The sequence below is a fragment of the Leptidea sinapis genome, chromosome 13, assembly GCF_905404315.1.
Source record: "Leptidea sinapis chromosome 13, ilLepSina1.1, whole genome shotgun sequence".
Classification (NCBI taxonomy): Eukaryota; Metazoa; Arthropoda; class Insecta; order Lepidoptera; family Pieridae; genus Leptidea; species Leptidea sinapis.
Window position 1 is genome coordinate 4,878,789 of NC_066277.1, and position 144,179 is coordinate 5,022,967.

At 35.6% G+C, this 144,179-nt stretch overlaps 3 protein-coding genes across 4 annotated transcripts; 2 read left to right on the forward strand and 1 right to left on the reverse strand.

The window, feature by feature from the left end:
* The first annotated feature begins 4,780 nt into the window (after positions 1 to 4,780).
* LOC126967375 (para-nitrobenzyl esterase-like) lies at positions 4,781 to 11,866 on the forward strand. The gene is made up of 3 exons (XM_050811815.1): positions 4,781 to 4,990; positions 8,127 to 9,379; positions 11,629 to 11,866. The coding sequence occupies exons 1-3, from the start codon at positions 4,808 to 4,810 to the stop codon at positions 11,804 to 11,806; spliced, it is 1,614 nt and encodes a 537-aa protein (XP_050667772.1). The 5' UTR covers positions 4,781 to 4,807; the 3' UTR covers positions 11,807 to 11,866.
* A 4,659-nt stretch (positions 11,867 to 16,525) lies between these two features.
* Positions 16,526 to 71,859, reverse strand: LOC126967392 (ras-like protein family member 10B). Of its 2 annotated transcripts, none has more exons than XM_050811836.1 (3): positions 71,777 to 71,859; positions 24,903 to 25,048; positions 16,526 to 23,075 (listed from the first exon to the last, which is right to left on the reverse strand). In XM_050811836.1, the coding sequence occupies exons 1-3, from the start codon at positions 71,844 to 71,846 to the stop codon at positions 22,455 to 22,457; spliced, it is 837 nt and encodes a 278-aa protein (XP_050667793.1). In that variant the 5' UTR covers positions 71,847 to 71,859; the 3' UTR covers positions 16,526 to 22,454. The 2 variants fall into 2 exon arrangements, with proteins under 2 accessions (XP_050667793.1, XP_050667792.1); XM_050811835.1 differs by lacking the exon at positions 71,777 to 71,859 and adding an exon at positions 41,085 to 41,444.
* Positions 71,860 to 84,224: 12,365 nt separating this feature from the next.
* LOC126967386 (uncharacterized) lies at positions 84,225 to 119,888 on the forward strand. Its single transcript, XM_050811830.1, has 6 exons — positions 84,225 to 84,329; positions 111,351 to 111,594; positions 113,670 to 113,807; positions 116,204 to 116,327; positions 117,418 to 117,646; positions 119,179 to 119,888. Exons 2-6 carry the CDS (start codon positions 111,359 to 111,361, stop codon positions 119,421 to 119,423), a joined length of 972 nt encoding a protein of 323 aa, XP_050667787.1. The 5' UTR covers positions 84,225 to 84,329; positions 111,351 to 111,358; the 3' UTR covers positions 119,424 to 119,888.
* Positions 119,889 to 144,179: the final 24,291 nt, after the last annotated feature.

Genomic DNA, 144,179 nt, shown 5'->3' on the forward strand with positions numbered 1-144,179 from the left:
CCACACGCGGCGACAGCCTAAGAAGCGGGGCCGTGTTGGGCGCGTGATCGGCACGGTGCTCCGGATCAGGCAGTGGTCCGACGATCCCAGAGGAGGGTCAACGGAAACTAGGTAGCCGTCCGGATGTGAGGTCAACAGAAGGTCCAACAGTGAACGTGTATGATCTTGCACATCTGGGATTCGCGTTGGCGCAATAACCAGTTGCGTCAGACCATATGCTAAGGCGAAGTCGTGAACAGATCTCCCTGCATGATCGGTGGTACGTGAGCCTAGCCATTCGGCGTGGTGCACGATCTCTGCAGTGGGGATGTACTCCAACACGGAATCTGTAGCCATTTGGATGTGTTCGAGGAGCCGGTTAGTCTCTGCGTTACCGCTATGGGACCTATACAGGCATGCGTAGATTCGCGGATGGTCATCGCAGTCTACACGCAGCCAGATGATGGATAGGTCCTGTCCTTCAAGAAAACTCAGGCGTCGAGAACAGACATCCTCCCTGACGTAAACGCACACGCCAGCCCGTGGTATAAAGGAGTGTTCCAAATTATACCCCGGGTAGGAAAGGTAAGATGAATCAGCCAGGGAGGATATCTGTGTCTCGGTTAAAAAGAGCAGGACCGGCTTCGCCGTCTTCAGATGAAAGTGGACGGCATTTAAATTTGAGCAAAGCCCCCTGATGTTGCAAAAGTCCACAGAGTGTGGAGGAGGGTGGTTTGAGCCTCCTGCTCTGTTTGCCCCGAGTCAGCGCAGATTTGTCCCCTCCAGAATACGCGGGGCAGCCTGGGCAACCACTATTAGGTACAGGCCCTAATTGTGGACGCCCAGGGACGGATTCTCCAGGGCTGCATAGCCTGGTACCGTCCTGGAGTAGTCTCGTTTTAGTCTGTGCTGCCATTTGTATTTGGGAGGGGGGGTGTAGGCCTCTGGATACCCCACTCACCGGACGAAACACAGCGGCATAGCCGCTATTTCACGCCGGTTTCGAGTGGGGGAGTGGTATTTCTCCGGGCGTGCCGGCCCAATTCGGTTGTGTCCGTGAGGACCCAACATGGCACTACCACTCCTAAATTAATCCTATTATTAAATCAATCTTCATTTAATTTATTCGAATAAAATAATGCTTATTTATAGTCGTGCGATTGATGGTATATTAAAAGCGGAAAATAAAAAAAAACATGTGTGCAATTAACACGTCGTAGAAGTGAAATTTTCAAAGAATTTGGCTTCAAGATAATGAAACGAATATTAAATTTCGGGAAGAGGATAATTGTAGATAATTATAATATATTAATAGTGATACAAAGTTTGATAATTATTTTACAATTTATTCGAATATATTAGGGGATAAAGTATGAATTTGCCGATTTGTACTGAACATTTGAAATTGTTTTTTTCTTTTAATTGAACATAATATTATTTATTTAATCAAAATAATTATCATTATTATTTATACATTAGCATTATTACATAGCATTAGCTGTTCGGGTGGACGAAATAGACTCGACAAAATTCAAAACAGAGGGTGGCGTTCGACAGGGGTGTATCCTTTCACCTTTACTATTCAACATTTACACAGAGCACATAATGCGGATTGTTCTCGAGGACTGGGATAAAGGCATATCTGTCGGAGGGCGCAAAATTTGTAATCTCAGATATGCGGACGACACTGCACTACTTGCCCAATCAAAGGAGGATATTGAAGAACTACTAACACGTTTGGAAATAACCAGCTTTGAATTTGGACTGGCCATCAACAGAGTTAAAACCAAGATGATGATAGTAGACCGCGTAAATAACAACAGGGTAGAATTTCAACACATTGCCAACTGTGAGGTGGTGCCAACCTACACCTATCTTGGTTCTACTATCTCCAATACCGGAGGTTGCGAGCTGGAAATCCGAAGGCGATGTGCTATAACCAGATCTGCGGTAGAGAAGCTCAATAAGATCTGGAAGGACAGAAGGATCACCAAAACCACCAAGGTTCGACTTATGAGGTGTCTTATGTTTCCAATCTTCCTCTACGGGGCTGAAACCTGGTCCCCTAGACTTCAAGACCGCCGCAAAATTGATGCCTTAGAGATGTGGTGTTGGAGACGACTCCTGAAGATCCCTTGGACGACTTTCCGAACCAACAATTCCATCTTAAAAGAACTGAAGATAAAAGAAAGGCTACTGTGCAACTACGAATTCTGAAGTTCTTTGGTCACATCTCCAGAAATGAAGGATCGATTGAGCGGTTGATAGTGCAGGGGAAGGTGGAGGGGAAAAGAGCGAGAGGACGCTCACCCACACGACGGACGGACCTTATCAAAACAGTGACCCAGACACCTATTGTGGAGTGCTCCCGCAATGCTGCAAACCGTCAAAAGTGGAGGAGCATCGCGAGGGAGGCAGTGCAACCCATAACTGTGGAGACCAACGGCGACTAATGTTGCGTCATCTTGGCAACCACGACCACTCTGACAAGAGTGAACGATTGAGAAGAATTTATACATTTCTGCCATCTAATAGTAGGTCATTTATGCCTCTGCAATATAACTGTGGTGAACTTTGTGAAAGCATTTTGTACCCTCCTGAGAAGAAAACATTTTACAACGTAGAAAATTGTCCAAATCACGAAAAAAAAGTAGTCCGTTGGAGCAATTTCTGGCGAATACGGTGGGTCATGAATGGTTTCTAATTGCAGATTTTTTAGAGTTAAAACGGTTTCTCCTGCTGTATGAGGTCTCTCGTTAACATGGAGCAATAATGGTTAAAATCAATTTTTGAGTCCGAGCTGTTTCACTGTTAAGTTTGCTATCTTTGTTTGGAGTTCAGTACAGTAGAAATCGGCCGTTATTGACTTGACCAGATCGGAGAAAGCAATAGTGAATAACACCATGCTGAGACTACCAAACAATTAGCATTACCTCTTTATTGGTAAGCTTTGCTTTAGGGCACTATTGCTTCGTTTGACCTGGAGTTAGCCTTCGCATGTAACAATTCGATCCATATTCCTTGATTTCTGTATCGATTCAACAAGGCAACACAAGTTTCAACATGCGTCTTTTTCTGCAGATCAGTCAAATTATGAGGCATATATTTTTCATATATTTTTATTTTATTGATTTGACGCAAATGAATCAATAGTGTTGGTAAGGTTACGTTAAACCATGTCGCCGTTAGTTCTGCATCAGAACTCGTATTCAAAAATCACTCGAATTTTCGAAGTATCCGTCTTTTTTGTCTAAGCTGTATAAAAAAAACCACTGAAACTTGGTAAGCAGTAACAGTTGCAAATTTAAAAAAAAAGTATTACACAGGTAGCATGTGACAAAAGTTTCACTCGAATTCGAAGTACCTTTTGCAATAAAACGACAATTTCATACTTTAACCCCTATTATTACATAGATTTATTCAGACTCAGAGCTTACATATTCGATAAATACATACATATAAGAGGCTTATGGTAAAAAAGTATTAAATAAACACTTTAGTTTGATATTGTTAATATATTATTATCTTTGAAATACTGCGTCAATTGCTGTTTTTGATCCTGTTGTTGATACAGTGCAAGTGACCGCAGCACATTATCAAATTAAATTTGGTGTCCAACAGCTCAATCAACGGAATCGCTGTATCCGATGGGAATTTACATTAATCCTCTGAACTGCATATGAAGTCTTGGTACATGTTGCTACGATAACACATGAGTTCAAACACTATAAAAGACATTACTTTCACCGCTACCATGTTGAAGTTCTCCTGGTGTCTATGTAGTTACGTCGAGTGCATGGCGTCAGAATATATTAAGGTATAATCGCGTCATACATAACACAATCTGTTCTTGAAATATGATCTCCTGGTACCAAAGCACTCTATAATGCTTCCTATCTCATTTTCTCCAACGTGAAATCTTTAAATCACAACGATGCTAAAGAAGTTTTCACTTCCAAAAGATGGATCAGAGACGAACAAGTTAGTGTGCCAAACGATGTAGACGAACATCGCTGCGATGTTTCTCATCGCGTCTTGGCCATGAATTTTTTTCAATATTTCGCGACGCAATTCCACTTTTCTAAGCATGAAAAAAACGTCATCCAATAATAATTAGGGCACGTTGCGATAGTGCTACCATTAGCTACTATAGTAATAACAATCTAGAAAGGATCTTATATCCAGGATTTCATACTGGTTACAGGAAGTTATACATACATAGTTACATATTATAACCACATGTCGTTATTCCTTCGTTAATTAGTTTAATTAGCTCTCTATTAGCCACTTCTCTATATTCATAGTAAGATAAAGACAAATGGTATTTTCAATCTGAACTGTTTTTGAGCTTCAATTTTTCTCGATGCAATAATGAAAGTACAAAACCTTAGAAAGGTGCACCTCTATTCATTTATCAGCAACAAAGAATCAGCATAGTGATTTCTTTAAATACGCATAAACTTTATTGAGTGGGTAAATGAATAAAACTGACCTGTCACGCTTAGATAACTAACGCTCGAAGTGGGCTCGAGTTGATATACCAAGCGCAATCATGAGAGTTAAGTTTACCATGGTAAGGTCCCTTGATAATTATTACAGTTGAGTGATATTATTAATCATACAATGAGCTCTCAATATAAACATACAAAATCATGTCGATTATTATATATTTGCCAAAAAAAAAAACAATAATATTAACACACGATAAATATATAGTAAAACATATAATAATACATTCGCCGAGGAAAGAACAATTTCTTATTTAAAGTTGTTGCATACATGAATTAACAATCATTAAACATTTACGAGGCTCGAGGAGTGTGTGATAATGTTTTTATTTCTGTACATTTTAATTATTGTTAACTTTTGTGAAGGATCAAATTTCACAACATCTCGTGTTGTTCTCATTAGTCAGGGATATGTTAGAGGATATAAGCTGCCTGATTGGGATATATTTGTGTATTACGGGATACCCTATGCTACTTCACCTACGGGACGGGATCGTTACAAGGTATTAGTGGTTTTATCAAAGCCCCTTAATTATGTTAACTGATCATTAAATTACAGGCAGAAAATCCTCGAATGGTGACCACGTACCTGAAGACTCAGTGTTGGTAGGTTCCCACAAGATGGACCGACGATCTGGTCAAGATCGCCGAAATACGTTTGATGAGGGCAGCGCAGGACCGATCGTCGTGGAGATCTTTGGGGGACGCCTTTGTCCAGCATTATACGTCTTCCAGTTGATGATGATGACGATAATATTATAAAAAATGTATTAGTTTGTAGTCATCATTCCAATGTATTGTTCCAGTGTTATTCTAATGCAACGTGAGAGAGACAAAAAATACCTAATTAGATAAAGATAACAAGTTAAATATAATAAGTATAACAAGTTCTACAATACTAAACACCAAAATATTTTTATTATATTTATATGTTAAACCAATATGGATGTGTGGAGTTCTTCTACAGTGCGGTTTTCAAGGAACTTTCTTCCACGTACAGCCAAGCTTTGGAATGAGCTTCTTTGTGCAATGTTTCCAGGACTTTACTTCCTTGTGCAGTTTGTAAAAGGTCGGCAAAGCTCCTGTGCTTTCTCTGGTGTAGCAAACGATTTAGGTGGCAGTGATCACTTAAAATCAGGTCTCATTTCACCAGTGGGAGGCTCCTTTGCACAGGATGCCGGCTAGATTATGGGTACCACAACGGCGCCTATTTCTTGCCGTGAAACAGTAATGTGTAAACATTACTGTGTTTCGGTCTGAAGGGCGCCGTAGCTAGTGAAATTACTGGGCAAATGAGACGTAACATCTTATGTCTCAAGTTGACGAGCGCAGTTGTAGTGCCATTCAGAATTTTTGGTGTTTTTCAAGAATCCTAAGCGGCACTGGGTGTTAATGGGTATCAATTAGCATCAGCTGAACGTCCTGCTCGTCTTGTACATTATTTTCATAAAACAAAAAAAAGGTGACCCATACGCTCGTTTATCCTGCTCTTCCACAAATAATGCAGTTAAGGAAAGGATTCCATTGAACCCTGTCCGAAAGAATGAGATTGTATCTCGGGAAAATCAAACTAAAAAAAAAATGGTTGATATTTTTATGCTGTTACGTTATTGTATTAACTAACAGACACTACAAATACAACAACGCTCTTAATATTTTTCATGTATTAAAAGTAATACTTAGACCGGTTATTTTGATAAATGAACGTAAAAACATCACTTTTTTATGATCTACCTTACTGAAGATGTAACAGAACTACGAGTGTACATTAATGTTACAATTATAATATTATAATAGTACTAGCTGACCCAGCACACGTTGTATTTCCATATAAAGTAAAAAATTCAATACTTAATTAAAAATTTTGGGGTATAAAAAATAGATGACGACCGATTCTCAGACCTACCAAATATTATCGTACTGCAATAATTATTATATTCGATTGCCATCTTGCAACCCTATTGCTGGAGAGGAGCAGAATAATATACAAATCGCGATATTAATGTAAGTGTTGATCGAAGATGCATAAAAATTTTAAGTTGTATATATGAAAATGCTGAATCATAATTAAATAATTAAAAAAAAAATCAAAAAAATTAAATAAAAAATTTTGGGGTGGACCCTTAACATTTAGGGGGATGAAAAAAAATTTTTAGGTTGTATATATTTTTAATGCTGAATCATAATTAAACAAATTAAAAAAAAAATCAAATAAATTAAATAAAAAGTTTGGCATTGACCCTTAACATTTAGGGGGATGAAAAATAGATGTCCGATTCTCCACCCTAGCCGATATGCACGCTAAGATTCACGAAAATCGGTCGAGTCGTTTCGGAGGAGTTCAATTACGTACAACGTGACACGAGAATTTTATATTTATTCGATTTTTAATATAGATGAAATCTTTTTCTTAAATTTTCATAATTAAAAAAAAACAAATTAGTTAATTGTTATATTGCTCTAAAATATCACATGCATTTAGTATAGTAATGTTGTTTCTATGTTCCATGCAGACGAGGTTGCGGACACCAGCTAAAAATACCATATGCATGCGGGGAGATATCTTATGTTTTGATCATTCCGAACAGCTATGTCAACACCATGAGCTCGTAATCTGTATTTGATATTTGTAATAAACTATCCCATCGATCAATGCGGTGATATTTAGGACAAATAATAAATTAATTGTAATTCAATATCGTTATCTTGCCCTCATTGTTGAAATACTGAAACTAACTTTCATATAATGAATAATTTATGAGCTCGTGTCTCAATAAAATAAAAATTACAATAAAAATTTAATGTCGTGATCAATAAATTATGTAATATATACATATGTATGTAAGTACCTATATCATCTCATGTTCTACTAGAACAATCTTAAAGTAAGGGAGTAAATATTATTGGGAAGAGATAGTTAATTCAGAAATATCTTGTAAGGAATTGCATCTTTTACTTATTTTAGTCCAAACCTTGATATTATATCTTTTTGTTTATAGTTACGACTCTCCCGTTGGTTCCCCAGTACATTATAAATTATTATATTCTATTGCTTACCCTTTGAAATTTATTTCAATGTAAATATTTATTCTCAAAATGGAGAAAATAGTTCGTTTGATTTATACGTTGGTTTCAGTTACTAAAATAGTAATGTATGTTCATAGGTACATAATTGAATTTGCTAGAGACTGTTATAACCATAATGTTAACACCAGAAACAGATATTATAAACTTATAAGTCGGCTAAGTCGAGTTTGTAAGTCTTTTGTGGGGTGATGTATATGATTTTACAACAAGATCCCAGAAAATGTTCAAAACAAAAGTATTACGCTATTCAAAAGAATTGTTAAAAAACGTTTGTGTGTAAATATGTGGTAAATGCGATACCACTGATTGGGAATGGAGTGACCGCCCTCAGGTTATTAAATAATAAGTTTAATTGTACAATATTACTTTGTAAACACATTTATTCGATGAAAAAAAAAACCCGCTGAGTTGAGTCTGAGGCATTCGTTTAGGAATGGGTGGTAGTTTTTGACTTTCAATAAGTGATGTCACATCCTATTTTGAATAAAATAATTTGAATTTGAAAAATTTAAGACATTAGAAAAAAATTATCCAAATTAAATATTTTTTTAGCCACCTCTTCCTCCGCCGGTTTGGAATAATACTTTAGACGCAGTATACAAAAATATTGCATGCCCTCAGTACTACAACAAAAGTACCAATTACTATATTAAGGGAAATTGTCTCACAGTCAACGTGTATGTCCCAGACACAAATGCGACTAACTTATCTGTATTGATGTATATATACAGAGGCTCATTTCAAACTGGATACGCAGGGGAAGTACTGTTCAAGAATTTAGTTCAAACTAAACGACTTATTGTTGTCACTTTTAACTATCGCCTCGGTGCTGAAGGCTTTTTATGTTTAGGCACAAAAAACATTCCAGGTAATGCTGGCATGAAGGATCAAGTATCTGCACTGAAATGGATAAGAAAAAATATTGCCTATTTTGGTGGTAATCCTGACGATATTACTATAGATGGAAGTAGTGCAGGAGCGAAGTCTACTGATCTTTTTGTTCTGTCTAAAATGACAAAAGGGCTTTTCGCTAAAATGATCACTGAAAGCGGTGGAAGCCTGCAAGCCAATAGCATCCAAGTAGATCCAATAAATAATGCACTACAATATGCAAGCTTAGTAGACTTTCAAGCTGATACAATAGAACAATTGGAAGAGTTTTATTTGTCTGCTTCTTTCGACACTTTATTTGCTTTTGATCTTGGAGACAGACATAATTATTTATTTAAGCCTTGTGTTGAACGAGACATTGGCCAAGAAAGATTTCTGGATGATAGTCCATACAATATAATAAAAAACGGCAACTATCATAAATTGCCAATGCTATATGGTTTCACTGCACAAGAAGGTATATTAAGAATGGAGACATTTGATGAATGGAGTGTTCAAATGAATGCAAATTTTGCTTCAGTGCTACCTATAGATTTAAATTTCCCAAGCATACGAGAAAAAGAAAAAGTAGCACACCTTGCAAAGCAACACTATTTTGGAGATGAAGACGTAGACACACATTCATACACATACATTTTGTCCTACGTAACCTATTTTACTGACGTTCTTGTATATCCATTTATAAGAGCGGCTAGATTGTATGATGAAACTGGTAATGATAAGCTATATTTATATCAATATGCATTTGTTGATGAAGAATCAAGTCAAATTAAGTATACTAATTTACGTGGAGCAACACACTGTTCACAAGCTGATGCCGTTCAGGATAGTTATAACGAATGTTGCATTTCAAATAGATATAAAAAAATAAAATCTATCATGCGAGAACTGTGGCTTAATTTTATAACTTCAGGGTAAGTCGTGTTTAAGAATCTTTTTCAGTTACTAAGATTGCATAATATGTTTATGGTATCATAATTTTACCTTTACTTATATTATAAATGCGAATGTAAGTTTGGTTGTTTTTTGTAACACTTTCACGTTGCGTTAACGACATTTGCAACACCAGGGATCAAGAGATGCGTTACCGGTCTTTAAGTTGGTAGTATGCTCTATGCTTTAAGGTCTCCAAGTCGTATCGGCTTGGGGAAACTGCAGCTTAACTTATTCGAAAAAGTATCTGTTATTTAGCTTATCTTATTCTGCAAGGAATTTCTATCCAGAAGGGTAGTCTCCTCCCAAAATTTTATGTCTTTCCAATTTGTAATGAGTTCGTGTATACCACTAAAAATCCCCCCTTTGCCGTATATCATCAATGCGGGATCACTCCTTTAACTGCCATAGCGGTATGGTATTTTATATTCGGCTTTCATATATCGAGTGACCTTCAATTTCGTTCCAAGTAACTTGGAAGAGAAATCAAATGGTATCCATAAAGCTTGGTGCACTCAGTGTGCCGATGCAGTACTTTACTTTAAGCCACACACCCAATAGACCCATGGTGCTTCTTGGTGGTAGTGCTTCATCACATCACGTGAGTGGCATGCCGGCTAGCCGCCTCATACATAAAAATAAAATTATTATAGGTTGGGTCTACATATAATGAATGACGGCGATAAAAGGAAAGAGAATCATTCCCAAGCATTCTTGGTATGGCGTAAAGTGAATTTGAGTTCATTTGTGAAATCTAATATGCTTGGCATGCAATATCTTTACTAATATTATGTTAATATGAATTCAATAATATGAATATCGAATCCAATGTTCTCGGGATCATTTTTGAAATTAAAGATGGCCGCAGTGCTCATTTATTTAAAAATCCAACATGGCTACGTGCTACGAAAAATTATCACTACTTACAGTATAGATTTTATTATTTACAAGATTCTTAGAGCGGCTAAGTTCGAATTCAAAATTATGCATTCGCATTATGCATAATATCTACATAATACTACTATGTTGTAAGGTTTAATACGTCCGGGTGAAAAAAATTTGAACCATTACAGGAATACTCATTTCTTCTTCATCATCTTCTTGTCTATTCGCTTCTTTTGATTGGTTTTTGATTTATATTGATTAGAACATTAAATATTTATTGAGAAGTTTTAAGGACTATATAATAATAAGGCGAAGGTTTTCTTTCATATTAGCAATTAAAGTCTGAACTTGCCGTTTTATTGTAATAGGTACTTCGAATTGACATAGAACCTTCATGGTTTGAGACTTTTGAGTGAAACTTTTTTCACATGGTACCTATGTAGTTTTTCTTTTAAAATATGTGCAGCATTCGATAATCGACTTTCAGTTGCTTTTTTATTCAGTTTAGACAATAAAGATGGATACTTCGAAATATCGAGTGATTTTGAATTCAAGTTGCAACGCGGAACTAACGTGGCAGAAGCAGCTCGCAATATCCATAACCATAATATTTCCATAACCCGAATTTAACAAAAGTGACATAAAGTTTCTTTCTTATTTTTATCATATTGCTATCAATTTCCAAATAAGAATACTTAAGCAAACCATGTAACGTGCAAGTTAAGGTCCTACTGTCTGATGTGTAGTGTTAGGTATTCACCCAATGCTATACTTGACTGATGATTCTTTGGTAGCGTTTCGAGTTTGAAAACAAGGTTTTAACTCCAGACTTTTTTGTTGCCATAAAATATTGACTCAGCTAGATCCATTTGACTCTGTGAACGGCTAGATCACTCGGCGTTGCGTACGGTCTTCGCTTCATTGTGTTTCTTCTACCGCATTTATCACGGTGAGTGATCTGAAGAGCTGTTTCACCTTTTTCCTGCTGCCAAATTTCACCTTCGCATGACACGCCACAAATAAGGACATCATTCCCACCATCTGGATGTGTGGCGGTTCTCCACAGTGCGGTTTTCAATGAGCAATGAGCTACCTTGTACGGTGTTTCCAGGACGAAACGATATGGTTACCTTCAAAAAAAGCGCGTACATCTTCCTTAAATCCCGGCAACACTCCTTTGATTTCTCTGGTGTTGATAGATCACACACGGAGATCACCAGGTGACCCGTACGCTCGTTTGTCCTCGTTTGCCATAAAAAAAATTGATATATGTAACGAATATATATAAACATCGTATTTCTTTATAATACCGATCCAATTTTTATTAGTATTTATAATGTTTCAGAGAGCCGGTACCAAAGAACTCTTCGTTAGTGCCATGGCAACCATTTACATCAGATTGGTCTTATATGTTCCTCGATGACAATTTTCATATGACAAGTATCTATGAGAATAGTGCACTGTTTTGGGACCCTATATATGAAAGATACTACGACAATCCAATACCACCTTATGATTTTTAGATAAAACTTACCTCATAACCTCTTCAAGTAATTGAGTTTGAAAATAAAAGAGTGCACGAATTTGTTGGCAATTTATTTATATGAATGTATATTTAGTTAAAGTTAATCAAGAAGATCTGGTAAATATTATATGAATGTGATTTTATCCGATAATTGAATAACACAGAGTGTAATATGAATTTAAGTATATTAATTACATACGAATTAAAACGCCTTTCGGATTCCGTCCGAGCGCTCTTATCAACTGAGACAACCGTCCGAGTGACGCATCGACCGTAATTTTGGTATGACTTGTTCAACTATCAGGTTGTGTTGGACGATGCCATGAATTTTAGTAAATTTATGCCCAAATGTGAGGGATTATCGTGATCATCAACCGGAAGACGCGCACTGCTGGACAAAAGGCTCCCCCCAAAGATTTCCACGACGATCGGTCCTGCGCTGCCCTCATCCAACGTATTCCAGCGATCTTGACCAGATCGTCGGTCAATCGTATGGGGGACTCACTCACTTAAAAATAACACACTGTTTAAATTCAATTGTAATAAATCTATTAGACAAGAGGTCAATATTTAATATTCTCCTGTATTTAGAGGGGCTAGCAGGCTCTCAATTTCTCTTAAAACTTTCTGTTTGACGTCCGTATCCGAAAAGGGTGTCAATAGTAATATCCAGTGTTGACAGTGACAGGTGGACAGGGTGAAGATGTCTATAAAAGGCGATGTCTCCCTAGTATAGATGGGCGTTTCAGTTTCTGCTGCGAAATGTCGTAACCGGTTACGTTTTTTCTACGTGTTACGATAACAGGTTTTTTCTGAAACAGGTTTCTAATAGTAACCTCTTAAGCTACACATTAGAACAAGAACCAATTCCAGAAATATTAAGAGACGAAACTAGGAAAGCATTAACCCAATCTCAAAAGAGAGGAAAAGCACCAGGTGAGGATAACATTTCTAATGAACTTTTAATCGGTACATCTGAAACTATTTTAGACACACTTACAGAATTATTCAATGAAATTTTAGGTACTGAATATATCCCCCACTAATGGACTACGTAAACAAAAATCTTAGTCCATAAAAAAGGAAAAACGGATGATATTTCGAACTATAGACCTATCTCACTAATGTCCAACATATATAAAATATTCTCCAAAATAATATTAGATCGACTAACTAAAATCTTAGACGAAAACCAACCAAAAGAACTAGCAGGGCTTAGAAGCGGTTTATCAACTATGGAACACATTCATACCATAAAACAAATACTTAACACCAGGTGTACGCTCGTTTGTCCTCCTATTCCATAAAAATAAAAATCAGAAATGCAAAGAATACGGAAAAAATTACTACCTATCATATATAGATTACAACAAAGCATTCGACTCGCTTAAACACGAGAAAATATGAGAAGCACTTACCGCACAAGGGGTCCACATTAAATACATTCGTATTATAAGGAACATATATGAAAGCTAAAGTACGGACAGAGAAGGTAGGAGATTACTTCCCCATTAGAAGAGGAGTCCGACAGGGTGACGCTCTATCACCACACCAAACTCTTCTCGGCAACACTAGAACACGTATTTCGGCAGCTCGATTGGTGTAAACATGTGATAAATATTAATGGGAAATAACTACACCACCTAAGATTTGCCGACAATCTAATACTCATAAGCAAAGACCCAAAAACCCAACAGAACATAATAGAACAACTAGTATATGAAAGTGAGCAGGTTGGACTATCAATGAATACATAGGAAACAAAGGTATCTAATACACTATTTACACGAAAGTTCCTATTAAACCTAATAACGCCTATGAATTGGTATATGTAGAGGAATATACATACCTTGGCCAAATAATCAACTTCTAAACTGAATACAAAAGAAATAAACAATAGAATAACTATAGGATGGAAGAGATATTGGGCCCTGAAAGATGTCGTGAAAAACCCGCATATACCATCATAGAAGGAAGAAAGAAAATATTTAATACTTGTGTTCTACCCAGTAGGACTTACGAGTGCCAGACTTGGAGTTCCAGAAACAAAAATATCAAAGCGCTGGAAACCTGCCAACACAGAATGGAACGAAGTATACTTAACATAAAACTGAAACATAAAATAAGCTGGCAACAATAAGAAAACGAACCAATGTCATAGATATAAAATATCATATCAAAGAACTGAAATGAAAATGGGCTGGACACATGATAAGAAGTAAGACTGAGAAATGGACTTAAGAAGTGACAGAATTTCTGGTATTATATTTTTGAAGATATAATACCAGAAATAAAGGAAGACAGGATCGAAGATGGGAAGATGATATTCAAAAGGTAGCAGGTACGACTTGGATGAGGACAGAAAGAGATTATTGTGGAGAAATCTTGGGGAGGCCTATGCTGAAACGCAAAACAATCTAGAAACCGGTGTCTAATATAGTAAATTATTACATAAGTACTTTAATATAATCAAATTAAAATAGTAGATTTAAGATTAGAAATGTAACTGCAATTATTTATAGATTGTTAATAAAGGCTTTTATTATTATTATTATTATAAGCTACACATCAATCGTTTTGTACGTGGACGGCGCCTACTCGAGTCGCTTTTGGAAATAACTTTTAATTAAATTGCGGCGAGACCGTTGAGGTGAGGTGTTTTAAATGCCTTTGATCGGGACACACTCGTGCCAATTGCACGAGCCTCTTTGAGTGCAGTGGACTCTGCTTCAAAGGAGTAAGACCATTGCCACTGTCAACAGATATTTTAAGTTGATTGTTGATATTGGTTGTCCCTGTTGCCACCGTTGTAACCGTTGTCACCGTTGTCACCGTTGTCACCGTTGTCACCGTTGTCACCGTTGTCACCGATGTCACCGTTGTCACCGTTGTCACCGTTGTCACCGTTGTCACTGCACTTGCACTTGCATTTGAAACATGAAAAAAAAACACTCTTGGACAGCTGTTTTAAGTTAGCGGACCATTATGAATAAGGGGTAAATAGTTTGTGTAAATAATGACATGCCGGCTCCTTACCATTTGATTCATTCTCTAACCGCAGAAAATTAGGTACACAGAAACCACAGTAGCTTTGCCAACCTTAATGTTCCTCACTTTAAAAAAACCGGAAGGCGGAGGTCTTACAATAGTTTGGTGTTACGTGGAAGACCTGATTCTGGCAATGGCCGCTCGGGATTGTTGGTAAACCAACAATCTGTTTGACCTTCCGGAACTGCTCGTCACTGAGACTTTCAGTGTTTCAATGCCTTTGGCGCCCTTTAAATCGCAACTCAAATAGTGCTTCCACACTGGTACTACTTGGGAAAAGGCACTGCTGTGGCTGGCATTCTGTGCTGGTAGCTATATACTGGTAAATTGTTATATTCAAATACTTTTTCTACAAGTAATGTTTAATTTACAGACTTGTCATTACATCAAAACAGAATCGTTGGTTGTAGTTAATTTGGTTCAAAGAGTGGTGGAATTTATAATGGACTGTAAATTGCGGTATTAAGTTAAGGCGTGAACACAAGGATGGATCAAAGGAAAAGCACACTAACCTCTAATATCACAGGCGTTGCAGATGGCATGCTCGTGCGCAGATGAAGCTTGTATCGTCTCTTGTCACTTCACAACACTATAGGTACCTATATATTAGTCGAATGACTACTACTGTGACTTAATGTATATAAAGAGTTAACCACGTGATTGGTGATCCACGCAGCGATGATCCAGTTGATTGCGGTGCGGTGAGCGAGCGATCCCTAGCGATTCACTAAAGCTCCTGCGTATATAAGACAGCCGAACGTAACCGGACGGGCGATCACGCCACGTTGATTGGCACTCGTTGCATTGAATATTATTAGTTGCATAAATCGATATAAACAATTTGTTGTGTTTTAAAGAGATAACCCTCACTTCTTGCATTAGTTACACAAATAAAACTGAAACCACAATTTAATGAACGATGCGGGACTTGAACCCGCTACCTCTCAGGTTCCGTGCGTGTTTCAAAGTTTTAAAGTAAAACAAATTGTTTAGATTTTCAAGAGCGACATCTCAAGTCAATTTCCTAATATGTTATAAATATTAGGGTTGAGCAGGTTATCAACTATAAAGTAGATCTCGTAGATGAAGCCACAACCTGAGAGTTGAACAAAGTATACAAGATTATACAATGATGATGCGTCACTCGAACGGTTGCCTCAGTTGGAAAGAGCGCTCGCACGGAACGTAGAGGTGGCGGGTTCGAGTCCCGCATCGTTCATAAAATTTTGTTTTCAGTTTTATTTGTGAAAATCGATATAATTAATATAGAGCGCGCTTGCTTAAAGGAAAATATAAATGGATAGAAATATTAGTTAATGGGCGCGAACACTCAGTACAGGAGTCAGAATAGCTCTTCGTATTTTGATTACCCGCTTGTTCTTCAATAGATTTTTTTTACTACAAGAATTAATGCGTTACATGAGGCCAAGACGTGCAATCGCCGCTTCACAGTCACATTACAGATTACATCTTGTGTTGGTTTAACGCATCAGAATGTATTACATTTCTTTCCATTTATCACATATCTAGATAATTTTCTTTTTCGTTCGGAAAATTTAAAATGAAACATGAAAACATTGTGTTGACAACGTTTTATTGCGTGTAACAAATGTATATGTAATATTTACTAATTAAACATTAATTTTACAAAATTAAATTTATACATCTTATATTAGTGCAGGCTTGATTACTATAGAAGTTGACAACAAATTCACTAAAGTCCAAGAATTTAATAAACTGTTCACAAAACCTTAACCCTGACAAGACAATGAACCCATAGACAAAGAGGGTGTAAATACTACGTAATTGGAGGTGGGACTGCCCGAGTAAAAATTGAAATTTAGTTTAGTGTGAAACGTGCAGTCATTTTACATAAGTTTGATATAGTAGTAATTACAGTGTGGCGATTAGCGACGAAGTATATTCCGGCTAAGTTTGAAAGCGAACAGTTGCCTAGAACGTTGTGTATTTCGGCTTTCGCCGTTTTTTACAAGATTATATCCGTCATATGTCAATCTATCAATGACTGCACGTTTCATAAAATCGCGTGAAACGCTTTTTTCTTAGAGAGTTTCGCTAGGCTGCCCACAAATTTTTTTATGGGTGACATAACAACAAGCATACAATTGTGAAACTTGATTGGTATGAGTAACTCCAGAGGAATCGCGAGAGCGTCGCCTACCTTAAAAAGCGTCAAATAAACATATATAATATGATATCGAAAATACATCGATTCATGGCGGGCGAGGAATGAACCGGAGTAACCGTGATAAGAATCAACGGTTTTACATATATCCCCACCGACGCCACAGAGCGCATTAGTAACACAAATGTGGAAAATATATAACAAAAATTCACTTAAATCATAATACATAAATGTTAACTTATTAATTAACACGGCTTTACTCACTTTATTAGTATGGGCACCGACATGTATTTTTTTATGAAGATATGTAAAAAAAATATGAAATTATAGTTTCGGACCATTCGGAGGTCCTTCATCAGGGTGAGTGTAGTGGTTTCGCGATAACGTCCCGACTCTTACTGTGGACTTGTGCTCGTATTGCGCGGCTGGACAGATCGGGGAGCGCGGGTGGCGCCAGTAGTGATGACGAGCACGGCTGACAATTTATCACTATTGGCTTCCACGGGTGCACAAAATGTACTCTATGTCAAAATGTCCACTACGTGATCACAGGCACTGTGGGTCTGGTCTTATTGCGAGATTTTTATTGAAATAAGGGACGAACGAGCAGGACGTTCAGTTGATGGAAATTGATACGCCTTGCCCATTACAATGCAGTTCCACTCAGGCGTCTTAAAAAACCCATATATTATGAGCGGCACTACAAATGCGCTTGTCATCTTGAGACAAGATGTTAAGTCTCATTTTCCATATCCCAGTATTTTAACTAGCTACGGCGCTCTTCAGACCGAAATACAATAATGTTAACACATTACTGCTTCACGGCAGAAATACGCACCATTGTGGTACCCATAATCTAGCCGGTATCCTGTGCAAAGGAGCCACCCACTGGTATTGCTAAATGCGTTTAACAACACTGTTACAGTTAGGTGGCAGAGCCCAACCCTTGTCTCTATTAAAATTGATCCAAAAACCCCACCACCCTGTCCAGCCGCGCACTACGAGCACGATTCCGCAATATGAGACGGGACTTTATCGCGAACCCAGTACAATCACCCTGAAGAAGGACCTCCGAATGGTCCAATACTAGTTGGTTCCCACACCGATAAATCGTGAGTAAAGACGTATAAATAAATAAGTTAACAATGTAAATCTTAATAATTTAATAACTAAAATGTTTTTTAAAAAATTGTTGAGTATCCTTCCTAACAACGGGGTGAATATTCAAATTCAATTTGTACCAAAATCCCCTCTAGTCATAAATTTTAGCGCCTCACGACTACAACACGTACTATTCGTAAGCGTAGAAACCTTCAGGCTTTAATTGTTTTGTACGAAACACTTATAATCGATCTATTCATATAATGCAATCGTCAAAATGAGGCGTTTCTACATTAAATATTTTATCAATCTTTTTACAACTTTTGCCTCTTTGTTTGTGCACGCTAAGCTCAATTACCGCTAGACCGATTCTAATACCCTTTTCATTGATGTATTGTGGCAAGATTCTCGTCACATTTAGTGTTTGTTTAATTCCAATACATTCACAAACAAGTTTATGGTAATGGGTGTCGGCATTAATGATAAAATACCTGTTTGCCTGCAAGAATTGCTCTTTGATAGATTTGAATCGGTAATCAAGAACATTTCAATTAAAAGGGCTAATAATACTGTGAACAGTACTGTAAATGATTACTGGAATGTTAAAAGCGCTTGGTCGCTTAGCGAAACACAAAGTGCAAAACTTACTATTCAAAACTGACTACTTATTCGATTGACATTAACAATAATGATATAAGTAGTTTAATTTTGATATAATTTTGTTTAAAAAGACTTGACAAGTATGAGTGTATTTAAATACCCAAGTGCTTGGCTTGCGTAATTAATAACACGTACAGTATATGATACTACTGATACTAATAGCATTTCACACCAACCAATCCATTCTTCACAGTCTAGGTGTAAACACCAGGCTATGATCCATCTGCCACCTCAAAATCTTAGAGTTCTTTAGACATATCGCCAGAAAAGATGGCCACAACCTCGAACAACTGATGGTTACTGGGAAGGTAGACGGACGACGCCCCTGAGAGATATTAGAGAGATAGTATGATTAAGAAATCCATTTATTTTATAGTAACTTACATATCACACAAACGTTTTTAACAATTCTTTTATATTTCTTAATACATTATATTTTGTCTTGATCATTTACTGGGATCTTGTTGTAAAAGCCTATACATCGCCCCACAAAAGCCTTACTAACTCGACTGAGCCGAGTAGTAGGCATTATATGTTTATGTCTGTTTTGAGTGTTAACATTATGGTTATGACAGTTTCTAGCAAATTCACTTTTGTTTTTTTTCAACCATTTTCATCCTACCCTCATTTATTTACAGGAGTTATAAGAAAAATAGTTATTAAGACGTCCTAAGAGGAAGCACAGAGGTAGAAGCACAACACAGAGCACATGTTAACTCTAGCCTATAAAAAAAAAACAAATATTAATTATATTTACAAAAATACAATAATTACAGTTCTAAAACAACAACAATAAGAAACAGTTCTTATACAAAATTGCCATCAAATCAAATTACTTTAAAACGCTAAACTATTTTAAAATAATCTGTATGGTATGGTATCTCTGTCATATGTAACTTTTCACAACAATCTTATAATAAAAACATCGATACCTTACAAATAGTAAAAATAATATATCTTAGTATATTTTATTAAGATAGTAACAATAATTTTGATTTATGATGAGAAGTGGTAAGACGAGGAATACGGTTATGTTATGGTATAGTCACAGAACAGTAATGAATCTCTTCTGACTGTTCTGTGGTGTAAGCTTAGATCAAGGATTGGTCTCCGCTGTGTAGTCGCAACGTGCGGTAAGTAATACTACGCCCGAGTGGGCGTACTCGAGCCAGTCTTGAACAGTGTGACGTTGTCGTGCCACATGTTCTGTTAAACTTTGCTAATAATTGATACTACAATAGCCGGGATGCGTAGTAAAGCTTTGTAAAAATAATACTACAAGAAATAAGAAAGACACTGGGATCACGTATCATCAGTAAGTATTTTGTATTTTATTAATTTCAATGTAAACTAACACGAAGCGTATGAAAATGTGAAAGATGCCATTGAGTGTCAAGATGCCACGCACACAAGCACCAAATAGTTGCCGTAATAAAAAAGCTATTGTTCTTAGGTAGAGTGGTTAGGTATTGGTGAGACCAATCCTTAATCTAAGAATATGAGTGATAGAATCTACCCACTTCAATGCAAAATCGCTCAGGATTTTCAAAAATTCTGAGCAGCATAAGACGCTAAGATACCTGTATACGTTATAAATACAGTAAGTAAAAGATATTTGATCGTTAATGACGGATCAAGTATTGACACACCTTCTGGAACACGGACTAAGCTTTGAGTATTAGATAGTGATGACGAGACTATAAAAATTATATATTTTATATCTTTCAACGAAGTCACTGATCCACGACAGTTTTATTTTCAATATTTACATAATCCGACAACCTCACATACCATGTTTTGCATTTAGCTTAAAAACGTCAACAATTTTGCATGAAGCAAGATAAACGAACAATATTACAACAGCGAATTTGCATGATTATGACAAGAATTGACATTTTTCATATTACTTTATACATCACTAGCTGACCCGACAGACGTTGTTCTGTACATAATAAATAAGATACTATTTTTTATGAATTTTCCAATAATATTTAATAACATCAAGAATGATTTCGTAAAATATGCTCCCTGTTGTTATAATGAAACTGTTGCACAGCAGAACTGTCAAACAGTGCGTCAACAAATTCTCTCATAGAAAATATTCCCATACAAAACAATATATATATATATATAAATGGATTGCTGTTCGTTAGTCTCGCTAAAACTCGAGAACGGCTGGACCGATTTGGCAAATTTAGGTCTTGAATTATTTGTGGAAGTCCAGAGAAGGTTTAAAAGGTGAATAAATAGGAAAATGCTGCTAAATTAAATAAAAACAACAAATTTGTTTTTCCTTTGATGTGTCCATACATAATTTCTATGAGAGAATTTATTGACGCACAGTTTGACAGTTCTGCTGTGAAACAATTTCATTACGATAGCAGGGAGCATATTTTACGAAATAATTCTTGATGTTATGAAATATTATTGACAAATTCATAAAAAATAGTATTTTATTTATTATATACAGAACAACGTCTGTCGGGTCAACTAGTTAGAAATAAAAATACTTATGGGTCCCAAATCGAAATAAACACTATCCTACCACTCAAGTAGAACGAAACTGCACTCCATGAAGTAATCCCAATTAAAATCCGTAAATGAGTTAAAGAGTTCACAGGAACCAAACATCAGGACACTGAATTTATATATATTAAGATATACAACAATTTTGGAGCTGGCGAAGAAAACGACATTTTATTGTTACTAGTCAAAATACTTTCTTTATTCTGAAGTTAACCAGCAAACTGAATACAAAACTTAATTCATTTCCCAAGCAAACGGAGCAAAACGTGTAAAAATTGTATTCAAAGTTCGTGATAGTCATAAAAGTTTCATAAACACCTGTAATTATAATAAAGTTTCAATAGCTTAGAATAAGTGTTTTTGTTCGCCAGTAAAAAGTATTTTAAGTGTTTATTATAATATAAGAAGGGGGCAAACAGGCAAGAGGCTTACGTGGTGGGTTATGGTGAGGCATCCGCCAATTGTTAGCCTTTCAGGTAGGAGTATGCTATAAGCTTTAAGGTCCCTAAGTCGTTCATTGTCGGTCATTGATTCCACAAAATAGCTGAGTGAGGCAAGAAGTATGATTCAAAATGTCGTTAAATAGAAGTTCTCTTTATCAATATACATCTGCCAATCAAGGAATTAAGGTTACATTAATGAACCTGACGGGGCATTGATTCACTTCTATTGTTGACTACCCCGATAGCCCAGAGGCTAGTGACTCTGCCTACTGAGCTAGAGGTCCCGGGTTTGAATCCCGGTAGGTGCAAACATTTATATGATAATTACGAATGTTAGTTTCCGACTCATGCATATTTATATATGTATGTTTTAGTAAGTATATTTTAATAAATATATTGTTGTCTTGTACCCATAGGCTATGCCTAGTTTGGGGCAACATAATTTGTGTAAAAGTGTCTCAATATTTATTTATATTTAAAATAAGGGTTGTGATTGCAACTTTCCTCCTCGGTAGATTTCCCACTTAATATATTGGCGACCCACAAATAAACATACCAACAATAAAACAAAAACAATACTAACAAGTGCTTATAAAAACAATTTGTACAAAGTAACAAATATACAATATATGCTATAACAGTTTTGATTATTTCTATAGCTAATTATTATTATACGAGAATGATAATGTCCTGCTCAGATAATGTTTTAGCATCGAAATGTGCTAAGCAACCGCACAGCGACTCTCGTGTGTTTGCCCTCCCACCGCAGAATCTGATGGAGCTTCAGCGTTACGCCCACTGCTACTACCTTCCAAAGCATCAATCATTTCCATCAGCTCTTTAAACACAGCTATCACTCTCCAGTTGAACTTAGCTGAACACTCAATATACCCACACTTCCAATGTTTGCGAACTAAGTTCACGATATTACGTCGTTTCTCCCTCGAATCACCACAAGCACTTTCCGCCATTGCCAACTGTTGCAAACCACTCGAAGCAGAAGGTGTTGAACTGCATAACAAATCCTGTTTATTACCTACAACTAAGACAGGCACGTTTCTCATATCTCTGCTTTCTACCATTTGATCTCTCAAGGTCCTTATGTACTGGAATGTATCGACGTTTGATAAATCGAATACTAAAATGTAGGCGGTCGCATTACGGAGGCCATAAAAACGATAATGGGTCCATTCGTAGTAGGAATTTACGGGGAAGTAAGGAATCACTGGCACGTCTGTTATTTTGATCTCGTAAAGATGCTCATTGATGATTACGGATGGATAGAAAGTGTGTTTTCGTTCTGTTGGTAGATATTCTTCGGTGAAATCACTCCAGACAAATTGCTGAAAAACGAAATCATATTTAGCAACCTTCTCGAAAATTTATAACAATAATTGACATACTTCACTTCTTATACAAGCCCAGGCAAAGGCACCAAGCAACTATTAATATAATAAATATAATTAAAGTAGTCGTTGTAGTGTAAATATAGTTATAAGATTTGTTTTCTTTGAATAATAAATATATTTAATATAAAAAAAAAATATAATAAATAAATATGTAAGAATATATTATGTATAATAAATAAATGTGTAAGAAATAATAAATATACTTGTTCATAATAAAAGAATTATAAAAAAATAGTAATAAATTTAGATAAAACACTTTAAAAGGATAAAAATGCGTGTGATATAACTGTTTTTACTTTTACGCAAAATCTAATGTAAAAACAGTTACAATTACACGCGTTTTAATCCTTTATAAAGTGTTTTATTTAATTAATAAAAATAAGGGTTGATTTTTTAAAATTATTTATTTTTAATTTAATAAGTACACTTTTAACTTATTGATATATCTTGCCAAACTTTAACAGTTTGTTGGCATGTTAATGCGCTTAAAAAACATATAATTATGTGTACATACTTAACCACTACTTACTTTAAACTAAATCAATTTACCTATGCTATCCTAAATTAGCATATAGCTTTGTTGAGTAACATTCAACAACAGTTAGTGAGAGTTATTCAAGAGCGCATATTTTTCATATTAAATTTAACAGCATTTTTATATAGTTTGGGAACACTCCTCAGCCACGCTATCTCGTTGTAAATTTAACTGAGATAAATTTCTCTTATCATAAGATCATATTTTTAGATCACTTGAAATTAAAACATAAAAGTATAAATCGAATTCTGACAAAATAATCAGATTCTCTTGAATAAATAAAATAGGGAAATCTAATTCAACTCATGATATTGGAAATAAATTATCATGAAAGCTTCGCAAATACAGCGCTATAATACAAAAGTAAATTAAAGAGGATATGTTCGTAAATTAGATTCGGCTTGTTTTCCTTGTTCGTAATATATGGAGGTTCCTGCTTACTCAAGCGTTATTTTGGCAAAATTTGTTTTGTAACTTAGCCCAACTCCATTTTAGTTTCAAATAGAATTATCTGACCTGTGTAACAATGACAGTTTGGTTTGTAGCCAAGTATAAATAGGAAATAGTACACACTCAATATGTAAATCAGCACTTTGATCCCAAATTTGGGGGATTATTTCTTCAGGTGTAGTAAACCTATTTTGTTTTATGAATATAAGAACGACAGGAGCAGGACGTTCAGCTTTTTAATTTATTTATGGGAAACAAATTGTGTTTTAAACATTTACAAAAATATATATAGAATTGTACACACATCAATAAAGTTTCAACTAATATAAATCATGTGGTGTTTTATATGTATGATAATTGATACCTATTACAATGCAGTGCCGCTCAGGATTCTTGAAAAATGCAAAAATTCTGTGCGACACTACGATTGCGCTTGTCACCTTGATACATAAGATGTGAAGTCTCATTTGCCCAGTAATTTCAATAGCTACGGTGCCTTTCAGACCAAAACACAGTGATGTTTATACTTTGACTTATACACTGACGACAGAAATAGGCGCCGTTGTGGTACCCATAATCTAGCCAGCATCCTGTGCAAAGACCCTTCCACTGGTAAAACTTTTGTACTATTTCCTTTTGAAATCTGCTGAGTTGGCATTTGTATTCGTGGCTCATCATATAACATTGTGGAACTTGACACATTAGAAATCGGTGGAACTAAATATATTGAGCTCTATTTCCAAAGATTCGATTTCACAAAAAGTTACAGTGAATACCTGAATAATACTGGTTTTTCCTACTGCAGGTGCACCAAGCAACACAACCTTCACAAGATCTAGGCTGTCTGGGCTGGGTTCTATACTAGGTGCTCCACTTACTGTCAACGTGCCTCCTCCACGCTCTAAATAATCCAAATCCAATTCTGAAACAAATTTGGTAATTTAGAGTAATATTAAACCACATGGTGATTTGAGTCGAGGAATATCCTCGTGAATAATAAATAGTAGTTAAAAATACTGAAAAACACGCTGTATAAAAATGCATTTTTTTAAAGTATTATTTGCATTGTTGAATTAAAAATTCTCTTTGGTAAGTATTCGAAAATTTCCTAATATTAGATAAATCGTTTAAAGACCATGGTTGCAATTTAAAATTAACATCAATTCCTGCCTTATATAGACGATAGATGAAAATTATATTATAAATTAACGAAAACATTTTTTTTTGCAAATTGATAAATGGAATAATTTTATCAAATTAATGAACTGTCATCGGTCCTCGAGAAATCTACGAAGTATGAGCGAAATCTGCGGGCCTACCATTAACTCTTATTGCAATTCAATTGACAACCTAAAATTAACTGCTTTGCTATTTCGTACCATGACGTGATTAGAGCTATCTTATTTAGGTTGGCGTCAAATCAACTGATTAAATCGCAATGATGTCAATTGAACGTCAAAAATGATATCAATTGAATCGCAAACTGATTTAGTTCGTTCATTCATTCGTACCATGAGGTAATATTTCAACCTAAACTAGATAGCTTACGTGTCAATGTGAGCGATTCGAAAAAAGTTGCTCCTTCCTTAGAATAAAGTGAATCGTGTTGTTAATAACTTTTAAGAAATAGTGAAAACATAGAAAAGAAAAATTTTATTGATTAAAGATGAGATGAGAATACTTTATTGGACTTTTTTGTAAAACAAAATACTGAAAATAAATACCAAAAATGAAAATACTAAAGACGAGGCAGTAAGGGCCCGGGCTATAGCCTGTTCGCTAGAACGAATTAAAAAAAATGTACGCTGCGGTCCTGTCAAATCAATCAATGAAGGTGCGTTCATAACTCCTTATTTTTACGAAATCACCTAAGCAAACATTTAATTTGTAATTCAAAGAACAATATTTATTTATATTACTATTATTTAATAAGTACGAAAAAGGGCTTAATGGTTTATAATTTGACGTTATAAAGCGCAATTTTAAAATGTATTTTTAGTATTTTCTACGTAAAAAAAAAACCGCTAAAATCATATAATTTAAGGTTTCAAAACGGATATGGTTCGAGTAAGAGAGACAAACTTATGCAACGACTGTAGAGCGTCATATCTTTCTCTCGCAACAAATTTATTTCGTTCATTCTTCATAAGCGATCCAAGCGCCATTCAGGAAAAGGCACTTCATGGTACGAATTTTAGTGATTCAATTTAGGTACCTAAAGTTAACTGCATCGGAATCGCATCGCTTATTAAAAGTTGATCGTTGCCCACTCGCCGTTTAAAGTGAGTCAAAATCGCGCCATAGTCAAAACATACATAAAGGTGAATAAAAAGCTTGTAAAAAGAATGTGACAGTTGATGTAAATTGGGCGCTTGCTATTCGATTCTCCGGTAACTTGAAGAAGACAAAATTCGCAATACTTCTCACCAGTAACTGCTTTAGTGCACTGTTTCGAAAAAACAGCTATAATTTTTTATTAACCTGAATCTGACCAAGAAAAACATGTGTAGGCAACTTGTTCTCTTCAAAGACCCATTACGTAGATTACTGCTTCGCTAGAGGATCGTAGCTGTAGATTCAGATTTGTCAGTCCTAAAGGTGTATGTTAACACCAGGAAAACATAAAACTTATAATGCCTACTACTTGGCTAAGTCGAGTTAGTAAGTCTTTTATGGGGCGATGTATATGTATTTACAACAAGATCCCAGAAAAAGTTCAAAACAAATGTATAAAGGGATGTTACGATAATTTAAATGACTTTCTTAATGATAACACATATTGGGAATAGAGCCCATCTAAGGCTATTAAATAATAAGTTTAATTGTACGATATTACTTTGTAATCATATTTTTTATGAAAAAAAAAGAAGCATGCTGAGTTAGTTGCGCCCGTTCTTCTCAGGTCTGAGGCACACTTTTTGACTTTTAATAAGTGATACCACATTTTACATATTATTGATAATATTTGAATTTGAATATGTAATAGGACGTTTTGTGAAAATCCTTATTTGAAATTTTCCGGCAAAAATTTTCACCAAAGACCAAAAATCATGGGATTTTTGGTCTTTGGTGAAAGAATTAGGTATCCATCCCAAATCAGACATCCTTGCTTTAAGGTATTCATGTAGGAAGGTGGAAAAAGCATTATATTTAACCTGATTCCCAATATAGAATACCTCATCTACCCTGACGGCGGGATGCAAAGACATAGATTAAATTCTGCCGAGCGTGTTTAAAATCACTAAATCAGTAAATTACTATTTTTATTGCAGGAACAACGTCCCAAAAAGCAGCATGTAAATTTTCATGAGATTCAAAAATTGCTCTCGTGTGAAACATACAACTTTTCACCTCGACTAGCGAGAAAAGTGCTATATATATATAGTTATGTTATATGTATATATATAAGAGATTTCCACGTATATAATCACTCATCATGATATCTCTGCGAAAAGCGTTTTTGCTGCGAGTATTCACGTAGCAATAGCGCCCTTTTCGTGCTGGAGAGGTGAAAAGAGTATTTTCTCTGTATGTAATAATTTTTAGAACAACTCAGATAGGGACTTTTCTCAATATATCTTTCAACCGAAAAAAATATGCTTTTATAAGGAATAGCGTGGATTTCGCGGCCTGTTAACGAACTTCCAATAGCCATAATTTTCAAATACGTGAACCCTACGAAGTGCCTGAAAGTCCTTCTGATAACGCCCTATTTATATTACAATATTGAGTTAAGTTAACTTTATAATACGTCGGGAAAAAGTCTCGTTTTTGTTTTTTTATAAACTTGTGATAAAATCTCTTTTGCTGTATTATGCCACTCTTTAAAAGTAATAAATCTGATGATAAGCCGTGTACTCATCTACGATTATTTATTGAGACGTAATAAAACCGAGGAAGATATTAATAACTGGTTATGACATGTAGACCATATATGACAAGAAAGTCTGGAAATGATCAGGGTCAAAGCTAGACGAGCCTTCAGAGATTTTGGCAAGTCCCGGACTTACAGTCGCAATAAGACGATGCTGTGTTTATGGTGCGATTGAAAGGGTATGGGTAAATCAAATAAAATAAAATAACAAAAATATTTTATTGCGTAGGTAAATGGCATGTTAGTGTTGAAGGTCTCCAGGAAGGGATTAATGAAAAATGAAGAACTACTTTAACTGTAAATTAACTATTTATTAAAAGGCTCTAAATAAAATTACATCTGAGACTGTGAGACGCTGTGGAACAGGGTGGGAAGAAAAAGGCGGTCTGTCAAACACATGAAATTTTGTCATACAGATTATTATTAAGTGAGATTTCCTTAGAGAAGAACGAACAAGAAACTCTAACGTTGCTTTTTTATGGAATAGGAGGACAAACGAGCGTACGGGTCACCAGGTATTAAGTGATCACCGCCGCCCACATTCTCTTGCAACACCAGAGGAAGTACACGAGCGTTGCCGGCCTTTAAGGAAGGTGTACGAGCATTTTTAGAAGGTACCCATGTCGTATCGTCCCGGAAGCACCGCACAAGGAAGCTCATTCCACAGCTTTGTAGAAATTGAAAGAAAGTTCCTTGAAAACCGCACTGTGGGGGACCGCCACACATCCAGATGGTGGGGATGATATCCTAACTTGTGGCGTGTCGTGCGAAGGTGGAATTCGGTGGCAGGAATCAGGTTAAACAGCTCTTCGGAACACTCCCCGTGATAAAGGCGGTAGAACACACAATGAAGCGACGTCTCTACGCAACGCCAAGTGATCCAGCCATTCACAGAGCACTGGGTCCCCGATAATTCGAGCTGCTCTGAGTTGCTCGCGGTCAAATGGATCGAGCTGATACTGGGGTGCGCCAGACCAGATATGATAGCAATACTCCATGTGTGGCTGGACCTGCGCTTTGTAGAGCGCTAGAATGTAGGCCGGCTTGAAGTATTGCCGTGCTCTATTGATGACGCCCAGCTTCTTTGAAGCCAATTTGCCTTTGCCCTCCAGATGGCCACGGAATTGGCAATCGCTCGAGGTTTTGAAACCCAGTATTCCGATACTAGGCGAGGCTTTAAGGGAAGTGTTGTCGAAGAGCGGTAATACGACAAATTGGGTTTTTTTAGTGGTAAACGCGCAAACTTGAGTCATTTGAGGGTTAAATTGGACAAGGTTCAATTTACCCCATTCCGGGACCTTCTCGAGAGAGGACTCGAAGAAACAGTGTGGGAGATAGCACACAGCCTTGGGGTACTCCAGCGTTCACGGGCTTGGGATTCGAGCAAAAACCGTCGACTACGACTTGTGTGCTGCGCCCAGTGAGGAGGAGCTGGAGGTCTTCTTCGTCACTTGCATAAGTTGCGCTTTTCAAAACAGAATGGTATTCAAAACTCTTATTTTCAATTAAATTTAAAAATCATTTCAATTACAATATATACAAAGTGATGCATAAAAAATACTTACATGTTAATTACTAAAATTACTTAATCAAAAAATGTAAATTAATAAGTAAAAACATAGTTATTGTAATTGAGTAAATACATATAGTACAATGCGGTAGATGCATCAATCCACACATACCGTAAAAAATAGAGGCATTATGCGAGCATTTTCGTAACTATCTAACATGAGATGAAAACGTATGAGATGATAACAAGAAGATGAGAGAAAGAGGCCGAAATGAAACAATAGAAAGGGCGTGGCTTATCATCGCGGTAACTAGACCACGCATATTTTTACCGTTCTATAAAAATTAAGTTTGGCTGGGATATGAGCCATATAATCTTGCACTTTCAGATTTTCAACTGCTACGATCTCTACAGAATTCGTTTGGCAGTGTCAGCTTAACAGCAAGAGGGGACTGCCAAAATAACTTATCGCGTTTATTTGGTCAGAAGTCCAAAAATTCCTCCTCCTTAGTCGATCACTCTTGACAGAGTGGTCGTGGTTGCATGATGAGACTGTAGGTTCACACTCTTGTGTATCTATGGTGGAAAATGCAGCCCTCGCAATTCGCCTCCGCTTGCCACGGTCTTCAGCGTTACGGGAATATTGGACTATGGTGGTTTGTGTCGCAGCCTTTGTCAGGTCTGTGCAACGCGTAAGTGACCGACCTCGCGACCGCTTACCTTCCATTCGTCCTTGGATGACGTGTCGTTCGATGGAGTTTTGGTTTCTTATAACGTGCCCAATGTACTTGAGGATACTTAAAAGTTAGAAAAATATTAAATCAGCATTATTCCTTTTATTCCCGAAAAACTTTGAATTTGTCGATTTAGTAAAAATAATTTTATTTATTATTAACAAACAATCGACTAAATTATCTACTCTTATTATTGTGGGGAAGGTTATTATAACATATATAATTTTCTTAATGATACCACAGACTAGGAATAAAGCGGACACCCTCAGGCTCTTTAATTATAAATGGTGATTGTACGAATACTACATTATAATCCATATTTTTCATATGAAAAGAGCCAGCTGAGTTTCTTGCGCCTTTTCTTCTCAGGTCTGAGGCAGTCTCAGTTCGCCAGTGGGAGGCTCCTTTGCAGAGGATGCCCGCTAGAATATGGGTACCACAACGGCGCTTATTTCTGCCGTGAAGCAGTAATGTATAAGCATTACTGTGTTTCGGTCTGAGGGGTGCCGTAGCTAGTGAAATTACTGGGCAAATGAGACTTAAGATATTACGTCTCAAGGTGATGAGCGCAATTATTGTAGTGCCGCTCAGAATTTTTGGTATTTTCAAGAATCCTGAGCGGCACTGATTTGTAATGGGCAGGGGGTATCAATTACCACCAGATATCATTTTCAAGAAAAAAAGTTGAATGGGTCGTAGTTTTTGACGTTAAATAAGTGATTTTGAAAAATATTTGAATTTGAATTGAAATGGTAATACTACCCAGAAAAATAATATTTTTAATGTCGGTAAACGGCCGCTCCCAATATACTATCTACAGATAGAGATAAATTATTACCTTCAACTGTCAGTAATTAGAATCTGAAGCTGTTCCAATATACCCGATAAGTCATTCTTATCGCCAGTTCACTGTTGCAATTTCCATACAAACCATCGCTGGTAAGCTATACGTCGTACCATTGACAGACAGCGTGTACGGACTGGATGAGTTACTGTCGATAAGTTTATTGGGACAGAAAATTCAATGATTTTTTATTCTCAAGTAGGCCACAGCCGGAGATAGACTTCATATTGGGAACGGCCGTAAGTAGGAAAATGTGTGTTGATTTTGTACAAGTAATGGACTGTCAAATAATCCCTGAGCCAATTACACCGAGAGCACGTCTGCTAGTTCACTCTGAGTACTGGGAAAACTAGATTTTGTTTGTAGTTTGAGGTTAGTTTAAACTCGAATAAAAATTAAATTTGTGGGGTATTTTTAATTTTTTAATAAATTATTATTTTGTTTAACTTATCGAAACGAACGGAAAGTTTAAGGCACGGGTTTGAAATCAGTAACAGAACATTTTATGAAAAGAAAAATAAGGAACTATTTATGTATGCTCGAAATAAGTTACTTACATAAACTTAGCTCTTTGACGGAACAAAACATAAGCCCTAATGGTTTATGTTTTGTTTCGATGGTAAAAAAAATAATATTTTTTATTTCTAGTGTTATTTTGCCTTTGTGAAAAGAACAATTTTTATTATTTCACTAATGAGTTTTGTTTAAGTACAAACGCTGACGCGGCAATGTTGTATCACCATAATATATAAAATACCCCGCGCAATGAGCGGTCATTGTATTAATTGTCATATGTCATGAAATGTCAATGAAGAAATTATTCGTAGTACTAATCAGGGGCGTGCATACCATATAGGCAATAAGGTAGTGCCTACCTTGCTTACCTACATAAATATAGAACTAGTGTTAAAGTTGATTTAGTTTAATTTGATTCCGTTATCTATTAACAAACTTTTATTTATTTATTTATTTATTGTAACATAATGTTATTAACAAATAAATTATTTAAACTTTCTATTGACTTGCATTTCATTCATTCTTCAGTGCTTGATGTCTTTCCAGAGTTTCGACTGGGAAATTACACCAAGAGTTATCTCAAAGAAGAATGTAAACCGCCTGCAACCCCTCAAACAAACGTAGACGGTCGCTTAAAAACAAGACGGTTTATTGAAGACCACAGCGACATTTTTTATCGAACACACACTCATAAAATTTTTCCTTATGCTAGATCCTAAGTACCTACGGTAGGCAGTCTCCAGATTCGATATAAACCTTTAATATGACCTAAAAACCTAATACTATTTAACTTAAGCGCAATTACGATAAGTGAAACCTAGAGTGCCTTGCTAGAAAACCAATGCCTGTGCGTACACAACACGTGCAATACATATATATTCGTACCAAAACCTGCTACGAATATATATGTATTTCTCAGCCAAAAAATATTGATTTTGGATAAATAATCACCAGCATATCATATATGAAAAACTTCTCCGAGACACGCTGCATCCTATGGTAAAGTATTATTCCGATTGGTTCAGTAGTTTTCGCAGGAAAAATACTTTTACCAGTAGGAGGCTCCTTTGCACAGGATGCCGGCTAGATTATTATAGCTTATGTCTCAAGGTGACGAGCGCAATTGTAGTGCCGCTCAGATTTTTGGATATTTCAAAAATCCTGAGCGCCACTGCATTGTAATGGGCAGGGCGTATCAATTACCATTAGCTGAACGTCCTGCTCGTCCCGTTCCGTATTTTATAGATTATGGCCTCATGACCGGTTAGTCTTTAATACTGCAGAACATTACTAACATTAAACAATGAGTACTTATCAGTTTAATTATAATATTATTAATAAATTGGCTACATTGCCTCCTATTGCTACAACACGGTAGATTCTACACAAGAAAATATTTACATGACGACCCCCCAGCTCAGTGTTTAGTGACCCTGCCAACATTTTTATGATGAATATGAATGTTTGTTTCCGAGTCATGGATGTTTATATGTATTTATGTAGGTTTAAGTAAGTATATTGTATTAAATATATCGTTGTCTTGTACCCATAATACAGGCTATGCCTAATTTGAGGCAATATAATATGTGTAAATGTGTGTCATTCATTCAAATTATGGCAACGGTATGTTAAAAGATGTAAGCAACCGGAGCGTACTACAAATAATAAAAATAAATAAATATTTACCACTGACAGCCGTTCCCAATATACTATATACAGATAGAGGTAAATTACTACCTTCTACTGTCAGTAATTGGCTGTCAATAATCGGAAGCTGTCACAATATACCCGATTAGTCATTTTTATCGCTTTATAATGGGACGCGTGAATTGCAATTTCCATACAAACTTCTATCGCTGGTAAGCTATACGTCATCCCATTGACAGCATATACGGATAAAGTAGGATACCGTCGATAAGTTTATTGGGACAGAAAAGTTAAAGATAGTTACGAACACGTTATAAAATATTATACTCCCTGTTGTTATAAATGAAATTGATTCACAGAACTTTCAAACCGTGCGTCGATAAAATACAAAGTCCACAACAAATATTGGAAATAAAAATATAATTATTTTTATTTCCAATATTCTATATATATTAATATTATAATGGATCCCAAATCGAAATAAAAACTATCCTATCTCTCAAGTTGGACTAAACTGCACTCCATGAAGTAATCATGATAAAATCCGTTTATTAGTTTAGGTCATTAATTAAAACTCTAGAAATAATTATTATTAGGTTACTTAGGTTCATTAATTATAACAATAGAAATAAGAGATTGCTTGTATCTAATTCTAGTAGGCTTCATAAGATACATAATAGCTTAAGGGTAAATGTATACACATTTATAATAAAGTCCCAGCCACTGTTCAGGCATTATCTATAAATAAATTTAAAAGTTTTATAAAAAAATTGCTCTATCCTAAATCCTATTACTCCACAGCTGAATATCTAAGTGATCGGACAGCCTGCGACTAGATTATGATTATTTTATAGCAATAGCAATGACAGTACAATATTGTACATTTTTATTTAAAACAGCGCAACAAAAGAATGCTGGGAGAGTTTCTTGCGCCACTTCTTCTCTCGCAGAGCGCTATTTGTGTCCGAAACGGTAGTAGTATCTAGTATATTAGAAATGACATCAAAAAGAATTGTAAAGGAATCAATTTTGAGAAAATAAATGCCTTTTAGGTGTTCACTGGAAACAAACATTAGGACACTGGATTTATATATTTATTATTTAATTAAATCTTAATGTCGAAAACACATTTTGTTGACAGCGGTTCTCAATGTATAACTTCATTGTTAAACAAACTTTATCCATTGAAACTTCGTATTTACTAATTATTATTGTTATAACTTTGAAGCTAAAGTACGAATCACATTCATAATAACAAAACAACAACAGAAGTTAGAACAACAGTATAAATATTTAACTTAGTTCGTTCCATTGTGATATAGAGACCACACAACAGAAGAAAATTTATGAACGATGCGGGACTCGAACCCGCGACCTCTCATATCTCAACAAACCATTGTTTAGATTTGCAAGAGCGACATCTCAAGTCAATTTCCTAATATGCAAATATTTGCCTTGAGCAGGTTAACAACTGTAAAGTAGGCTTCGTCTAGATCCTGTAGATGAAGCCACAACCCAAGAGTTGAACAAGGCAAGTTATACAAGATTTATCAACGATGCGTCACTCGAATGGTTGCCTCAGTGGAAGAGCACTCGGGTTCGAGTCCCAAATCGTTCATAAATTTACTTTGTGTATTTAGTGCCAAAAGTTTTATCACTTTAAAAAAATAACAAATTACTTAGAAGGGTCAATGAAAATGAATTCATTAGCTGTTAATAATAAGAAATACACGTATTATTCGTTCTACACTGGCCTTCAAAAGTAAGTATCACACTTTTAAAATTGGGATAACGTTTTAAGTTAACAAGATATACTTTCGAAATAAAAAGGACTCCAAAGAGAATTTGATTTTGTACATAAAAACTTTATAGTCGGTAACCTTCTTTTAAGAATTGGCTGAAAAAAAACTTCAAAATCAAAACCATTCCTTTTTCAAAGTTTCCGAATCACAATTTTACCATTCACATTTTTCTTTCTGTTTTAAATTTTTTTAAAGATCGATGGGTCTTGTTTTAAAAATTTATGCTAAAAAGCACATAACATTTATTTATCATGCCTCTTTTAGTTGAAGAATGTGCTAGGATCCTAGCACATTCTTAGAAAAGCCATGGCTTTTCTGGAACTAGGCATCAGTATGCGTCGCACTGCAAGAATGGCGGGTGTGACGGTACGACCGGTCCAGAAGGTAAAGCGAAGGTACGAAGAGACTGAACACCATCTAAGGAGACCTTGTAATGGCAGACCCAGGTGTATCAGTGCCCGAGAAGATCGTTATATTATTTCCACTGTGTTAAGAAATCACCACCAAAATGCAGTTGAAGTCCAGCAACAGCTACTTCAGACCCGGAGAGACTACATTAGTGACAGTACAGTGAGAAGAAGACTTCCTGAAGCAAATTTGAAACCCCGAAGACCAGCGAGTGGCCCAAAACTCGAGAGACAGCATCGAGTAGCGAGACTGCGATACGCCCGTGAACACATGCAGTGGGATGAAGAAGAATGGTCAAGAATTTTGTTTGCAGATGAGTCTCGATTCTCCCTTTACACTTCTGATGGAAGGCGAAGTGTTTACAGGCGACCTGGTGAGCGATACCTTCAAGCCTGCAGCATCTCAGAAAGAGTCCAATACGGTGGAGGCAGTGTACATGTATGGGCTGGCATATCTTCAGAAAGTCGCACAGAGCTAGTAGCCATAGAAAATGGCACCTTCACTGGGCAAAGATACGCTCAAGAGATTCTCAATGAGTATGCATAGCCGTATTTAGCAAATATGGGTGATGGATCGATGCTGATGCATGATAATGCCCGGCCACACACGGCTCATATCGTACAAGAGTATATTCGGTATCAGCGTGATGGCTTGGCCATCAAGAAAGTCCTGATCTCAACCCCATTGAACACGCCTGGGATGAGCTTGGGAGGCTAGTCAGAAATTGCAGACCACCACCTACTACCCTCAGGGCACTAAAGCAGGCCCTGGTAGAAGAATGGGAGAATATTCCCCAACGTCGGCTCCGAAACCTAGTGTTCAGTATGCCAAATCGTCTGGAAGCTGTAATTAGAGCTCGAGGAGGCAATACCAGTTATTAAAAATTAAATAACATGTAATACATTTTAGTTGATTTTTTTTACACTAAACTAAAAATTTCTATTTTCATTGTTTTATCTTTTTTAAGTTAAAAATGTTACTAATGTATAATTTTAGTTTCTAAGAATTAAAGCCTATAAAATTTGCAACAAAACGTTTTTAATCTTAAATCTCTACCTTCTATAGTTAAGAAAAAAAAATAATTTGAAAAGTGTGATACTTACTTTTGCAGGCCAGTGTATATTAATACAATAATTTTTAGAATGTATGTAATATGATAACAATTGTGTTAAAAAAATTAACATAAAGTTAAACTAAAATTTAAGATGGTATTTTACTATATGTTACTTAGAAATAATTTAAGAAATGTTAGTTTAAAACTTTCGTGAGTCATTATTAAACTATTTATTAGTACGGCTTTACTCACGTTTTCGTCGGTGTCGGTACCGATAACGTCCCATTTTTCACTGAGTAAGAGGTACACAGTAAGAGGTGGGACGTTATCGCAAACCCTCAACACTCACACTGATCAAGGACTTCCGAATGGTCCGAAACTAGCCCGTACCGACACACGAAAACGTGTGTAAAGCCGTGCTAATAAATAGTTTAATAATGACTCACGAAAGTTTTAATAATGAAATGTTAGTTGATTAAAAAGAAAAGAAACACGTTTTGTTCACGTCATTATGAGGTTCTTGACTCTTTCATTTATTTTTATTTAATTAAAGTGTTCCTGGGATGTCATTTTACTGCTTTATAAAAATATGGGACGAGACGAGCAGGACGTTCAGCTGATGGTAATTGATACGCCCTACCCTTTACAATGCAGTGCCGCTCAGGATTCTTGAAAAACCCAAATATTCTGAGCTTTTATGGTTGTTCAGACTTTGAATTAAGAATCTTGTGTGGCTTTAAATTGTAATTGGCAGGGCGAATCACTTATGATGGTAAGTTCGAATAAGACGTTGCACCTGATGACGTGAACGTATGTTCGTCATTTTGGTTTATTTTTTTTCATGTAATCTACAGTATCATAATTTATAATATGGCACCTATTCCTGCCGAGAAGCAGTAGTGTGTAAACATTACTGTGTTTCGGTCTGAAGGGCGCCGTAGCTAGTGAAATTACTGGGCAAATGAGACTTAACATCATATGTATCAAGGTGGCAAGCGCAATTGTAGTGCCGCTCAGAATTTTTGGGATTTTCAAGAATCCTGCACTTAATTGTAATGGGCGTATCAAATACCATCAGCTGAACGTCCTGCTCGTCTTGTCCCTGATTTTCATTCAAAATAATAATATCACGAGTTACACCGCCCTTCATACCGAACCACAATTTTTTCTCTGCTCTGGTGTGTAATTTACCGGAGGCTCATATCCGAATTATATTACCTATGCCAATGCTATATGAGGGGTTGTAAATTAAAGTGATTTGTTAAGAAGATGTTGAAAAAGGAAAATATATTTCTTCTGGCACTGTTCCCAGATTTCGTGGGATAGCTCTGCAAGATCAATATAATATTTCACGATATCTGCAAATCTAGCAACCGTACAGCATTTTTAGCATTTTTCCAGTTTTTGATTTTCTTTGAAACAATATAAAGATTAATATCAGAGATTTATATAAAAATCTCCATTGTAATTCGTATATTTTTTGTAGTTGCCCATTAACGGGAATATTTGTCATTAGATGGTTCGTGATTAGCTTAACCCCTTTCAACCCTTTCATATACTAGAATTTCTCTTACAATAATTATGACTGTGGTTCTGTCAAATCTGCTTATCATCTATCAGTCATCATACTACCTAAGGGCTTCTTTGCACAGGATGTTAGCTAGGTAAGTACCACTGCGACGCTGCCATCAAGCAGTATGTGCAAGCGGTATTGTAAATAAATAAATAAATTTCGTTTATTTCAATTTATACATTTTAGTGGTTGAGACTTACCAGTAAGTTGTCTTAGGACACTTGTATTGGGAATATCTCACAACTTCCTTAGCGGATACATAACATTTGATAAACAATTAAATATTTGACATTGTGTTTCGATTTGAACAGCTGTTTGGTTTGTAGCACCGTAGCTAGCGAAATTACTGGGCTAATGAATATTAACATCTAATTTCTTAAAAGGACTATCGCAATTGCGATGCCGCTCAGAATTTTCAGCATCACCTTTATTGCTTTGGTTTTCCAAATATAATTCAGAATGAAATAACTACTAAGGATCTATGTCAGTCAGGTGAAAATCGTCATAAATGCATCGATATTCGTTTATTAAAAATATTTATATTGTAATTGTAAAAACTTAATCATACAAAATAATCTTCTAAAAATAGAACTTATGAGTTGCAAAGTATACGATTTTCCCCTTAGATAAAAGATAGGTTTCTCCTCCGCTTATGCTCCGGCCAGAAATCTGCGGTATACTTGAAAAACGCGGTCAATAATACTAAGCCGAAATCGACGAACACGAGCCAATCCCGTTGCTAGTAATCTGCAAGGTGGGCTTGTCGAGTGTTTTATTTAAGACATCATCCAAATTAAATTGCTGTGCGGGCTTACTGTTATCAGGAAGCATCTATTCGAAGCGCCCGCTTCGAATCATAATGATGATGATGAACAAAATGATGCAAAGATTTAAGCAAGTCAATGAAGTAGGTACAGTAAATAATATGTAATCCATAAAACAGCTCTCAAGAGTAACGAGTAATGTTTCAATCAAAAACTATAAATAAATACATTATAAGCAAGAGTAATTTAAAGGTACTTTTGTCATAAAATAGATTCATGAATAACAGCCGAAAGAAATATTTTCAAGTGAAACGCTCGGTTTCACACCAGACATCAAAGTGAAGTTGTACGCTTGTACGGTTGTGTGAAATCAAATCAAGGAACTTTTGTATTATTTTTGTGATGACATACTAGAATTAGAATATTTATAAGGCTTCTTTATAGTTATAAAACACACTTATTTACATTTATATGGACAAACTTGCAGAGGCTCACGCTTGGCAAGGCTCCAACATAAAAGTAATACGGTAATTCTGCTAGTCATATACCTAAACAAAATATTTAAGTATTTTCAGGAATGTTCGCAGAACCGATAAGAGATATTTTGAAATGGAGAAAAATTATGTTATAATCAGCACTTTTCATCATTATGATTGTTATTTATTTATTTCACTAATTTTTAAAAACAAAATCTTGTTTGTCGTTTATCCTTCTTAAAAAGTGCGTTCTTGTTTTTCTATGTGAACCGTACTTTTTAGTAAAACTTCTAGCAGAGATGCTAATTAATAATTAAAATTTAATTTAATTAAAATTTAATTTATTTTCATAGCAACGATTACGCAATTTGTTTGTTCTTTTAGCTGTGTATATATTTGTTTTCATCTTTTGCATATTTTGTAACTGTTTATATTGGTAATTTTTTTCTTTCTATATTGTTCAATGTTATATTTTCTATGTTTAAGTTAATTGGGTAGGTTTTTAGTTTTAAGTATGTGTTATCCTGTAAATATATAAAAATATTCAAACGTTTCTAAACCACACGCGCGGGTCGTCTCGTAATGGTCCACGCTGAAAACCAGTGCTTTAGCACTTGCTTACAGCATACGCTGAGCGGTGTTCATATTCGCATCATTCTTGTTTGTACCTTTTATATATTTTCATAAATACTACTTTACTTTAAGCGTTAATGCTATGTTTAAATTTTAGGTGTTATAGAAAATTTGTAAATTTTATTTTGATAAAATATTTATTTTTGTGATGTGAAATAAAAATATATCTATGTTTTAATATTCTTTGTTGAAAATGCTTTTTGTTTCATTGACTTCATATGGGTAATCGGTACAAGCTTTAAACGACAGAGATTTTCCCATACATACTTAAAAAGGAGTTGGAGAGTGTAATATAAAGTCTGGTCAGGCTTATAAGTAAGGGCGAAGTAAGTGAGTTACACAGAGAAATTCACACTAGCCTAAAGCCCGTATTTCAAAAGGTATTATTCAATAACGTAATGCGTGATTAAGTGTATTTTGTCATTGTCTCCGTAACTGTGCATAAATGTAACAAAATATACCTGATCACGCAATACGTATTAAAATGCCTTTTGCCACTATATAATTGCCAGTTTTGAAAATATTAAAATGGATATAGTATGTAATCTTTAAGAGATATACATATGCATCAGACTTTTCTATATACCTTTATAAGATATACAATTCAACCATACATTATTTTGTTATATCTCAAAGAGTTTAGACAGGGATTTCATTCAAAGTTCCCAGATGGCTTATTTTTTCCGATATCTCCAACAAATTTCGTTAGTATATAAAAACTTAACAAATCATATACTAAAACTTTCCTCGAGAACCACGCTAACCATTGGTGATGGTTATACGAGCGTATATATAAGAGCGTGAAGATAGATGCAGTAGTTTTTGAGTTTATCGCTAACAAACAGACAGACAGACGCGGTGGTGGACTTCGTTTTATAATGTGTTGTGTCTAGTTACATAATTTTATATTACTTATATTACCAGAGAGACAAAACAGCGGAAATGCCTAATTATAATGATGATAATTGTGATGAAAATGGATAATATTAACATAACCAGGTAAACACACAAAAATTTAGTGCTAAAATCATGTCTTAATTTAGTTCCTTGATAGAATCTTAAAATATTCATAAAAAACATCATAAAATTTTTATATAGAGTTGTATTTTACACTCAAACTTACCTAACATTTTATTTGGCTTAGTACAATTTCCAGTGACATTTTGCTCCTCATCTATATCTTGCTTACACAAAATATTTAATTTGTTCATTTCCACAATAATAATTATCAATCACACATCCAAAAAGTCTACCATAAACATTCTTGTTAAAAAAGCATCAACAGTGCCGTATCTATATTCTGGTGGGAAAATCAATATTTACAAGGAGTCAATAAGTACTGTAATCAAATTTAGCAAACTATTTAGTAACTGTATTAGAACGCAAATAAGAAATATATTTTATTTATTAATTTGAATAGAGTTACAGCGTTGAATTTGCGAGAGATTTGGCGGTTCTGTGTTAACAAGATCGTACGCCCGCCCTTCACTGGGAGCGTTAGTAAACTGATACTACTTACAAGCGATCTGTGAAGCTGGGAACGTAATAAAATGGGGTGGTAAAATTTATTATTACTTATCCAATATTTATTACATATTGCCAAACATGTCTCATGTTAATACATAACAGTAATTTAGCATTTATTCAATAAGGGAGTCAAAGTTGCTAAAAAATGATAATCAAATAAAACGTGGACTTTTAACAGCATCTATAATTCGGTCCAATAAGTACTTTTTCTTTCGTTTTCATTCATTCAAATAATAAGTTAAATTTATAATTTGTAATTTCATTTCTTATTTTGTTCTCATTGTAGCGATCGTATTAGATCTATTTTTCAGTAGTATTAGAGAGTATTTTTGTAATTTTTATATTCACCATGATTGTCCTATACTTTAGAACTACTAATTGTAACATACGGTTAAGAAAATTATATTGTATGTGATGTGATGGGCTTTAATAATAGATAAATGAATAAAGCCCATATTAAATATGAAATAAAAATAAATTTTATTGAAATTTATGTGAAACTTCTCAGTATTGTATAACATCATACTTGAAATAACAGAAGAAAATATAAAATAAAAAAGAATAAGAAAAATATTGATTTTATAAGTAAAATCTAAAGGTTAATAACAAGAACAAACAACCGACTTCAAAAACACTATTCCAAAACAATAGACATAATATGCACTAAAAAGTATAAAAATAACTACGTATTTTAATACAATCTAATTAATTAATCTCATTCTAGTTACGATTATTGTTATTTTTGGAATCGGTGTCCTTCCGCCGCGACCCACTCTCGCCTCTCGCCTCTCGCCTCCTCACGACTCAAGCACATCTCACCTATAACTACTTATGTAGTTACAAACATATTTTGGATGACACGTTCACCGAGTCGACAATTTTGAAGTAACAAACATAAACAAAAAAATACCGACGAATTGAGAACCTCCTCCTTTACTGAAGTCGGTTAAAAAGTTAATACTAAGTAAATAGTTAAAGGTACATATGCAGGTACATGCTTATATGGACCTTTATTAACAATATCTATGAGTATGTATTTATTTACAATGGACACTTATTTATAATAGTTTCAACAGCATCTATTGAGCCCATATTTATTAAAATTTACATAAAACTTCTCAATAGAAGGTACTACAGAACATCACACTCGAAAACAGATAGTTTGAGAAAAATATTGACTTTACAAGTAAAATCTAAAGGTTAAAAAGTTAATATTAAGTAAAGAGTTAAAGGTACGCATGTTTTAAATATGGATCTTTGTCAACAATACTTTTTATATATTTACAATAGTCATATATTAATAATTGAGAAATAGATAACGATTTTTTACTAAAAAGGTTTATTATAATATGTTAAAAACTCAAATTGGAAATTAAAAATTGACGGTTGAATGTGTCTTATTCACATAATTGATATTAAACATAATATTATTATTATAAATCATTAATATATAAGTCAATAAGTGCTTTATAAGTTAAAAATTCTCGGCAGTCTCGTAAATAATGAAACAGGTACCATTTGATTCGAAATAACATATACATGATTTTCGAAAGAGATAAAGTTCTGCTCACAAGAATTTTCACCCCTCTTGGAAAATAATAAATGTTGGTCGTATAGATCGGAGTGTTCCAATTTCCACTCTTTGTGATTATTTTTTTTAAATACTACTTTCTTTTTGTGATACTTGCAAAAAACCAAGCCCCCTTTTTTAATTATTTTTTTATTACTTTTGCAATAACTGCGAGCGTAAAAAACGATAAAAATCCTCAAATCGAAAGACAACAGCTGTTTCATAATTTTCATGCGATGACAAGTTCATCTTTATTTTATGGAAAATGAGGACAAACGAGCGTACGGGTCACCTGGTGTTGTGTGATCACCGCCACCCACATTCTCTTGCAACATCAGAGGAATCACAGGAGCGTTGCCGGCCTTTAAGGAAGGTGTACGTGGTTTTTTTGAAGGTAACCATGTCATATCATCCTGGTAGCACTGCACAAGGAAACTCATTCCACAGCTTTATAGTACGTCGAAGAAAGCTCCTTGAAAACCGCACAGTGGAGGACCGTCACACATCCAGATGGTGGGGATGATATCCTAATGTGTGGCGTGTAGTGTCTTCACACGTCGTGGAATTCGGCGGCAGGAATCAGGTGAATCAGCTCTTCGGAACACACCCCATGATAAATGCGGTAGAAGACACACAATGAAGCGACGTCTCTATGCAACGCCAAGTGATTCAGCCTTTCACGGAGCAATGAGTTCCCGACAATTCGAGCTGCTCTGCGTTGCACGCGGTCTAATGGTTCGAGCTGATACTGAGGTGCGTCAGACCAGGGATGACAGCAATACTCCATCTATCACCAAGTTCATCTTCTATCTAAACATCCATATTAAAATATGTAAGGATAAATACATTCTGTAGATACATATTATCCAAGGAGTAATACTATAAATTCTTTATCTTATCTACAGATCGCAAGTACCTACTTAAAACTGTGAACTCACCCCCTTTCCTGAGACATGAACTTTTCGAAGTTTTGTTTGAGTTTTATCGCAACACTTATTTTGACAGGCGGCGTATCATACAGGTTTCTAGAACGCAATTTTTGGTGTTTCAAATAAATTCATTCGACGATTTATAAGGTCATTACCGCTCTTGTGATCCTTCTCGTGTAATAAATAGTAGTTAAATAAAACTAAAAAACACGCTTTTTATAGAAAAGTAACTAAAAAATTTAAAATTTATTTTGAAATTTAAAATTAATTAAGTATTCAATTTATTTTAAAATTAAATTTTAAATTATTATTAGCGACGTTTAGCAATTTTCTCGGGATGGGTATAAAATGTTAAACTTGCGTCAGGACACGTGTCCTGATCGAAAATTTGTAAGGCAGTCGTTGAAATTTTGGATGAAATTTGATTTTTCTGAGAGATAAACTTTGTAATGTAAAATAATTGTATTAATTCTGAAATTTTAATTTTGTATGTAATAAATTGTCATTTTTGTGTACGATAGTGCAATAAATGAACATTGTATTTAACCACATAAATGCTTCCCTTTGAAATTATTCCCTTGCAATTCCAAAATATTCAAAAATGCACAACGTAAATCTTCAAGTTTTCACTTCTGCCGGCACTCCCGGAGTTCAACTCGTATTTTGTTTGAAATGCTGTTCCATTTATTAGCATAGTAATAACAGCTTTGTTTCCGTTAAGCTCATAATATAAATGCCCCGTCAGGGCACGTCAGTTAATACTAATAGTCCTACGTTCAATAAACTCCGAACGTTAAAATTTTTCCTCGTAAAATTAACATAATGTCAACTTGCTGATTTTGCCGTCGGTAATTTGAAACGTAGCCAAAATTTCATTTATTATTGAAGGATTAAATAAATAAAAATACTTGAAAAGACTCAATAGGTACTTGTTTTTTTAAATTACTACAGAGCCGGAGACAGACAGAGCGGGATTTTTTAGCGGGAAAATTATATTGACAGAGAGTAGTGTAGTGACACTTGAGTTTCTGACAGCTGGGTGACGGGTGACGTGTTCTTTATTTCGATAAATTCGTTCAACAATTATGTTATTAACAGTGAAAATATTTGCTAAAGTAATTTATCGATAATCCTTACGTTAAAACTGATTAAGAGGTAGAGGTGTTATCGTCGTATTTATTCTCTTTGATCCTAATAGGAATTATTATCCTTATCAATGTCATTAGGAGTTAATCTAACTATGTAAGCGCTGTTTGTCATTTTTACAATTTGTGATAAAAATAAAGCTCGCCAGAATACAGTACTTACACATGTTACCCCTTATTCATAATGGTCCGCTAAACAAGCTTTAAACAGCCGCTAAGGAGTGTTTTTTCTCATTCTGACTTAGGTCAATAGAAGAAGACGGAGTGAGAATAAGCAATGCTTTAAGTTAGCAGACTATTATGAATAAGGTGGGTTATGTTTGATAGACATCTATCAAACTACAATGAGTTTACACAAATATTTAAACAAAAATTGCGTTGTTTAGTAGAGAAACAAAAACACGATAGAAAAAAGTACGTTTATAAAAACTGACTTCAAGAACTAATAAGTATCAAATAACTAAAAAATTAATTTAACACACCTTTACCTTTAATATTAATAAAATGCTATTATTTGTATGTGCTACCTATTGAAAGGTTTTAAGTCGGTGCCAAGCCCTAAACAAAATAAAACTTAATATTATAAACAGCTTACTTACTGTAATTATTAAGGTTGTCTCGCCACGCGTGTCTGTACATTTGGGTTGTTAGTTCTAGAACAAATTCTAGTCCAGACGAAGCTATCCCGCTCAAAGTCACGCATGGCGAGTGTAGGTACTTACATTTGGCTTGGCACCGACTTCATAGCTATAAATCTAGCACATACAAATAATAGTATTTTATTAATATTAAAGGTGAATTAAATTAAATTTTTAGTTATTTGATACTTTTCAGTTTTAGAAGTCGGTTTTTTTAAACGTAGCTTTTTTATTTTTTACTTTTTAGTGTTAGTTAATATCAAACTGAATGAAAACTCCTAAAAAGCCGTACTTTTGTGTACAAAAATTAAATAATGAGGTAAACAAAAATTTTCATAAAAAATGTTCATAAAATGAAAACGACTGGGCAAAACAATGTTAAATTTTTATTGGGACCAAATGGCATATATTCTGCATGGAACTTAAGAAAATTACGTAAATCGGATCATAAATCTCAGAGTAATCGATGTACATACATAAAAAAAATACCGATCGAATTGATAACCTCCTCCTTTTTGAAGACGGTTAAAAACTTAAGACTTTTTCCTTCAAGTAAATTTATTTTACACTCTTGTAATTGTACCAAATAAAGGAAAAGAAACAGCAATTTCGAAGATTTATTTAAGCTAATAAAAAAGGCAACGTTTAAATTTGAATATAACGTTTCCTTATTTCGTACTAGAAACCTTTTTTTTTTAATATTTTCATTTCATCGAAACGGAACTATAAATGCGAGGTTGCCAACATCCATATCAGCCATATAGTTAATAAATTTAGAAGTGAAGTGATTCTGGTGGCAATCTGTGATACTCGCAACTTAATTTATAACTGAACTTATTAATATGGCAAATGACAATTCACTATTTTACTTGAACATTGTTAAACAGGTTCTGTTTAACAATTTTTTAAGGCAAACGTTACGTCACTGTGGGTTCAGAATTTTGAGCGACCATCGTACCATCAGATGTAGTCGTATATATTCGATGACGGCACGATTGTCCATAAAAATGTATGTTATAAGGACGAACGAGTAAAAAAAGAAGGACTCCGCGCCGTGATATTAGCAAGTGAAGCACCGTTATGAGATTAGTTCTGCAGCATACGCGGTTAAAAAGATTAGACAATTAACTGACATAGATACGGCGCGACTAGTATATTGCTATGGGGCAACGCTGCCGATATTAATACAATATTTGTGCTGCAGAAGAGGGCTATTCGCGCTATTTATAACCTAGGTCCTAAAGAATCATTGAGAGCAAAATTCAAAGAAATTTACATCTTGACTGTTGCTTCTCAATATATTCTTGATAATGTAATGTATGTTCATAGGCACATAAGTGAATTTGCCAGAAACTGTCATAACCATAATGTTAACACCAGGAACAGACATAAACTTATGATGCCTACTACTCGGCTAAGTCGAGTTAGTAAGTCTTTTGTGGGGCGATGTATATGCTTTTACAACAAGATCCCAGAAAATGTTCAAAACAAAAGTATAACGTTATTCAAAAGAATTGTTAAAAAACGTTTGTGTGGTAAAGGTTACTATAACATAAATGACTTTCTTAGTGATACCACAGATTGGGAATGGAGTGACCGCCCTCAGGCTATTAAATAATAAGTTTAATTGTACAATATTACTTTGTAAACATATTTATTCGATGAAAAAAAAAGCCCGCTGTGTTTGTTGCGCCCATTCTTCTCAGGTCTGAGGCATTCATTTTGGAATGGGTGGTAGCTTTTTGACTTTCAATAAGTGATGTCACATCCTATTTTGAATAAAAATATTTGAATTCGAATTTGAATTTGAATATGCTAGTGTGTTACACAATTCTTTCACCCTTAAATAATCATATATCCACAAATACTCTTATAGTATTGTTTTTACACTTTTCCACAACGCACGACGGCATTTTAAAAATATTTTATTGCGACGCAAACTGATCTGTCACAGACGATGACAGACAATTCTTATAATGGCCGCCTATCGGCCTGTAGTAGTGTGTAAGTGTGGGGCTATGTATTTACGCGTTAATCGGCTTGTTTTGGTGCTACACTGTTATGTAAGGTGACACGGAGTCCTTCTTTTCTTACTCGTCCGTGACCTACTATTATTTTAAAAATATAATATAGTAGGCGAAACTACTATATTTTATCATATTTTCTGTGAAGAACAAAGTGGAAAGATGAGCGCAATAGAGCCAGCCAGTGTAAAAGCAGAGTAATTTTTTACTAGTCCGGGGTAATAAGTGATATTGTAAGTTTCTGGATTCTCATTAATAACGCCACATATTAGGTTAATTATATATTCATAATTTTTCAAAGTAACATATTCTTGTATTCTCTCTTCTTGTATAATTGTTTACCTCTTGGCTTATCTTTAGTTTTCGAAAATAAAAAATAATAAGATTTAAGGTCCGGACTGTATGGCCAGGAATGAGTTATTGACTTCAAACCTTAAATATATGTTGTAGTCTTCAAAAACTTTTTCGTTGCCTTAGCGAAATGTAAGGAAGTTTAACTAAAACACTTTTTAACTAAGACCTAGTGCTCTGTGAACGGCTGGACCACTTGCCGTTACGTAGAGACGTCGCTTCATTGTATGTCTTCTACCGCATTCAACACGTGGAGTGTTCCGAAGACCTATGTCACCTGATTCCTGCCGCCGAATTCCACCTTTGCACAACACGCCCGAAATAAGGATATCATCCCACCATCTGGATGTGTGACGGTTCCTCCACAGCGCGGTTTTCAGTGAGCTTTATTCCACGTACTACAAAGCTGTGGAATGAACTTCCTTGTACCGTGTTTCCGGGACGATACGACATGGGTACCTTCAAAAGCGCGTACACCTTCCTTAAAGGCCGACAACACTCCTGTGATTCCTTACTCCACTTAACACCAGGTGACCTGTTCGCTCGTTTATCTTCCTATTCCATAAAAAAAAAATTAAAACGTGGGTTATTGTAACTTTAATTCTACATTAGATTTTTGCGTTAAAATTTCATTTTATTATTATTTTCGCCTGATCTCGTTTACAGGTGGGTCGAGATCTGGAAAGGTTTTGAAATGTCGGTTTATTTAAAATACTAATTAAAATATAAATTAAACGCTAAAATCGAATGTAAAAACAAATAATTAACATTTACACGCGTTTTAGTCTTTTAAAATGTGTTTTATTTAAATGTGTAACGCTCGCGTTAATCAAAGAAAATACTAAGTAAGGACGTGTGGTCGTAATGAAGTACGACTTTGCTGTGTGAACCATTTTTGCAAACATTTTCAAATACCCCAAGCTCGTATTAGCAGAGCAATTTGCAGTAGCTGTCCTTTAGCTTTCGAATGATACTGTAGTGTAATATCCCGATGTGCCAATAAAAGATGCAACAATTATCTTGTCAATGTTTCGACTCTTGTCAACTATGCGATCTATTCCACCGATTGTTTTTTCCTTTCAGGTTCAAAGCAATATAAACACGTGTACATTTTGCATTTGGCTCACGCCAATATATGTTATTTTTATCAGTTCCATCATGTTATATGTCGTATGGTAACAATATTAGATAGGTAACAGTAGTCAGAAAATCTTCACAGAGATGATCACGTCCATGTCGATATATGCAGCAGCCTAGCAAAACTCTTTAAAAAACAAGCGATTTACTCGAAACGTGCAGTCATTGATAGATTGACAGATGACGGCTTGTAAAAAACGGAGCCGAAATCCACTACTACGTTTTAAGCAACTGTTCGCTTTCAAACTTAGCCGGATTTACTTCATCGCCAATCGCCATACTGTAATTACTACTATTTCAAATTTATGTCAAATCAGGGCAACTTTCATACTAAACTAAAATTCAATGTTTACTTAGGCAGTACCGCCTCTTATTGCGTAGTATTTACATACTCTTTGTTATACAGAGCTACGGGATGGATCTTCATCACATACTTCTGCTACAGCGAATACCCTGCCAGTGTTCCATTTTCAAATATCGTTACTGTTTCTTAATTAATTGTATTATAGATGGCCAGTTCAGAAACTTTTAGTATGGCTCCAAATACAACGTGTTTATATTCCCATAACACTAAGGTATTAACGAGACCGTTTATTAGGATCGAATGGTGTATGAGTTTTTTTTTTGCGTTTCTTATCTTTCATACAAAATAATTGTAATAATTATCAAATATCAATGTCACACACCTTTATGAGAAAATTGGCAACGCTGCATACTAAGAGCTTCAAATTATGAATGATTATAAGAAGGTTGAAGGTACAACGCGTACACACACACCGTAGGAACGGTTTAATGACTAATTCTACGCACATATAAAACTTTGTACGTGGAAGTTTGGCAACGTCGCTTCAATTAGGACATGGCATACTGGCTACAATCACGAATCAATGTACAATTAAAAACATTTATTACACCCATAATATGCATTTTAGAACATATGTTTCTTGGACTTTGTTTTCTTTTTAGCTATAGATTATAACCGTAAAGCTATAGAAAATTCAACATAAACACGTTGTATACGAAAATAACTTCAATATTTTATCTCTAGCGGTTTTATTATGTTACCAAATGAAAGAGCATAAAAGTCTTTCAAACAGGACTAGCGCAATTCAATAAAAGTGTTTTCTGTGGTTGTGAATAGTGAATAGAAACCAACAAATAACATGGCGATTACATTGGTCGACAGAAATCCCAAAAGACTCGGTCGGACAAAGAAGACACGTCTGAATATGTTATTGAAGAAAATGTATTAACCATTCAACTAACGTGAATGTTTTTAACAAAAGCCTTCTATATAATGACGACCCATATAGCCGAATGGTTAGCGACTCTGACTACTAAGCTAGAGATTCCGGGTTCGAATCCCGATAGGTGCAATCATTTATATGATGAATATAGATGTTTGTTTCCGAGTCATGGATGTTTATATGTATTTATGTATGTTTGAGTAAGTATATTGTATTCAATTCTAGCTGACCCGGCATATTTCGTACTGCCTCAATAGGTAAATAATATACCTAAACTTTTGTATAAAATAAACTTAAAACAAACAAAAGGAATCCTTTTTTATAAAAACAAATAAAAATATGTTCGGAACGAATGAAATTTTATTATTATTTTCGATTAAATAAACACATATTCCCTACTTACAAAACAGAGTTTTCCTGAAATACTGGCTATTTATAAGGTTTCAATTTGATATTGATAGACACACACAGTTTTGATACAGTCTGTTAGGTTCAGATTTTATTTTTGGACAAAACTTAAGATTTATCAATCTACATAAAAATAATCTGATATATAGTTAACAACTGTAGTTAATCTTACTACTACAGTTACCTAAAATTAAGTTTATTTTTTACCTCCTTAGAAAGATTTCAAAATTCTAATTACTTATTCATTTTAAAGTATTATTTAATAAATTAAATTTCTGATCGACGGGGGACACATCAAAGAAAAATCAAAATCGTTGTTTTTATTTAATACCGAGTATTTTCAAATTTATTCACCTTTTAAACCTTCTCTGGGCTTCCACAAATAATTCAAGACCAAAATTAGTCAAATCCGTCCAGCCGTTCTCGAGTTTAAGCGAGACTAACGAACAGCAATTAATTTATATATATATAGATAGATATCGTTGTCTTGTACTCATAGTACAGGCTATGCCTAGTTTGGGGCAAGATAATTTGTGTAAAAGTGTGTCAATATTATTATTATTATATAGTAGCATATTATACCAAACTGGACTGTAACATATTATGAATTTTTTAAATCTTGGGCTGCTTAGAGCGTACTTATACTTTGCTCAGACTTTACTTAGGCAAAACTTAGCTGAGTGTGATAAAACGCGAACTTGAATTTTGCATTAGGTTGTCTTAGCATAAGCTGTGCATAGTTGCAGCCGTCAAATGACTATAAAAACAAAATCAAAGATTATGCTAAGCGTATCCTCAGCTGAGTTAAATGTAAGTAAAGTCTGAGAAGAATTAATAAGAATCCCCCAGCACATATTCTTAACAATATAATTATAAAATTGCTAGGCCTACTTAATAGGGAGACTCCTTTGCACAGGATGCCGGCTAGATTACGGGTACTACAACGGCGCCTATTTCTGTCGTTAAGCAGTTATGTGTAAAAATTACTGTGTTTCGGTCTGAAGGGCGCCGTAGCTAGTGACTTCACTAGCTACGGCGCACGCTACGAGCAAATGAGACTTAACATGTTATGTCTCAAAGTGACGAGCGCAATTGTAGTGCCACTCAGAATTTTTGGGTTTTTCAAGAATCCTGATCGGTACGAATAAGCAGGGCGTATCAATTACCATTAGCTAAATGTCCTGCTCGTCTCGTCCCTTATTTTCATAAAAAAAGCTCTATAGATCTCAGACTTACCATAAACTTACGATACACTAGCGTTTACACAAACCAAGCTAAGAAGAGTATGTCTAATATATTAATCGGAGATACAGCAAGATAGAAAAGGAAAACGAATCTTGTTACTCATACCGATTTTGACACTAACAAGTCGTCAACAGTCAGTCACGCTAAAGAATATATAACTAGCCTGGCCATAAATATTGAAACAAAGAAAAAAAATTTTCCAATGCAAAAAAACTTATTACTTTTACAGTGTATTAGTTTAATAAATAAATTTCAAACAATTGAAAATATAAAAAGCTTATTTGAAGTAGACTCCATTGGCTGCAATACTTTAAATGTTGAGGCCAGTTGTCAATAGAAGCACGCACCCTTTCCAAGCTAAAATTCGCCACTGCCTATCGGAAGGATTGTTTTAGGGACTCCAAATTATCATGGCGCTTAGAGCGAGCCGTACTCTCTAAAACTGACCATAAATCATAGTCAGATAATCAAACATCCTTACTATATTATAGGAAATAAATAGGTAGCTATAAGAAATGGTAATTTCATTATAATAATAATAATCTTTAGGAAGTTTTTGGAAGTTGAAAATTTTTTATTGCATAGGATCTATCGCGGGCCTTGAGCGTGGAGACCGAATCCAGAAATTCCGTAACGAAAATAACGTAACACTTACTTACTATATGTATATAGATATTTCGGCACGGTCATTACAGTTGCCGTGGAACAGCGGTAATCACGTATGCTTTTTGTGCAGAAGGTCCCAGGTTCGAGCCTGGGGTACATATTGATTTTTCATTATTTTTTTTATCACGTTTTTTTGATTTTTATTATTATGACAAGCATTTTTATTTAGTTTCACCTGTCCCGTTGTCTGTCTGTAATCAAATCTTGCAAGTTAAATTTTACTCACTTCCCGTTTGCTTTTTTTTAAATTAATTTTATCAAAAAAACAAATACTGCATCTTTATGCAGTATTTGTTTAGTAAATAAATAAATAATTATAATTGCATAAGTTGATAAAAAATGCTATGCAATAGCTTTACCGCGGCAGTCCCCCAGTGCCACACGTCTTTTTTTTGAATCGAATTGACATTGAATATGCTTTCCTTTACTTATGTTTCTCCATTTTTAAAATATCGGTCGGATCTGTCAAGTAGGTGACAACAAAGCTCGCGCGTGCTTCAATGCTCGCTCGTGTGAGTCCCTACTGGCTTGTCTACTTTGTAGAGGCCGCCGCACGTACTTACGATTTCGATACCTACACGGGGACTGAGATAGGCTTGGTTGCGCTTGAACTTAGTTGCTTAGTATTTTGAATATTAAACTTTCAAACCACTAGCTAACTCACACATTGACAAAACAAATTACTGGGCAAATGAGACTTAACATCTTATGTCTCAAGGTGACGATCGCTGTTGTAGTGTCGCTCAGAATTTTTAGGGTTTTTCAAGAATCCTGAGCGGGTGGGCAGGCGGTAATGGGCAGGGCGTATCAATTACCATCAGCTGAACGTCCTGATCGTGTCGTCCCTTATTTTCATAAAAAAAAATGTTCACGGTTTATGGACTATCTATACGTTTATATATTCTATGTCAATGGGTCTTTACACTCACAAGAAGCTGTAAATGTCTTCGAACTGAGTTAATCCACAAATACTCGTAGATCCTAAAGCGAAATTCCATCTTTCTTTTTCAGAGGGAAAAACGTAATAATCCCAAATGTCACCGGCTTAGAGACTCGTCTCGTATTTGAGATAATACGAGTACTAGGAGAACATAAAAGGGACGGTGTTTTATGAAATGTTAACTAAATACAAAACTGCATTTTATTGAAGTAAACCGTTTTATGTTTTGGACGCAAGTAACGACTCTGCAGTGTGGTGGCGTAGTATTCGCATTTTTTTATGGGAGAAAAGAGCGTACGGGTCACCTGGTGTCAAGTGATCACCGCCGCCCACATTCTCTTACAACACCAGAGAAATTACAGGAGCGTTTCCGGCCTTAAAGGAAGGTATATGCGCTTTCTTTCAAATCAAATCAAAATCACTTTATTCATGTAGGTCAAGGAAATTACACTTATGAAATAAATTATTTTTTCTTATTGAATCTACCACTTTTTTTTATTTACATAGGCACACAAACAAACTACAATAAATTTTGAATTAAATAATATATATATATATATATATATATATATATGTGTGTATTTACATATCTGTATTGTTGTTCACTAATAGCGTGCACAGCATGCTTTTTACAAAGGTAACATAGTTTTAGTATCTGAATATTGCATAAACATAAAAACGAAAAATATTAAACTATACATAAACCATTTAAAATGATTACAATATTATGTCTTATAAACAATTTTATAAATATAATTTCAAATATATTATTTTTTGACAATATTCTTGAATTCTACCAAACTTTGACTAAATATGTCTAGGTTTTTATTTTTCTCAGATAATTCATTATAATATCTACACATCTATCTACACGTACTAGGGGATTATAATACGAGGTATTATATTTGTACACACACAGAGAAAAAGTCCTTTGTGATCTGGAATTATAAAAAGTTTTAATATTAAGCGATTGAACGAGATAGGGTGAGTCAATATTGTAATTTATTAAGCTACTGCATAGCTTCTATCGCGGGCCTTGAGCGTGGAGACCGAATCCAGAAATTCCGTAACGAAAATAACCTAACACTTATTTTACTAGATGTATATAGATATTTCGGTAAGGACCTTACAGCTGCCGTGGAACAGCGGTTATCACATATGCCTTTTTGCAGAAGGTCCCAGGCTCGAACCTGGGACTCATTCCTCTGGAGCTCATTCCACAGCTTTATGATACGTGGAAGAAAGCTTCTTGAAAACTGCACTGTGGAGGACCGCTACACATCCAGATGGTGAGGATGATATCCTAACTTGTGGCGTGTCGTGCGAAGGTGGAATTCGGCGGCAGGATTCAGGTGAAACAGCGAACACTCCCCGTGATAGATGCGGTAGAAGTCACAATGAAGCGACGTCTCTATGCAGTACTACGTTATTTTTGTGGTAAACGGGCAAGCTTGAGTCTTCTGGGCATTAAATTGGACATAATTCATTTTACCCCGCTATTTAATATTAAAAACTTATTATTTTTACACCACACACATACCTATTTAAAAGTGATAGTTTTTGCCTAATTGGAATTTATTGGTTCAATATTCATATGATAAATGTATTTATTTATTTATTTAATGGTTCACCAATTTACATCATATTTTAAGAATATATTTGAGTTGAATAATCTTTTGTGTGAACGGTAGTTTGCTACTGCGCTGGAATTTATCTGTTAAACATTTAAAACCTGAAATAATAGGTATTTTACCGAAGTGCGTAGTAATGCGATCAGCATCATCATCATTTGCCTATAACATTGGCAATATAATCTGAAACAATATAAGTGATACAAGCCCGTTATTTCGCTCTGCGCCCGTCCGCCTAAGTCTGCATCTGTGCGTAAAGTCTACACGCGATCAATTATTGTACTACTTTTAGACCCGTTTTCCCGAAGCCCTCTTAATACGTAAGCCGTGGTCATGTGTCATTCTATATCTTATTTGACGACCTATATAGCCGAGTGGTTAGCGACGCTAACTACTAAGCTAGAGATCCCGGGTTCGAATCCCGGTAGGTGCAAGCTTTGGTGAATGATGTGTGATGAAAATGGATGTTTGTTTCCGAGTCATGGGTGTTTAAGTCATGGAAGTCGAGCGGGCCGGATGGCATTTCTCCAATCGTGCGTAGAACATGTGGCCCTGAGTTGCCGCCGGTGCTAAAGCGTTTATTCCGGCACTCATATACCAAAGGCGTAGTCCCTGACTCATGGAAGTCAGCCCTTGTCCATCCGATCGAAAAAAAAAAGTAGACAGTTCGGATCCGCCAAACTACAGGCCTATAGATAGCTATTACCTCCCTGCTCTCCAAAATCATGGAGAGCAAAATTAACCGCCAGCTCTTGGTATACCTAGAGGGTCACCAGTAGATCAACGACCGACAGTACGGCTTTCGCCATGGTTGGAACTTGTGGCGACCTAACTCCTAATGATGGTGGGGATGACGGATATCATCCCCACGATCCTCCACAGTGCGGTTTTCAAGAAGCTTGCCTCCAAGTACTCCGAAGCTGTGGAATGAACTTCCTTGTGCGGTGTTTCCGAGACGATATGACATGGGTCCCTTCAAAAAAAGGCGCGTACACCTTCCTTAAAGGCCGGCAACGCTCCTGTGATTCTGGTGTTGCAAGAGATTGTGGGCGGCGGTGATCACTTTACACCAGGTGACCCGTACGCTCGTTTGTCCTTCTTTTCCATAAAACAATCTTGAAAAACCCAAAAATTCTAAGCGGCACTAAAATAGCGCTCGTCACCTTGAGACATAAGATGTTAAGTTCTGCCAATGCATAATATATAGTAGCAATAGATATTCAAATTAAAATTCAAATATTTTTATTCAAAATAGGATTTATAATCACTTATTGAACGTCAAAATCTACCACCCATTCAAAAGAGACTGCCTCAGACCTGAGAAGAATGGGCGCAAGAAACTCAGCGGGCTTTTTTTTTATATAAAATATGGATTACAATGTAATATCGTACAATAAACATTAATAATTAAAGAGCCTGAGGGTGTTCGCTTTAATCCCAGTCCGTGGTGTCATTAAGAAAATCGTGTATGCTATAATAACCTTTCCCACACAAACGTTTTTTAACAATTCTTTTAAATTTCGTAACACATTTGTTTTGTACATTTTCTGGGATCATATTGTAGAAGCATATACATCGCCCAACAAAAGACTTACTAACTCGACCCAACCGATTAGTAGGCATAACAAGTTTATGTTTGTTCCTTGTGTGAATGTCACAGTTTCTAGAAAATTCCTCAATGTGCTTATGAACATAAAAAACATTATCAAAAACGTATTGAGAATAGCCCTCTTCTGCAGCACAAAGATAGTATTAATATCGGCCGCACTGCCCCATAACAATATACCATAGGACATAACACTATGAAAATAACTAAAGTATACTAATCTCGCCGTATCTATGTCAGTTAACCGTCTGATTTTCTTAACCGCATATGCTGCAGAACTAAGCCTATTCGCCAATCCTTCAATATGGGGGCCCCACTGCAATTTGGAATCAAGAGTAATGCCAAGAAATATAGCAGATTCCACTGGTTTTACCACCTCTCCATTTAATAAAATATTTGCATCTACATTTTTGACATTTGGCGCGGTGAATTTAATATATTTGGTTTTATGATTATTTAACAATAAGTTATTGGCGCTAAACCAGTACACGATGTCAAATAGAGCATTGCTTACTTCGTCATATAAAACTTGGCTTCGTTCCACTTTGAATATAAGTGAAGTGTCATCCGCAAACAATACCACCTTGTGTTTTTTTTCTACAAGGTTAGGTAGATCATTTATATAAATTAGGAAGAGGAAGGGTCCAAGAATAGACCCTTGTGGTACCCCCATACCGAGAGGAGTCCCAGGAGATCTCCTGCCATTCACCTCGACCCTCTGAATCCTATTATTTAAATATGAGATCAGAAGATCGAGTGCAGATCCTCTTATACCATACTGGCATAGCTTCCTGACCAGCGTTGAATGTTGAACACAATCAAAAGCCTTAGATAAATCACAGAAGATACCAAGTGCATTCTGTGATTCCTCCCAGGCCTCAAAAATATTCCTGATGAGTTCAACACCTGCATCCGTAGTCGAGCGTCCCCTAGTAAAGCCAAATTGTTTTATATGAAGTAACTTATAAGTGTTAAAGTGAGTAAGCATTTGGCTTAAAATAATTTTTTCAAAAATTTTACTAAGGGTCGGCAACACCGAAACAAGGCGATAGTTATTCGGGTCAGAAGTGAGTCCCGATTTAAATATTGGTGTAATTTTACTATACTTCAGAAGGTCAGGAAACACGCCATGTTCAATACAGCTATTAAAAACTAGTGCTAGATATGGTGCTATGACGTCAATAACAGAACTTATTATTTTTACAGATATGCCCCATATATCAGCAGTTTTTTTTATTTCTAAGGATCTGAAAGTTTTAATTATTTCTGCTGGGCTAACAACAAGAAGAGCGATATGAATTGAATGAATGTATCTGAAATCTGACCATACAAAATGAACTTATAAACAAAATAATGGTCAGAACTTGTTGAGGGAGTAGGTTGCCGTACGGCACTTTCGAATTTAGTGTATCTGAAAAATTTAGTGCCTAATCTAGAAGTCTAGTAAAATCAGTAATTTCATATAAATGTATGTATGTATTTGTAATAATTCCCATGGAAACGTACGTAAGTGCGTAAAGCCATAGATTCCTGGCCAGACAGATAAAAGGCCTGCATTTGCCAAAGGTAGTCCCAACGATTACAATTATTTTTCATTTATTTCTGTGACTTCAATAAATATACTTTTATTTATAACAGAACTTACGCCTAGATTAGGTATAATTTAAACGAAACGGAAAACCCATTTATTAAGTCGGATTACATCGGTTTCCTCTAGAATTGTACAAACAAATAACTCGTAAGTTGCAAATTTCGTAGAAAACAAGAGTAACTTATTAATCACTTTACTTCACAGACAATCTGGAATTCAGCCAAATTTGTCCTTAAATGTACAACTATACAAAAGCATTTCCGCATTTTTCCAAACAAGATAAGCTAATATATTTACACTAAAAGCTAGCTACTCTATAGACATAGAAAAGATAGTATCGTACATATAGTACAACATAATATGTTTTATACGAACTATTAACAAATTTCAAAATACGACATTTCTCAAAACGAGAACTTCAAAGTATGACCATCTTTAAAAAGCTTTCTTTTATAACAAGAAGTATAATAATTACTATTCATAAATCATAAAGTTATATATAAGGTCCGTATACGTAAAAGCGTCATCCGCTATAAACTACACGGTCTACACGGTCTTCATAACAAACAACAATCAAAAATTATTTTTAAGTGAAACTTTTAAAACGTCTCAAACTTTTTCGTCTTTGTGTTGCATGTCGCGTGACAGTCGGGCGGTGCCTATAGTTCGCAGCCGCTGACCGTGTAGTGTATACATAATTACTTATTTGGGCCAGTGCTCCACGCTATTTTGTGTGTCTTTTCAGTGTTTAATGTAAATATTATTCCAAAAATTTTTAGTTAAATGTCTATAATGTGAAAAAAAAGTTTCACTCTTACCGTGGTTTCGTAAAACCACACAATCCTTTTTTTTAATTAATAATTTAATTTAAATTTGTTCTTATATATATTTTCTTTTTAATTGTGTAAGTAGATTAGATTTTTTTAATTTGTCGTTACTATAATATATATTATAGCCAACAAACAACGTATTTTTTTTAATCTACGGCTTTACGCAGTTTGCTGTTTCCATGGGAATTATTACATTTACATGAAATTACTGCCTTTACTAGACTACTACAGTAGGCACTAGATTTTTCAGATACACCGAAACCGAGAGTGCTGTATGGCACCCTACTCCCACAACAAGTTCTGACCCTTATTTTGTTTATAAGATGGTTTATTTTGTATGGTCAGCTCTCAGATACATTCATTCAATTTATCCTAATTATAATAATCTATTGCTACACCTAAATAAAAGTGCGTGTGGTGTCGCACCAGAATAGCACCACCCCATCTCTTCCCGTGGGTGCCGTAAGAGGCGACTAAGGGATACAAACAAACAACGGAGGATGGGCAGCAGCATACTTCGTTAAGAGCCCACCACTTACTGCGATCGCCAACCCGCCTGCCAAGCGTGGCGATTACGACAGAAAACACCCCTCAAAAAATATGATATACACAATAAGGTCCCGGCCCCCAGTCCCCGGCGACACCGCTCGTGGTGGCAACGGTAGCAGCCACATAAGCGACGGGCCAGGGGGTGTTAAGAATCCCCGGGTGTGGCAGCGCTAAAACAATCGAAGACAATTGGCCCTGGCAACATACAATGTCAAGGCACTGTGGACCGACGAGAAGTTGGAGGAACTGGAGGAAGCTATGAGCAGATTACGATGGGATGTCGTGGGGTTATCTGAGGTCCGAAGACAGGGTAAGGACTAGATAATCCTATATTCCGGACACATGTTCTACTTCCGGGAGGGCGATCAACTGTCCCAGGGTGGTGTCGGGTTCCTCGTTCACAAGTCTCTCGTCAACAACGTAACTGAGGTGGGGAGCGTGTCGACTAGGGTAGCGTTCCTAATACTCAGAATTACTGAACGGTATTCGTTGAAGGTCATTCAAGTCTACGCTCCGACTTCGACACACTCAGACGAGGTGGAGGCCATGTATGAGGACATCTCAACAGCCATTCACACTCCGAAGACCCACTTCAACGTTGTCATGGGAGACTTCAATGCAAAACTGGTCAAAACTAGCGGCGATGAGTTGAGAGTTGGGAAATTTGTTTATGGAAATCGGAACGCTCGAGGCCAGGTGCTGGCTGACTTGGAGAAGGAGGATCTTTATACGATGAACTCCTTCTTCATGAAGCGAGAACAACGCAAATGGACTTGGATCAGCCCCGATGGTGCCACTAAAAATGAGATCGACTTCATTATGTCGACCAAAAGACAAATTTTCAGTGATGTCTCCGTGATCAACTCAGTGAAAACTGGGAGTGATCACCGCTTCGTAAGAGGCACATTGAATATCAATCCAAAACTGGAGCGGTCTCGACTGGTAAAGTCTACGCTCCAAACCGCACCCATCCAGATCCAAAACCCCGAAAACTTTCAACTCGAATTGCAAAACCGCTTCGAATGCCTCGATGACTGCGTAGATGTGGACGAGTATAACAACAGGTTCGTGGCAACTGTTCAAACGGCTGGGTCTAAGTTCTTCAAGGCCAGCCGTTCAAAAAGAACCGGAAAAATCTCAGATTATACCCTCGAATTGATGGATGTAAGATGCCAAATGACCCTTCAGTCCCCGGACGATGCTTCCCAGTATAGGCAGCTAAATAGACAGATCTCCAAGTCATTGACTCGCGATATACGCCGCCACAATACACATTATGTGAAAACGGCCATAGAGCGTAACAAAGGCTCAAAAGTATTCGCACGAGATTTATCTATCGGGCAGAGCCAACTGACAAAGCTGAAGACCTATGACGGCAGGGTCGTTTCGTCTAAACCCGAACTTTTGAGGGAGGTCGAGAAGTTCTATGGACAGTTATACACGACCGCACGGGCACCTGTTACCAACAAGGCTCAAGACCCAAGAGCCAAATTAACCCGACACTATACTGAAGATATCCCAGACGTCAGCTTGTACGAGATTAGTATGGCCCTAAAACAGCTTAAAAACAACAAGGCGCCGGGTGATAATGGAATTACAACTGAGCTTCTGAGAGCTGGTAGTACCCCTGTACTTAAGTCCCTCCAGAAACTATTCAATTCCGTCATCCTTGAGGGCAAAACGCCGCATGCATTGCACAGAAGTATAGTGGTGTTGTTTTTCAAAAAGGCCGATAAAATGCTTTTGAAGAACTATAGGCCTATATCACTTCTGAGCCATGTATAGAAGCTTTTCTCTAGGGTTATCACGAATCGTCTCGTGAGCAGGCTCGACAACTTCCAGCCTCCCGAAGAAGCCGGATTCCGGAAAGGCTTTAGCACCATAGACGTATGTATGTGACATACGCTGCGGCAGGTTAAGCAGAAGACAGAGGAGTATAACCAGCCACTATGCTTTTCGTTCGTGGACTATGAGAAAGCCTCTGATTCGATCGAGACCTGGGCGGTGCTTCAGTCTCTCCAGAGGTGCCACATTGATATATACACCTATATATCGAAGCGTTGAAGTGTATGTATAGAAACGCCACCATATCAGTCCGTATCCAGGATCAGATCTCGAAGCCTATCCGACTGCAGCAGGGAGTCAGACAAGGCGATGTCATATCGCCCAAGCTGTTCACCGCTGCGTTGGAAGATGTCTTTAAGCTTCTGGACTGGAACGGACTGGGCATCAACATCAACGGCGAATACATCACTCACTTTCGATTCGCAGACGATATCGTAATCATGGCAGAGCCCATGGAAGACTTAAGCCATATGCTCGATGGCCTCAATACAGCTTCCCAAGGAGCAGGGCTCAAAATGAACATGGATAAGACGAAGATCATGTCAAATGTCCATGTCGCACCTACTCCCATAGCAATTGGGAACTGTACTCTCGAAATTGTTGACGAGTACGTCTACCTCGGACAAACAATCCAGTTAGGCTGGTCCAATTTCGAGAAGGAGGTCACTCGTCGAATCCAACTCGGATGGGCAGCGTACGGGAAGCTCCGTAACATCTTCTCCTCCCAAATACCGCAGTGTCTAAGGACGAAGGTGTTCAACCAGTGTGTGTTGCCAGTGATGACTTACGGTGCACAGATGTGGTCGAAAACTCATGGTCGCTCCGAGGGCAATGGAGAGGGCTATGCTCGGAGTTTCCCAGGCGAGATCGAATCAGAAATGAGGAGATCTTATGTCTCAAGGTGACGAGCGCAATTTTAGTGCCGCTCAGAATTTCTGGGTTTTTCAAGAATGTTTTATGGAAAAGATAGACAAACGAGCGTACGGGTCATCTGGTGTTAAGTGATCACCGCCGCCTACTTTCTCTTGCAACACTAGAGGATTCACAGGAGCATTGCCGGCCTTTAAGGAAGGTGTACGCAATTTTTTTGAAGGCACCCATGTCATATCGTCCCGGAAACTTCGTAGTACGTGGAAGAAATCTCCCTGAAAACCGCACTGTGGAGGACACACATCCAGATGGCGGGGATGATATCCTAACTTGTGGCGTGTCATGTGAGGGTGGAATTTGGAACAATCTAGTACTTAATGGTTTTTATATATTTGAATGTAAGTCATAATTTAAGTGTATAAAGCTCTATCATTACATAGAGCACCTCTACAGTTCACTATTTTAATTGGAGAGCCACTTCATATTTGATTGAAAATACATATGCCTACTAATGCCTTGTTTGACACACTAGAGTTATTAGAAGTGAAATTTATATAATTGTATGAAAGGGTTTAGTACAAAAAAAAATATCTTATATTAATTCCATTTGTTTTATTGTACTTTATTAATTCATTGAAATAAAATCAGAACTAATCCTAATAAATTTTCATTTGCCAAAATATTAATAAAAAAATTAACAAAAAAGACCAACCGAGTAAAAAAAAACCAATTTCAAATCAATATAATATGCACTAAAATAGTTAATATTCAATATGATGTAGTTACAATTATTGTTATTTATTGGAATCGGTGTCCTATCACCGCGGCTCCGCACTCGCCTTTCACGTCGCGCGTGCGACACAAACACATCTCAGCTATTACTATGTATGTAATATATACCTATCTTTTCTGACACCCACTCCAACCAATTGAAATGGAACCACACGGGAGGCACCAGCTTTCAAATAAAAAAAGAATTATCAAAATTGGTTCACCCACTCGAAAGTTTTTAACAAAATGATTCACTTTGACACATAAGCTATCCAGTTTAGGTTGAAATATTATTACCTCATGGTACGAATGAATGAATGAAGTAAAGCAGTTTGCGATTCTATTTCCAACTTGATTTGACGTCAACCTAAATTGAATTGCTCTAATGACGTCGTGGTATAAATTACCAGTCTCCTTTGGGAGGCTCCTTTGCACAGGATGCCGGCTATATTGTAGCCACAACGGCGCCTATTTCTGCCGTGAAGCAGTAATGTGTAAGCATTACTGTGTTTTGGTCTGGAGGGGGCCGTAGCTACTGAAATTATTGGGCAAATGAGACTTAACATCTATCTCATCATCTATCTCAAGCGCAGTTGTAGTGCCACTCAGAATTTTTGAGGTTTTTCAAGAACCATCAGCTGAACGTCCTGCTCGTCTCGTACCTTATTTTATTTTAGGTCGTCAATTGAATTGCAATAACAGTTCATGGTAGGCCTGAGGTATGTTAAAAGAACACCCTCTCTTTTAACGTAGCACAATCTAATATGTGGCTAATAAAGTTATGTTCATGTTTCCCACATTACTAGATAGTTGCATTCAGAGTCCGACTTATTTACCTCCATTAAAGCATTCCCCACTCTCAGTGGAATTTAATTGTTCGGTTCGTTAATTTTCAGACAGTTTAGTGAAACAATCTCATTTATTTCTTGGCTATATTTGCATAAATGCATTCGTTATAATACTAACAGATGGACATAAGGTTCACTATTGAGTGATTACTCACGTCTTTAATTAACCCTATGGTCAAAGTTAATTTGACGTCAGTTACTAACGGATGGAGGTGGGGTTCACTTTATGGTGAAAGGTTTTTTCATGTCAGCCAGTAATTGATAGAAATGAGGTTTACTATAGAGTGATTACTCACGTTTCAAGCTGACGCCATGGTTATAGCTTATTTGAATTCAGCTACTGGATGTGGGGTTCACTTTATAGAATATCAAAGCATCAGTTGTAATGCACCGCCCACGCATTAAAACTGATGTTTAATTCCATGCCATGTTTTAATTATTACTTCGATTCATATAACGTTACCAAATCGCAACATACCTCGACATTTGTGATTCAGTTCGACTCTAAACATACATTCCTGGCGCTCCTCTTGGTTAAAATCTGTTGACTTTTGTCATAGGAAGCATGTTAATCATTTAACAAAGCTTAATAGTAAGTACCTTTACATATAAAAATTTCGTGACACGTTGTTTCTCTGCGATAAACTCCTAAATTACTGATCTGATTTTAATTAAATTTTGAACAATGTGTACAGTTGGATCCAACTTGAGAGATAAGATAGTTTTTATTTTGATTAGTGACCAATAATATTTTTTGATTTCAAATTTATGCCTAGGTTGTTAGAGTCTTCAAAAATCTTTACAGAGGGTACAAAATACTTGCATAAGATTTTGTTATGATATTCCTTACCACACACACACTCTTTTTGAACACCGACTTCATAATAAAAATAGAGTTTCGTAGGCAATTATATCTTGCTCGTTACTTTTTAATGTAGTTAAATCTATAAAATCATTTTACATATATAAAACGATTAAGTGGCTGTCGGACTCAAATAAGAGTTATCAGACTTGTCGAGGCAAGATTCAAAAGGAAGTGCCTCTACACGGTTTTTTTTATGAAAATACGGGACGACAAGTGCTGGAGGTATACTCGCAAAATCGACAACGATACATTCGGAACGATACGATAATACTCCGAATATATTGCAACTACCCTACTCTAACAAATGTTCGAATCCCTTATCGTTTATCGTTACCATAGACTAATATTTTGATTTTTTTACGATGTTAGTGTGAATGAAATATTTTAAAACCTAAACATTATCTGTGCTACGTCGCTGCTAAGTGTCAAAAGTCAAAACATAGTTTACGCGCTAAGGACCATGCCAGACTCTGCACCACCAATTTGGTATCATTAACACATAATGTAAATGTTAAAAAAATATGTAATGAATATAATATGACCATTTAAAATTGAATAAATAATACAAAACTCGCGGATAATAAAATGTAAAAAAAAGTAACTCAACCCTTCTCGTCGGCCACTTCCTATTTCTCAGGCGGCCATTTGCATTATTTCTACGCATAAGCGATCAACAAAATGACTTAAATGACTTAGTAGTAAAAGAATCCTGTTGAATAGTAAATCACATATAATTATTTCAATAATATTTATAAAGTATGTATATTGTATGGCAAATATATCTATACAACTTGAAACGATATTAGCATCGACAGCCTAGAAGGTGTCGTTGAGATTATCGTAAAAGTGACGTTTGATTATTTGTGAAATTCGAATATTCGTCTGATATTTTTAACTAAGAATAGGGTAAGGACCAATAATATCGAATAATGTTTCGTTCGTTCAATCATCGTTTCGACATTGAATACGATGTAAATAAGAGTAGGATTCGTCACGACTAATGCAACGATTTATCGAATATCGATTTTAGGAGTAAGCCTGCAGGACGTTCAGTTGATGGTAATTGATACGCCCTGCCCATTACAATGCAGTGCCGCTTAGGAATCTTGAAAAGCCCAGAAAATCTGAGCGGCACTGCAATTGCACTCGTCACCTTGAGACATAAGATGTTAAGTCTAATTTGGCCAGTAATTTCACTAGCTACGGCGCCGTTCAGACCGAAACACGGGTATGTTTACATTACTGCTTCACGGCAGAAATAGGCGCCGTTGTGGTACCCTTAATCTAGCCGGAATCCTGTGCTATTTAGGGGTAGATTAAAATACAGCGCCTATTAATGCTGTAAATTTTATAAATGTAACGTTTAGATTTTATTTCGAACTTCCAACGCGGAGAAATCTTATTGAAAAATACGAAAATAAATTCCAAATAAGTAATAAAATGATCAAACGTAGATATATCAAATAAGCAAGTTCTATATTGACGTGAACAGAATACAAATAACACCTTGATGAGATTGGCTGAGAGAAACGAGAGAACTTCGGACAAAGAAAACATCCACAGATAATATTATTGAATGAGTAAAAATCAACTTTTCCATCTACGTGATCCGGATTGACGATGGTGAGCTATCAATGTTTTAGATGGTTAAGTTAGATTAAGGATTGGTCTCCGCTCTAACTATATACCGCGTTTCCTAAGAACAATAGCTTTTATTATTAAGGCAACTATTAGATGCTTGTGTGCGTGGCATCTTGACACTCAATGGCATTTTTGTAACATACGCTTCGTGTTATTTTATATTGAAATTAATAAAATATAAAATACATACTGATGATATTTGATCCGAGTGTCTTTTTTATTTCTTGTAGTATTATTTTAACAAAGTTTCACTACGCAACCCGCCATTTTAGTTTCAGTTATTAGCAAAGTTTAACAGAACATTTGGCACGTCAACGTCACACATTGTTCGAGATAGGCTCGAGTACGCCCACTTTTGCGTAGTGTTAGTTGCCGCACTTTGCGAATACGCCTGAGGTATCAAGTTGGAGCACAGCGGAGACCAATTCTTAATCTACGAGTAACAATACAAAATATCCTAGGCGTAGAGTAGGTAATGTGAATATGATATCACACTGCGTCCGCTACCCTAATAAAACGACTCATGTGCCTGTTATTACATCGACACACACTCCCCTATAAATAGAAATATTATAACAGCCTTATGCACATCTGTTTTGCGCTACAGAAAGGTGTGTGTAGGGACACACGTATGCAAATATGCTTAAGGAAGCTATTTGTATATGAATGTCTGTAACTCATTTAGGTCGGTACACTTATAATAATTAATGTGATTAAGTAATATACATATTGAAGATGCTATCTTGGATTTTTATTGAAGGCTACACTTCCGCCGTCAAATAGGACCGTACTCTACAGTGTGGTACTGTCATTGACAAATACTGGCATGCGTAGATTATTTATACGTCTAGATAGTCTCTTGCTGTTAAACAACCGATGAAAACAGGCCAGGGTTAATACTTTAGTTTGCGTGACAAGCTACAGCTTAAACTCTCGATTTGTATGTCAGTTTGTGTTAGTGTGCGTGCATTGCTCAAAATAGGGGCTTACATACACGAACACTTTTTTTTTTAATATTCTCCTCTTAGTCGGACATTCTTGTCAGACGAGTGGTCGTGGTTGCGCTGACGAGGTACACGGTAGGGTGTTCGGTGGGTCGATATCCTTTCTGAGGGTAGCTCTCCTGGCGATGTGCTTCCATTTCTGACTATTAGAGGCGTTGCGAGTACACTGGACAGTGGTGGACTAAGTACCCTTTGTGATGGCGTCTATCCAGAGTGTTGGCGATAGACGGCGTGCTCTCTTGCCTTTCACCTGGCCCTGATCTATCAGTCTCTCCATCGAGTTCTCATTTCTAGAGACGTGACCAAAAGACTTCAGTATTCTAAGTTGCACAATTGACGATAGTCTGTCTTTAATACGAAGCTCTTTGATGATATTATATACATTGGTGCGAAATGCCGTTCACGGGATCTGTAGGAGGCGTCTCCAGCACCACATCTCTAATGCATCGATTTTACGGCGATCCTGCAGTCTCAGATACCAAGTATCGGCTCTATAAAGAAAGATTGGAAACAAAAGGCATCTCATCAATTGTTAATATTACATTTTATAAAAAAGATAGCTTAAGTAGGTAATCGGGGAGTCCTAATACAACCACCCCCAATCAACACCTTAGGGAGGAGGGGATGGCTGAAAACCTGCGCTGTATGGAAACATATCCATGATTCCATGTCAGGTATTTTGCCTATTGTTTCATCGCGTAGCTTAATTATTCATATTATATTTGAAATGTATGTATGGCAAAAAAGAATTTAATATTATTTTCACCACTCCAGCACAAAAAGGGCGCTATTGCTATGTGAAGACTCGCAGCAAAAACGCTTTTTGCTGCGAGTGTGAGGCAAAGTGATTTAAATTTCGAACCCCACGTGACCATACATCCGAGAATTACTCCGCGTTCAAAAAATAAACAATGCGATCCGGTGCGTTCCGAAACTCATTTTAGCCTAGCGTATTATCTCATTGTCACAAAAACTTTTACGTTACTTACTTTACAACTATTGATTTTTTTATTTATTCATTTAGTCATTATCATAGTTGTTGCTCTTAACTACTCTTATAACCTACAACACTTTTCTCACTGGTCGAGGTGAAAAGTTGTATGTTTCACATGAGAGCAAATTTTGTTTTGTTTCGTGTCTTTAAATCCCTCACAACCTCAGTAGTGTATATTAGAATCACTTGCAACGCTCGTGATTCAATTCTAGCCTACTTCGCCAATTCGTGATTTAAAGTCAGCTCGAAAAAAATAACTTTGCTCACTTGCTGAACAAATAACTATATTATTACTAGTTGACCCGACAGACGTTGTTCTGTATATCTATACTTATATTATAAAGAGGAAAGATTTGATTGTTTGTTTGTTTGCATTGAATAGGCTCCGCAACTACTGAACCGATTTGAATAATTATTTCACTGTTGGGAAGCATGTACATCATCCCCGAATGTTATAGGCTATATAACATTTTCAAAAAAAAATAGGGATCCCTACTAAAAGTCCAGTAATGTAACCCTAATAGGTGTAAAAATATGTACGCAAACGACGTCGCGGGGTATCAGCTAGCAATAAATAAAATAATGTTTTTTATGAATTTGTCAATAATATATCATAACATTAAGAATTATTTCGTAAAATATGCCCCCTGTTGTTGTAATGAAATTGTTTTACAGCAGAACTGTCAAACCGTGCGTCAATAAATTCTCTCATAGAAAATATGTCCATACAAAACAAATATCGGACGACGGGGGACACATCAAAGGAAAAACAAAATTGTTGTTTTTATTTAATTCCGAACACTTTCATATTTATTCACCTTTTAAACCTGGACTTCAATAAATGATTCAAGACCAAAATTAGCCGAATCGGTCCAGCCGTTCTCGAGTTTTAGCGAGACTAACGAACAGCAATTAATTTTTTTTTATATATATAGCTACAAGCTACAACCTCAATTTTTTCAGACGTTGTCACAGCTACTACAAGATTTCTTAAATTCTATAACAACACATTCGTTTGTAAAATACTGCCGCCTACAGTCGACATCGTCAAGAGCGACATCAAAAGTCAATTTCCTAATATGCAAATATTGGGATTGAGTAGGTTACAGTTTTGTTTTACAGTTGGTAAAGTAGATCCTGCAGATGAAGCAAAAACCTGAGAGTTGAACAAGACATATCAAGATTTATGAACGATACGTCACTCGAACGGTTGGCTCTGTGGAAGATCGTGGGTTCGAGTTCCGCATCGTTCATAAATTTTTGTTTCAAATTCAATTTGTGCAATTAATCCCAGGAGTGAGGGTTATCACTTTAAAAACATAACAAATTGTTTAGATCGGACAGAATTTTAAATGAAGTACTTAATTGTACTTTTCCTGTGTGATAGTTAATGAAAAATATGCTGTTTGCGGTATTAGTTGTTAAGGTCAAGATCACCGGAATATGTTGGTTGAGGTTAGCGCAGGACCAATCGACATGGAGATGTTTGGGGGAGGCCTTTGTCCAGGGGACGTCGTCCGGCTGATGATGATGAAATGATAAAGTTATTTACAGAGCACTCGATCCCTACAGTTCGAGCAGCACTGCATTTTTTTTATGATAGTAAGGGACGAGACGAGCGGGCCGTTCAGCTGATGGTAATTGATACGACCTGCCCATTACAATGCAGTACCGCTCAAGATTCTTGAGAAACCCAAAAATTCTGAGCGACACTACAATTGCGCTCGTCACCTTGAGACATAAGATGTCTCAAGGTGACGTCTCAATTGCCTAGTAATTTCACTAGCTACGGCGCCCTTCAGACCGAATCACAATAAAACTTACACATTTCTGCTTCACGGCAGAAATAGGCGCTATTGTGGTACCCATAATCTAGCCGGCATCCAGTGCTAAGGAGCCTGGCCACTGGTTGTATGCGGTCAAATAGTACGGGCTGATGCTGGTATTAACCAGACTTGATGTGAGACCAATACTTAGCTAGTGGCCCGATCTGTACCTGAAACTCTATAGTTCTTCATAATACCCGCCCATACTATAACTGTTGAGCCGTTGTATGGATGAACTTTCTGAATGCCCCTAAGTCTTTTAGTATTTCCGGGCTGACGGTATACTCGCACCATTCTTGTATAACGCCTACCTGAATCGCGATTCATCGGAAAACATAACTTTATCCCATTGTTCCTGGGTCCATGTTCTGCGTTCTCTACTCCATTCATTTCGACAAGCGCGATTCCCGTGACGTATCGGTGGGCACCTAATTAGGCGTAGGCCGTACTCGTGCAGTCGATTTCGCACAGTTTGGGGACTTACATCAACACCACTTGAATTTTGTTGCCTCAAACTTATTTCTCGAGCGGTTAACATCGGCTGGCATCTTGCAGTCAGTTGTATGTACCGGTCTTGCCGAGTGGTTGAACTCCTTTTACAGCCTGAATGCTATTCACAGGGTTCCCTTGTAATATTGTAGCGCTGCCAAAGACGACAAATAACACTTCTATGAATGCCAAAATCCCGAGATACCTGCAATTGATTACTTCCCGCTTGCAACATCCCTACAGCTCTTTGAATTTCACTTGCCTTCAAATGACGTCGCTCCATGACGTAAAGAATATCTAACAATTCAATTTTATCGCTAACTTTATTTAAATGGTTGGTAAAATTAAAAAAAATCAAGACTATAATAATAAAGACTTAGAAATTAATTAATATAGATGGTAAATTTGTAATATCATGCATGTTGCTTAGACTTTTTTAATGTGTGTATATTAGATCGTTAGTGATCTTCTCTCCATCCAACCTAGTGAGCAGGCAGTTCGAGGTCCGAGACACCCCACGCATGTGTGCTACATTTTAGTACTCAAAGGCCCCCGGCCAGCTTCGCTGTAAAAGCCTTTAGGGCTATCAGCACAGAGGTTTTTAGTCGATATTTTTGTATGTACTTACGGATCGTGTATTTCTTGTCGGAGTGCCGAGCATTCCTGGTCTGTGAAGGACGCCTTTTATTGTATCGCATTGTCGTTTATTCTGCAACAAAACACTGTCTTGAGTCTTCATGACTACTACTATTTAAATATTCACGATATAATTTCCGCGGCGTGGGCGTTCGATATTGCAGCAGTGATGTGCTACAGTCATGGCCCAGTCGAGAATGGAGCGAACACCCTCAGGCTATTTAATTATAAATGTTTATAGTACGATATTCTTCTCACGTCTGAGACATAGCGTTTAGAATGGGTGGTAGTTTTTTGACATTCCATAAGTGTTTGTAATAAAAAAGAAAAGGATTGTGTGGTTTATGAAACCACGGTAAAAGTGAAACTTTTTTTCACATTATAGACATTTAACTAAAAATTTTTGGAATAATATTCCATTAAGGGTATAAAAATCGCTTTATCAATCTTAATTTTATATTTGGAGAATTGGAATGATAATGGGAAATAATAAAAGTAGACTAAGGCTAGGGTTACTATGGATGCGAGTTCTGACGAAAATTTGTTCTGACGAGTTCTGACGGATTCGTCAGAAGAAACAAACCCCTGGTATCCAATGACAGTGTTTACACTGGCAACGACGAACGCGTCAGAACATGCACGACGTCCGTCGTCAGAACCACTCGAGCGTTCAAACGAGTTTGATTTTTTCGCACGACCTGCGTCTGCGAATTTCGAGTGATTTGGTTTCCACCATGGATAACGCGAAATTGATCAGTCTCGTGTACGAGAACAGTTGTTTGTGGGATATGAGAGACAAAAATTATCACAACAGAGATATTTCTAGGTAAAAGTGGGGAAAGTTGCTACAGAACTCAAAACTAGCAGTAAGTACAATTTTTTATTTTGATGTGGGGTTTACATTAATTAGGTACCTACATGAGCAATTAGAATTAATGTTACATTTTATATATCAAGAACATGACTTGTAGAGCTATAGATTATTACAGTATGTTGTATTGAAATGGAATTTCACCGGCTGGACTAACAATATTATTTTTCATGGTTTCTCTAGTCTCATTCGCGCTTCTTCCGTAGTGATTATATCTCCGTGAAACTGGCACATTGTGTACTCAAAGTCCACCTCGAGAATATCAACGGAAGTAAGACCTTCTTTATCGATGTCAAATCATATTCATCAAATTCGTCCTTCTTCGCTGGACGGCAGAAGCGAACTGACTATCAGAATAACAGAAAAGGCGCACAGTGTAGACGAGGATTTCGGACGTACTCGTCAGAATGAATTTTCATCAGAACTCGCATCCACAGTAACCCTAGCCTTAGTCTCCAAGTAATATTTTTATTGAACTCTGTGTCTTAGCCCTGGTTAAAAATATCGATTGAAAAGGATTATATTAAACACTGACAAAAACAAAAATATAGCGTGGAGCACTGGCACAAATGAGTAATCGTTTATACACTACACGGTCAGCTGCTGCGAACTATAGGCGCCGCCCGAGCGTCACGCGACATGCAACACACAGACGAAAATATTTGAGACGATGTAATAAAAGTTTCACTTTAATAAATTTTATTGTAAATATAATTATTATTAAATAACGGACATAAAAACAATCGTTTCACCTGGAAAAAGTATTTAATCAAGGTGACTAGTGGAGAAATTCAATTGAGTCTATTTTTACGACACTGTAGAGTTGGTTATATTGTTTCAAATGATATTAAAAATGATGTCGCGTGTATTTTTTGGTTTCCTTGCAAAATATTTAGATCCAATGATCCGTCGACAAGTCGAGAAATTTACCAGTGGGGGGCACCTTTGTATAGGATGCCGGCTAGATTATGGGTACCATAACGGCGCCTATTTCTGCCGTGAAGTAGTAGTGTATAAGCATTACTGTATTTCGGTCTGATGGGCGCCGTAGCGAGTGAAATTACTGGGCAAATGAGACTTAACATCTTATGTCTAAAGGTGACGAACGCAGTTGTAGTGCCGTTTAGAATTTTTGGGTTTTTCAAGAATCCCGAGTGGCACTGCATTGTGGGCAGGATGTATCAATCAGATGAAGGTCCTGCTCATCTCGCCCCTGATTATCATAAAAAAAAGCGAGAGAGAAGAATATATTGGAGATTAAAAATTATTACAATATTCGGTATGTCTTCTAATAACATTATTATAACTCGGTTATAATAAATTACTTGTTTATCAACATTACTGTCAATATATCTTACCTTTTATTTAAAAAAAAATATCACTCTACGCACAACCTTTAACCACAATTTTTCATAATATTGATAGAGTCAGATATGTATGAAGAAAAAACGATTTTTATATCTTTATAGGAAGACTAAAAAACTATATTACTTTTAAGAAAATAGCACTAATTAATAATATGTTATTTTCACACAAAGATTGTTGTTCGTAATATCATAGACTTAATTTACCGTAAATATTTATGTTATTATAAGCTCATTTTCCTAATTATTTAAGCTGCAATTTTTAATTCATTTTCAATTATAAAAATCAAATTTAAATTCATATTTAACGTGAGTAAAAACAACAAATGTAATATTTTCGCTCCAGTGCAACTAGTACTGGATTTGACATTTCTGTGTTGCCACATATCGAGAATAGATGGCACAAATTCCACAGAGTATTTATAAATTCCAATCTTGTTTACATCACAACCTACTGGACAATTTAAACTTCGAATCGAATTTTCTATGGTTTTTCAAAGTTTAACTCATATTATTGGTTTAACAAACAAATTTCACAGTATCATTTACGGCCGTTTTCTATTACTTGTATAATTAATAATTGTATAATTATTTATTTATTATATTTATTTTAATATATATATATATATATATATATATATATATATTTTAATTGTATAACTTGTAAGACGTAGACAAATCTATCCTCTTACGCTTGCTTAAATTTCAATAACCTATTGACAGATAGCATTGGACTATAACTATATTGGACATAACTATGGATAGATAAGATCTTTTCATTAAACGGTGACAGCAATGTATCCATAGGTTAAACTAAGGGTAGATGGGTTATTGAAAACTGAAAGGTAAGCTGAAGATTCAAATCTTATAGAATATTTTTCGTTGAATACTTGACATGATTTGTAATGCGGTTAAGCACCCATTTCTGCACCATCCAACAAAAACTTTTTACAAAAAAACAAACGAATTCAAAAACACTATTCCATAATAATAATAATACTTTATTTCATTTTCTTTTACACTCACTGCAAATAACTTAAATTACTAAATGTACAATATTTATTACATAATACCAATTATTTACATCATTTTATCGCTAATTGTAACAATACATTGAACATTGAAAATTGCAGTGATATTAAAAGACCTCTGACCCCGAAACTAGTATATTCCATAAAAATAGATATAAACGTGCACTAAAAAGTATAAAAATAATTGCGTATTTTAATACAATCTTATTAATTAATCTGATTCTAGTTACGATTATTGTTATTTTTGGAATTGGTGTCCTTCCGCCGCGACCCGCTCACGCCTCTCGCCTCCTCACGACTCAAGCACATCTCCCCTATAACTATGTATGTAGTAACAAATCTATTTTGGATTACCATTGATCATCATAATCGACTTCGACAATTACTTGACCATAACAATGTTATGTTATGTAGATGACTTAAATATCCGGATATCATTAAAAAGATTCGGTCGAATATCGTAAATTTTCTCCTAAGAATCGAAGAGTTCCGTTACTTTGCCATGGATTCCGTAATCAGAACCTAACCAAACTCTCACCAAACTATGTTTGAAGTATATCCGTTCCAATAAAAAAAGAATTATCAAAATCGGTTGGCGCGATATTGAGTTATTCGTAAATTTATCATCCACTTTGCAATACGTATGTATAGGAAATTTACAACTTTTATGGTTTTCTCATGGATGCCATTGTGAGATCTGCAAAAAACTCACTGACACCAATATATTTGTGACGCTTGTCGTCTTCGGCAGTCAAAGCAGCAGCCTCAGCACCAACTGACGTAACTTGGACATGAGAAGGAGCCACAGTGTCGGCGCAAGTCACGTCCCACACCAGCACGTATCTTAAAATATATATACCAGGTAGTGAAAGTTTTAATTTTATATTATCACAGTAGTATTTTCACTCATTAACGCGATTGTTTTACATTTAAATAAAACACATTTAAAGGATTAAAACACGTATAATTGTAACGGTTCTACATTACATTTTTGCGTAAAAGTTACATTTTTATTTCAGTTAACCCGACGTGTCCCCCTGAAATCGAGATCTGGAAAGGTCTTGAAACGTCCGGTCAACTAAAATAAAAAAATTAAAAGTGTTTTATTTAAATAATCACAGTATTGTAAATATAGTTATAAGATTTGTTTTGTTTGAATAGATGATAATACTTCCTGAATTATAATAAATTAATTTCAATAAAAGTTACATCTTCATATTAAGGCTACATACATATTCCACGTAAACAGGGACAATCTGCCCAGTAATTGGCAACACAGTTCTTTGACGCATGCGCAATCTATTCGCGCCTAGATACTTTCAGTATTGTTTGGTTATTTATTGATTTCGTACTGTTATGCCCAGGGGCTATGCATTAGCCAGTATTTAGCCTTGATTTGCGACGGTTGTATGATAAAATTTTATTGAATGCTACGTGCTGATTGGAGAGACGTTGGTCTATCCAATTCGTGCAAAATTTGATAAACTTATGAATTTATAAACAGCCATTAGAATTAAAGAAGCCAAATATTTAGTACTAGTGTTTTGTTTTGAAAAGATGTGTTAGCAGAACTGTCCAACGTTAGATCATTTATACGTCTTGATAGTGCTCGTCTTGTTCCTTATCTTCAAAAAAAAATAGTAACTTAACTGTATAATCATTTGTAATTTTATATGTTAGATATTCTGTCGCATTAAGTCAAACCTGTAACGTAATTTTTTATTTATTTATTTATCAAACAACTGTCAACGTCATCTATACGTAGACAGTTGTTTGATAAATAAATAAATAAAAAAATACGTGTAAACGTTACATTAAAAGTAATTGTTAGTTGTAGTAAATGTTTTTACAATATTATTATTAATTTTTTGTGAAAAAATTGCCACCAATTTAACTGCAGGCGTTATTTTTGAAATGTTTTTTTTTTCTTTTTTTCTTTCTTTAAATTGCTTCAAAAGTATGAGGCCTTGAATAGTGATTATAACAAAATATGGATGGATATGATGGATATGGGTTTGTTGTTGTACATATATCGTCTACGTCGATAATTAAATTGTAACGGTCGATAAAAGGCATTTATTTTCTATTAAATGGATTCCCTTAGAATTCTTTATGATGTTATCTATATATATATATAAGAGATTTCCACGTATATAGTCACTCATCACGATATTTCTGGAACCATTAGAGGTAGACTTGAAATTTGGTAGGAATATCCTTTTTACCGAGTAAAGGTCAGCTAAGAACGGTGTTTCCAAATTTCCATCCGCAAGAGTTTTTTTTTATTATGAACAGAACAACGTCTGTCGGGTCAGCTAGTTTCTAATACTACTACTACTGATTTGGAAACAAATGGCGGATAATTGAATGAAATAATTATTGCGAATAGTTGCTCACCAAATCTAGGGTTTCGGAGAAATGAATCTGGAATATACATGTGCACAAAGGTGCGCGTTGCTGAGCAACGCTTAGAGTGAATATAAGTTTGGCGGAGTAATACGGGGTTGTCTCGGCAAATGTACAGACAGAAAAACGAAGCGACCCTATAGGGATTGGGTCTCTATTTCCCAACTCAAATTTTTACCTAAATGGTTAAATAGTCTGGTTTGCACCAGTGACAAATTAGTTAAAACTGAATTTAAATTAGATTAACTAATTTTTTTTATGGAAAAGGACAATGAAAGTGATAGCAAATAACTATGAATATCACCGCCGCCCACATTGTTTGCAACACCAGAGGAATCACAGGAGCGTTGCTGGTCTTTCAGGAAGGTGTACGCGCTTTTAGAAGGTACCCATTTCGTATCGTCCCGGAAACACCGCACAAGGAAGCTAATTCCACAGTTTTGTAGTACGTGGAAAAAAGCTCCTTGAAAATCGCACTGTGAAGGACCGCTACACATCCAGATGGTGGGGATGATATCCTAATTTGTGGCGTGTTGTGCGAAGTTATAATTCGGCGGCAGGAATCTGATGATTTTTTTAGATCAAATTTCTTTTTAATTTATTTATTGGAACGACAAGCAAGCTCAATTTCTCTTTTTCTCAACAAAAAAGAGTTTTCATGTTAATTTTAGAGGTGATCAAGCCTATCAACCTAGAATCATTTACTCTGGAAGAATTATTTACTTATTACAGAACTAGTTATGGGAATTTTACATGGAGATGCCAATTTTTAAATAAAATATTTTACGTCCTGTAACTTTTTATCAGTTATATTATACTGTATTTCTAAATTACATAAATTAAATGTATATAAATATTTTAATTTTTAAATAACTTACTAAACGTCAAAACTTACCAGTATGCCTCAAACATGAGAGGACCGTACGCAAGGAAATCAGACGATTATGGAGGTTAGAGGTAAGAAGTATTACCTCATATGGGAGAAAATTTGAAAAGTGTCCAGCTCTATGTTGTAAATAATAGTTCAAAAAGCTTTCACAATGGCACTGGTATTGTATGAAGTACGGTGAATATAGCAATTGTAAACGGATTGAAATATGAAAATTTAATGAAGTAGGCGTTACTTTGCGGAAATCCATAATTATACAAATGATTTGAGTTTTCTTTAGTGTTAATTCTGCCAATATTTGTCTTTAAACAATTCGACACGTGTTTCGCATCTACACGAAGCATCCTCAGGACGTGTTGTCTCGTCAAAATCTGGCACAAGACTGAATCAAATGAGTTTTTTTTTTGCGCCCAAACAAAGGGAAAGGGCTACCCTACGGGATAACGACGGGAGGGAGGTGGTGAATGCTCATGCATACCAACGCAGCCTACGTCTGGGTTGGTTATGTGGGACTTACGTGAAAGTCACGTGAAAACCTAGGTGCCTACCCACTAAACACCACCTGCAGTTGGCTTTGGGCAGATGTCCTCTAAGCCTTCATGGAAGGCGACCTTCTCCTGGGGAGAGAGAGGCGCAAGCGGCACTTCCTGTGGAGTATCCGCTGAGATAATCAAATGAGCCGGAAGCCGCTCTTTTATACCCTCGTCCCATGAAATCACGCTGTGATTGGTCGGCTGTTGTAACGTATTACCCCCGGAAGAGATACGTAACAAAGGTGATAGGACTAAATTTGTCTGATCATTCAACAATGTAAACATGTTATTGAATGAACAAAACGAACGTCCTGAGGATGCCTCGTGTAGAGGCGAAACACGCGTCGAATCGTTTAAAGACAAATATTGGCGGAATTAACACTAAAGGAAACTCAAATCATTTGTATGGATTGAAATATGCCGTGTTAAAAAATGAATATTGTTGTCGTCTAAACTAGTTAGTTATTGAACATTTCAACAACAATAATGTAGTAACCTAACTAACCTTAAAAAATATTATAGGGAAACGTGCACCTAGAGTGATTGGTATATTTTATATTTGGCGCTTTTATATTTTAACGCCTGTCTAATTTAATGCATTTTGACGGACACTTTTTCATATACACAGATGATTCTCCTTACCTCTACCCTCCATGCAGTTCATTAGGGATCCAACGACAACAAAGTTTCCGAACTTTCAATTCTTCGTGTGAAATTTTATATAAATGTGAATTTTTAATACCAATCGGTATGAGCCAAATTCAGATGAACACGATTGGTTGGGGATTCCCACTAGTCCTCGAATTGTCTCATAGGTAATCCGCGGTTTAATTTAAGTTAGCCTCCTAACATTAGCCACATTATGTAAAGAAACCCGAGTTCTCTCTAATTCAGCAAGGTACTTCTCTCCCAAAAGCATTTTGAAGACGAGCGGCACAGTCTTGCGGGGAGCGAGAACTTTTAAAATCATAAAAAATCATCGCTCTAAAATCTTTTCGACTTAATTCCATTTTCTTTGCGTTTGTGGAACTTGGATATGTGACAAAAAACAAATGATTTCCGGCTATTTGTTTTTTGTGCAAAACTTTTAATGTGCCCCATGTATATATCTTAATATATATAAATTACGTGACACGTTGTTTGTCCGCGATGGACTCCTAAATTAATGAATGGATTTTAATGGGGATTACTCCATGGGGTGCAGTTTGGTCCAACTTGAGTGCTAGAGATTACGGGCCTATAATTATTTTTATTTTCAATATTTGTTTTGTATGGACATATTTTCTATGAGAGAATTTAGTAAGTAGTAACGCACGGTTTGACAGTTCCGCTGTGAAACAATTTCATTATAACAACAGGGAGCATTTTTTACGAAATAATTCTTGATGTTTTGAAATATTATTGGCAAATTCCTATAAAACAGCATTTTTTATTATCTACAGAACAACGTACGTTGAGGCAGCTAGTATATATATAGATGAAAGAAATATATAAAAGATGTATTTGTAACACCGGCTCAATCTACAGACTTTTCAAAACTTCTTTAAAATCAAGGCTAATTAAATTTCTGATACACAATCCGAATAGCTGATTAGTTAATCAATATTTATTTATTCTGTTTTGTTTGTATAATAGTGGGAGGTTCCTTTGCACAGGATGCCGGCTAGATTATGGGTACCGGCGCCTATTTCTGCCGTGAAGCAGTAATGTGTAAGCATTACTGTGTTTCGGTCTGAAGGGCGCCGTAGCTAGTGAAATTACTGGGCAAATGAGACTGAACATCTTATGTCTGAAGGTGACGAGCGCAATTGTAGTGCTGCTCAGAATTTTTGAGTTTTTCAAGAATCCTGAGCAGCACTGCATTGTAATGGGCAGGGCGTATCAATTAGCATCAGCTGAACGTCCTGCTCGTCTCGTCCCTTATTATCAAAAAAAAAAAAATAGCCTGGATGTCTGTTGTGGAACTCTTAATGGCAACAGTTATATTTGATGCAAATGAATCGTTAATTACAATATTATGTACCTACATTGGATCTTAATCTCATGATGAGAACACATTATATATTATGTGTCTGACGCACTAGCTACATATTACAACTATTGTTTGAAAACAAAATTTTATGAACGATGCGGGACTCGAACCCACGACATCTCGCGTTCCGTGCGAGCGCTCTTACCAACTCATCCAACCGTTCGAGTGACGTATTGTTGATAAAATCTTGTATGCTTTGTTCAACTCTCAGTTTGTGGCTTCATCTATACTAATATTAAAAAGAGGAAAGATTTGATTGTTTGTTTGTTTGCATTGAATAGGCTCCGAAACTTTTGAACCGATTTGAAAAGTTCTTTCACTGTTGGAAAGCTACACTAACCCCGGATGACATAGGCTATATTATATATTTTTTTAAATCGGGGATCCTTACTAAAATTCCAATAATGTAACCAGAGGTGTAAAAAAAATTACCTAAAATATTTTTTACATCGCGTGTGATGCGAAAAGTATTAATGGCTTTGCAGAACACCTAATTATTTACAAGTGTTGCAACAGCGTTTTTTTTATGTTACGAGTGTTCTTTTATTTTTTTTCTTTTGTCCTGTGTGTATGCACACGAAGTTGCGGAGTATCAGCTAGTCTACAATAAAATTTTTAAATTAAAATGTTATGAAATATGCGGGACTCGAACCCACTACCTCTCGCGTTGCGTGTAAACGCTCCTACCAACTGAGCCAACCGTTCGAGTGACGTATCTTTGATAAAATCTAGTATGCTTTGTTCAACTCTCAGGTTGTGGCTTCATCTAAAATAAAATTTTGAAAACAAAATTTTGTTATCAAAATTTTATGAACGATGCGACAGAACTCACGACCTCTCGTGTTCCGTGCGAGCGCTCTGAGCCCCATGGATCACTGTTCTGCGCTGCTGCATCCAAGGTGAAATTAGCCATGATGCTAGCCACTCTCACCAAATAATAATTTTTACTTACCTAATACATAGGCTGCACTAAAAGTATCGGGAATGGAATATTTCCACTGTTCCTGTCATATTAAAATATTTTTAATTGAAAACTCCTTGGTTTTAAAAATCGAATACCATTTATTTATTTAAAAAAAGATTCTCGGTCTTGTCACAAGGTCTTTTCAAACTTGTTTAGTCGTTGAGAAAATGGAACTGACTCGAGAAAATTCTAGAGCGATGATTTATTATGACTTTCGAAGTGGTTTAACACAAAAACAGTGTGTTGACCGGATGATTTCTGCATTTGGTGATGAAGCCCCATCCAAAACCACAATTTATCGCTGCTTTGCTGAATTTCAACGTGGACGTGTCAAGCTCAGTGATTATCCCCGTCAAGGTCGTCCAAAAACTGCAGTCACCAAAGAAAACGTTGATGCTGTGCGTAAGCGGATTGAGGAAGATCGACATGTGACATACCGTGAAATTCAGGCAACTTTAGACATTGGCATGAGTCAAATACAAATAATCTTGCATGAACAATTAGGTGTAAAAAGGTTTTTTCCCGATGGATACCGCATTTGCTCTGTGAAGAGCAAAAAGCGGATCGCGTTACTTGGTGCGTCAGAACTCTCGAAAGATTCCACGCAGGATCCGCAAATGCTGTATACAACATCGTATCAGGTGACGAATCCTGGATATACGCGTACAAACCCGAAACAAAAAACCAGTCACGAGTTTGGGTGTTCGAAAATGGGTTAAAGCCACCAAAAATTGTTCACTCACGGAGTGTTGCAAGAAAAATGGTGGCCACGTTTGTGTCCAAAACCGGCCATGTTGCGACTATTCCTCTTGAGGGACAAAGAACGGTTAGTGCAGAATGGTATGCTAGCATTTGTTTGCCACAGGTCGTTTCTGAACTCCGTAAAGAGAATTGCAACCGCCGCATCATCCTCCATCACGACAATGCGAGTTCTCACACCGCGCACAGAACAAAAGAGTTTTTTAGAGCAAGAAAACATAGAATTATTAGACCATCCGCCGTACAGCCCCGAGCTAAGCCCTAATGATTTCTATACTTTCCCTAAAATAAAGAATAAATTGCGTGTTCAGAGATTTTCATCACCTTGAGAAGCTGTGGACGCCTACAAAACGGCCATTTTGGAGACCCCAACTTCCGAATGGAATGGTTGCTTCAATGATTGGTTCCATCGTATGGAAAAATGTGTCAAATTTCACGGAGAATACTTCGAAAAGCAATAAATACATTTTTAAATAGTAATGTTGTGTCACTTCCTTTATTCCCGAAATTTTCAGTGCTATAACAAATCTATGTAATTTAAACAAATAAAATGTAAAATAGTTATCAAACTTTGTATCACTATCATCATTACTAAAACCTACAATTATTGTCCTCTTCCCGAAATTTTACATTCGTCTTTCCATTACCTTGAAGCAATAAATGTTTTAATATTTCACTTCTACCACGTCTGAATTGCACACATAATATTTTATGACGTACCTTCTTTAGAAATATAGAAATACTAGTGGACCCGACAGACGTTGTCCTGTACACACGCCTTAAATTTGAAAAATTTGTCCAGTCGTTAGGAGGAGTTCACTTACATACACATGAGCAGGAGAATTATATTATATGGACGGAATTGAGAATCTAAATCAATCTCAAATTCACTGGAACACACAAAAAATCATCAAAATCGATCCAGCTGTTTAGAGGGTAGTTCAATTATTGTGAATCTAAACCATCCTCGAAACCATCTTAAGACACTCAGAAAGTTTCATTAAAATCGGTCCAGCCGTTTAGGAGGAGTTCAGTTACAACACATAAGGTATATATATATATTAAGATAATTTAATTATAAATTATATACCTAATAATCTTTAACTATATAATACATTATCCATGTTTTGCCTATTATATTTTGTGAAATGTAAAAAGGCTATTTAGGTATTAAAATATCTAATATATAAAATTCTCGTGTCACGGTGTGCGGGACCGAACTCCTCCGAAACGGCTTGACCGATTCTCATGAAATTTTGAGTGCATTTTTCATCCCCCTAAATGTTAAGGGTGGTCCACACGAATTTATTTTGTATTTTTTTGACATTTTTTTTAAATTTGTTTGATTATGAGTCAACATTAAAAAATACATACAACTTCAAATTTTCACACATCTACGATCAACAGTTACTTTTGTATCGCGATTTTAATATCGGCAATACAACGTTTGCTGGGTCAGCTAGTTATTCTATAATACTCGTAAATCCATTCGTAATTCAAATACAGCTTGATAAATATGCATCCCGAAGCAAGACTTACAAAGTGAACGGAGTTCTATAAACGGAATGCTATAAAGGCTTTGTTGATAAACCAAAACATTGTAAGGTTCAAGGTAGCAATCGAAGGCATAAACAGACAGTAAGCTTGTGAGTCAGTGAGGTGTGATCGTGCGCAGACGCAACGCTTTATCGGACCGGTACGTAGTTAACCTATTATTATTTACGATAAAATAAACAATACATTATTTATTTTACCTTTTCATTGAAGATTAACAATAATTCTGATTCATATTCGTAAAATTATGACAACTCTATGGAACTTTGAAGTATATTTCGGATATACAGATAATATTTTAAGAGACTATACTATTTGGATATTTTATTTTAAGTAATTTTTAATTAAAGCAATATAATGTAATTTTCGTTCCCTTCCCTAAAATATGGTTGAGGGAGGCGATGGCTGGTCCATGCGTCATGCTCGTGAACGGGTGCTACTCGTGGGGGCTGGATGATCTTGTTACCGGGAGGTCTGCTTGATGTGTTTTTTTTATTATTATAATTTCCTTTAAAGTTAAAGTTATTATATATTTTATTTTATGAAATGCTCACATAATGCCTCTATTTATTTACGGTATGTGTGGATTGATGCATCTACTATACTCAATAACTCTTGTGTTTATAAGTATTAATTTACTTTTTTTTTCTTTTTTTGACTTACTCATGCAAGCCTTTCAGTTTTTGACTTTTGAGTATTTTTGTTGCGTCACTTTGCATATATTGTAATTGAAATGATTTGTAAAACAACTAAAATGTAAATCTTGACTTAAAAGAGTGGCAATGAGTTTCTTGCTACTTCTTCTCATTAGGTCAACCCTTTACGAAGTAGCGGTAAATTCAATAAAAAACAATATTTATATATTTTTTTTGACATTCATAAGTGTCATTTTTGTGACCTACATGAATAAAGTGTTTTTGAATTTGAATTTGAATAAGAACTAACCTGATTTCACACCAGTTTTTAAAACAGTGAACAATGTTTAAGATAAGCCATTTTCCATTTTTTTAACAACTTAAGAACATTGCGCATACAAAGGTGTGTGAGTTATGCAGAGTAAAACTTATAATATAGCTAAAATTATGACAATAGATTTTTTTTTATCTTCTCATTACTAACTATAACATATTGGATATTCAAGTTATTGTGTTAATTAGTTATTATTTTTATACCAAAAGAGTTAAGCTAATAAATAATTTGCCATAAATACTGAAATAAAGAAAATAAAATTGTCTTTTGCAAATAACATTAATAACTTTTACAGTATGTAAGTTTAATACATAAGTATAAAAGAAGTGGTCTTCATTGGCTGCAATACGTTGAGGCCAGTTATCAATAGAAGCACGCACTCTTTGGGAAAATTCTTCACTGCCAATCGTACGGATTGTTTTAGGGACTGCAAATTATCATGGCGTTTAGAGAAAGCCGCACTGTTAAAAATTTACTATAAAACATAATCCAGCGGATTAAGATCAGGACTGGTCGACGGCCAGTCTTCAGCTCTGATGAAGTCCGAAACGTTCGTTGCCAACCAAGACTTTATGACCCGGCGCCGAGTCTTTCTGGAAGACCATATCTGGTTATTGAACATGGTGATGTTACGTTTTCATAACCTTCTGAAGAATTGTATCTTGATACACTTGCCCCATGTTTTGATGCCTTGAAAGTATGGTTGTCACTCCATCGTAGCTAATGACCCACCAAACCATCACCGAAGTCGGATAGTGCCCACGTTGCACTCTGTCGACTAATTCTTAATTCAAGAAGCTTCCTTAGAGCTTTGATCATAAATACAGTCATTTTGTTTGTGAAAATGTTGCTCAATTGTAAAAAAAATCTCATCCGTAAACAAAATTTATCTGTGACCTCCCTTTGCTTCAGAAGTTGATTCGATTATACCATCCTATTCTTTTTTAATTATCAGTTAAGGAATGACCAATAATTCTAGGTGCTATCTTCATCTCCCGAGATAAAGCTTTCGGAGAGGATTTCTTCGAATTCTTTCCCTTACTGCTTTGACCACATTTTTCGTACGAACACTACGTGGACAATGTATTGGCGCCAAAATGAAAAAACTCAATGAACAATCATATAAAAATGACAGATTCCAAATTCAAATATGATATTTTGTATATTTTTAAATGTAACAGTATTTATTGCCAGAATAAGTACGTATCGAAAATAAAAAAAATTCGCCTTCGTACAGTAAGTACATCTTCTAAAAAGTGTACATTTAGCGCGAAAAAATCCTTACCGCTATTATCCATAGCATCGTCATCACCGATATTTACCCAAAAATATAAAAGTAACAAAATAAATGTTCTCACTGAATTATTTATTATCGTCTATCGTGTTCATTGCTCATAACATTCTCGGTTCCCTTATCGCGTTCGATGCATTATATTTCCTCTAATGGTAGAGGAGGTGAAGATGAAATTAACAAAAAAATTTTGTTTATTAATCTGTACTCTATATCTCTATATATTATAACCTATGTAAAATCAGACATACTCAAGATCTTCCAGAAAATAATGGCAACCCTAACAGAGATAGTACTTCGAACCATATTATACGTAAATATTTAAATGCTAACTTAATGGTATGTGCCTATAGCTTAAAATATTTGCCATTTTTTTAAGTATTAATATGGATATAGCATGTTATCCTTTACAGATGCCATCGCGGACTTTTCTGTAGACGTAAATATTAATCAAAGAGTTTTGACAGCGTTTTCGTGGAACAGTCCCAGACGGCTTATTTTTTTCCGACACCTGCAACAAATATAGTTAATATATACAAAAAATTTGCAAATTATATACTAAAACCTTCCTTGAGAATCACGGTATCCAATGGTGAAAAAAGCAGGAAAATCGCTGCAGTGTTTTTTGAGTTTATCGCGAACAGACTGACAAACAGACGAGGCGGAGGACTTTGAGGACCATTTAGTCCTACAAAGTATTCTAAATATATTTATAATAATAATATAATAATAAACTTTTATTTCAGGCCATTAGACCCATAACTGTGTTAGTATGACAAATAACTTAAAACTATGTTAGTAGGTACTTATTTCTAGCTTAACAACTAATTCTATAACTAAAAACTATAACTAAAAAACCCGAGGGAGCCTCTTGGCGCCTATGTGCGCACCCCCCCAGCACCTCCAGAGAGGACTATCTAGTTTCCTGGCCAATGCGCTGAGAAGAGTGTTGGTACTACTCATTAGCCTGCGCATCATGGACGCGGCACGCTTGCGCATGATCGCGTAGAAATCATCCACGCGAGCATCCGCAAACATTGCCGACGCACTGCAGTGTCGAGGCTTCCTCAACACCGCTCTCAGCACATTGTTATATTGAACACGCAAGGCACCATAGGTCCGCTGCCTGTAGTCCATCCACAGACTGCACGTGTAAAATGACTGGCAGTAAGCCCTGAATAAGGTCAGCTTTACTTGCCCAGTACAGCGCGCAAATCTGCGGGCCAACATATTGCCTCGGACCGACAGAGCCCGGCGCTCTCGTTCCATGTCACTATCATCCCTCAGGCTGTCGGTTACTACATGACCGAGATACTTGAACTCAGTCACTTGCTTCAGGGGATTACCACATAATTGTATCTTTGGTTTAAAGCTGGATAGTTTGTTCTTTCCCCTGAAAATAAGGAACTCGCTTTTTTTGGCGTTGTAACTGAGTCCATTCATCCCGGCATACTCCTCACAGAGTTGCAGCAACCTTTTAAGACCCCCAACTGAGGGGCTCAGTAGAACCATGTCGTCGGCGTAGCTAAGGTTATTCATGCGTATGCCATCTATTGAACACCCGACACCAGCTCCACCGAGCCCCTCAATCAGCTGGTTCACATACAAATTAAACAGCCCAGGGGACGTCAGCCCTCCCTGTCTCACTCCACACTCCATTTTATATGGGTCACTAAGTTCATTACCCCACCTAACCACATTAGTTTGGTTACCATACCAGTATTTAAACAATGAAATCAGTTCGGGTCTCAAAGCTGATTCCTTTTCGAGCTTATGCCACAAGACGTCGTAAGCTACTAGGTCAAAAGCTTTGGATAGATCCAAAAAACAGGCATAAACAGGAGTTTTCCTGTCGGTATAGTACCGCACAGTTTGCTTGAGGCACAGGATTGCGCTTTCCGTAGAGAGTTCAGGCTGAAAGCCGAACTGAGCGTCGTGTATTTTAATTGATTTACTTAGCTGTGCATCCATCAAACTGTCCAGCACCTTAGCCACTATCGTCGCCAGCGATATCGGCCTGTAGTTGGATCCATCCGCCGCATCACCTGTTCTGTTTTTGATAATGGGCACTACTACTGTCTTCATCATGGCTTCTGGCAGGTAACTGTGGTTAATACATAGGTTGTAGAGCAATTTGAGGACTCTGGGAAGGTGCGAACCCGCATACCTTAAGTGCTCGATGCTCAGGCCATCGTGTCCCGGTGACTTTCCATGTTTCATACTCTTTAGTGCTCCCTTGACTTCAGTAAGCGTAAAACGCACCAAGACTTCCCTGTTAACCACGATGTCCTCAGCATCGTTGTTCGTAAAGGGTATTTTAAGAGGCTCCACTTTAAATTGCTCCCTAAACATATTAGCAATCTTTTGAGATCCGCTCACTCCACCTACTTCACTCGGAAGATTCGCCCTTGCATTCAGTCTATTGGTGTGCTGCCAGAACTTGCCGAAGTGCTTAGTCTCGTACGATGTGGCTAACATGTCCATTTTGATTTGCTCCTCGTTGTTCTGGCACCATTTAAGTTTATTTTTAAATACCTTGCGAGATTCCCGCATCTCGTCGTACAAGACCCCACAAGACGGCCTCCCAGCCCACACCCATGACTGAAAACAGAGACGAGCCTTCGCATGAGCCGGTCTCACCTGCTTGTTCCACCCAGTGATATATCTTTTTTTATGTCGCTGGGTAGCTCTATGACTATATATTGCCGCATCCTGTAGTATGCTTGTAATATCCTCGTACCATTGTTCTAAGATCCGTTTATGTTCCGGGTCGTTACATAGTTCATTACAGCAATCTACCATCTCTACGGGAAAGTCTACCATCTTCAACCTATTGTTACAAAACTCAGTATACAGACTAATCTGATCAGTGTCCCTACGTCCCCAACTTATTTTATTAAAAGCCGTCGATTGCGCGCTTTCTAGGCGCTTTATTTATATCATAAGATTTCTTTTAAACCTACTAAACATTTAAGTATACCTTTAAGAGATATTAAAAGTGACTAGTGTAAATTACATGAACCGTAATTATAGAGATTCCAATAGTGATTGCATAACTTTTTGTTATGGCATATTTTTGTTACTATACATATGATAATAGATGGAAATAAGCCGATAATTAATTCCGAAACAGAAGAAAAATTCCTATAGTTAAATTTCAAATTATTATGCCTTGTTTTGATTGATTACTAATTCATATGTTTTTGATTTAGATACGTGTGTAAGCTTTTTATGATGCAATTTGAAAATTTTTTTGAAATTTGGATCAACTTTTTGAGAAAATTAATGCTGATAGAACTCTTTACAGCCTTCGTGTCTCCAAATACCAGTTTCCTAATTTGATTCAATATAATATTATTATTAATCGGAGTGGAGTGTCTGTTTGTAATATTGAAATGCCCGGTTTTAACTACATGTATATGAATGTATACATGTAGTAAAAAAAGTAATATATACGGTACATACACTAAAATATTTTTTTTAAATTTTAGTCTGTCTGTCTGTCTGTTTGTTCCGGTTTATCTCTAAAATAGCCGGACCTGTTTTGACGGCACTTTCATTGGCAGGTAGCTGATGTAATAAGGAGTAATTTAGGCTACGTTTATTTTAGAAACAAATCTTTTATTTTAGAAAAATTAAGTAATGTTGCAATGTCCAAGAAACGGTATTACTCTGAAAATAATTTATATGGCAAAACAATGTTTGCCGGGCCAGCTAGTATTTTATAAATTCCAATAATTAAATTAAAATATATGTCCCAATAATTACAATGTTAATGATAAATGTTTAAAAACATAATTATTATTATATCATTTACATTTGTATAGTGAAAAATGTAGTACATATACAAGCTAATTTTATTTGAAAAAAAATGATTTATTCATTGCAATGTTTATATATTTAAGACTAACTAATATATTGTAAATTCTAAAAAGGTGTTACAGTATTTTAAATGGTTCTCGGTTAATAAACTTAAGAAAAAAACTTAAGAATTTTCAGTGCAATTATATTTATAGTGGGAGGCTCTTTTGCACAGGATGCCGGCAAGATTATGGGTACCACAAGGGCGCCTATTTCTGCTGTGACGCAGTAATGGTAAGAATTACTGTGTTTTAGTCTGAAGGGCGCCGTAGCTAGTGAAATTACTGAGAAAATCAGACTTAACATAAAAAAAATATATATCATCGTGCGAGAACACTCAGAAAGGACTTAAAATGTTGCGAAAATTATTAGCACGCTTATTGTATTAACACGCAAGCTAATTTTCTTCAGATCATAAAACATTGAGATTGCACAACATGTGCGCATTGTTATAACTACATTCGGGTAATAAAATCGTTACCAATGTTTTTGATTGGCAAACCAACTAGTATGTTTCAATAAATGCTCAATTCTTGTAATTAAGGAAACTAGTTATTTGTACAAAGTTAATATTTTACAAGAATAAAGAAGAATTTTGTAATCACATCCACTATGTTTGAAGAATTATTTCTACTACGCGATCGGTAAGAAGTCTATTCTAATGCTTCTTCTCCACTATCGGCGAAGATCGTTACTTGTATGATCGTCTGTCATCGGCAAGTTAATCGTTGATTACCGAGTACGTATCCACACGATGGTCCGTGATCATTTATTGAGCGGCAGTCCTTCAAGATGGATGTGGAGTTTTAAGCTGCTTGTACCATTCATTTAATTTCCTTATACAATATTTATGATGATTTAAGCAGACGTGGTCGCTAACTATGGGCCGTATGAGAAAGCCCATGGTCGCTCAGAACGGCAATGGAACCAATCAGAAATGAGGAGATCCTTAGGAGAACCAAAGTTACCGACAGCCCAAATGATTGCGAAACTGAAGTGGCAGTGGGCAGGGCACGTAGTTCGACGGACAGATGACCGGTGGGGCAGTATAGTCCCCGAATCGCGACCACGTACCGGAAGACGTAGTGTTGGTAGCCCCCTCACAGGTTGGACTGACGTTCTGGTCAAGATACCCGAAATACGTTGGACGAGGCCAGCGCAGGACCGATCGTCATGAAAACTTTTTTGGGTGAGGCCTTTGTCCAGCAGTGGACGTCTTCTGGCTAATAATGATGATGATACAATATTTATGCTTGGGATTCCATATTTCTGGGTAGTTATGATAAAGTTCTATGAATTTAATTTTTTTTTTCATTTGACCACCCAGTCTCATTGACCACTCATTGTATTCTACTCGCTCTATGGAAATAAAAGGAAAACAAATCAACGCCGTGACGACGAGGCGAAGTACTTAAGTGCTTCGCACACTGTCCAAGTGTCCTCCAGTGATTGAACGACTTTGATGCGTGCCCGAAAAACCGACAAGTCACCGATCGCGGCGATCACGATTATAAACGATGATCGGCGAAGAAGCGAATTAGCCCTCCACACGATCGTGCTCGCGTGTAATCACCTTTAATCGCCGATTGTGGAGAGGCGCCATAAAGATAAAACCAGCAAAGAGTCATTCGGATTGTCCGGAGTTTGGGAAACATCATTAAAAAGCGAACGAAGCCGAAATATAATAATGGTGGAATATAAATCCCCGTAAATGAGCAGTAATAATTTGTGTATCATGCCTTAGACATGCAATATAAGCGGTACCGAATTGCGTAGTTATGTTCTACTTGGGCTTAGAAATCAATCATGAAATCGTATCAAACAATTATACTGTGCATATAAATGATATAAAAAACATAATTATAGAAATAAGTTGATGCCGCCGCCACAAATTAGGATACCATCCCCACCATCTGGAGGTGTGGCGGTCCTCCACAGTGCGGTTTTTAATGAACTTTCTTCGACGTACTACAAAGCTGTGGAATGAGCTTCCTTGTGCGGTGTTTCCGGGTCGATACGACATGGGTAACTTAAAATAAAGCGCGTACACTTTTCTGAAAAGCCAGCAACGCTCCTGTGATTCCTCTGGTGTTGCAAGAGAATGTGGGCGGCGGTGATCACTTAACAACAAGGTGACCTGTACGCTCGTTTGTCCTCCAAAAAAATCTCTTTTCTCTCACAATATTTAATAAATTTTTAATAAAATAATAAAATAAAAATAATAATTTCTATTGTTGAGTGAATTATTTATTTTACGATCATATGAGGCGTACAGTTTTGGAATTTCCAAACTTTTTCTTTTATTGCCTTCTGTTTTATTGACGTTTGATATACAGTTATTAGAAAATGAGAAGTAAAGTATTAAGGTTATATATTAGTGAAACAAAATTACTATATTTAAACTATTTAAAAAAAAATACGTATAACATTTGTACTAAAAGGTTTGTATTAGTACCAAGTAGATTTACCACACTTTTTTGGGTTTTTCAAGAGTCCTGAGCGGCACTCCGATGTAATGGGAGTGGGAGGCTCCTTTGTACAGAATGCCGGCTAGATTATGGTTACCACAACGGCGCCTATTTCTACCGTAAAGCAGTAAAATGTAAACATTACTGTGTTTCGGTCTGAAGGGCGCCGTAGCTAGTAAAATTACTAAAAAAATGAAACTTAACATCTTATGTCTCAAGGTGACGAGCGCTGTTGTTGTGGCCGCTCAGAATTATTCGGGTTGTTCAAGAATTTTTGCATTGTAATGGGCAGGGCTTATCAATTACCATCAGCTGAACGTCATGCTGGTCTCGTCCCTTATTTTCATAAAAAAAAATATAGATAATATTAGAATAGAATAAGATATATATTAGGTATCAGGTTATAGTTAAATCCTCTCTAATCATAAACAAAAATCTATTTCCTGAAAGGGGAAAATACTCTAGTTTTCCGTCATAAAAGATAATTTCAACATAACAATATATTTCCTCGTATTTCATGTCTTAATGATAAAAAATGGTACCATAATAGCTTAGTTTGTTGCATATGCAATCTTACGTAGGAAGTAACCTCGAAATGGCCTCCCAGAGACTTGTATTGACTGTTGATACTCAGTGGTTCCACTTGAACTTAATGAGATATCAGCTATTGACGCGAACAGCATAATTGATAAAATGTTTTTTAAAATAATATAATGATAAAAAGATTGTCTCAAGAGATATTTATACTCGAAAGTACTCCCCCTGTTTAAATATAATTTAAATACATATTTTTATTAGTAAGTATCCGTACAATTAGGATTGGTCTCCGTTGCTCTCCAACTAGATAGAACCTAAGAACAATAGCTTTTTTATTACGGCAACTATTAGATTGCGGCAACTATGGAAATTAATAAAATACAAAATACTTACTGATGATATGTTATCCCAGTGTCTTTCTTATTTCTTGTAGTATTATTTTTACTATGTTTTACCACGCGACCCGGCATTTTAATTTCAATTTGACGTAATTCCAGTAAAACGTTCGAAACTAACATTAAACTACTTTTTTAAACCAATAAAGAATATTATACTAAAGTGTTTCAATTGATTTTATATCTGACGGAAGAGCTGATGATTTTTTTCTGACTTCTGTCAGAAAAAAATCTGAGTTAGGAGTTATCCCCAAGACGCACCTGAAGAGGTTTTACTTTAAAAGTAAAAGTGAATATAATATCCTTAATTAACTATTATAAGATATATGATGTGCGCCGCGTGTACAATAATTTCTAGATTTCCACGAGTTCGATTCCTTAAGGATTGTCTGAAAAATTTATAATTATTAATAATTTTTTACACATTGATTAATTTTTTAATTTATAATATCGTTGTAATTACAATTACAAAAAGCTTAAAATTATCACAACTTTAATAGAGTAAACCATAGGCTTATTAATATAAACATTTGGTAAGTTTGAATTCGTGCAGAACAAATTGAATATACAATATTGAATGTGTTTAGTCCCTTCGTGTCGTTAACGCGCTTTAATAACGTAATCATAACATTTATAGTACAATCGTAACCTTAATACCTCTGGTGTACTCAAACAAGTGTCGACATATGCAATACAGCCTTGATATAGAATAATCCTTTGGTCCATAAAACTCGGAAAAATGTGCGAAGTGTACATTATTAGGCTGTACACACAGCGGCAGTTCTCTGAATTAATTAAACAAATTAAATTGAAAACAAATAAATTTTGTTTGAAAAATGCGGGCCCTTAACCCCCGACCTCTCGCGTTCCATGCGAGCTTTCCACTGAGCCAACCGTTCGAGTGACGTATCAATTGTTTAGTTTTGAAAGAGCAAATTTCCTAATATGCGTATTGGGATTGAGCACGTTATCATCTGTTAAGTAGATCCTGTAGATGAAGCCACAGCCTGAGAGTTGAACAAGACATACAAGCTAAATTTATAAGGCACCTTAACTTTCGTCATAAATTTTTTTCCAACTACAAAGATGGCTGCATGCATCATAATATAATTTCACTAGTAGACAGACGAACGTTATTAGATACAATGTTCTTATTTAATATAATAACTAATCTTCTGGACTCCCCAACATTACTTGCTAGTATTAACTTCAATGTACCACTAAAACGAACGAGAAATACGCCTCTTTTTTCATTATCATTTTACACTACGAACTATGGTAAAAGTTCTCCCATTAACAGAATTTGTAAGCATTTCAACGAAGTTTTTTCGAATGTCGACATTCATAATCGCAGTAAAAGTGGCTTCAAAACAGAAATTATTAAAATATTAATGAATACTCTAGATACAAAAAATGTTACTGGAGCAATATAAACCGAACAAATAGGTACATTAACACACGCACATATACACAAACCACACTACACGCACACATACACACCCAAACATAAAATAAACACTATAACCGATAATAGCATAATATAATAATAGATATATATATATATATATTAAATTCGCATTCATACGCATAATATTATTCTTTTAATGTTTAAACTATACATATTATTATGTTAAAGTAAGTTAGTTAAGTTAAGTTGAAATTCATTTAAGTCGATTTTTTTGTTTATAAGTTAAAGTAAATAGTTGAAAACTCATTAGTTGATTTTTGTTTATATAGAGAGACCTGTAATTGGCTATTATATGTACACTAATTTTTAAGACTAATTTGTAATATTTATGCTGTTGGTCTTTTCAATAAATAAATAAATAAAAAAGATTTATCAACGATACATCACTCGAACGGTTGGCTCAGTGGAAAGAGTACTCGCACGGAACGCGAGTGGTTGCAGGTCCGAGTCTCGCATCGTTCATAATTTTTTTTTTTTCAATTTAATTTGTATATGAAACTGTTTATTTTAATAGGGTAACAATAAAAAACCTAAATGAAACCAATTTATATAAACAAGGCCTTCTCAACTGTAAAAATATTTTAGATTCACTCCATAAATGACAGAACTATGAGGTAATACAGCCTAAATAAACATTTACCTTACCGCCAATAAAACAGCCTAGATATAGGATAATCCTTTGGTCTACAAAAGTTTCACGTGAAGTGAATACTCGTAGCGAATATAATAATCAGGCATCACCTACATACATATAGTGGAAATACTATTAATTCACAATGGAAATTTAAAATTATATGAAAAAGTTTATGTTAATATGATCTACAGTAAAAACTTAAAATTAACAAAATTAACAATAAAAGAGATAAATTTCAAACTTTTTCATGTGAAAAAATATTTCAATATCGCTATATATAATCGACAGAATTTTAGGGTTTTTTTAAGGTACCCTTTCGTATCGTCACAGAAACACACAGTTAAGTAGCTCATTCCACAGATTTGTTGTGCGTGGAAGAAAGTTCCTTGATAACCGTACAGTGGAGTAACGTGTGGCGTTATCCGGATGGTGAGGATGATATCCTAATTTGTGTCGTGTAGTGCGAAGGTGGAACTCGGCGGCAGAGTCAGGTCAATAATAAATAAATAATTTTCGTTTATTTCAAAGATTACATATACATTTTTAGTGGTTGAGACTTCCCAGGAAGTTGTCTTAGGTCACTTGTATTGGGAATATCTCGCATCTTCCTTAGCAGATACCTTTTATTTAGTAAACAATATAGAAATAAACAGAAATGATTAAAAACCAAATTTTAAAATTTACAATTAATTGTGTGTGTGTGTGTGTGTGTGTGTGTGTGTGTGTGTGTGCGAGTGAGTGAGTGTGTGGATGTGGGTTTGAATCGGACCTTTGATTTGATTAATGTCATAGGATATATATTTAGGACACAATTTATTTTATTATATAAGAACACTGATTGACAGCTAAACTGTGGTTCAGCAAAAGTAGTGCGAACAGTAATGGTATCTGCTACTTTATCATTTCTTCTAATGATCAATTTGGCGTGATCTAGTGGAAGTGACCTGTGGACGGCTGAAATGATGTTAATAACATAAAGTTTCCTAATTGTCAAAAGATTACAAGTCAAATAGAGTGAATCAGTTGGAAATCTTAAAGGTTTGAAGTACATGACCTTGAGAAGTGATCTTTGAGCTCTTTCCAATTCTAAGAGGCTTATCTTAGTTGCACCGCCCCATACCGGGATGCAGAAGGTGATCACTGATTGAGCCAAAGCGATGTATATTTTATTAAGGACTGTGCTATTCATAACGTGCCGCAGAGTTTTAAAAATCCACATAAGTTTTCTCACCCTGGTTATGACCAGTTCGATTTGGGAATGCCAACTTAACCTTTGGTCAATCAGGATACCGAGATATTTGGTACAATTCACCTTTTCTATGGAGGCACAGTTACAATTCAAATCGTGTGGGTTGGAGCATGAATGGATTCTGATATAGAAGTCTTGAACGGGCTGGTATCTGTCATGTGGAGAGAAACATATAGGTCAAGCAGCTCTTCGGAACACTCCCCGTGATAAATGCGGTAGAAGATACACAATGAAGCGACATTTCTACACAACGCCAAGTAATCTAGCCGTTCACAGGATACCTGACAATTTGAACTGTTCTGCGTTGCACGCGGTCAAATGGTTCAAGCTGATACTGGGATGCGCCTGACCAGAGATGACAGCAATACTCCATATGTGGCCGGACCTGCGCCTTGAAGAGCGCTAGAATGTGGGCCGGCTTGAAGAATTGCCGTACTCTATTTATAACGTCCAGCTTCTTCGAAGCTTATTTGGTTTTGCCTTCCAGATGACTGGAATTGGCTATCGCTCGAGATCTTAAGACTCAGTATTCCATTACTAGGCGAGGCATTGTCGACATTTAAAAATTTATTGGTAAATGCGCAAACTTTAGTCTTCTGGGGGTAAAATTGAACAAGGTTAATTTTACTCCCATTCCACGACCTTCTCAAGAGAGAGACTCGACAGAAGACACAAGATTCCGATACTATAATAAATAAAAGGATTGCGTATGCTATCATTTCTTTTGGTATAACAAACAAGAACTGATTAGTATCTTGTTGGAGTGAAACTTCTTTAGAGTCGTAGTGATTTGAAACTCGATGAAACGAAAAAGCGAGACGATAGAGATACGAACAAAATGTATGGGATTCAGCAGGCGAGAGAATGAGATTAGAATACATTACACGTTAAATTAAATTAATAATTAATAGTGTTTTGGTACCAGGCGATCATAGTTGGTGAAGAGATATGTACGAATAAAATGTAAAATAATTAACAAACTTTGTATCACTATGATCACTACTAAAACCTACAATTATATTCTTCCGAAGTTTTACAATTGTCTTATTGTATCATGAAGCCAAAACTGTGACTTTTTCTTTTTAAACAAAAATGAAACTATACTCAATACTAATGTATATTATTCTATAAACTATAACTATTCTCATGACTAACCTTCCAAATTGAAAGGTCATACACGCAACAAACTTATTTTGAATATTAATTATTGTATCACGATTCATTTGTGTTCCTTGTTGGTATACATTAAGATACGGAACAGCATTTTATGAGGAGTTATGAAAAAGAATACAAAAATTATAATAGCCTAATTATTCATATGAGATCATAGGTTGTTGTTGATAGTTGAAGGTCCTATCTTCATATTCAGTCAATAAAAGCTCATCTGAGGCTATTTCTAAATATCCATCTTATGGTCTATCACGCGAATTATATAGAAACCCATTCAGAAGGCACAGTACTTAGATAAATTATACGTCTAGGTTGAGTCTCTTGCTGTTAACCGTTAAAAATAGGCCAGGAATATTAGTTCGGTGTACGTTTTACACTCGCGACATGTATGACACTTTATGTTAGTGTGCGTGAATTGCTCAAAATAGAAGTTAGAGCTAAAGTCAATTTTTTCGACGTTTTGCAGATGTCACTGTCTATCCAGACGGCATTAAGGCACAGTACTCCAATAAAACGATGTTACAAATGGAGCTAAATTGCTTATTTCTTTCGTTTACGCGCAAATTTATTTAATTTATTTTCATGTTTCGTCCGAAACTATAATTTAAGAGAGGTTTTCCACAAAATTATGCATACATTATATGATTATACATAATCATTTCCTAACTACTACGTCTTAGGCAAACACACTTCACAGCAGTATGCTACTTCTAAGAGACAGACATTTGACATAGCTGGACTGGCCATTTGTGACACAATTATTTAAACAAAAATAACGATATATAAAATATAATCTTAGTAAAAATGAGTAAGGCTCTAATAGACTTAATTTAATGGATATTCTGTGTCATGTTGAAACGATTATGGAGTCAAGGGCGTGCGTGACAGAATTGATATTTGGAACTTATTGGTTCTTGTCACGATTATTGCGAAAAACTAGTTTAACAAAGAGATTGTATTTTGCAGAGTAGTACCTACCTAATATAACACACATGGTAGCACGAGGAAACAGGTACAAATCTTATAAAAGGCATTTTTTTATGAAAATAAGGGACAAGACGAGCAGGACGTTCAGCTGATGGCAATTGATGCGCCCTGCCCATTACAATGCAGTACCGCTCAGGATTCTTGAAAAACCCCAAAAATTTTTAGCGGCTCTACAACTGCGCTCGTCACCTTGAGACATAAGATGTTAAGTCTCATTTGCCCAGTAATTTCACTAGCTACGGCGTCCTTCAGACCGAAACACAGTAATGCTTACACATTACTGCTTCATGGCAGAAATTGGCACCGTTGTGGTACCCATAATCTAGCCGACATCCTGTGCAAAGGAGCATCTTGGTGGTCCAATTTATTTTCTCAAAATCGATTCCTTTAGAATTATTTTTGATACCATTTCTAGTACTACTATCGCTTCGGAAACAAATGGCGCTCTGGGAGAAACGCAGTATATTGAATTTGGTTCGGAGATTGGACTTGTTACTCTGAAAAGAGAGTGGCAGATTAAACATGTAACAAAAGAAGTAATTTCATTTCGCAAAAGCATTTGCCGAAACACAATAATGTTTACACATTACTGTCTAATAGTAAATCTAGTCTCCCACTAGTAAAATCACCATCAAGTGATTGAGGTTACGGACAAGTAAAAAGGACTCCGCGCCATGATATTAGCAAGTGAAGCACCGTTATGTTAGTGTGTGTGCGGCCAGGGGGGATACTAGTTACACAATTTTTTCTCCCTTAAATAATCATATATGGCCACAAATACTTATATAGTATCGATTTTACACTTTTTCACAACGCGCGACGGCATTTTTAAAATATTTTATTGTTAAATATCGGCCTGTAGTAGTGTAAGTGTGTGCGTGGGGCTATGTATTTACAGGTTAATCGGCTTGTTTTGGTGCTACACTGTTATGTAAGGTGACACGGAGTCCTTATTTTTTTACTAGTCTGTGATTGAGGTGTAAGAAGTCTATCAACATTAATTCGTCTTTAAATTTGTGAAGTCTGATATTTTCTTTTCAATAACTGCGACACCTGCGATATTTTTAGTGACGATTCAAAATCGCTTAGTTAAAGTCTAACTGAATTCAAATTAAAATATTTTTTTTTTCAAAATAGAATATAATATTTATTGAAAGTCAAAAACTACCACCCACTCGATCTGGGTTTCAATTTAAAAAAAAATAAAGATATATCCGTGTTTTAATGAGAAACAGCTACAACAACATTATAACACAAAGGTAAATTTCGCCACTATATATACAAAACTATAATAGATCAGATGGGACATCGGGTGATCCGGAAAGCAGAAGACCCCGGTTCGAATCCAGATGTCCTATTATTATGTTTTTGTTCAAGTTTTGCACATTCTAAAAAATCCAAGCAAGGCTCGGTTGTCCAGATATTATTTTTAATCACGTATGCTGCAAAACTAAGTCTATTAGCCAATACTTCAATATGAGGGTAATTCTAATTTACAATCCAGAGAATAAAGTTTATTTAACTTTGACTTTAACGTTTTCCTCAACTCAATTATCCGTTTACACTGTTTCTCAAACTAACTTTATGTATATTTCGAAAAGCTCTCAAACAAATTGGACAGAACTGATGGAATGGATTACTTGGAGCTACTTGATTGATCATCACTCGAACAGAATGCTCGTCGGCTTTCTTCTATTTCAAATACTTGTTAAAATGGATGACAAAATTGAAACTTGCATTCGAATCAAACTACACACACTGATATTTTAGGGTTGCGTACCTCTAAGCGCAAAAAAAAGAATGCTGGGAGAATTTCTTGCACTGCTCCTTCTCTCTCAGAGCGCCATTTGTTTCCGAAGCGGTAGTAGTGTCTAGTATATTAGAAATGACATCAAAAAGAATTCTAAAGGAATCAATTATGAGAAATTACTGCCTTTTTATACCTTTTAGGAGGTTTCTGAAGTTTTCGTTTTTTAAGATAATCTAATGTACAACATAGGAGATAAATAAGTTAATGAACGTTATTTTTTTTCAGTTAAACGCTTCCTATAATATCTTAATTATCAATCTGTGATTGATAATTCAATCTTACATTCAAAATTATTTCAATAATAAATAATGCTAATCTGTTATTTGTTATCAATTTATCATTCATATTTGGATGATGTCTGTCACGAGAATCATACCAAATAACAAAAACTAATGTTCACTAAATGCCTTTACTTACAATTTGACCATTTTGTTTCAATTTACATAAAATAACTCATAGTTACTATTGATATTATTTTTATTAAGATTAATTAATAGCTAAAAAATTTAAGGCTATGATTATATTTATCAATCTGAGACAGACAGTCCCAAGGGTTATTTATATTCAGATATTCTGATACTTTATAGTACACTTTTGTATACAACTTTTTCTTCAGTCCTGATCTATATTCGTTTAAAGCTAAGTTCTATATGTCGGGTCAATGATTTCACATTAGCGGCTTAAGCGCCTAAATATTATTGACAGCAATGTTACATAGCATTGATTTAAACTTACTTTTTATTGAAGTAGGCTTTACTTTGCGGAAATCCATAATTATTCAAATGATTTGAGTTGAGTTGGGATGCCTTGTGTAGAGGCGAAACACGTGTCGAATTGTTTATAGACATACAGAATTAACACTAAAGAAAACTCAAATCATTTGAATTAAACGTACTTGTTCAATAACTACGTTATATTCTATTCTATTATCGTTGCTAAGCAATACGGAACTCGGTACGTGAGTCGTCGTTTTATATTTGATAAAAACATGACTTAGATCTTGTCCGCAATATGACCAATCATGGGAACAAAACGCTACGTTTTACAAGGTGCTGGTTTTCTGCGTACTTTATGAATACAATACAATACAACACGGTTACTGGCTTTACTCTATCATGATTTGATTGTGAATAACTCTAGCATTTAGTTCGCTTGTGAGAGTAATTCAGCTTGAATGTCATGTCCTGACATATCATGGCGTTGCCTTTATTGATATGTGGTAAATGGGCGTGACAAGGCGCTGGAATCAAACTATATCACTACATATTATTATAAAACAGAGACCGCCATGGGTGAAGCCGTTGTTTGTAAAGAAAATTAGGTAACCTACCTACGGACTTAAACATTAGGTATTCGAAAATAATTATACATACCAATCTTGCTGCGCAGCTTTTTAACACTCCTTGAGTTTCACAATAAATACACAGAAAACACCACATCACGTCATGTTGATTATGTTTTAGGTAGTTAGGTACCTAAGTAGATACCAAGTTATTTCATCACTAGTACATTCAAAACAGCCCAGGTACATCACACATGATACAGTTATAAGGAGGTACGTTGGTTTTGCAGCAACACCATTAAGGGAAGGGTTCAATGTTCCTTCCTTCCCTTTCAATACATAATTCGGCCCGGCGAACTACTATTCCGGTACCGACGGTGGTACAATTCGGGAGCTGCGACCAGATTGGTATTTTTCACCGCACCAACACACAATATCATGTCGTAATATTCATTGTTCCCATAATCTGCCATGATTATCATACGAAAATACTGCAATCCAAAAGTCCAACGCGACGATCTAACAAACATGAATGTCGGAACATAACTAAAGTATAAAAAATATTAAATAAAATGTCCATTGAATTTGGTATTATGATTAAGGGGTATGCACACTCGCCGAAATAACACGTGGCTTGTATTTTTTATGGAAAGGGAAGACAAACGAACGTACGGGTCACCTGGTGTTAAGTGATCACCGCCGCTCACATTCTCTTGCAACACCAGAGGAATCACAGGAGCGTTGCCGGACTTTAATTAAGGTGTATCTTTTTAATTATATAAGATTATTTACATATGACAATATAGAATAATCATACATACAAATAGTAAATATCATTATGAACGCTGTCGGCAGGTAAGGTGCCCATGAAGCTGGCAATGTTACCTCTTTGTATGGCCAAACTTATCCTTTGACAGAGGTACCTACGTACCAGATCTAGATCTAGATCGAAGTCACCTGTCAAATTGATAAGACGCCTGGATAACTCTTTTATAAGTTTTTCTGCCTTCTTTTATGAGTATCTATGCATCTATGTATGTAACAGAAGCGATATACGTGATTTTCACCGACTTCAAGGCGTTATATAGTTATTTATTAACAAAAGTTTTATATCAATCTTTTTATAAGTACATGATACTGCAATACAGTTTCAGATATAATGTAGCTACTTGTAAGGCCAAAGCTATGTAGATTTTGTCTTGTCGTCGGTCCTTGATACGTGCAGAAATTCACACGTTTACCAAGCCCAAAATTGGAAACGATTATGATATGTACTGCCGCGTTCATTCAACTCATGTTAGAGTTATAAATTGCAAGGTAATTTGTGAGTACTGACACATCTCACGGGATGGTTGCTTGAGACCTGGAAATATATTATATTTTCATTATTATTCACACGATATGCTACAAGTTAGGATATCATCCTCACCATCTGGATGTGTGGCGGTCCTCCACAGTGCGGTTTTCAAGGAGCTGTCTTCCACGTACTACAAAGCTGTGGAATGAGCTTCCTTGTGCGGTGTTTCCGGGACGATACGACATGGGTACCTTCAAAAAAAGCGCGTACACCTTCCTTAAAGGCCGGCAACGCTCCTGTTATTCCTCTGGTGTTGAGGGAGATTGTGGGCGGCGGTGATCACTTAACAACAGGTGACCCGTACGCTCGTTTGTCCTCCTATTCCATAAAAAAAAAAATTATAACACTAGAAATAAGGGATTGCTTGTAACTAATTCTAGTAGGCTCATAAGATACTACATAATAGCTTTAAGGGTAAATGTATGTATTACACATTTATAATAAAGCCCCAGCCACTATTCAGGTATTATCGATAAATAAAATTAAAATGTTTTACTATAAAAAGCTCCGTCGTAAATCCTACTACTCCTATTTTATAGCAATAGTAGTGTCAGTACGATATTGTATATTTAATTGAAAATAGCGCAAAAAAATAAAAATTCTGGGAGAGTTTCAAGCGCCGCATCTTCTCCCTCAGAGCGCCATTTGTTTCCGAAGAGGTAGTAGTATCTAGTATATTCGAAATGATATCCAAAAGAATTCTAAAGGAATCAATATTGAGAACCTATTATGCCTTTTAAGTAGGTAGCAATGGCAAATTCTGTGAAGGCAAAACAGCTCAGCTAATTTAAATCATATATAAAAAATTCAGCAGCGGTTTTTACAGCAATAAAAATCCTTCGTTGCAATGAGCATTTTCTTTGGTGGGTAATGAATGAGACTGAACCATTGTGCTCAGCTGTGATACACTCCTTGTTATTGGTACTAGGGGAGCATAATTGCAGAAGATATAGTTATCTGGACTACCGGTCTTTGCCTTACTTTCTGGAATAACTGCTGCATTCGTCGTGAACTTCATTATTATCAATTAATGAACAATAATATTTCAGCGGTGATAGTAATTTCTTTCATAATAACGATGAAAATCACGTGTCCTCCTGACGACATGTACCAAGACAAGTCTAAAACTCATATTTCAGGGGAAAGACGCCACAGTGCTAAGTTGTATACTTGTGGAACATAACAAACTATTTATATCATAACAAATCTTATAACAATATCTACAATACTACGACTACATAAAATTAAAACTATCATTACGTGGAAGCGTACCAAGAATACTGGCAGCATTACCGCGTTGGATAGCAAGGCTGATCCGTAGACCGAAATAGCTGCCAGCGCTTGGGTTTCCAGTAGCCTTATTGAGGCGCGAAGATAGTATTTTGAACATTCTCCGCGCCTCTGGGCCCCACGGGCCATGTGTCTCGACACCAAACGGCACAAAGATGTATGACTCACTGAGACCAACATATTTGCGACGCTTGCTGTCTTCGGCAGTTGAAGCAGCAGCCCCAGCACCAACTGACGTAACTTGGACATGAGAAGGAGCCAGAGTGTCCACGCAAGTAGCGTCCCAGCGCCTTTCCAGGTGCCCAAGGCACCAGCGTCATTCCATCAGGACGCTTGCCATCGCGGCGGGTAATACCATTTGGCTCTAAAACAGCTGGTATTTATATCGACGAGCACGAGGCACACGAATCTACTATATGAACCGCTACACTATATACACTATTCCAAAAACACTTTCATATCACGGGCAATACATACTTATAACACAATCTTCACTCCCGTAGACCTTTTCATCATAAATAAATCTAAATTCAAATCAGAACTCATAGCTACTTTCAATGTTGCATCTAAGTAACTGATACACTAACATATATTAATGTGTTTATTTAATTTATCACATCCCATACATATAGTATTAAAGATATTTATGTAGTACCTATTATGTATATATTTAGTTATAATATTTTGTAACCAAACGACCTACATAATCTTAATATCTATCTATCTAATCCATCTAGCAATTTAAGTTAAAGTTTGATTACTTATTAGCCTAACTTAAAGCTAGATTGTAATGTAAGTGAGGCAACATTATAATAACAATATTACGTCGTTTTATAACCCCTATAAAAATATATATTATAAAATAAATAATAATTGAAGTAGGATTTACTTTGCGGAAATCCATAATCATCCAAATGTTTTAAGTTTTCTTAAGTGTTAATTCCGCCAATATTTGTCTTTAAACAATTCGACACGTGTTTCGCCCTTGCACGAGGCATCCTCAGAACATGTTGATTCGCCAAAATTTGGCGAGTCAACGGTCGAATTGTATTGGCGGAATTAACACTTAAGAAAACTTAAAACATTTGGATATAAAATTAAACCCAAACTTGTATCCAAATTTCGACTATATGATGTGACTATGCACTGATATATATAACTATGTTTTTACTATACTATTATTACTGTATATAACTATGTTGTTACTATCAGGATAAAGAGCAAAAAGGACTACGGAATGTCGAATTATTTATTAAATTTTGTCTTGATGAAGTTGTCACTTCTGTGTGTGGTTATTTGTAATGGAACGAATTTGGAATTTTGAACTTTCAAATTAAAAACAGATCAAGTCGTTTATAATCAATGGTAGTTAGCATTTTGTATGTATGTTCATGTACCTAGATCGTCCTTTTTTAGATCTGTTGAAATTTTTTTGATTTCTCAAATAAGTACTTCAAACGCTTCATAGATTGTATAGCTGACCTAGGACAAATCTCAATAGCTGACCTTAGCTGTGTTACTTTTGCTTGACATCCTAAATGCGATGATAAAAGCGTAAATTCAAGACTGAATCCACAAAACAAACACTTCTAAAGAAAATTAAGTGTGTTTCGAAACCATACTCATTTTACTTACAGATGACGTGAGATGAAAGAAAGTTCTCAACGGTACAGTCATGTGAAAAATATATTACTTATAAAATTCTGTACTTAAAATACTTCGCACACTATTTTCCTGCATTAAAGGCATCTAAAAATAATAGGCACAAAATTTTTCAACCTTAAAGGCAACGTATCTCTTAGTATGGATTGATCTGAATGTGTGGCGGTCCTCCACAGTGCGGTTTTCTATTCTTCCACGTACGACAAAGCTGTAGAATGAGCTACCTTGTGCGGTATTACCGGGACGAAAGGACATTGGTACATTCAAAAAAAAGCGTACACCTACCTTAAAGGCTGGCAACGCTCCTGTGATTCCTCTGTTGTTGTAAGAGAATGTGGGCGGTGGTGATCACTTAACACCAGGTGACCCGTACGCTCATTTGTCCTCCGTTTCCATAAAAAAAAAATTTAAAGAGCCAACGCTCTTGTTAGTTGAAAATATAATGAATTAACAGGAATATGGAAAGAAAATAAAATAATAACTTTTAATATTAAGTTATTTTGATTTAACTCACAAGTCTAAACTCTGATTTAACCCCGATTACTCTGCCGGCAAGCGTCCCTGCCCCCACCGCACCGCATCTTCCCACTTGTGTATACTATTAAGGCGAAGAGTAAGCAGAAAACACGCAAACATGGTGTTTTTAGACAAGTTTTGTGGTGAAAGTATAGCATTTCGAGCTATGAACACTACTTAATCCTGTTACACATATCCTTAAGTCTTATTTGTAGGTTGCTAATGCTTGCTGTTGGTTATAGTTAACACTGCCGGGCCTTTTTGAACTACCACTTTTCTTTGAAGTTAAACAAGTTTTTTGGCAAGGCGTGACGCATTTTTTTGGTACTTATCTCAGAAAAGTTATTCTTATAGCTTGTACTTTTTTGTGTAGGTTCATTTATTCAGATTAGTAGTGAATAACGAGGATTGTAAGCATATAAACTGTTTTCCACGCAAGAATTTTGAAAATATTGGCTTTGTTACATTGATGGCGGGCCGGCAGCCGTGAACTCATATCGCTAAAGGTCGCTGGATTTAGTGTCGCCTTAATTGCGACGATGTTCTACTTATATATTTTTAACTAACTTTAGCTATAGTGTTGACATAAGTATGTTTATGGTGTATCTAATTCAATTATAACAAAGAAAAATATACAAAAATTGAAACTGTGTCAACAAAGCATTGAAAGAAGCATGTTAAAGATCAAAAGGAAAGACAAGGTACGACTAACACAAATCAAGAAGAAAACGAAATTAGAAAGGATAGACAACACTATAAAAAGATTAAAATGGCGATGGGCAGGACACACCTTGAGAAGCAATATTGATAAATGGACAAAAAATATTATAGACTGGTATCCAAGATAAGGGAAAAGAAATCAAGGAAGACAACCCATTAGATGGAAAGATGATTTTAAAAAAGTGGCTGGACCAACGTGGAGACGATCTGCTCTGGACAGATCACAATGGAAATTTCTGGAGGAGGCCTATGTCGGAAGACAAGCGAACGATGTAGAAGATTAAGAATATCACTTATATTAGATTATTACTGAGAAAAGAATATTACTTAGATTATTATTACTTAGCTTAGAATATTACTTAGTTTACAATATTATTTAGATTAGATTAGACTATATATATTGTATGAATTTTACATTGTTTGCAATAAAGGCTTATTCATTCATTCATTCATAATTCAATTATAAAATAGCACATCAAAACAGTATTTTGGTGTTTTGAACAGAACTGTACTAAACAAAATATATTCCTTAACACATTCAAAGCTTATTGCTTTGAGGATGATATATATTCTCCAAGCTCATATTGTTGTCAAACGAATTACCTGAACACTTTCACAGCGAGTGAACAAGGAATGATTACTTTTTTGAATATGTTTATCCGAGTAAAAGTAATCCATTGTATGGTAGAAAATTTGGGTTGTATGAGTTTTATTCAGACTCACTCTTAGAAATGAAATGAAATTTTAATTGCAAGAAAAATTGTACTTAAGATGTTAGCATAATATTATTAATCTATACTAATATTATAAAGCTGCAGTGTTTGTTTGTTTGTTTGTTTGTTTGTTTGTTTGAACGCGCTAATCTCTGGTACTACTGGTCCGATTTGAATGATTCTTTCAGTATTGGGTAGTCCATTTATCGATGTTTTTATTTTTATGTTTTTTTTTTTCAAAATTAGGGATCCGTAATAAAATTGCTATTTTGTAACACAAGGTGTAAAATCGAAAACCTATTTTTGCGTGCGCTGCAAAAACTATTGACAATAGAACAAAATGATGTACAGGCTATAATATAGGCAATATTTTATTACTTATAAAACTATCGCGTGAATTATACTTTATATGGCAAAACAACGTTTGCCGGGTCAGCTAGTAATGCAATATATTTCGTCAATTCGCATGCAAAATAATGTTATAGAGTTGTCTAAGTACCAACTGAAAGATGTCGGACCGCACAATATAGCAATAATATTAAAAAAATTAAAAAAATATTATAATATTAGATGTAAATATTTAAGTACCTATGTATAATGTCAAGAAACTTCATGTTACAAGAGTATATAATTCACATAAAGGTGGTTTTTTGAGAAGGCCACGTCGGAAACTACGAGACTTAGAGAAAAGTCGTGAATGGAGTCAGCCCTCGAAAGAGAAATCAATAACTGCATATTTAGTTTTTTTTTTTTTAATTTCTTGAACTCTTGACGGAAATCGACCCAAATGATTTTTATACTGCCCCAGAAAATGTACAAAACAAATGTGTTACGAAATTTAAAAGAACTGTTAAAAAACGTTGGTGTGGGAAAGGTTATTATAACATAAATGACTTTTTTAATGATTCCACAGACTAGGAATGAAGCGGACACCCTCAGGCTCTTTAATTATAAATCTTTAATTATAATTTTGTAATGTACGATATTACATTGTTATACATATTGTATAAAAAAAGCCCTCTCAGTTTCTTGCGCCCGTTCATCTCAGGTCTGGGGCAGTCTATTTTGAATAGTTGGTAGTTTTTGACGTTCAATAAGTGATATTGAAAATAACCCATTTATAGATCCGTTAGCAAATACATAGTTAATCATCATAATAATAATTATCCTTTATATTAGTAAATACATATAAATGTGCTTTAATTTTTTGTATATTAATAAGATTTTATTTTATCAATATTGCCTAGAGTGTTTGATGAAAGCTTTTATTTATCGGATTTTATATATATATATAGGTTTATAAGCTAGACGATATGTATTGGTTTTTAAACCAGATGATATACTTAATTTACTGAAGAAATAAATATGAATGTAAAACAAATTGCAAGTTTCTTCATGTCCACAATTGAATAAAACACATATTTGAAACTTATAAACAAGTAAATATATTTTGAAGAAGCTTAAAATTACTGATTACGGATAACCAGGACATTGCTATAAAAACAAATACTTCACGCATATTACTGACAAACTAGTGATGAAGACATTGTCCCGGCGAGTGACACTTATGAAAATGTATCTTCAAGTTCTTATAATAATTGAAAGAAATTGGTACATTAGGACCGTGTAGAGTTTTAAATTGGGCAAGTAGTTTATAAAAACAATTTTCTTTATACAAAAAAAAAAAACAATATTTTCAAATGCCTGTCTGTACCTTCCAAAGCGCAGATTTTCGCAGGGAAGTGTAGGGATTTAAAATGTTGGCCGTGACATCCTGAATGACCTGTAGTAAGTTTCATTTTAACGAAATATGAAGCACGCAAGTATATGAAAAAAACTCTAAAATTAATTAAAATTTTCTCTTAAATTAATGCATATCTCAGAAAAGTTACACCAAGGTAATAGTTTCAGCAGTCTACCAAAAAAAAACTTTTCGATTCCTTGATCTTCAAATTGAACTAACCCTAAGTCCACGATTTAGTGATATGGAACTAGTGTGCGCCACCGTAGTGGTGTAATATAACCCTTAGAAGTAAAAATGCTGTCAATGTTTTTAAGGCCAGAATTCACCGATATCATGTAAAAATAGATCATTAAATAATAATAATAAAATTATTATAAAGAGGATACATTTCAAAATTCGTTTTCTCTTAAGTACCTTTGATGGTACATTTACATATATTTTATGAAAATCTGCTACTTTTATTATTATTACAACCAGATACTACAATTTTATTTAAATGGTCCTATAGATGAATTACACTAATAACGCATAATAAATACGAGATAGGACAATAACATAGTACTCTGGGACAACTCGGGGACTCAGTGCTTTATGAACGGCTAAATCAATTGTGTGTCTTCTACCGCATTTATCACGGGGAGTGTTCCGAAGAGCTGTTTCACCTGATTCCTACCGCCGAATTCCACCTACGCACGACACGCCACGAATTAAGATATCATCCCCACCATCTGGATGTGTGGCGTTCCTCCACAGAGCGGTTTTTGAAGAATTTTCTTCCACGCCTTACAAAGCTTTGTTATGAGTTTCCTTGTGCACACCGCACATCCGGGACAATACGACATGGGCACCATCGAAAAAAGCACGTACAACTTCCTTAAAGGCCGGCAACAATCCTGTTATTCCTCTGGTGCTGCGAGAGAATGTGGGCGGCGGTGATCACTTAACATCAGGTGACCCGTACGCTTGTTTGTCCTCCTTCACACAAATTGTCCATAGTTTCATTTGAATAAGATTTTGACGTGCAAAATTTCTAATTGCAGTTTTAAGGATGTCTCCGGCAGCATCGTTTGGTGAGCGATGGGCCCGTGACAACCTGATAAGGAAAACGTCACCTGATGAGCTGAGTGTCCTCAATTTGTTTCCATTGACTTGTGATGGAGATGAAGAGGAAGCAGCTACAAGAGCTCGGAAGTACTACAATGCAAGAGGACCTGGTGGACTAACAGAGCTATGGCACAAACGGCATCCAGATGATGAAGATATACTATCAAGCTGTCAAGATGTGTAAGTTTTACATTCTTACTAAGGCTGGAAACCGAGCCAATGGCCTTGAGTAATCGATCGGAGCTACGTTACCTCTCTCGAACAAGAAGGCCATAGTTTCAATTGAGAATTAGAAGCATATTTAATTCATTACCAACATAATACAATTTTCCGTACAAAAGTATGTCATGTATAGTATAGGTTTACAATTAATAAATTTTCGTACAATTTTTATGTAGATTGATTGATTAGCGAGGCTCCAACTGTAAAAATTAGGGTATTTTGGTGATTTTTTTCGCACTGCTTTTTAAAATACAATTGTAAAAAAAAATGAATTTACTTCTCATATTCTGTAGATATATATAAATATTTTATATATATAAATATTTTTTGTAAGAATATCAGCGTTATATAAACGGTCGAGAAATGGTTACAGCTATGCGCTATTTTGGCGATTTCTTGGGATAGGGATACCTTAAGATACCTTAAAGGCATAACATTTATTCAGTAATTCGCTCTCCACCGGATCGCACTATAGTATCGCGCACTCGGTTGGTCATTGTCATTCGTTGTTACTATTAAAAGTTTTTATGGTTCACTATTTTGGCGATAATGGCTTACACATAAAAGATATATATATGCTGTCACGGGCTTTTTTGTAGGACTATTTAAGATAAATATTTCCATTACAGATTATATATGTGTAAATCCGACGAATTTCTGTTACAATATTGTATTTTTTTTTTATTAATTTATATAGCGATACAACGTTTGTCGGGACAGATCTTACAAAAGTATTCGTTTGTGACTCAATTACAACCAAAGCAAAATATTAAAAGAAATACATTGAGCTTAAAATACCACATGTTTTCATTACAGACCTGGGTCGATAATTTTTGAAACCAAAAAAAATAATAGTAAGATGAAACCCATTGAAAAAGGAAGAGAATATAAAATATAATAATAAATATTTTGATGGTGTTAAAAAAATTACATTACTATGGTAAATGTTCGGAAAATTTATTAATTAATATTTATCCTTTCTTTTTTGTTATATTCTCATCCTTTTCCAAAGCGTTTCATCTAGGCTATTAGAGCTGAAGGTTTACAAAACTGTTGTATGTAATGATTCTTTAAATATCAAGACTAACCTAAATTAAACGAGCTGTCTAAATCTTATTTCTGCTAAGAACAAGAGCTTCATGAACATCTCCTGAGTATGCAAAAATGTAATAAACAGTTACGAGAATACGCCTACTTCAATAAATTATTTTACGCCGGGGAAGAAGTTGATTTTTGTCCCGTCAGTCAAATATATCAGTCAATGTTGCAGTACGAGTATAATCATGTCAAATAGCTTGTTAATATTTTAGACATAATATTAAGTATTTAGGGCACTTGGCTCTTCGGACAGATGGCTGTTGGGGCAGTAAGTTCCTCGAATGGTGACACGTACCGGAAGGCGTAGTGTTGGTAGGCCCCCCACAAGAGGGACCGACGATCTGGTCAAGATCGCCGGAGTAGGATGGTTGAGGGCAGCGCAGGACCGATCGTCATGGCGATATTTGGGCGAGGCCTTTGTCCAGCAGTGGATGCCTTCCGGCTGGAATGATGATGATCATGATTAAGTATTTCGAAGACGAATGTTCTTCGTAATAAACAGAGATTAATTGGTACCTTTTAAGAGACTCTAACGAAATTTTATCTTATTTTTAAATGTTCAGACATTTTATTACTAATAATTACAGGAAGGTAAACAAATAGGGCGCTTTTTCGAAAGTAATGTTTTGTTATTGCCTAAAACATTGCAGTAAGTGGTTTTTATCAAACCTTAAAAAAAATTATTAATTAAAGGGGTTAAAGAATTTTTGGCGTGAATAAAGAGTTTCATCTTATATACCACTCCAGTCCTAATCTCAAAGTGCAAAATTTTAATTTTAAAACTAATAATTCAAAGAGTATCCAAATCTATATTTGTACCAAAAATTTTATCTTAGTATCATAATATAAAGTTAATATCTCGTCGATTCAGTTTCAAATATAAAGATAAGATAAGATACATACGATTTAATTCATAAACAATGGTGAAATTCCAGATTTATAGTACCACTTCGCGCTCGGAGTGCCGGTGGCCGAAGATTGACGTTTGTGAAACTACCCGCAACCACAGCTTTATGTAGACCACTTGCTGCACGAGCTTTATTGGCACGGTGGCTCATGGTTTTGGATATAAGGTAATAAAGTTAATTCAAATTCAGATATTTTAATTCACAATAGGATATGATATCATTCATTTAATATTAATAACTACAACCTAAGTGTCTCTACTGGTCTACTCTCTATGGTTCTAGTAGTTCACACAACAAATGAAAAGCTGCATTTATGTTCATAGTCTTATTTCTAATAATAATATTATTTATAATTTTGTTTATGCTTAGGATTGCAATTTTGTTGTTGCTAATGCTGAAAGTAAACATGGTTTTTAATCCCAAGCAGTATGGTAAATTAAACCTAAATTTATTTCATCGGATTATTAATTTAGAAAGAAAGGCAATAATATATAAGTGGGTAAATCTTACTTTATCAAAAGAAAATAAACAAATGCCACACGATGGGTTTACAGACAGTCAAAAACGTGTAAAGACACTTCGTAATTAATTTTCGAAGAATTTAGGTTATTAATCAGACTATAATATGGTAAGATATCGCAGTGATATTATATAATATTCTATGAATGATAGCGCCTTTTTTCTCTTCATATTATTGAATAGCAAAGTCAGATTTGGATAGCTGCAGGGCCTCTCCTAAAATCATGATGAACTACCAGCTAATAGTATACCAATACAATCAGCTGGTCATCAATGACCGAAAATGTGGCTTTTACCTTGGATAATCCGCTTATTCTTGTATCCTGAAAAACAATATTCAGTCACCTTGAAGACAAATATAGTGTTTCGTGGGTCAGATCACATACAATCGTATCCGGCAATAGCCGAAAACATAGTTTATCAGAGGTCATGAGATGCGATGCCAGACTTTCAAGAGTATACTTTAAGTTTGAAAGTACTTATAATATTGACACACTTTTTACAGAAATTATCTTGCCCCAAGTTAAGCATCTATAGCCTGTGGTATGGGTTACAAGACAATGATATATTTAATACAATATACTTACTTAAACATACATAAATTAATATAAACATACATAAATACATTTAAACATCTATGACTCGGAAACAAACATCCATATTCGTCATATAAATGCTTGCACCTACCGGGATTCGAACCCGGGACCTCTAGCTTAGTAGGTAGGATCGCTAACCACTCGGCTATACAGGCCGTCGTCGCTATACTTATACGAGTATCGTATCGGTTCAGTATAAGAAAGCTGTTTGTGCTAAATATCAGCTTTGTTATAGACAGTCTTTCAAAGAAAAAATTATAGAAATAAATATTATGATTGTTACATTGTCAGTGCATTAATGAAAATTTAATATAAGTTCAAAAAAATCGTCACCTTTTTACTCTTAATAGTGATTTTCATTATTATAAAACTAGAAATAAGGGATTGCTTGTAACTAATACTAGTGGGCTTCATAAGATACATAATAGCTTTAAGGGTACATGTAAACACTTTTATAATAAAGTCCCAGCCACTGTTCAGGGATTATCTGTAAATAAATTTAAATGTCTTATTAAAAAATGCCTTTGTCGTTAATCCACAGCTGTATATCTAAGTGATCCGACAGCCTGGGACTAGATTCTGATAATTTTATAGCAATAGCAAATACAGTACAACATTGTACGTTTCATTAAAAGAGCGCAGAAAAAAGAATGCTGGAAGAGTTTCTTGCGCCGCTTCTTCTCTAGAGAGAGAAGAAGCAACGGAAACAAATGGCACTCAGAGGAGTGCCATTTGTTTCCGAAGCGCTAGTAGTATCTAGTATATTAGAAATGACATCAAAAAGAATTCGAATTATGTATTTCCAGTCATTAACATGCTGAAATTTCACATTTTGATCAGCAAATGTGAATTACAGCATTTGGTATTAACCTGAATAGAGACCATAATATTATTTACATTTTTTTTATGGAATAGGAGGACAAACGAGCGTACGGGTCACCTGGTGTTAAGTGATCACCGCCGCCCACATTCTCTTGCAACACCAGAGGAATCACAAGAGCGTTTCCGGCCTTTAAGGAAGGTGTACGCGCTTTTTTTGAAGGTACCCATGTCGTATCGTCCCGGAAACACCGCACAAGGTAGCTCATTCCACAGCTTTGTAGTACGTGGAAGAAAGCTCCTTGAAAACCGCACTGTGGCGGACCGCCACACATCCAGATGGTGGGGATGATATCCTAATTTATGGCGTGTCGTGCGAAGGTGGAATCCGGCGGCAGGAATCAGGTTGAACAGCTCTTTGGAACACTCTCCGTGATAAATGCGGTAGAAGACACACAATAAAGCGACGTCTCTACGCAACGCCAAGTGATCCAGCCGTTGAGAGAGCACTGGGTCCCCGACAATTCGAGCTGCTCTGCGTTGCATGCGGTCAAATGGATCGAGCTGATACTGGGGTGCGCCAGACCAGCCCATTTACATTAATTATTTTATTCTGTAAAATTCCAGATTACGTGAGGATCCAACTCCGGGTGAAGAAGTAGTTGTTATAGATGTGTGTGACTTACAGCCCACGCATATCAAGAATCACTTCAAAGGGTCCTACTGGAAGGACTTCATAGGGTGCATGAGAGTAAGTACATATAATGGATATTGTATCAAAGTCAAGGTCGTTTCACGTGAGATATTTACTAAAAATATATAAAAACAAAACTAGAAATAAAAGTAATAAAAGACGGAACTAATATTTAAGTAGACGATTCAAATATAAAGCGACCTTCACTCATCCGTTTATTTTTATGTTTTTTTTTATGAAAATAAGGGACATGACGAGTTGGACATTCAGCTGATGGTAATTGATACGTCCTGCCCATTACAATGCAGTGCCGCTCAGGATTCTTGAAAAACCCAAAAATTGAGCGGCACTACAATTGCGCTCGTCCCCTTGAGGCCCTTCAGACCGAAACACGATAATGTTGACAAATTACTGCATAACGGTAGAAATAGGCGCCGTTGTAGTACCCAAAATCTAGCCGACATTCTGTGCACAGGAGCCTTCCACTGGTTTAATGGAAGAAGGATATTTTATGCCAAATTTAATACAAAAAATATAGCGAGTGTGCTTGCTGAAAATTTTCAGCAACATAAATTTATGTATATATATATATATATAAATTATATATATATATATATAAAAGAGAATGTATGTTCGTATGTTCCCTAATAACTCCTTAACTATTCGACCGATCTCAATGAAATCTTTTGTAATTGATTCATTGAAGCTCAAGGCAGGTTTACATATATAGTTTGTCGTGTCACAATTTCACCTACGCAGTCACCCAAGCATTTACCATATCTCTCGAACCGTTTATTGACAGAACAATGTCTGTCGGGTCAGCTAGTTATTTAAAAATAAAGGATCTAACAAATGAAACGAATTTGTAGATTCGACTGCACTGAGTTCACTTACATGTTAGCATAGAATATTTCCTAATTTTTTTAGGGTTTATTTATTTGGGCGCGGACACTATAATTGACCATGTATCTGCTAGTAAGAGCCCCGAAAAATTGTATTCTCTTCTTGTTATATCCACCAATTTCTGACGGTTTTTAGTGCTGCCAGACACAAACACTGTCAGTCAGATAACTAGTCTTTATTCAAATATTGATTGATCCACTTTAACGAGTAAAATAAATAGTTGCAACAAATACTTTGCTTTCAGACCACGTACCCGATTCGATTCTCCGAAGTACACATAATCAATACTGGCCGACTAAAAGTGGTGTCTCTTCTCATGCTCCACATCGGACTCTACCCATGGCGCCGCAAGATAATTCACATGCATCAGAATATTCACAAGCTGAACAACATTATGGGAGCTGATTACTTTCCACCCGAAGGTCTACCATATGAATATGGAGGAAGAGCAGGTGCAATGAAGGATCTCAATGGTAAATTTAAAATTTCATACAGAAACAAGCGAAACTGGAATGGCAGTGAGCAGGGCATATAATTCGACGGGCAGATGGCCAGTGCGGCAGAAAAATCCCCGATTCGCGACCACGTACCAGAAAACGCAGTGTTGGTAGGCCCCTCACAACATTTTGGGAAGAGTAGACATGTTACAGTTACAAGAGTAGCATAAAGCTTACTTTAAATAACTACGATGATTATCTTGCCTATTATCTTATTTATTATTAACTAAAATCGACAACAGTTCACAAAAGTTAAAGATGGAACGTTGCACGAAGTTTTCATTTACCTTAAACTTAATCTTAAAGTTATTTATTCATGTAGGTCAAAATATTACACGAATGTCAAATTGTTACATTTTACCATATACTTACAATATATATGACCTAACAGCCTGATAATGCATGACCAATTTGATCTGTTCAATCTGAGGCCACACATCTCTACGCAACACCAAGAATCAAGCCTGTTGGAGATGATTGATTGTTGATGAGTCCAACCGCTCTCCGTTGTGAGCAGAAAAATAGGGAAGCTGATACCGTGGAGCACCCACAGAAATGTGAAAAGAGTACTTATGAGGCTGAATTTGCACCTTTTAGTTGCAGGCGGTGGCTTGAAGTAAAGTACTGTCTCGCCTTACTGAGTACACCAACGTTTTTAGAAGCCAATTTGCCCGTCTCTTGCGCTTTTTTTATGTAAGAAATAAAAAACGTGCAAGAGGCTTACATAACGGGGAATGGTGAGACAACCGCCAGGGGTCAACAGATACGTTGCCAGCCTTTCAGGTGGGAGTATGCTCTATTCAGGTCCCTAGGTCATACCGGTTCAGAAAAGCTACCGGTAATTGATTCCAAAAAATATCTGTGCGAGGCAAAAAATTTCACTCAGTATTTCTTGTCAACATAATGCGTGTGGAATTAGGGATTTTGAGTAACACTTTCTTTTCAAGTAAACTTTCGCAGTATTATATCTCAAACTCCTCGCGTTTGCACGCGATATGCTTAATAAGGGTATTAAGTTTTGTTTATTATTAATATATTTTTCCCAACCACCTCGCTCCTCCTTATATTCTATGAAATCAATTGACCTTATCCTTCCTTATCCACCCTCTTGTCATGAGCCGGCCATCTCACCTTCAGATTTCAAGGGTTACTAGCTAAACCGAGAGACGTTGTTCTGTTCATAATAAATAAAAGCTCCCTGTTGTTATAATGAAATTGTTTCACAGCAGAACTGTCAAATTGAGCGTCAATAAATTATCTCATAGAAAATATGTCCATACAAAATAAATAATGAAAATAAAAATAATTATGGGTTGCAAATCCAAATAAAATCTATCCTATCTCTCGAGTTGGACTAAACTGAACTCCCCCCATTAAAATCCGTTCTATGTGTAAGATTTCACTGGAAACAAACATCGGGACACTAGATTTATATCTTATATCTGTTTATTTTATTATTTGGACTATAATTTTTCAATAACTTGGCATTAATTCTATATTTATTTCAGACGAATGGACGAAGAAACTTCTACTTAACTCGAAGTGGCTCCAAAAAGAAGAAAGGAAGTTCTACCAAACAGAATTAAAGTCAGATAGTCGCAGAAGACATAGAAACTCTCTGAAGAATTTGCTGAGTAACAGTTCCTATGACATTTCAAGGAGTCAGTCATGTCGGTCTCTTGACACCAACATTGACGAAAGTGCCTATGGCGCTTATAGGTTACTGAAGTTGGATAATACTTTTCACGTATAAAATTGATTTTATGGTAGGAAATTTTAATTTTTAAAACAAAACAAACACTTGCATTGTATTATAGTATTGACATTCGATATAATTAATTGTTTAAAAGCTTAATGATGATATATGGTCAGATATATGTTCTAAGTAAAATGTTTGATTAAAAATTTACTTATGGGCCTACCTAAAAGTGGCCTGTTTGCGAGTAACTTATGACGTGTATTTTCAGAGGCTGTGGTTATTAGTTAGTTACCATAGCACAATCCTCGCCCACTTCGGATTTCTAGTTTTTATTTAAATTTTGAATACTGTTTAGAATCACAACTTAAGCACTTAAGGCCAAAACATGAAATTTTTCTTCCAAAGCGAATTTGTTAAGAGTTTGTGACATAAGGGACAGTATTATTTGATCTTCTCAAATCTAATTGATCTATTGTAAATCTGTACTTTTTAAAAATAAATACTCTTTTTTATGTTTTATCTTGATATTAGTTATTTCGTCAACGTTAGTTGAGAAAGTTACGGCTAAATTATAAATAATTACATTCAAGATAACATGATGAGTATGTTCAAGCATACTCAAATAATATTCAGTATTCAAACATAATATTTTAACGTCTTTTTATGTATCACAAATATTAATTGCACTTCGAGCTCGTTTAAAAGCCAAATGGGCAATGACAAAACTATCCGCACTAGACTCGCTTCTAAATCGTTTCTAGGTCTACTCGTTTCTCGCTCATCGCCGGCGTTGGATCAAGAGCCTTAAAACAGAATGTTATATAACGTGAGTTCTATAGACAAAAACAAAAAAAAATACTCATGAAATCTAATGGAGCCAGCTTTAATTAAATATCCCTTTATGCTCTATCTCAGCAGCTTTTTTTTTATGGAATAGGAGGACAAACGAGCAAACGGGTCACCTGTTGTTAAGTGATCACCGCCGCCCACAATCTCTTGCAAAACCAGAGGAATCACAGGAGCGTTGCCGGCCTTTAAGGAAGGTGTACGCGCTGTATTGTACTGTACTGTCTGGAGCATATCGCTTGATTTCACTCCAGGTCTTTACGATGGTATAAACTTCGTCAATGATAGTACGCCGTCAGGTTTACTATAGTCGTTTATGTTTCCTGGGGATTCCAGTATATAGGGTTTGCTTTCGGTTTATGGTGATTTAGTATATGGTTAGGATCGCAATGAATCGATTTTGGGAACGCTGAAATGAAGTCACGATCGATCAGCAAATCTTACATCGCAAAATTGGTAGAAAGTTGACATAGTTATACAATTCACGTGTTTAAATAAGATTTTATACTTTCAGCTAATAACTATATGTCAATTAATAATTTATTATGAGTTAATTTTGCTAGTTCTTATTGATTTAATATGGACCCCATTCGGGTAAAAGTCTCCTCCATCTATTTCCATCTCTCTCTATCCTGGCCTATTTTCATCCATTCCGTTCTGCTATCGCTAGTATTATCGACCCACCGCTCTTGGGTCTTTTCCCTATCACCTAAGTACTATGAACTAATTATAAACAAGATGGAGAGAAAGAGACATGCGGGGCGTAGAAGACAATCCTGGCTACGGAATATGTGATAGTAGACCGGGATTACATTCGTTGGAAAACTTACCCATCTTTCTGGAGATAGGGACAAATTCAAGAAGATAACGGCCTACCTTCGTGAGTGAAGAGGCACTTAAAGAAGAAGAAAAACTTTGTTCATTCAACATTTTGTGGGCTACCCTAAACGCAATATATCTCAAGTCTACAACAGAAAATAATCAAAAAAAAAGAATCGCACAAAGATACCTTAAATGCTACCTCAAGGGATTCAGGAGTATTCACTGCTCGATACGAGCTCAAGTATTAAAACTAAAAGTAACCTGCGCAACTACAAAAATTAATTACAAGCCCAGAATCTGGAAAAAAACTGATGACTTTTGTCCAGCAGTGGACTTCTTCCGGCTGATGATGATGATGATGAACCTGGAATAAAATTATCTTAATTAACATGATAGTAATGCAGATATAGCATGATTTGATAATGAAATCAGTAACAATTCAATTTTACGAAACTGCTCTTAATTAATATTCTTGACTCTAATTAAGTTTGCTTCTCTCCGCTTAAATAAGATTCAAACGAGATTTACGGCTGACATTTACATAGACTACTTTGTGATGAGAGATGATATTATATATATAAATAATTAATTTTAATAAGTATAATTATATTTACAACTAACTTTGATTTCATTAAATTAAAACTATCATTACGGGGAAGCGTACCAAAAATTCTGACAAAATTTCCACGTTGGATAGCTAGACTGATCCGTTGATCGAAATAGCTGTCAGCGCTTGGGTTGCCAGAAGCCCTATTGAGGCGAGAAGATAGTTCTTTGTACATTCTACGTGCCTCTGGGCCCCACGGTCCCAGAGGCTCGACACCAAACGCCACAAAGATGTAAGACTCACCGAGACCGACATATGTACGACTTTTGCCATCTTCGGCAGACGAAGCAGCAGCTTGTTAATTTAACTTTGTATCCAAATTGTCAATTTTCGAGTATACAGATTTCAAATTTGTTTAATATTATGTTGATTATTTACAGGAACAAGACATATGCCCATATTAATATATATTTAATTAAGTCAGCTTTATCAATAGCTTTATTAGTCCTTCCCAAAATTACGACAAATTATGCAAAAAAAAATCTTCTATGTAAGAGCACTATTGTAAAATAATTAACCATACTTTAAAGTACATTTGTAGTAAGTAATTAAATAAGGTGTCATTAAAATAGATTAGGATCGTTTCTCTCGAATAAGTAACTTCTTTTGCCTTTTTGAGAATAAAATATGATTTGACTCCGTTCATATTGCATAGTTTTAGGACCCGTACTTTTACTTATATATCGCTATTACACAACAGAACTCGTAGCTCATTGGACTCACGTTCTTTTTCTTTATGAAAATAAGGGATGAGATGAGCAGGACGTACAGTACAGTGCAGTGCCGCTCAGGATTCGTGTAAAACCCTAAAATTTTGAGCGGCACTACAAATGCGCTCGTCACCTTGAGAAATAAGATGTTAGGTCTCATTTGCCCAGTAATTTCACTAGTTACGGCGCCCTCTAGACCGAAAAACAGCAATGTTTACACGTTTACACATTACTGCTTCACGGCAGAAATAGACGCCGTTGTGGTATCCATAATCTAGCCGACATCCTGTGACAAGAACCAACCTACTGGTATCTACTGGTTCTATATCTTAACAGTAAATCAAAAGGAACTTAAACCGGCCATTGACTTAACATGAAAATACAGATTTAAATGTCTAAAAATAAAGAGATAGTGCGTATCTACCTATCTCTTTCTGTTTCTTTCACTAAAATTATTCTACTGCATAATTACGTTTAGCAAACAGAGCATGTACCGGTGAAAGCAAGAGATTTTTGCAATAATACCTTACAAATATCGTTAAAGGTTAGTGCCATAGCCGATGTTGGTTCTAGGTACTGTATATGATCATTAGTATGAATGTTATCGAGCAAAGGGCTCCAGGTTCAATCTCGTTTTCTATTTGTGTTCTGTGTTATCAAGGAGTTTTATAATTTAATTTAATATTTTACAAAATGGAAAAATACTTATTCCATCGAGGGTGAAACACTGTTAACAATTTGAGGAGCCATTTAGAACGGACCATATGTTATATGGTGCGTGCATAACCATACGCTTTTATTCGTTCTATAAATCTCGAAGCTGAATATAATTATTTGTTTTATGAAAGAGGAGGAAAAACAAGCGTACGGGTCACCTGATGTTAAGTAATCAACAAACAGGTTTATTTTTGCCATTAGAATAAGACAGACAGTATCAGAAGAAGCCACGTGGTGTGCATACCGTGGATATGTGTCATCCATTCTGTGCTATGGACTCATCATTTGGGGAAATTCTTCGGACGCAATTCGCGCCTTCAGAGTTCAAAAAAAATGTATTCGTGCAATATGCAATATGCAATGGATAGCTGCAAGCCACTTTTTATCAAAAAGAAAATATTAACACTACCCTCTCTGTATATTCGGGATATGTGTGTAAATAAACACCCGGAATATGACCAACCAAAATGAAAGATCACCAAAACGAAAGATCACTCTTCTAGGAACACTCGATACCCAAACAAATTACTTGTACCCAAATGTGAATTGACACTCTGCCAAGAAAATGTTCATTACATGGCGTTAAAAATATATATTAAGTTACCCGACCATTTAAAAGACATGACATGTAATATTCTTAAGAATAGATTAACATCATGGCTAACAACGAATTGTTTTTATTCAATATATGACTATTTAAATTTAACAAAAATTGACATATAAAATTTGACATGAATATTACTGTTTTATTAGAATTATAATTGTATTGCTTAGTTTATAATACTTAATGGTTAGGTTCAATTTCGTGTAAAATAAAAGTTTATACTACATATATTTGCATGCCTTGTAGGTAGAATAAGAGAAACATAATCTAAATAAAATAAGACCAATTGTAAAACTGACCTTATTCGAATGCAAATAAATATTATTACTTATATTATTAACAGTTTTGTCACATGACAAAACGTAAGCACGGTTACATTAGCTGCAACTATTTAATGTTATAAAAATTTTAAATACGTTCTTTCACAGTATAAAAAGTGTTAAATTACTAAAACTAAGTGTGTAGAACATAGTGAAGAATTAAAATCAGTGCTTTATCTCCGTTTTAGCTGAAGAAACACAGAATTTCTTCCTCCAGTTCTGATAATTTAGAAATTAAGTTGGAGGTAGGTGATAAAAAACCTGAATGTTTGAAGTCAACACAAAAAGCGACAAATGACATATTCTGAATAGTTTGACAGTTGCCATAGTGATTTCGACATCGGAATGTTTGACGTCAATGACAAATGACATATTCTGAATAGTTTGACAGCTGCCATCTTGACTTCGACACCGGAAGTGTTGCCATATTAAATAATAAAATTTACCCAATTTATTTTAACAAGATTTACTTAATTTTATTTTTTTGGAGATTATAATAAATTACTAAAGCGAAATAAATACACCATGGGTTTACAGTGTGAGGCGTGCAGCAATAGTATAAATGTTACTCATAAACGTATAAAATGCACTTCATGCGCACTTTTATACCATTCTGAATGTGTTAACTTTGACGACACTTCCTCGTTGTCACGTAACCAGTGGAAATGCCCATCATGCCTGATAAAACAGCGGAAAGTGGGAGATAATAGCAAGACGCCAGTCCGCAGCTCCAAACCTCAGGGGTCCATTACTCAGCCATCTATCAACGTGTGCAATCCATCTGAAATATCTGATTTATTGCCTCATTTGGAACAGTTGTTAGACAAAAAATTAAAAACTATTAAGGAAGAGATAGTGGCGGAAATAAAGAGTTCTCTTTTGAAATAGATAAAGGATGAAGTAAAAGCTATCTCATCACAGTTTAATTTAATTCAAGAATCATATCAGGTCCTTCAAAATGAACACCATGACCTTAAGCAAGATATTGTGAAATTGCAAGCTGATATTGTTGAAAAGGACAATCAGATATCGGAACTACGTCATTCAATTAATAAGCAGCAGCAATGGTGCCGGCAAACAAATTTTTAAATTGTTGGTTTACCGGAAGCACCAAATGAAAACCCCAAGACACTTATGGTGGAAATCGCCAAACATGCTGGTTTAGAACTGTCTTTTGATGAAATAGAATTTGCACACCGAGTTCAGCCTTTTAAAAGTACGCCCAAACGCCCAAAACCACTTGTGATAAAGTTAAAAGACCGTATCACTAAGGATAGAATACTATCTGGCTTGCGGAAAACTAAAGGTATCACAACAAAGGATATTGAATTGAGCGGTTCACCTACCAGATTCTTTGTCTTTGAGCATTTGACCCCAGATAATAAATCTCTTTTGAAAGAATCGAAGGATTTGGCAGGAAAAAAGTCCTACAAATTTGTTTGGGTGAGAAATTATCAGATTTTTTTAAGGAAAAACGAGGAATCACCTGCCATAACTATATATACAAAAAAAGATTTATTAAAAATTGTAAAAACTTCAACAACTCTGACCTTTTATGTCTCACATATGAAAATATCTATTTTATTGTTTTGTAAATTTAATACATCAACTACTGGAATCTTCTATTTCGTGGAATTTGTTAATCAAAATTTATATAATGTTTTTCTCACTAAATACATCTTACATAACTCACACCACACACACCACACATATTAATATATAAAGCGTCGTATTGCTTAGTTATAAAAGTTATCTGCTGTCATAAATTAACAAATGATTAAAGCGCTAAAAGTATTTTACCAGAATGTTCGTGGGCTACGTACGAAAACAAGCGATCTTAAACTTAGCATTTTGTGTAATTACTATGACATTATCATTGCTACGGAAACCTGGCTTACAGATGGTTTTCATAATGGAGAATTATGTGATGGCCGTTATGACGTTTTTAGGTGCGATCGTGATTTTCGTGCAAATTCAAAGAAAACTGGCGGTGGTGTCATGATTTGTTGTAAAAGAAATCTACTTGCTCAAGAGAAATCGGAATGGTCATGTATTGGCCTAGAATCACTTTGGATTACCATACCGAGTAGTACACTGGGATCCCGTAATCACCGTCGACTTCATGTCGGTGTTGTTTATATGCCACCTGATAAAAATCAGGCCACAAATCTTGTGACATTTACAGCAGCACTCTCTAATTATTTAGTTAACAATCAAAACGATAATGTACTTTTATGTGGGGACTTCAATCTATCTCAGGTGAAATGGTCTCAACAGGGGGTAAGTCACTTAAAAAAAGGTTCAATAGGTCTTCAAAATGCTGCCATAGAATTTTTGGATATGTGCAGCATAGCTGGGCTGGAGCAATACAACTTTCTTACTAATACAGCACATAATACTCTTGACTTAATATTTTGCAATTTCCAAATTGATATACTGAGAGCTAAGCAGTCACTCGTTCCAGAAGATAATTATCACCCGTCCTTAGAAACAGACACAACTGATCTTAATATTAAATTTTTGAAAAATAAATCTATCTCTCGCTTTAATTTTCATAGATCCAACATTATTGAAATAAATGAAGGCCTTTCCAAAATAAACTGGCATAACACTCTACTAGGAGACAACATCAACGACATACTTGATATATTCTATAAGCAGATTAATAATCTGATAGCTCTGTTCACACCTAGAATTACAAATAAATCATCAAAAAAAATTCCATGCTGGTATAGTAGAGCACTTATACACGTGGTAAAAGATAAATTAAAACTTCACAAAAAATGGAAAAAATATAAAAATCCGCTAGATTTCGATGAATTTTGCTTACTTCGTTCAAAACAAAAACTTTTACAAAAAAAATGTTATAAATTTTATATCGATCGTATGCAAGAATATATCAATAAAGATCCTACTCGTTTATGGTCATACGTTAAATCCCTAAGAACGGGTAATATAGGTAATCCTAACACTATGTCATACAACGGAAAAGATTTCAATAATGAGACCGAGATATGCTCTGCTTTTAGTCAACACTTCAAAAGTGTTTTTGAAAATCCCGCAGATTCCTATGATGATTATGAACTTCCATCGGGTTGCCTAAACAACGAACTTATATCGAAAATATCAGTAGATGCACATGAAATAAAACGCATTCTGAAATCACTCAAAATAAATAAGGGCGCGGGCAGTGATGGAATACCTCCAGTATTTCTTAAAAATTGTGCCGATACTTTAGCTTTACCTTTATCAATTATATTTACCTTGTCTGTTAATCGTTACGGAGAGTTGCAAAATGGAAAGAGGCCCTCATTGTGCCAATATACAAAACTGGACAACGAAACCAGATCGTTAACCACAGACCTATATCAATTCTCAACTCGATGGCAAAAATTTTCGAGATTGTAATACAGAAGCGTATTACACCTCTCGTACATAAATTTATACCACCAGAACAACATGGTTTCATGAAGAGGCGCTCTACTGTTACAAACTTGTCTGTGCTTGTTAATTACACTGTCGATAAAATGAGTAAAGGAAAACAGGTGGATGTTATCTATACGGATTTTGAAAAGGCTTTTGACCGCGTGGATCACATTATTCTGCAAAAAAAAATTATATGCGCTTGGTATAAGAGGTGATTTACATAGATGGCTTTACTCCTACATAATAAACAGAAGACAGGCTGTAGTTCTGGGTGGTGCCAAAAGTGATTTTATATATGCGTTATCTGGAGTTCCACAGGGATCTATTTTAGGATCATTGCTGTATAACGCATACTTATTTGACATATTTACCTGTTTTAAACACGCACGTTTCTTGATGTATGCAGATGATAAGAAAATTTACTATGCCATTGATTCAACTACAGACTGTCATCTCATACAAAAGGATTTGAATAATCTGGCAGTATATTACACGAAGAATCGCATATGTATAAATGGCAGCAAATGCCAAAAAATAACATTCACGAGGCAAAAATGTCCGATTAAATTTACGTACAAGATAGGTGACTCCTTAATAAAAGAAGTAAAGTCAGTTCGGGATCTTGGTGTTACATTGGACTCTAAATTAACTATGTCTGAACACATTGAAATTATAACTAATGGAGCTCTTAAACGACTCGGATTTATGAAACGTACATGTAGTTCTTTTACAAATAAAACATGCATAAAAACTCTGTACTCAACATACGTAAGGAGTATCCTTGATTATGCATCATGTATTTGGTCACCTCACTATGCAGTACATATAAACAAAATTAAGTCTATACAGAAGAAGTTTGTCAGATTCTTGTGCTTCAAGGATTACTCTCATTTCGACACCTATTACGATGTCTGTGTACGCTTTGGAATGGAACCTCTGTTTATACGGCGGAAAAAAAGCGATATACTGTTACTCCATATGTTATGGAATAACCTTATAGACTGTTCGGAATTATTAGAATCTATATATCTAAGCGTACCGGACTACAGAACCCGTCACACTTCCTTGTTTCACGTCCCCCAAGTAACTACAAATTATGCCCAGAACAATATTTTAAAACGTATAACATATTTATATAATACCGAGTACGCAGGTACTGACATTTTTGCGACGTCTAAGCAACGCTTTTTACACGAAATCTCAATACTTAAAACACACGAAAATAAAATTGTATAACATAAACACGAAAACACTCAATCAGCTACACCCTCACTCACCTACACTATACACACACACACACACACACCTCTTAAATAATATTATTATTAACGTATGTAATAATATTAGCATTAAATAACAGATGTATACCTATTAAAGTTTTGTAACTATTATTCTTAATCCTAAATTGGCATATTTGTAAAATTATTCATAAGTCTATTGTAATGATATATAAAGCTGTTGGATTATTAGTAAATAAATAAATAAATAAATAAATTATTATTATTATTATTTATTATTAATCACCACCACCCACATTCTCTTGTAATATTAGAGAAAATACAGGAGCGTTGCCGGTATGTCGTATCGCCCTGGAAACACCGCACAAGGAAGCTCTTTCTACAGCTTGGTTGTACTTCCCAGAAAGTTCCTTGAAAACCGCACTATGGAAGAACGCCACACATCCAGATGATGGGGATGATAATGTAATTTGTGGCGTGTCGTGTGAAGGTAGAAGTCGGCGGCATGAGGTCAATTAATAACTCTACGGAATACTCCCCGTGATAAATGCTGTAGAAGACATACAATGAAGCGACGTCTCTACGGAACGCCAAGTGATCTAGGAGTTCACAGAGCACTGGGTCTCGCGACAATTCAAGCTGCTCTGCGTTGCACGCGGTCAAATGGTTCGAGCTGATACTGGGGTGCGCCAGACCAGAGATGACAGCAATACTCCATATGAGGCCGGACCTGCGATGTGTGATTTGTGTAAGTATCAGATAACTTGTGAAGAAAATATAGATTTTAGACTTGTAGAGCATAGCTTTACTAGAAATCTTATAAATTAACTATTACTAATATTAATTTAACAGTGAAAGCAATATGAACTTGATGATCAAATTTACATGAAATATTTTTGTTGATATCTAAAGATCTATGCTAACTTTCTGACGAAAACACACGAATAACGCTCACTCGCAAAGCCTGGCAAAAGCGCTAAAGTGAGAACCATATAATTACCAACATAAAAAAGCTAATCCTATCAAAGTGAAGTGATATAAATCATTTATTTTTGTATTATTACTAAGCCCTAATTTTCACTACAAACTTTACTGTAATAAAACTCAATTTTACTTAAACAAGTTCAAAGGCCAGTCATGACCCCAGGTAAAGACAAAGCAATATAAAATAGTCAAATCTGTCATCAGTAATTATGAGCAAAATTAAAATTCTCTCTCATATTTAAATGTCTCTTGAACGCATTCAAATTTCAGCGTCTGAACAAGTCATAACAAGAGCTGTCAATGCAGTTTGAATTCGTGAAATGGATATAGCGAAGGCCTTTGATTGCGTATAGCACAAGACACATCTCTCAAAAGTTCCATCATTTGGGCTTCCCAGGAGTTTATGCAAGTGGTCCACCACCTTCCTTACTGGGCGCAACATACTGGTCGTTTTTGACAGTCATTACTCGAACCCGAAGCCTGTGAACGCTGGAGTTCCCCAAGGCTGTGTGCTATCTCCTACACTATTCCTTCTGCAAATCAATGATATGTTGGACGCCTCCAAGTCTCCTCCTATGTAGACGAAAGTACTGGTGATGCCGTATACACGGCCCATGCAGGTCTCTCTCGGGAAATCGTCGACCAGTGCCGGATAATACTTTTGCCTTCTATCAAGTGCTCTCTTGAGAAGGTGGTTGAGGAGAATGTGGGCGGCGGAGATCATTAACATCAGGTGACCCGCACGCTAGTTTGTCCTCACCTTCCATTAAAAAAAAATGTGAATTGGACCTTCAAACTCGATTACACTGAGGTTAAAATGGACTGATTGAGTTGTAGTAGAACCAGTCCTTTAAAATTTGTTGGTTAAAAAGTGCTGTAAAAGCATTTATTACAAACTATACATTTTCACATTAAACGACAACCTATATAGCCGAGTGGTTAGCGACCCTACTTCTAAGCTAGAGGTCCCGGGTGCGAATCCTGAAAAATGTATGTTTGTTTCCGCGTCAATGGATGTTTATATTATGTATTTATGTATTTTTAAGTAAGTATATCGTATTAAATATATCGTTATCTTGCAATCCATAGCACAGGCTATGCCTAATTTGGGGCAAGATAATTTGTGTAAAAATGTGTCACTATTATTTTTATTAATATTATAAAAGGCGCACACTTCAATTGAACCAGCAGTGGAATAATCTTCGGAGATTCGGTGGCGATGATAAGATATAAAAAATCTTCATCAGTTACCATTATGGCGTAATGTCAAAATATTTGTAAACTTTTATTCGGTCGATTCTCGAGTTTCGTGACCACAAAATTTGTTAAAAGTAGTAAAGTAGAAAATTGCTTTAAATATTTTAGACTGTTATGGTTTAAGGCGAAATTAAATGGTCTATCTTGCAACAACACAATAATATGTCTCTGAAGGAACCACACTTCAATATTGTAGTTGGATGGACTTTTTGGATGCAATTATTAATAGGGTATATGCATGTTCTGTTTAGTTGAAATATTATTTTTTCTAATCTTTACTATTATTAATTTTATCTTAAATATTGTTTTTTATTAAATTTGTGCTGAATAATTAATATTAAATAAGTATACAAAAATATAAAACATCGCAACGCAATATCCAAATGATTTGAGCTTTATTTAGTGTTAATTCCGCTAGTAGTTGTCCTTAAACATATACTGTGCCAGATTATGGCGAGTCAACACGTCCTGAGGATGCCACGTGTAGAGGCGAAACACGTGTCGAATTGTTTAAAGTCAAATATTTGCGGAATTAACACTAAATAAAGCTCAAATCATTTCGATAATTATGGATTTCCGCAAAGAAACGCCATCATAAGCAATGGTATGGTTCCTAGATATGATTTTCGTTGGTTAGCGATATATTAAATTATATATTGTTTTTTTATTATTCAATGATATGTATAATAATTATTTACAATAATTGAAAGTGGATTTGTTAAAACGCAATCAGATAATCTTCCAAAAATAGATGCGTTTATGATGCTGTTTGATGACGTGTTTTTGTGTTTCGAACACAGATTTTATATCTTCTGAATATAAAAGAGTGAAAGTTGCAAGGTAATTATGTGATAATTAATTTAATTTTTAAGTTTTCATAAATTTTCAAAATTGGAATTACCATATCAATTGTTTTTTTTCTGTTATTAAAGATCATTAACATATGATTCTCGTTGAGATCAATGCTATTCTGTTTTAAGTTTTTGCATTTTTAAAGTAAAAAATTATAAATTCATTCGTCTCTCCAAATTGGTAGGTAGGTTGAATATATACCACAGTAATATAAGCAAGTTGTTGGAGATACTTTTTCTCTTCTCATTGATTTTTTTGTATGGAGAGAGCACAAACGAGAGTACGGGCCATCTGATGTTACATGATTACCGCCACCCACATTCTCCTGCAATACCAGAGGAATCGCAAGTGTTGCCGGCCCTTTAAAAAAAGTGTATGCGCTTTTTTTGAAGGTACCCATTTCGTATCGTCCTGGAAACACCGCAGAAGGAAGCTCATTCCACAGCTTGGTTGTACGAAAGTTCCTTTAAAACCGCACTGTGGAGGAACGCCACATATTCCACGATCAAACAGCTTCGGAACACTCCCCGTGATAAATGCGCGTCGCAAAACACACAATGAAGCACAGAGCACTGCGTCCCCGACAATTCAAGCAGCTCTGCGTTGCACTCGATCAAATGGTTATTGTTTATACCACTTTCCTCGAATAGTTGAGTCTGTTGGAACTCTTACTTTATCTAGTGCGTTATCATTGGCACCAGAAAATACTTTTAAGTAAGTTTTTGTCTTTGCTCAATTATCTTATAAATCACAAAATGTAATTAAATTAAATTGAATATATTTCACCAGAATTGTTACAAATTTGTTTACACAAGACAAGTGCTGACTCGACAATACCTTGCGCCCACTCATTGTATGAATTATCACTATATGTAATGAAATGTAATGGACTAAATTAGTTGTATTACGAATTTGTAGGCATTTCTAGATAAAAAAAAGGTTCGTAATAAGTAACCACCAACATATTATATACAAAACCTTCTCCTAAACACGCTGCATCTAATGGTACAAGAATTATTCTCATCGGTTCTGTAGTTCTCGCAGTATAACCGAAAGAAAAAACCGGCCATACAGTAATTAGTACAATATAGATTCTTGGGATAGACTCTGACGTCACAGAAACCCCGAGCAAAATGGCGTTTGAATAGCCGAAATATATTGCCGGGAAAGAATATTTATTTTTTAATTGAATAAGAATGTTTTTATCTATATTAATATAAATTGTTAATTTCAATCATATTTTGTAATAAGTTTAATTTAATTTACTAGTATTTTGTTTTAATTTTTAAGTCTTGTTTTTGCCTATTGTAAATATCTATTATAAAATGCTGTGAATGCCTTTAAGTAATTTTAAGTAATAGATACACTAGACTATATAGAATCTTAATATTGTGTAAGCAAATGTCATTTATACCTATTGTTAGTGTTCCAATAAATAAATAAATAATTTGATGTGTTTGATAATTTTTAGGATGTAAAAAATCAAGTTTAAGTATTTTTAAAATCCATGCATATACCTTTTTGTGACAGTAATTACGACTTATAGACCAGGCTCGATAATTTTTGAAACAAAAAAAAATAGTAGGATGAAACCTATTGGAAACGGAAGAGAATATAACAAAAATGAAAGGAAAAATAAATTACGGGTGATCTCAGGTCGGGAAGTGGAAAAAGGGAGGGGGGAGTGTTTTAGGGTAAAAAACGGTTTATCTCCATTTCCGGCAAAGCTACAAGCCCTATGGAAAAAAAATTAAATGGCAAAGTTGTAAATAATAAAAACATCTACAACTTTTGTTTTCACACCTTTTTACAGCTTTTTTCATTATCTTTTTTCATCCAACTATTTTTTTTTTCACTTTTTATCATTTTCAAAGGCTTCTGGACTATTGATACATCCATTATACGAAAATCTATATTTTTACAGTTAATTTTTTATTACTTTATATGAAATAATTTACATTATTTAAGCACGATTCATATATTGGATGCAGCACCTTACTAACTAATTTGTTATGTATATTACAGGCATTGTAAAATACTCTATTTGATTGAATAGAGTGGCCGTTACATACAAGAACCGAACATATAAGAAACTCTTGTATGTTCTTCTCACGAGCTTAACTTTTGACGAACATATGGTAAATTCGGTAATTTAAAAGAAATATTTTTTTATAATAATAATATTAAAAATATTGACACACTTTTACACAAATTATCTTGCCCAGAACTAGGCATAGCCTGTACTATGGGTACAAGACAACGATATATTTAATACAATATACTTCCTTAAACATACATAAATACATATAAACATCCATGACTTGGAAAAAACATCGATATTCATCATATTATAAATGATTGCAACTATTTTATTTGTAGTGACGAAATACTAATTAAGCCTAATTGAATAAAGTTTGTTAGACTTTGAATAATGGCAGTAGGTTTACGCATTCTTAGCACGTTGAGTTCTAAATACAAATTATTTATGAATGTGCCTGAGCAACGCATATTAATTAAATATATTAATAATACTATTCGTCCGCAGTATTTCAATAGAACAATAGATTCTCTTGAGTAACATCTGCCTATTTTGAAGCGTAACGTGACTAACGGCCGATTTCTTAATTCATTCGTAATCATAAATTATCGATGCGAGATTAACATTTTAATCCATCTGCTGATCTTGGCATTTCAATAACAGATCTTTGGAACATTTTGTGGTCTCTTTTATGTCACATTGATTTCTTTACCTTGGATATGACATGCGTGACAGATAAAGGAGAGGAAGAGTCGGATTTCGGGGAAGTATTGCTTTCCAGGTGACCGGCAGTGGGAATCCCATGGATTTTTTTAAGAACAACTTTTATGAGTTCATATTTTAATTATCTATTAGAAAACAAAACAAGTCTACAGTAAGTGACTGTATGGCAAGTGACCATGTATAAAAGTGCTGGTGTTTGGTAGATCATATTTCAAAAGGAAGGACCTTTACCAGTGGGAGGCTCCTTTGCACAGGAAGCCAGCTAGATTATGGGTACCACCACCGCCCTATTTCTGTCGTGAAGCAGTAATGTGTATATTTTACTGTGTTTGGGTCTGAAGGTCACCGTAGCTTGTAAAATTACTGGGCAAATGAGACTTAACATCTTATATCTCAAGGTGACGAGGTGACGCTCAGAATTTTTGGGTTTTTCAAGAATTTACATTGAAAATTATACAGTTCCGATGTTACGCTCGTTGGGTCTTGACGAAGCTTTATAAATTATCTGATTATATCTTGTCTAAATACTTCACCGATTTTACTTTAATTAAATTAAAATTAGCACTAATTAATTTCGAAATTTATCTGGACGCGATTCGCTTAGTTGGCAATACTTTCAAGTTTTCACTAATTATTATTTTACGTAAGATTACAATGCATTTCCGGTAGCTTTGTAGCATCACTGAAATTTATTCCTTAGATAAATTTCTTTAAACTGGTTTTTAGAAGTAAACATGCCATTATTTTATGTATAGCCGAGTGGTTAGCGATCCTACCTACTAAGCTAGAGGTCCCAGGTTCGAATCCCGGTAGATGCAGTCATTTATATGATGAATATGGATGTTTATTACAGAGTCATGGATGTTTAAATGTATTTATGTATGTTTATATAAATTTATGTATGTTTAAGTAAGTATATTGTATTAAATATATCATTGTCTTGTAACCCATAGCACAGGCCATATATGCTTAACTTGGGGCAAGATAATTTGTGTAAAAAGTGTGTCAATATTATTATATTATTATTATTTTATGTAGACAAAATTCCATAATTCCGAGTCTGTCACGAACTTATAATAATTAACAGTAAGCTGAATTTGATGTGGACTTGGCTGTTTTACGCCTTTATTTTTTTTTTACACATGTTTACGTGAATTTATTTTTTTGTATGAATAAACATGAAATCGACTTTTTATTTTACAGCTTTAATAACTATTACAAATATTTATACAAATAATTAATTATTTAAATTGAAAATACCCCCTTTTTAAGGTTATCTCACAACAAGTGGCATTAAGAAAACATAAAAAATCGTTATGTGTTCTTAAGGAGTACTGTACTATTTTTTGAAGCAAGTATTAATCTCATCTCATTGCATTGAGTTTTAGTTCCATTTCTATACTAATGACATTTAATGTAAAATATATTAGAGTCGCATGGCCAAAACCACAGAATAGGTAAAAGACATTAGAATGGCCATCACGCGTAATTTTTATGGGAACCACTGTCACTCAATGTGTCACTACACGCCCTAGACACGCCCTAGGCAAACAAACACAAGCATTCGCGTACATACGTAATCACTAACGCAGCCCTATAATTGGTCAACACATAGATAATTGGCCAGCACACGCCTGCTTTTGACATCTCTCATCTCATCATCTGGATGTGTGGCGGTCCTCCACAGTGCGGTTTTCAAGGAGCTTTCTTACTCGTACTACTAAGCTGTGGAATGAGCTTCCTTGTGCGGTGTTTCCGGGACGATACGACATGGGTACCTTCAAAAAAAGCGCGTACACCTTCCTTAAAGGCCGGCAACGCTCTTGTGATTCCTCTGGTGTTGCAAGAGAATGTGGGCGGCGGTGATCACTTAACACCAGGTGACCCGTACGCTCGTTTGTCCTCCTATTCCATAAAAAAAAAATCTCGTGCCTATGAAGTTTCGTACTTTTTTAGTTATTCTGTCATACCGATAATGTTATAATTCATGTATGGGTGCATGAGTATAGTGATGTGCCATGTATAACGAACAATTCGACTATCAAAAATCGGTTTTGACATTTAAATCGTAAATAACATGGGTTGGCATAGGTTCTTAATTGATAAAATATATTTTATTAACAGTACTGATTGTGGGTCAGTCCTACGTGGTCAGCTGACAGCGATAACATCTGTTATTCTGAAAAAAATAATATGGAAATCACATATAGTATCTATTAACTCTAAGATTATGACAATACTGCAGCCAGTCTTCCTTCTGTCAGTCAGCCATTTTAGAACAAGTATGAGTTCTGACTCCACGCCGTTAGTGCTATGTATACGTTTTATTTTTTAAATCGCTGATGGACTTTGCAATACGTAGCTTAGATTACCAACATATCATTGAAAATAAGAAGCCAGACCTGAGATGACAGCAGTACACCTTATGTGGCCAGACCTGAGCCTTGTGGAGCGCTATATGTGGGCCGGCTTGAAGTATTGCCGTGTTCTATTTATTATTCCGATACTAGGCGAAGCTTTAAGATCAAAGAGCGGTGTTAGGACAAATGGGACTGTATGTATGTGGTAAACGCGCAAACTCGAGTCATCTGGGGGTAACCTCTCTGTATACCAAGAACCGGAGGCTAAGAATGCCTGATTTTGATGAGCAGGGAGGTAATAGCAATAGGCCTGTTGTTAGCCGGATCCGAATTGTCTCTTTATTTTTTGATCGGATAGACAAGGGCTGACTTCCATGATTCCGGGACCGGAGTTCGAGTAATGCAGCCGAACAGAAAATACATCTCTACCATTTACGGCTAGTAAAATGCTTACCTTATTGCAAAATGCCAGTGTTAAGGTTACTACAGATGACTGTAATAGGTAAAGTCGAGCAACACAATAAATATAAAATAGAAGACTAGGAATCAGATATCCGCTTCGACAGAGTTTGTGAAAAAGAATTAATTATCAACATTAGGTACAATACCAGTAGGTATTGGTTATGAACGACGATGATTATGATACTAATATTGAATTAGATTTAGTTTTTGCTCCTATATTGCATAATAAATAATTTTAATTCTTTATTGCACCATAAGCGCCCATTTACAAATTTTTTGCGACTAACACGGATTGACTAAATAGTCCTACTGATCGAAAAATATGTACGAGGCGGAATCGTTATAAAAATATTAATCATTCATTATTTATAATTTTTATTTTATTCGATATATAAGAAATTGTTTAAAATTAAAAAATCCAAAACATGCAGTTCTATGAGAATAATATTCGAATAGATATACAAATAAAATTTGAAGAACAAAATTTTATGAACGATGCGGGATTCGAACCCACGACCTCGAATATTGGGGTTGAGCAGGTTATCAACTGTAAAAGTAGATCCTGTAGATGAAGCCACAACCTGAGAGTTGAACAAAACAAACAGAATTTTGAACGAGGCGGTACTCGAACGGTTAGCTCAGTTGGTTAGAGCACCGGCACGGAACGCCCGAGGTCGTAGGTCCCGCATCGTTCATAAAATTTTGTTTTTCAAATTTTATTTGTGTATTAATCCTAGAAGTGAGGGTCATCACTTTAAAAACATAACAAATTAATCGAATAGATTCAACGATTAAACACTACCCCCATACCTAGTGAATTGTCAAAAGTATCAAACTATATTTGTCAGACCATAGTGGTTGACAAATGAAAAAATGCTATCGATATTTTTGTCGATACTTTAGATCTGTATCAAAATAAATTATATATATTTGTTAATAACATAAAAATATTATACTTAGCAGGTAACATTATAAATACATATTTTAAAAGATGTTAAACGTAATTTTTATGTCAATGTATTGTATAGTACTTGTTGTTATATATTTTTGTTAAGTTAAAGTGTAACTGATGAATGTAACAGATAATAAACCTTTTTGACAAACTGAATTCGTAGATTACAGTAATTTCACTTAGTTAGAATCTTATTAGTATATACATAATTATTACTGGTTATTTATAGTACAACACGGCATTATAACACTATTCATCGTAGCTACGTCCCTGACGCACTCTAAACATGAACTACAAGCAGCCAAAAAAAACTACCAGCGGTGAACGCATTAAATGGCTTGAGTATGATTATTTCATCATAGTGACGGCGCGGCTTTTACGCCCACATTACCCTTTCAGCCTTTTTTACCTATTCTGTGTATGTACAAATGTATACACATACCTAATATCGACATTATTTACAATTAGTACAACCCTATCGATACGCATTCAAACTTTGATATATTTAACAATTACAAATATCTCTTGTATTTGAAGGTTTTTGGATTTTCCGATGAATAGAAACTTCCTTCTCAGGCTATACTATACACCAGGCTCCTTTTTTGACGCGTTATTGTAGTGCAAGACGGCCAAATTGTAAAATAATTGACATACAAGCCTCTATTGGGCGAAATTGTAAAATATAAAAAAAGAATATCACCATCGGACCTGCCACAGACCTAAATATTCTATTTATGTGTGACGTTCCTCTAAAGTGCATATTTCAAGGAAATTTTTTCACGTGCACTCAAACTATGAATAAATTTAATTGTAAAATGTTTCATGGATTAATTTACCATAATTTAAACGTGGTTAGTGCACTTTCAAAGGTCACAACGCTCCAGTGATTCCTCTAGTGTTGCAAGAGGATATCAGCGATGTACACTTACTTACAGAATTCGTTTCGTTCCATTGGATCACGAATGGTCTTTCATCTTAGTAGATGTATATTTTTCAAAACATAATATTATTTAAGCTTCATCATCAACATTATCAGCCGAAAGACGTCCACTGCTGGACAAAGGCCCTCCCCCGAAAGATTTCCACGACGATCGGTCCTCCGCTGCCCTCATCCAACGTATTCCGGCGATCTTGACCAGATCGTCGGTCCATCTTGTGGAGGGGCCTACCAATACTGCGTCTTCCGGTCGGTACGTGGTCGCCATTCGAGGCCTTTATTGCCCCAACGGCACTGCGACTTGAGTTTCGCAATCATTTGGGCTATGTCGGTAACACTAAATAATAATAATAATTAATTATAAAAAGATAGAGACGATAACGATGAACAACTGATATAAATGGTATGCCTTAAACATTATAATGCAGTGCCTCTTAAAATTATTTATCAAACCTAAATTTCAGAGCGACATCGCAATTATTACTTTCATCACTTTCGGTTATAAAAATAAAAATATTTACACAGTTTTACACAAATTATCTAATCATGTTGATGATCAGCCGATAGACATCCACTGCTGAACAAAGGCCTCCTCCAAAGAATTCCACGACGATCGGTCCTACGCTGCCCTCATCCAACCAATTCCGGCGATCTTGACTAGATCGTCGGTCCATCTTGTGGGGGGCCTACCAACACTGCGTCTTCCGGTACGTAATCCCCATTCGAGGTCTTTACTACCCCAACGGCCATCTGTCCGTCGAACTATGTGCCCTTCCCACTGCGACTTCAGTTTCACAACCATCTGCGCTATGTCGGTACCTTTGATTAGACTTACCTAAACATACATAAATATAAATAAACATACATGGATATACAATCTTATACCTTATTAGCCCAGTTAATTCACTAGCTACGGCGCCCTTTAAACTGAAACAATAATACTTCAATACTTCTGCTACGGCAGAATAAGGTTCCGCTGTGTTAACCACTTATCTGGCATCCTGTATACCGATGCTCCCCACTGGTACCTTACAAGCATGTAGGTAGTATTTTGAAATATATAATATATGAATAGGGTTAGTAGGTACATCGTTACTTCAACATCCAACACAGACGGCATGCAATTATTTACGCACTAATAATTATGGTGTGACCACGTCGTTGAAATAATTTCGGTTTATTTTATATAATAATTTTCACGAAATATTAAACTATTTTGTATCGGCCTTTTTCGAATTGTTTAAATTTGATCAAGTTAGCTTTTATAAAATTTAAGTTCTCAATTCTCTATTATTATTAATTTTGCCAACAAAATGGAAATTTATATTCGAACGCCTATTATATGACTGCTTTCACGAAAAACGCGTACACATATGAATAAATCTCCATTTTCAATTATTATTATAACGACTTGTCACATTTATAACAAAACATTAATTTTAAATTATTGGTTTACCAGTGGGAGGCTCCTTTGCACAGGATGCCAGCTACATTATGGGTACCACAACGGCGCCTATTTCTGCAGTGAAGCAGTAATGAGAATTAACTGTCTTTCGGTGTGAAGGGTGACGACACTAGTGAAATTACTGGGCAAATGAGACTAACATCCTATGTCTCAAGGTGACATTGTAAGGGACAGGGCGTATCAATAACCATCTGCTGACGAGACGAGCAGGGCGCTCGTCTCGTCCCTTATCTTACATAAAAACTTAAATATTGTTAATGTTTACCAAATTATTCATGGCGAATTTCAATTTATTATTTTGTCCTTCCAAATAATTAATTTAGAAGTCTGATTAATATGATGATAACTTTGAATGAATATAACTTTATACTATGTCTGGAAAGGGTTCTTGCTTGCGAGATAACTATATCAGATGAATTAATCCGATATAATATATTCATATTGATATATTAAAACTAACATTTATTTAACTTTATCACATTATGTTACGTACTCTACTACAACATAATTAACTGCTTAACCATATTATTTTTAACGTTATTTTTAAAATGCATTAAAATAAGCAAAATAAAATTGTATCTGTAAATAACATTGCATGCATTGTGTTTTTGAAAATTTTACTAGGAATAAGCAAGAAATAAAAGGCTTTTTATTTTTATTATTTTATGTTTGCGATCTTTAAGATATCATGGTCACCCTCTAGAAATGATCTATGCGATATGCCTGTCTGTTTATGTTTACACAATGCTTTTGAAACTACCAACAACACCTTATTCGGAATGTTTTTTGCTGAGATTTAAAAATAAATTAAATTCGTATTTATACCAAAAATGTTCAATACACAAATCATGCTAGAAAGTATACTAGGGTGTTCTTATAGTGAGGAGCCACTCTTTGACCATACATACGTTTTCCGTGACGTCACGCTGCAGCACGCTGGTTGATTTTACTGCAAAAGTACTGTATTGACGCACCAACGATGTTCACATCATTTTTTTATGACAATAAGGGACAAGACGAGTAGGATATTCGGCTGATAGTAATTCGCTCTGCCTATTACAATGCAGTGCCGCTCAGGATTCTTGAAAAATCCACTATTTTTTTTTTGAGCGGCACAACAACTGCGCTCGTCGTTTGACCCAGTAATTTCACTAGCGGCGCCCTTCAGACCGAAACACAATAATGCTTACACATTGCTCCACGGCAGAAATAGACGCCGTTGTGGTACCCATAATCTAGCCGGCATTGTGTGCAAGGGAGCCTCCCACTGGTAGTTCAGTGTTATTAGGCTGTTAGCCTTTGAGGAGTTCCATCGTTAAACTAACCTTAAAATATGATAAAACAATAAATAAATGCATCCCAACATATTGAACCTGGCATTCTGGAAATAATGTAATTGTCATTGAAATTAAAACACCAATTGACCAATTATGATCTATTGTCAATGTGTGCGTTAGTTGTTTTTTTTTTTATGAAAATAAGGGACGAGACGAGCAGGTTGTTCAGCTGATGGTAATTGATACGCCATGCGGCTTAGGATGCTTGAAAAACCCTGAAAAAAATTCTGATCGGCAATATAATTAGGCTCGTCACCATGAGACATAACATGTTAAGTCTCATTTGCCCAGTAATTTCACTAACTACGGCACCCTTCAGACCGAAACACAGTAAAGTTTACACATTACTGCTTCACTGTAGAAAAAGGCGCCGTTGTTGTACCCATAATCTAGCTGTTATATAGTTTGTGATTTATTATTGGAAATACTATGGAGCTAAAGCCAAGAGTAGCCGACTATTTACGACTTGTCAATCAAAATCGAGTAATTATTAAGCTTTATGAATGGACTCCATAAATTATTGTACTATTTGGAAAAATGATTAGCTATAGTTTCAGATTTTAAGTAACGTCATATAATTTTCGATAACGTATAAACCTATATTTTACGTCTACTAACGTAACGAAGAAGGGGGTATCCTTCTCGAGCTGAGGTCTATAGAGCGAAAGATACCAATGGGAGGCTCCTTTGCACCGGATGCCGGCTAGATTATGGGTACCACAACAGCGCCTTTTTCTGTGTAAGCATTACTGTGTTTCGGCCTGAAGAGCGCCGTAGCTAGTGAAATTACTGAGCAAAAGAGACTTGACATCTTATGTCTCAAGATGACGAGCGCTGTCATAGTGCCGCTCACAATTTTTGTAATGGGAATGAATTGTAATGGGTAGGGCGTATCAATTACTATCAGCTGAACGTCCTGCTCGTCTCGTCCCTTATTTTCATAAAAAAAAGAACTCAGACATTGCTCAGATTTTACTCAGGTAAAACTATGCTAATTGTGATGATAAAACGGAAACTTGACTTTTGTATTCGGCTGTTTTAGCTTACGCTCAGTATAATTTTAACTGTAAAATGACAATTAAAACGAAGTAAAAGTTTTTTTATGGAATAGGAGGACAAACGAGCGTACTACCAGGTGACCCACCTGGTGTTAAGTGATCACCGCCCCCTACATTCTCTTGCAACACCAGAGGAATCACAAGAGCGTTGCCGGCCTTTAAGGAAGGTGTACGTGCTTTTTTTGAAGGTACCCATGTCGTATCGTCCCGGAAAACAAGGAAGCTCATTCCACAGCTTTGTAGTACGAGGAAGAAAGCTCCTTGAAAACCGCACTGTGGAGGACCGCTACACATCCAGATGGTGGGAATGTTTACGTTAAAAATACTCACACTTGCGATGCGATTAGGTGTCTGTATATAATAAATAAATAAAATTTACATGAATTAAAAGACGAAGAAATTGAAAATGAAGGTTAACTTGACTTGGTATGACCCATCCTATAACCGAAATATGTTAGTTATTTTGGAAAAAATGGCGTTAATAATTATTCAAATGAATAAAATTCTGATGCAACACCAAAAAATATTTTGGCAGGATTTGCAATTCACAAATACGTTGTCATTTATGAAACCATAATGCTTAAGTTAGAATGGAGTTAGAAATTCATAATGGCGGTGAGTCATCAGCTCATGAACACTGTTTCCATTGCACTCAATTAATAATATTAATAAAAATCATTTATCACTACTGCAAACAGTTTCAAGGAAGAAAATATAAAGAGAAGGTTACTTGACAAGATCAGCCGTAGAAAAGCAGTGATATATTTGAAAAAAGGCATAAAAGGCATTTATTTTCTCCAAATTGATACCTTTAGAATTCTTTTTGCTGTCATTTCTAATATGCGCTCTGAGAGAGAAGAAGCAGCGCAAGAAACTCTCTCAGTTTTTTTTTTGTGCTCTTTTTAATAAAAATATACAAGATTGTACTATCATTGCTATTGCTATAAAATAATCATAATCTAGTCCCAGGCTGTCCGAACACTTAAATATTCAGCTGTGGAGTAATAGGATTAACGAAAGATCGCCGAATAGCCAAAAATACGATAGCTGTTTCAATGTGGTGTTTTTTTTCCAATATTTCTTTACAAACCCGAA

What these genes read in the sequence shown, in the direction of transcription:
- LOC126967375 (XM_050811815.1), top strand. Translation starts at nt 4,808, where the DNA reads ATGTTTTTATTTCTGTACATTTTAATTATTGTTAACTTTTGTGAAGGA. An exon ending in CGGGACGGGATCGTTACAAG is followed by an intron (nt 4,991 to 8,126) that starts GTATTAGTGGTT and finishes ATATTTTTTTAG; the next exon opens with CCACCTCTTCCTCCGCCGGT. An exon ending in CTTAATTTTATAACTTCAGG is followed by an intron (nt 9,380 to 11,628) that starts GTAAGTCGTGTT and finishes ATAATGTTTCAG; the next exon opens with AGAGCCGGTACCAAAGAACT.
- LOC126967386 (XM_050811830.1), top strand. Translation starts at nt 111,359, where the DNA reads ATGTCTCCGGCAGCATCGTTTGGTGAGCGATGGGCCCGTGACAACCTG. An exon ending in ACTTCATAGGGTGCATGAGA is followed by an intron (nt 116,328 to 117,417) that starts GTAAGTACATAT and finishes CTTTGCTTTCAG; the next exon opens with ACCACGTACCCGATTCGATT. An exon ending in TGCAATGAAGGATCTCAATG is followed by an intron (nt 117,647 to 119,178) that starts GTAAATTTAAAA and finishes TATTTATTTCAG; the next exon opens with ACGAATGGACGAAGAAACTT.
- LOC126967392 (XM_050811835.1), bottom strand. Translation starts at nt 41,172, where the DNA reads ATGAACAAATTAAATATTTTGTGTAAGCAAGATATAGATGAGGAGCAA. An exon ending in TAAGCCAAATAAAATGTTAG is followed by an intron (nt 25,049 to 41,084) that starts GTAAGTTTGAGT and finishes AATTTGTTTCAG; the next exon opens with AATTGGATTTGGATTATTTA. An exon ending in GAAAAACCAGTATTATTCAG is followed by an intron (nt 23,076 to 24,902) that starts GTATTCACTGTA and finishes TTCGTTTTTCAG; the next exon opens with CAATTTGTCTGGAGTGATTT.